At 41.6% G+C, this 115,991-nt stretch overlaps 4 protein-coding genes across 5 annotated transcripts; 3 read left to right on the top strand and 1 right to left on the bottom strand.

Annotated features, from left to right (window-relative positions):
• Positions 1-8,079: 8,079 nt before the first annotated feature.
• On the top strand, positions 8,080-8,925 carry LOC125347797 (zinc finger protein 383-like). The gene has a single exon (XM_048340751.1). The coding sequence runs from the start codon at positions 8,080-8,082 to the stop codon at positions 8,923-8,925; it is 846 nt and encodes a 281-aa protein (XP_048196708.1).
• A 3,846-nt stretch (positions 8,926-12,771) lies between these two features.
• Positions 12,772-67,483, top strand: Usp28 (ubiquitin specific peptidase 28). Of its 2 annotated transcripts, XM_048343873.1 has the most exons (26): positions 12,772-12,907; positions 27,940-28,017; positions 30,071-30,203; positions 32,787-32,892; positions 33,970-34,129; positions 36,517-36,603; positions 37,709-37,846; positions 38,625-38,698; positions 39,431-39,507; positions 42,229-42,377; positions 44,246-44,373; positions 45,148-45,243; positions 48,633-48,812; positions 51,199-51,407; positions 52,548-52,618; positions 53,497-53,725; positions 56,727-56,915; positions 57,436-57,575; positions 57,722-57,907; positions 59,561-59,656; positions 60,192-60,370; positions 60,489-60,567; positions 62,287-62,366; positions 63,042-63,165; positions 65,065-65,260; positions 66,343-67,483. In XM_048343873.1, exons 1-26 carry the CDS (start codon positions 12,851-12,853, stop codon positions 66,516-66,518), a joined length of 3,417 nt encoding a protein of 1,138 aa, XP_048199830.1. In that variant the 5' UTR covers positions 12,772-12,850; the 3' UTR covers positions 66,519-67,483. The 2 variants fall into 2 exon arrangements, with proteins under 2 accessions (XP_048199830.1, XP_048199831.1); XM_048343874.1 differs by lacking the exons at positions 57,722-57,907; positions 59,561-59,656 and having other exon boundaries at positions 56,721-56,915.
• A 7,234-nt stretch (positions 67,484-74,717) lies between these two features.
• On the bottom strand, positions 74,718-75,404 carry Cldn25 (claudin 25). The gene has a single exon (XM_048340749.1). It carries the CDS (start codon positions 75,402-75,404, stop codon positions 74,718-74,720), a length of 687 nt encoding a protein of 228 aa, XP_048196706.1.
• Positions 75,405-80,090: 4,686 nt separating this feature from the next.
• On the top strand, positions 80,091-104,083 carry Zw10 (zw10 kinetochore protein). Its single transcript, XM_048343872.1, has 16 exons — positions 80,091-80,282; positions 82,756-82,890; positions 87,492-87,593; positions 87,803-87,880; positions 88,023-88,182; positions 89,424-89,576; positions 89,847-90,038; positions 91,343-91,506; positions 92,227-92,409; positions 94,468-94,712; positions 96,844-96,915; positions 99,423-99,592; positions 100,441-100,571; positions 100,744-100,875; positions 101,608-101,810; positions 102,974-104,083. The coding sequence occupies exons 1-16, from the start codon at positions 80,178-80,180 to the stop codon at positions 103,092-103,094; spliced, it is 2,346 nt and encodes a 781-aa protein (XP_048199829.1). The 5' UTR covers positions 80,091-80,177; the 3' UTR covers positions 103,095-104,083.
• Positions 104,084-115,991: the final 11,908 nt, after the last annotated feature.

The following is a 115,991-nucleotide window of genomic DNA, read 5'->3' as shown; positions in this document are numbered from 1 at the left end:
AACATCCTCACTACTTCAAAGGGCGGATAGTCCTCACAAGCCATGCTATCCAAACCTTCTGTACAGTTGAAGAGCTGTAAAGTCTCGCTGCCTGAGCAGGAGGGGATCTCTCCTGATTTGTGGCTTCCTGTCCAGCCCTGCAGGTTTTCATTTTGACCAACTTCAGAGTTTTCTGTGAAGGAACCTGGATATGGTCATCCTAACAGCCAGTAAGATATTTTGGTTCCGGATCCAATTTCTGGGTATTTCCATCTCTGCTGTGGGCTCAAGCAAGGTCTTGGAAGTTTACTTGTCCCTTCATCCACTCCCTCTGAGAGGAATTGTGGTAGACATTGGAGATGTAACGAGAAGGAAGCTCAAGAGACTTGGGAATGGAAGTGACGGTTAAGAAACACAGCATCTGAGACAACAGTAAGTGTCCACAGACGGCTGAAGAGCCATGGAGATAGATAGAGGAGCCCAAACTTGGACCAGGAGTAGAGAGAGAGCCTTGTCATAAATGGTATTTGTGGTGAGTAGTTAGCCTGGTGAGGAGAGGGAAATGGAAGTCCCAGAAGAAGAAACGGCAAGAGGAAGAGATGAGGGAGAAATGACAGCCTCCCTTTGCAAAACAGAAGGCAGATAATTCCAGACTTAATGTGAGTTGAATAGATTCGCAAGTCCATGATACAGAGTGTTAAGGGGGAGGTTAAAGCAGGGAAGCGAAATATTGTATAAGTCTGTATAAGTGCTCTGATTATAAAGCTGTCTCCGAATGGCCTGCGGCAATTATTCTAAAATGCACAACAGCTGTATTTGTCCCCTTTCTGCCATTGCTGAAATGTACACTGTCATTGCTCCAGGAAGGAGGAAGGCTTGGCACTAATGATAGGCTGGCTGACTATGGCTGCAGTGTGACAGACCTCTAGTTAGAGCCTTTAAAGACCCAGCAGAATGGTGGGGAATTACAAAGCTCCCAGTCTGTGGGCTACGAGTGTGATGAGAGCGCCACCTTGTGGCACCTGTCATGCCTGCCTGAACAGAATTCTGGGCAGCCAGAAAACTACGTGCAACCCTTATCCATTGTTCTATACAGAGCCCTAAGTCATGGCTCTTCTCTATTCATGCCATCAACTCTTTGCTGTTATTTTGGCCTTCCCAACACCAACCCACACTAGCAAGTCCTCCCACTCAGCTTACAAGCTCACCTCTGCATTCCTGTTCCTGAAAAACCCTGACTCCCCTAGGGGGCTCCAAGTTTCCTCAGTGACTGGGCATGGTGACCCAAGCCTGGTCCTCCTAGCTACTTGGGAGGCAGAAATCAGATTGTGATTTGAGGCCAGATGGAGCATCAAAGTTCAAGAGAGCTCATCTCAACCAATGTCTGGGTGTAGCATGCATGTCAGGGTGTTATAGCACTTGCCTGTCACCCCCAATCACACAAGGAAACACAAGTTGGAGAATCACAGCCCAGGCTGATCAGGGCATAAAGCAAGACTACCTCAAAAATGACCAAAAAGGCCTAGAGATGTAGCTCAAAGGTAGAGCACCTGCTCACAGGATTAAGGCCCTGAATATAAACTCCAGTACCCCCTCATTGACATTTTTAGCATAGACAAAAGGACTAAAATCCCACATTTGGGGACAAATGATTTATTCCATGAGTACTAAAATAGAGATTTGAAAGTGACATCACTTCAGCCCTCGCCTGGGAGAAAAACTATTTTAATCTGTCAAGTAAAAAGGAAAATTAAGCCGGGTGCCAGTGGCTCACACCTGTAATCCTAGCTAATCAGGAGGCTAAGATCTGAGGATTGTGGTTCAAAGCCAGCCTGGGCAGGAAAGTCCATGAGACTCTTATCTCCAATTAGCCACCAGAAAAACAGAAGTGGCGCTGTGGCTCAAGTGGTAGAGCACTAGCCTTGAGCTGAAGAGCTCAGGAACAGCACACAGGCCCAGAGTTCAAGCCCACAACAGACAAAAAATAAGAAGGGGAACAGTAGAGCTGAGTGCTTCACTCCTGTAATCCTAGCTATTCAGGAGGCTGAGATCTAAGGATCATGGTTCAGAACCAACCTGTGGATGAAAGTCTCTAAGACTCTTAAATCCAATAAACTACTCAGAAAAAAACCCAGCAGTGGTGCTATGGTTCAAGTACCAGAGCACTAGCCTTGAACACAAAGAGGCTTAGGGACAGCACCTAGGCCATGAGTTCAAGCCCTGGGACTGGCAAAAAAAAGAGGGGGGGGGATTAGTTGTCTGTAACTTAAAGACAAAAATAACATACTTATATCAGTTTGAATATTGTTAATCTTTGCATAAAACGGAGGAAACAAAAGGATGAGATCTTCAGGTTACAGTTACATTGAAATTTTATTCTGAAATACCTTCCAAAAGCTTTCTATTTCTTGGAACCAGAACTCTTTAATTGTACAGAAGGGGTCTCTGATCTCTTGGCTCCAGAACCTTGTACTTCTTCTTCTTAAAACAACAGATGCTTGTGCACAACCTCTGAAGGATTATGGCTCCTCGTTGGATGAAGTCATGTAACCTTATTCAGCACCTGTTAGTTTGGCTCTATGTTTCTTGCTATGGTAAGGAGGAAAGAGAGGAGAGAGGGAAAGGAGGCGGGGGGGAGAGGGAGAGGGAGAGAACACAATAAAAAGAAATGGATCTATACCTTCTGAGTCCTTGGCCATCTTTTTTTTTTTTTCTTTTTGTCCATCATGGGTCTTGAACTTAAGGTCTGGGTGCTGTCCCTGAGCTCTTTTGATCAAGGATAAGTCTCTACCACTTTGAACCACAGCTCTCCTTCCATTTGACTGGTTAATTGGAGATAAGAGTCTCACAGGGACTTTTCTGGCCCAGCTGGCTTCAAACCACGATCCTCAGATGTCAACCTCCTGAGTAGCTAGGATTATAGGCATGGGGCAAAAGCAGCCAGCAGGGGTTATTTTCTCACTATAGGTCTGATATTGTGAACTATCAAAGAAGAGCAAAAAGGCCAGGTCAAATTCAGCCCTTGTCTTTTTTTTTTTTTTCAGCCCTTGTCTTTTATCTCTGCCTGGGGACCATCAAATACTTTTCCTTCTTCCAATTCCACAGTATTTCTATCTCCTCACAGATGACCCTCAGGTACCTTGCTCTCAAGTGCCAATAATATTTTTTTCCTCATTCACTAAAGTGAAAAGGATGTAATCATTGAAGAATAGAGAGACCACAACCATCTCCTTCACTCTTGGGTGGTGGGGAGAGGGCTGAAGGAAAGAGGGGTGCCCTTTGTTACCCCTTTCTCTGTTCTTTAGGAACATATTAACCAGTGCTTATTAGCAAGGCTTGCTCATGGGGCATAGCCAGGGATTTGCATTTTAACTGTATTTGTAAGGCTCTTGGAACTACGATGGTGAAGCTTTTTTAGGATCATTGCTGGAGTTTAAGATGAAATTGCTTCACTATTCAAAACTGCAAGTTTGAGAAGTGAAGGGTTACTGATGATTATGTTAGGAAAAATAGGGATAACACTTGGATTGCCCAGGTAAAATAGGATCTGCAATTACCCTGACTGTGATTAGCCTTCTGAGTGAATGCTAAGACTTTACTGTCTCCTTTGTCTTCTTAATTTATCCTTTTCCAATCCATCTTAAGGAGCACCCCCTCAGGGAAGCCCTTCTAGGCTGTTTTGTCTCTAGATAACATAGTCTTCATTTCTAGGTAAGGTGTCTCTAAACCAGAATCTTTTCATCTTTGACCTTAGGCTATAGAGAAAGCTTAGTTTAGAGTCCTGGCTGTAGGATTAGAAAGACTTAGAAAGATTTCTTAATCTTTCTATGGTGGTTTCTTTATTTGTAAAATAACTATTAATATAGAAAACAACAACTCTCTGCAGGATATTGTGAGGATAAAATGAGCTTATACATTCAAGAAACTCAAACACTGCCAAACGAATAAGTGCTTGGTAATGTTAGCTGTTACTTCCTTTAAAAATGTTTCTTTTCCCTTCCAGAGTCAAGTACCAAGTCAGTTAAAAAATTAAATTTCGAACAGCTCATCAGAAAGACACCCAGTCACCCCATAAAAGCCTGTTCCCAACCCCATACTGAAGCAGCAGCAACAAGCAGCATTGGGATCCTGGGCCTGGCTGCCCACCTTTTATTTGAAAGGTTTCATAATAAACTGTTGTTTCCCCTTAGGAAAAGAAAGTATTAAACTTCTAGAGGCAAATTGGTGTTGGGGTGCCAGTGGCTCACAGTTGTAATCCTAGCTATTCAGGAGGCTGATAGCTGAGGTTCAAAGTTTGTCCTGCCTGTGAAACTCTTACCTCCAATTAACCACCCAAAACAGCAGGAAGTGGGCTCAAGCTAAGAGACAGTGCCCACATCCTGAGTTCAAGCCCCAGTACTGGCACAACAATAAATAAATGCAAACTGGTGTTTTAAATTCTAGAGGTGAGGTTGTAGCTCAAGTCGTATAGCCGTGAATGCAAACAGACCTGTACCATCATGGCTAGACAGAATGACAGTCTTCTAATCTGTTACAATAGTGTGCTTTTGATCTTTTATTATTAAGCCCTTATAAAATGCGTGGAGTAACACGGTGAACACTTACATGTTTACCACCTGATTATGAAAATAGATTATTTCTGAATCCGATGTATGTCACTTTTTACTTTGTTCCTTTTCTTCCTCATTATTTTATTTATTTAGCTAGTCCTGGCGCTTAAATTCAGGACCTGGGTGCTGACCCTGAGTTTCTTTGGCTCAAGGATAGCACTCTACCCTTTGAGATATACCAGCTTTTCCTAAGTATTTATTGAAGAATCTCATGGACTTTCTTCCCTGGGCTGGCTTCAAATCATGATTCTCAGATCTTAGCCTCCTGAGTAGCTAAGATTGGAGGCATGAGCTACCATCACTTGGCTTATTTGTTCTTATTTGTGGTTTTAACTACATGCTTATCTTCCAATATGATGTTATGATTAGTGATTTGTATAAGGGAATTAGAAGCTGAGCACTGATGGCTCATGCCTATAATGCCCTGAGTTCAAGATCAGCCAAAAAAAAAAAAAAAGGAATTAGATTGTATGTCATCTTCTGTGATTTGACCTATATCTCACAATGCCATTATATTAGTTCTATCTAATGACTATATAACAACTGACCAATTTAGCTGTTGGTACTTTACTTTCTGTTTTGTTACAAATGCAGTGAACATTTTCTGAACATGTACCCTGGCACAGATGTGTAAGCTCTTCTACGGTATTTAGGCAAGGAATTGCTGGTCATGAGGCATTCAGAATGTCAAGTTTCAGTAGTTACTGTCCAGTCGTGTTCCAGACTGCTGTATTCCTGGAACTGGTGAGGCTCCAGGGAAATGGACCTGGACCCATGGGTACCAAGTTTCTGGCATGTGTTACAGAGAAAGAATTTTAGGACACATGGAGATAGAGACCAAAGAAGTTTATTAGTTTATTAGTAAAGCAAAGCAAACCAAAGATAGTACACACACCAGACATGGGTGTGGGCATGTCTGTTCATCTAACAGGTGCTTAAAAACAGCGTTTGCTGAGAAAAATGGATTCCTGGCTTGAGCGCACAAATTAGGAGCAGGGTGAACACCAGACTCCCCCATTTTGTTCCTGTGTCTGCAGTGCAGAGCCATTCCCTTCCAAGGTCACTTTGCAGCCATCTTGGAACCCAGGAGGAGCCACACCCAAAGTCCTGAACAGTGGGCCTGGAGTCTAAACACTGTGGTGTAGTAACAGGTGCAAAAAAGTGCTCCAGCATCAGTTCAGTTGGGCTTAAATTTGCCTTAAGGTTGAGTATCACCTCTGTTTTGAATACCTAGTATGTTCCATCATTCCTCCTCCTCCCCCTCCCCCTCTTCTTCCTTTCTCAGTTGTGGGGCTTGAAGTCAAGAGACTGAGCACTGTCCCTGAGCTCTTTTGCTCAAGGCCAGTGCTCTACCACTTTGAACCAACGCTCCACTTCCAATTTTTTTAAATAATTACTTATTGTCCAGTGATGTACAGAGAGGTTACAGTTTCATACGTAAGGCAGTGGGTACATTTCTTGTACAATTTGTTACCTCTTCCCTCATTCCCCCTTCCCCCTTTTCCTCTCCCCCTATGAGTTGTTCAGTTGGTTTACACCAAATGGTTTTGTAAATACTGCTTTTGGAGTCATCTGTCTTTTTATCCTTTATCGCTCAATTTTTATATTCTCTTTCCCTTCCCTAATTCTAACATCGTATCCAGGGTATTCAGATGAGACACCGTGATAGCGTGGGGATCCACTTCCAATTTTCTGACAGTTAATTGGAGATAACATTCTCGTGGAATTTCCTGCCCAGGTTGGCCTTGAGCCATGATCCTCAGATGTCGACCTCCTCAGTAGTTAGGATTACAGATGTGAGCCACTGGCCCCTCTCCAGATGTTCTCCACTGGCCCCTCTCCAGATGTTCTATCATTCTTACTATGACATGTTTTATCAACTGGGCCAAGAAACATTAAGAGATTGACTCATTGTGCCAATCTTGAGACTTGAACTCAGGGCCTAAGTGCTGTCCCTGAGCTTTTTCTACTCAAGGTTGGCACTTTACTACTTGAGCCACAGCTCCACTTCTGGCGTTTCTGGTGGTTAACTGGAGATGGTTTCAAAGACTTTCCTGCCCAAGTTCTCTGAACCTTGATCTTGGTCTCCTGAGTAGGTAGGATTACACACATGAGCCACAGGAGCCTAGCTGTTTTTAAATGGTGTTGCAGACTAAATCCAGGACTTGGTGGGCTCTAGACAAGCACTTACAGCTTCCTGTACTGAGCAGCAATTGGTTTCTGTGACTTTCAAACCTGCAGATAGCCACTGATGGTGTGAGTTAGTTCAAAAATGCTTCTTTTATAATTACATATTCTATTGGTTCTGTTCCTCTAGAGAGCCCTGGATAACATAATTGCATACACCCTGCATCTTGGGAAGGTTACAAACTATTTTTTAACCAGTAAAATGTTTTCAGACACATTTTCTTAAAATAATTTAATTCTTAAATATGATCTAAATCTTTAGTGGTAATAACAGAAATATCCAGTCTTTCCTTCACTACAAGAAAGGCCATTTTCCTCCTGCAAAAATAACTCATTCTGACTAGAAGAGGCTCACACCTGTAATCCTACGTCACTTTGGAGGTTGAAGATCTGGAAGATGGCAGTTTAAGGCCAATCTGGGCAGAAAAGTTCAGTAGGCATCATCTCCAAATTGCCAGAAAAAAAGTTTGGTTGGAGGCATGGCTCAATTGGTTGAGCACCAGTCTAGCATGTATGAGGCCCTGAGTTCAAACCCTAGCACTACAAGAAAAAAAAGAATTCTGACTAGATTATTAAGGGGAAAGAATCCATAGCTCAAGGATCAGCCATACTTGGCAATTAGCTGTAGCCTTTGGTTTCCAAATCTAGATGCTCAGAAGCCATTAGAAAAAAAGATAGCCATTGTATGTATGTGGGTATTAAGTTTCGAACCCAGGGCCTTGTGCATGGTAAGCAGACACTTTTTTTTTTCCTGCCAGCTTGAACTTTTGAGGCTTGAACTCAAGGCCTAGCCTCTGTCCCTGAGCCTTTCTGTGCTCAAGGCAAGTGCTCTACCACTTGAGCCACAGCTTCTGGCCTTTTCTGAGTAGTTTACTGAAGATCAGAGTCTCATGGACTTTCCTGCCGGGCTGGCTTTGAACCACAATCCTCAGATCTCAGCCTCCTGAGTAGCTAGGATTACAGGTGTGAGCCACCAGCACCTGGATGACACTTTACTGATATCTGATTACATGACAATGATATTTGATGACAGTGGGGCTTGACAGCTGATGGCTAGGGAGCATCTAAGTCTGTTCATTCAATACTATGAATGGATAGGGTGACTAGCTGATTAAACATATCTGGCACCACTAGGAAACTGGAGGAAGCTGAGAGGACATAGCACATCCTCGCTGTGAGGTTGATATAAAATTCTAGATACACTTTACTTTGTCTAGAGTCCTGTTAAGAACCATATTGCAGAAAGGATTAATCAAAACTCAGAGCCTGGGTTAGTAAGCTCATCTCTGACCAGAGCAGAAACATGAGGAGGGAGGAAGAAGAGGAAGAAGTGATGGCTGCTTCCCAGGAAACTCCAGCCCAGGTGGAGTTCACGCAGGACAAGTGGCGGTGCCTGACCCCGGCTCAGCGCGCTCTGTACAGGGAGGTCATGCTGGACAACTACAGGAACCTGCTCTCCGTGGGTCTTAATGCCTCTGAACCAGACCTCGTCACCTGTCTGGAGCAAGGAAAAGAGCCCTGGAGAGGGAGGAGAAAGGCACCATCAGGAAAAACTAGAGACAAGCAGTCTGCAGACACACATTACCCATGTGATGCATGTGGGAGAATCTTCAGGAAATTCTCCGCCCTCGCTCTGCACCAGAGAATCCACTGTGAAGAGCAACCTTATGAATGCAAAGGACGTGGGAAAACTTTTTGCTATTACTCGGTGTTCCAGAAGCATCAGCGAATCCACTTGGGAGAAGAGGCTTTCAAATGTCAACAGTGTGACCAGCGCTTTGAGCATCCATCCAGTTACAGAAGACATTCCCGAATTCACATGGGAGAGAGAACATACCAGTGCCAGGCATGTGGCAAAAACGTTCACCAGAGTTCACTTCTTCAGAGACAAAAGAGAATCCATGCTGGAGAGAAACCCTACCACAGCAAAGATTGTGACAAGTCATTTAGACATGTCTACTTACTGAAAATACACGAGAGAATACACACTGGGGAGAGGTCCTACCCAGGTCTTGTATGTGACAAAGCCTTTCGATATAGGCCATATCTTAAATGCTACCAACCGTTCCACACAGGAGAAAAACCCCACAGATGCAATGCGTGTGATAAGGCCTTCACGCAGCATGGAAACCTGATCGTCCACCAGTGAATCCACACTGGAGAGAGACCTTACCAGTTCCCCACAGTGACAAACCCTTTAAGGGTATCTCAGCATCTAGGAAACACCAGAGAATCCACACCTGGGAGAAACCTTCTGAGGGCAAACACTTCAGCAAGACCTTCCGGTATCCCTCCAGCCTCAAAGTACATTGGAGAACCCACAAAGGAGAGAAACCCTACACATGTGAACAGTGCCAAAAATCTTTCAAATACAAGTCCTACCTTAGAGCTCACTAGAGAATCCACACACGGGAAAGACCCTACAAATGCCATTCATGTGGCCAATCATTTATACAGAGCTCAAACCTGAGGGCACATCTGAAAATCCACATGCCACCAGAACCCTCAAAGTTCAAGGAATGAGGGATGGCCTTTCCACATGACTCAAGCCAGAAGAAACACAGAGGAAGCCACACTGGAAGAAAACCTACAAACACTTACAATTCAGAAAAGGCTACTCTCACAGCCCCGGCATTAGAATCCAGCACAGAAACTAGGAGGGAGAGAAGACAGGAAGGAAGGAGATGGATGACATCACTTGAACACTGCTCCAGTTGGCAAAAACACAGGAATACGTACACATAGCTCAAGTATGGATGGCAATATGGATTAGCAGACATGAGATTCTGACTTAGAATGCCAGGAAAGCGAGAGAAGTGAGGAACGAAGATTTGTGTGTGTGTGTGTGTGAGGGGGGGGGGGTCATGGCTCCAGTGGTAGAATGTTTGCCTAGCAAATTTGACCCTTTAGTTCAAAAGTAACCCTACGAAAACAATGGACGTGGCCAGGCCTGGTGGCTCATGCTTGGAATCCCAGCGGCTCAGGAAGCTGAGACAGGCAGGGCAGGAAGGTTCATGAGATTCTTTTTTTTTTTTGCCAGTCCTGGTCCTTGGACTCAGGGCCTGAGCACTGTCCCTGGCTTCTCTTTGCTCAAGGCTAGCACTCTGCCACTTGAGTCACAGTGCCACTTCTAGCCATTTTCTGTATATGTGGTGCTGGGGAATCGAACTCAGGGCTTCAAGTATATGAGGCAAGCACTCTTGCCACTAGGCCATATCCCCAGCCCTTTTTCTTTTTCTTTTCTTTTTTTTTTTTTGCTCAAGGCTAGTACTCTACCTCTTGAGCCACAGCTCCACTTCCGGATTTTTTCTATATTTGTGGTGCTGAGGAATTGAACCCAGGGCTTCACGTATACGAGGCGAGCACTTTACCACTAGGCCATATTCCCAGCCCTCATGAGATTCTTATCTCCAATTAATCATGAATATAAGAAATCAGAAGTACAGCAATGGCTCAAGTGGTAGAATGCCATCTTAGAGCAAAAGAAGATCAAGGATAGTGACCAGGACCCAAGATAAAGAAATGAAGGAAATGGTCAGTGTTTAAGGAGAAAAACTAGCCTAACCATGGACGAATGGATGCCTATTGCAAGTAGGAATAGCTAGAATATTTGTTGTGGGATAATAAATATTTTCAGTCATCAGTAAACAGTGAAAACAATTCTATTTCTAGGGCCAAATGTATCTCAAATCTACAGTTGCTCAGGTAAATCTGGGGGCACTGAGTTCTAAGGTCAAGGGGTAAAAAGTTTCATCAGGTGTAAGTGGTAGGACTTTTGTGAATATAGAATCTGTGTTTTAATGTGGTATCACCTAACAGGTGTACAGATCTTTAATTTGTTGTGATTCATTTTATTACTTAATTCCCTTTACTAGGGAATGGCTTCTAAAGTTTGAAGTCTGAATGTCAATAAATGAATTGTGAACCTAAAAAAAAATCAACAACTCAGAGCCTATGCTTACCAAAGTGCATGCATAGACCTTATTCAGAGATAAGGCCACAGGAGGCCCCTGATGAGATTTTAAGGATTGTAAATAAGGATTATGAAACCACTTATACACATTCAACTAACAATGCTAAACTGATCCTGCAAAGATAAATGAGGGTTGTTCAAAGACACAGTAGATATGTAGAAATAGAGCTTTCTTCTGAAAACTTGCCCAACAAGTGAGAGGCCCCAGTACTGGCAAAAAGAAGGAAAAAAGGGAAGGGAGAGGGGGGAAAGAAGGAAAAGAAAGCTTTCTAGCAGTGTAGGAGCATGTAAAGCTGCAGAAAGACTGGACCCTGTAGTCAACTTTCTAAGTATAGTGGTTTATGCCTATAATTCCAACACACAAGTGGCTGAGTCAGGATGATCAAGATTTTGAGGCCAGCCTGGATTCCACGGGCAGACTCTGTCTTTTGACATTATATTTTTTTTTTTGTAAAATTGTTATAAAGATGATGTACAGAGCTGGGAATGTGGCTTAGTGGTAGAGTGCTTGTCTAGCATGCATGAAGCCCTGGGTTCAATTCCTCAGTACCACATACACAGAAAAAGCCAGAAGTGGTGCTGTGGCTGAAGTGGTAGTGTGCTAGCCTTGAGCAAAAAGCTCAGGGACAGTGCTCACTCAGGCCCTGAGTTCAAGCCCCAGGACTGGCCAAAAAAAAAAGATGTTGTACAGAGGGGGTTACAGTTCCATAAGTCAGGCAATGGCTACATTTCTCTTTGGACAATGTCAGCCCTTCCCTCACTGCCCTGTCTTAAAATACACACACACTTCAGAAATCAACTTGGTCTGCAGTGATGCCCAGGTCGAAGCAAGGAATGGGTTTTGCTTACTTATTACAAAGAAAATAAAAAGTAAAAAAAAGTTAGATGATCACCAGCCACATGGGAGCTGGATGGATGGGGAAGATTCCACGAGGGCAGAGGAGCCCTGCGTCCAAGTCTCCAGGCCTTGAAGCAGCCACAATCCTGACCCAGGCCCGCCCCCCCCACCTCCCCGCCCCCAGAGCCATGAGGCCCGGAGGGCGCCACACCTGACTTAGACCTGACTCCCGTCGCCACCATTACAGACGGTGGCTCTACAGGTCAACCACAGGGACAGCAAAGCACGCCGGCAGCCCAGGGAGCGCGTGCACTTCGGATGCGGCCGGGCAGGCGGATCGGAGCCCTCCGGGGCCTGCCACTCCGGACACACTTGCACGGAAACGTGCGGGGAAACGTGCGAGGAGGGCACGCTTGAGTCCGGGCGCGCCCCGACTTCCGACGCCCGCCCGGCGTGGCTCACCGCGCTCAGGTCCGGGGGGAGGGGGAGGCTGGGCACCCTCGAATGAAGGGCTGGGTGCTCTCTCTGGGCTGTGGGCAGTGCCCCGCAGCCGGACAAACCGACGTCGGCCGGTCCTGTGCTCACAGACATAGCCACCCGGCCGGAGGCGCCGGGGCTCAGCTCCCAGGATGTGGTCCCCGGCACCAGCAGCTTCAGCTCGGCCGGGCAGGCCTCGACAAGGGGACGGGTGGCCGGCAGCGGACGGAGGAGGAGACTTGAGGGCGCTGCGCCCTCACTGCCCACTTCCGGGATCCCCAAGGCGCGAACCGCAAGGGTCGCCACACTGACCGTTAGCTGGGAGGGGGATGCGGGTGTGTGTGTGTGTTGCGCGCGTGTGGAGGAGTGCGGAATGGAAAGGGGGCGGGGCGATGGTCACGTGACCGCCGCCGGGTCAGAGTCCGACGTCGGCGGTCGCACGCTGGGCGGCTCTGCCCTTGGCCGCGCGCTCTACGTGCGCGCGCAGGCTGGGGGCGGGGCCGAGGGCGGGGCCTCTGGCCGTGTGTGTGTATGTGTGCGCGCGCGCTGCGGGCGGAGACGGGACCGCGGGAGCTGAAGGGAACCGGGACCCGGCGGGGACGCGGGCGCGGGCGCGGGCGCGGGCGCGGGCGCGGGCGCGGGCGCGGGCGCGGGCGCGGGCGCGGGCGCGGGCGCGGGCGCGGGCGGGGGCGGGACCTCCCCGTGCTCCTGGGCTGGCGGCGGCGGCGGCGGCGGCGGCGGCGGTGGCGGTGGGACACTGGTGACTCGCCGAGGGGTGCCTCGGCCATGACTGCGGAGCTGCAGCAAGACGACGCGGCGGGAGCGGCCGACGGTCACGGCTCGGTGGGCCTGCGGCGCGAAAGGGAGCGGGGCGCGGGGCCCGGGGCCTGGGGAGTGGGCTCCGGGGCTGAGGGGGACGCGGCGGGCCGAGCGGGAGCGGCGCCGGCCGGCGGAGGCCCTGCGGGGCCTGTGGGGCGCGGGGCGGGCGCGGGGCACCCCGGGACGGCGGGCACGGGGTGCGCCCGGCAGGTGAGGATGGCGCCCGGGGGAGGCTGCGGGGCGCTCGGGCTCGGCACTCCATCGCGGGCGTCTGTGGGCCCGCCGAAGTTGGGAGGGAGGGGCTCCGGGACTTTGCCGGCCCCCGTGTGAAAGGTTTGCACCCGGGGTGGTCTGCATCGAGGTCGGCGGGGTGGGGGGGGAGGGGGGGCGGTCACCGGGGACGGGGCCCCGATCTGGGCCCGGACCACGGAGGAGAAACTTGCGAACCGGGCGGAGTTGGGTGGGTGCTCAGGTTTGGAATCGATTTGGTGGCAGCATTGTTTAAAGAGTCCCAGGCAGACCGGTGATCTCACTTCAACCCGGCGTTGGCCAGCGCGGTGTGGGAGACCCGCGGCCCCCGTTACCACCGCTCCTTCGCTCTCCGCACCGCTTTGCTTGCTTCTTTGAAACAGATCGCCCCCCCACACCCCCCCAAATTATTGCATTCATCACTCTAGGTTTTAAAGAGGGTGGTGATAGGGGTGGACAGCGTAATGAACGGATTGTTTTATACTGTTGAAAATATCCAACAGCGTTGGAAACAAAATCAACCTAAAGATTGCTGGGCTTAAGATGGCGAGGGCATAAGAAACACTGGTTTGGGAGCCAACCAAACTGCTAGTGTCTGAGAAGAAACTTGGGAAAGGGAGCAATTTGAGAATGTCTTCTAATGTTACTTTGGAATGTTTTAACTTAATACTACCTCCTCACCCCTCAAGTACTGCTTTTTCCTTTTCTTTTTCTTTCTTTTTTTTTATTTTTAAGACAGAAAGGGAAATCTGCGGCAGATTTTCGAGTATAAGTTTGGAAGTGAGAAAATTTCATAAAATATTTATAATACAAGCTGTCAGATATTTCCAAGCGGGAAGCCTTTTAAAAGCCTTTTTAATTTTATTCTGTTTATTTATTTATGAAGCTGCTGGTCAGACCCAGAGCCTGGCACTTGCTAGGCAAATGCTGTACTAGTGAGCTACATCCCGGCCCCTTTTTATTCTTTTGATTCACTCAAGACCAGGAGTTTGTAACAAAAAAATGTTTTTTTTTAATATATAGTAAAAGATACTTCCAAGGCCTGGGCTCCAAGGTGAAACTGTGCAGCTGGTGTTTGAAATACTGATTTCTAATGGATGTATTATTGCTAAGTGACCACCAGTACTTTTTCTGTGTTTTAAAGATCAAACTGGTCTATTCGTTTTTAGGACAGTGACACCTTAAAAATAGGTGGGAAAATTTTAGCTTTGAAACGGTCCTATTGATTTAGACACAAGACTATTTTATGGGAGAGGAAGTCATATTTAAATTTGTTCAGGCTCTGTCATTAAAGACCATGTGCATGTCAGTCAGTGGCATCTTCATTTACCTCTGCCACCGTTTGAGTAGTGGCCCCAATTTCGGTAGTCTCTGTTTGAGGGTGAGTATGTGAGGAGTTTGATGAGCATTTGTATAGAAGTCATTGCTATTTTGGGAAGGCTTGGCACTCCAGTGACTGGTTGGCTGCAGTACCCTGATTCCAGGCGACCTGCAGAGTGATGACATTTACTGTTCTTCCCAGTGACTTGCCCTGCACTGACAGATGATAAGCTTGGAATTCAAGTCTGATAACATTTGACCTTTCTTGCTTTTGCTAATGTAAAATGGGTAAAGTTAGCAGATCAGGTTGAAGGATCTTAATATGGAATGCACCTTTTACCTCTTAGAGGGAAGATTTTTTTTGTTTTTGTTTTTGTTTTTTTTTGGCCAGTCCTGGGCCTTGGACTCAGGGCCTGAGCACTTTCCCTGGCTTCTTTTTTGCTCAAGGCTAGGACTCTGCCACTTGAGCCACAGCGCCGCTTCTGGCCATTTTCTGTATATGTGGTGCTGGGGAATCGAACCTAGGGCCTCGTGTATACGAGGCAGGCACTCTTGCCACTAGGCTATATCCCCAGCCCAGGAAGATTTTAATAACTTCCTGCTCTTGTTAAGTTTCATGTTAAAATGGATTCTTCCCTTTCCAGTTCTCTAAGGCATCATGCCTCTTCCCTAAAAGATGTTTAATTGTCCTGAGAAGAGCTATCCTCCTTTGACACTCAGAAGCTATTTAAAACCTACTGTGCTTCTCCTGTGGTCATTTGTACAAAGGACAGACAGCCATTTATAAGACTCCTCTAGAGTTGTAGTAGGATAAAAATGGTAGCACTATGGAAATATGCCGTGAGTGTGTCTTCGGATCTGAGTGTGACCACTTTGTGAAATCACTAAATCTCATCTCCAGATTACTCTTAAAGATTATCAGTATCTGGGTCCTGTGTTTCAGCCAGTTCTTGATTTAGATAAAAAACCAGCAGGGAAGTTTACTGTTACTGTAGGATAAATAACATGAAGTCAGTTTGGTTGTTCCAAACAAGTCATTCTTAGTGTGAGTTTACCTCACGAGTGCATATGGGCTTGGACCATCCCATTCCCCATCCCTGTCTGTGTATATCCCACAGTTCGGGCTCAGTGACTTTGCATTGACAGGTTGATACATGGGAGTGGGAGTATTGACATCAAGGAAGCAAGTGCATCCCACTTGGAATTCCGCTTTAGACCCCCTAATCCAATTTCTGCCCTTGGACAAGGTCTCTGGATGGTTCATTTGAACAGCAGAGGACCTCTCTCTGAGAGGCAAAGAATTCCTATTTTGCTATATATGGAGATCCACAATCCTGAAACAAAATTAACAATGAAGGTGTGTTGTCTGCTTGTTCACTTTACTTAATTTTGTTTATCTGTAACAAAAAGACTTAGAGCCCACCTGTTTCTTTCCTAAAGTTTTTTTTTTTTCTAATGATGACATAATGCAAGTTTAACTTGGAAAACTATACATACCTGAGCAGGATTAACTTAGCTGATAGTTAGTGGGGCAGTTTTGTTTCTGGATTCCGTTGCAGAAATTGAAATGGCAACAACAGCTTCTGCAGAAGCATTGTGGTTATGAGCTGACTGCCCAAGTCTGAGCTCCTGCAAGGCTAGGGCTGATGGGTCAGTGGCCTGCAAGAGAGGCTGGCCTAGCAGAGTGGGTTGGATTGGTTTTCCATAATCCACAACCACTAGATGTCTCATGGTAAGGCTTCCCAAAATAGGCTTTTAATAATAATTTGTTGTTTAGTGAAGCAGACCTCTCAGAGATAACATTATCTTCTGCTCAAACCAGAGGCCAGAGGCCTTTTTTTTTTTTTTTTTTTTTTTTTTGCCAGTCCTAGGCCTTGGACTCAGGGCCTGAGCACTGTCCCTGGCTTCTTTCTGCTCAAGGCTAGCACTCTGCCACAGCAGAGCCACAGCACCACTTCTGGCCGTTTTCTATATAGGTGGTGCTGGGGAATTGAACCCAGGGCTTCATGTATACAAGGCAAGCACTCTTGCCACTAGGCCATGTCCCCAGCCCCAGAGGCCTTTCTGTAGTAATTCTTTATTAGCTGATTCTATGATGATCCAAGTGCCTATCCAGAGTCTCATGCTTTTATTATTTGCTTATTTTTATTATTTATTTTTCTTGTAATCATCTTGGGGCTTGAATCCTGATCCTGGGCTCTGTCTCTTAGCTTTTGTGCTCAAGGCTAGTGTTCTACCACTTGAGCCATAATCCCAGTTCCAGCTTTTTGTGGTTAGTTGAGGATAAATGTATCGCAGACTGACCTGCCCTGGCTGGCTTCTAACTGCAATCCTCAGACCTCATCCTCCTGAGTAACTAGGGTTACAGATGTGAGCCACAGACCACAGCTCTTACTCTTTTCTTCTTTTTTGCTGGTCATGAGATTTGAATTCAGGACCTGGGTGCTGTCCCTGAGCTTCTTTTGCTTCTCTCTGCCACTTGAGCCACAGCTCCATCTCTGGCTTTTTCTTGGAGATAAAAGTCCCACAGACTTTCCTGCTCTAGTTGTTTTTGAACCATGATCCTCAGATCTCAGCCTCCCAAGTAGCTAGGGTTTGAGATATAAGCCATCAGTGCTAGCTTTTAAGTCTTATTTGTAGTGTTAATCTGTGTTTTTAGGGGCCCTCATTACCATTTTTAATTGATATTTGTTTTGGAGTTTGACTGATATTCTCATTAGTTATTAGTCTCCCAACTTGCAGTGTTGCAGAGTGGCTGTGTGTGTGTGTGTGTGTGTGTGTGTGTGTGTATTCATTCATGAGGGGCGAAGGGGCCTCTTGAACTCAGGGCCTTGAGTTTTTGCTTGGCTATTCCTTCATTGTTGCTGTTCCTCTAACATTTGAGTCATGCCTCCAGTTCTGGTCTTCCTGCCTGGGCTAGCTTTGAACTGTGGTCTTCAAGAAGTTGGTTTATTTCTGGCTGTTGGGCAGAACTCTGGCTTCTGCCTTCTTTGCAGCATCCTACTGGAGCCCTACCTCTGCTATAGCTAGCTTCCTTCCTGACTACTTCCTTGGATTTTGGAGCCCTACCTAGTTTCTCCTAGGGACTAACCATTTGTTCTCTTGATTTTAACTCTCCTTTCTCCAACTGCTTCCAAATCTGCATCCTTAATCTTTAGGTGCAAATGCTTCACACCCTGTGTTTGACTGGCTCTACTTCTGTACCCACCTCCTATAGACGTTTGCATATGGTAGGCCATGAAAGAACCTCCGGGCTAAGCCTGCTTTGCTCTGAAATACTGGAAACTTGTGTGCTCATTGATCCCCTGCTGCACCTCAGAGAAATAAGATTTACTAGGATCAGGAAGTTGAATTTTCAAAGTATCATGGGCATTTTTCTCCTAGAATATCATTTTTATTCCAAAGTAGCTGAATTTAGTTGAACCAGAGGTATCCCATATTTTATATTTATATAGTTTTCCTTTTACTAGCAGTGGCCATAGGCATTACTTATTTGACATCAGTCATTTCATTTCATTGTCCAGGTGTTGAATCCGGTGCTTAGGAAGACCTTGAGACTTGCCAGGAGGCTTCTGTGGGTCAGAGTCTGGCCTGTGTATGTGTAGTCTTAGCACCCCAGTCTTGGCTTTCTACATAATAAAGAAGGTCAACATTTCAGACAGGGCACAGAGCCAAGTTAAAGACGTTCTGGAGAGGGTGCCAGCAGCACCTGGCAGTGGCTAGCTGATTGAAGAACTCTGCTGGTCTTAGTGGTACACTCCTGAAGTCCCAATACTCAGGAGTCTGAGGAAGAAAGATTTTTTAAAATTCTAGGCCAGCTTGGCTTATAGTGAGATCCTGTCTCAAAAAAGAAAATTAAGAAGTCCTGAAGCAATACTCTCTTTTCTAATCCACTAATCCAGTACTTTGTTGAGTGAAAATGTGTTATCTCCCAATTCATTTTTTATTAATAAAAAATTTATACAGCATAAAATTAGCTGCTTGAAAGCATACAAATTCATTAGTCTATTCACAGTATTATGCTGTCACCACCTCTGTTCGTATCTAGAATAAAAAGTCTGCTTCCTCCTCCCTGCCTCAGCCTTACAACCCAGGCTTGCCTTCTGTCTCTGATGCACCTATTCTGGATGTTCCTTCCCTATTAGCACAGTCATGCAGGGTGGCACTGTATTCAGCATCTTTCATTTTCTGTAATGCTTTTGAAGTTTATCCAGTTTGTAGCCTATATCTTTTAATGGCTCACTTAACACTTTATACATGCAGTCAGCCTTTTGTATACACCTTTCCTGAATCTTGGGATTCAACCAGGCCTAAACAAAAACACATTTAAAAATTACATCTGTAGCCGGGTATTGGTGGCTCACACTTGTAATCCTAGCTACTCAGGAGGCTGAGCTCTGAGAATTACAGTTCAAAATCAGCCCCAGCAGGAAAGTCTGTAAGACTCTTATCTCCAACTAACTATCAAAAAGCTGGACATGGTGTTGTGGCTCAAGTGGTAGAGCACAAAAGCTCTGGGATGGCCCAGGCCCAGAGTTCAAGACTCAAGTATTGGTCAAAAAAAAAAAATTACACCTGTAACTGCACAGGTCAGGCTTTTTTCCTTGTCATAATCCTGAAAGCACATTTCTTCTTCCCATTGCATGAGCTGTAAACAGTCTAGAGGTGACTGAGCACACAGTAGGATGCACATAGGTTCTGTGCACATGCTGAGCCCTTCTCTAGGAGGGACTTCAGCATCTGCAGCTGGGTGTTCACAGGGGCCTGGTACGCAGCCCCCAGCCCCAGCCCCCTTGGATATAGAGAAATGACTTGTATCCCTTTCACTTATTCATTCTCCCATTCTCCCACCTTTTGGCTAAAGTGGAATTGCTGAGACATATGGAAATTCTATGTTTAACTTTTTGAGAAACTGCCAAACTTCCACAGCAGTTGCACCATTTTACATTCCCACCAGCCATACCTAAAGGTTCTAGTTCTCTGAATCCTCACTGAACACTTACTATTTTACTTTTTTCCTCTCCCTCCCTCCAGTAATCATCCTCAGGAGTGTGAAGTAGTATCTTATTATTGTTGTCCTTTGTTTTTGTCTTTTTTCTTTTTTTTTTTGAGACAGAATCTCACTTTATGGCTCAGACTGGCCTTGAACCCATGACTATCCTGCTTCAGCCTCTTGAGTGCTGGGGTTTACTATGCGTGGACCTAAGTATGGTTTTGATTTATAGTTCCCTCCTGGTGAATGTTAAGCATTTTTAAATAGGTTTATTGGCCAGCTGTGTATCTTCTTTCAGTAAATACCTATTCATGTTGTTCGGCCTTTTTTTGGTGTGTGCCCATATTCGGGTTTGAACTTTGGACCCTGAGCTCTGCTTGACTTTTTTTTGCTCATGGCTGGCATTCTACCACTTGATCCATGCCTCTGTTTCCTACTGGTAAGGGGCTTGAACTCTGAGTCTGGTCACTGTCCCTGAGTGGACTTCTGTGCTCAAGGCTAGCATTCTACCACTTGAGCCACAGCTCCACTTCCAGCTATTTTTTTTTTCTTGATGGTTAATTGGAGATAAGAATCTCACTGAATTTCCTGCCCTTGTTGACTTTGAATGGAGATCCTCAGATCTCACACTTCTGAGCAGCTAGGATTACAGGTACGAGTCCCCAGTATTTCCAGCTTTTTTGCTAGTTATTTGGAGTCCAGGTAGAGTCTTCCAACTTTGTTTTTCTTCTTACTATTGTTTTGGCTCTTTGGTACTTCTTGAAATTTTGTGTTAATTTGAGAATTGGGTTTTCCATTTCTACCTAAAAACCCATTGGGTTTTGTTTGCTTTGAGACAGTATCTCACTATGTTGACCAAGCCGGCCTCCTCGGGACCATTCAAATTTAGATAGAGATTACATTGAATTTATAAATCACTTTGATATTGTTATAATATTAGATGTGTGAGAGCTTTAATTATATGTCAAGTTAATAAGGCAGATGTCCAGATGTTTGGACTAAATCTTGTGACATATATGTGATGCTGTTTTTGGATGAGGTTAACTTTGAATCAGTCAACCCATTAAAGCAGGTGAATCTTCCCTTACATGAGTGGGTATTGCTAATCTGTTGAAGACCTGATAAGACCAAAGGCTGGGTGAGGAGTGTTTTGCCTGTCTGACTGCTTGAACTGGAAGTTAGTTCTTCCACTGAAACTCACATCGGTTTCCCTTGCTCTCAGAGCTTCATATTTGGACTGGAACTTGGATTCCTTAGCTTTCCTGCTTCTTAGTCCTTTGGACTTGGAGTTAAACTTATATAGCAGTTCTCTCTTGGTTATCTCACCTAGCATTTGGACTAGAATTAGACCTAAGTCAGATCTTGGGATTTGTCAGCCTCCAGGGCTGCGTGAGCTATTTCCTTATAATCTCTCTCTAGATATGCCTCTTACCTGTTGGTTCTCTGTCTACCAATCTGTGAACATAATGTCTTACAGTTAATTTGGAACTTTTAAGCTTTTTTTTTTTCCTGGTCCTGGGGCTTGAACTCAGGACCTGATCTTCTTCTGTCCCTGAGCCTCTCTGTGCTCTAGGCTAGCACTCTACCACTTGAGCCACAGGGCCACTTCTGAATTCTTTCTGAGTAGTTTATTGGAGATCAGAGTCTCAGGGATTTTCCTGCTCAGGCTGGCTTTGAACTGTGGTCTTCAGATCTCAGACTCCTGAGTCTGGAATTAGAGGTGGGAGCCACCAGAGCCTGGCCTAGTCATTTTCAGTGTCCAAGTCTCTTTGGTTAGATTTATTCGTGTGTGTGTGTGTGTGTGTGTGTGTGTGTGACTTCTTTAACTTCTGACAGGCATATATAGTCATTTTCAGTGTCCAAGTCTCTTTGGTTAGATTTATTCGTGTGTGTGTGTGTGTGTGTGTGTGTGTGTGTGTGTGTGTGTCCAGTCCTGGGGCTTGGCACTCAAGGCCTGAGCACTGTCCTTGACTTATTTTTTGTTCCAGATTAGTACTCTATATTTTGAGCCACAGGGCCACTTCTGGCCTTTTCAGTTTATGTGGTGCTGAGAAATCGAACGCAGGACTCCATGCCTGCAAGACAAGCACTCTACCACTAAGCCACAATCCAGCCCCTATTCCTAAGTATTTTATTCTTCTAGATGCCTTTGTAAATAAGGTTGTTTTCTCACTTTCCTTTTTTATTTTTCTTTCAAACCCTGTTGGTTTTTAAATGTTGAGATTATGTCCTGCAGGATTGCTTACATTTGTTTAGTAGTTCTAGTAACTGTGTGTGTGTGTACGTGCGCACACATGCATGTGTGCTCACATGTATTTGAGGCTTGGGGATTTTCTATATGTAGGATCATGTCAGCAGTCTGTAGAGATGGTTTGATTTTTTTTCTTCCATTTCTGACATCTTTTATTTCTATTTCTTGTGGGAAGATGTCTAATAGCATTGATGAAAGTGGACTTTATTTTTTATCTCTGGTTTTAGGGGAAAGCTTTCAGTCTTTTACCATTGAATAAGATGTATTACCTGTGGCTTAAATTTTTATTTTTTGTTATTTTCATTCTGTATCATGCTAGGAATTTCCTTCCATTCATAGTTTTTTGACAAAAAAAAAGTCATGAATGAGTATTGGATGTTATTAATGTTTTTCTGCATCCACTAAGGGGAGCATGTTTTCCTATTCATTTTACTATGTGGTTTTTTTGTGTTGTTTTTACTTACGTGTTTATTTTTGTAGTCCAGGCTGGCCTGGAACTCACTGCTGCCCTATCTCGGCCTCCTGAGTGTCCATACCTGGCATTGCTTCCGTGTTGTTGGAGATCATATTCTGTTCGACATCCTCTGCAAATATTTGGCTGAGCTTTATCTCCCTTCTTGGAGGTGTTATGAGTCTGTCCTGCCTTCCCGCTTCCCCTGGCAGAACCCTGCCTTTCTCATTATACCTGTCTTGCTCAGTAATTCCTTGACTCAGTTTTTAGGATTCTTTCCCTAGTCACATCCCACTTAGAACCAGTTGTTCATTTGTGGGAGATTTCATCTATTCAAATACCTCCCCTGCCATAGCTCTCCTTTCTGAGGATCCATTGTTCATCAGATTAAGTCAGAGCTCATCCTGACATTTAGAACCCTTCATAATCCAGTGACACATCACTGCTCTGATCTGTTATTTCTCAAAAATAGAAAGTACACACTGAGGCTTACCTAATAATAACTTAAAATTTTACTGTTCTTAGATTTCAAAAACTTGAGGATGTAAATCTGATGTCTTGTCTTTCCCTGATATTTTCCTAGTTTCTCAGTTAAGCCCTAGCAAGATAAAGCTAAACATGGTATATTCCGTATTATTCTTTAATTTTCAGAGTTGCATCTCATGTGAAAAGGTGGTGACTTCTGAGCCCCTACTACTCAGAATTGGTTGGGCATGTATACAAGCAAATGAACAAAGGAGTACTGTCTTAATTAATGTATTGCAGAGCAATGTATGGGGCATTATGTACATTAGGAAAAAATTATGTCCATGGCCTAGACGGCTTCTGGAAAGATATATAAAGATAAATAACAGATGTGTATTTGTGTAACACATACACACACATAAAGATTTATAATGAAGATACATAACATTCTCCATCATGGAAACACCTGGGGAATAAGAACTGAAGAGGAAAGAAGTTTGTTTTCTTCTTATATTCTTTGTACTGTTGGAATTTTCTCATACTAAGAACATGGGAGGAAGTAAAATATTTTTTCAAAAGTAAGTAATGGTAAGTTCTTATTTTTTGCTTTAAGTTTCAGTTTAAATCACATAAGAGCAGCTACATTGTAAAATGTTTCAAATATCTTTTGAAATATTTAAGGTACTTGGCTGATGGAAACAGGTCTTTTTTTTTTTTTTTTTTTTTTGGTCATATAGTGACTTGCTTTGCTCCCTTAATCTGCTGCCCAAGTGACATATCTGAATTTCTTACCCTATGCTGACCTTGTTTGCCTTTGAGGAAGAATCACTGGAGGCTAAAAGTCTCTCTTCTGGTGGGCCAGCCCTAACTAGGTTTATGTCAAAATGGCAGCAAGTATGGTCTCAACTTCCTTTTATTCTCATCTGCATGCTCAACAACACTTCCTCTGTCACCTGACAGGAAAGAATGACCTGAGGGAAAAAAGGTGATGACCAAATTTCCAGGAAGTCTCTGTCCATTCTCAGAAAATACATGAATATTCCTTCTTTGATTAGCCTGCCCCTCCCTTTTGTTTAACTTATATCTTCCCACCTCTTGAAGGTCAAGAAGTTGATTGGAGTGTCTGTCTCCTACTTCTATTCTGGGCTCACTTGGTGAGTTCTGAGAGGAATAAAGAACCCAATTTGAATCAACACTGATCATATTTTGTATCATTCACATACGCTATCAGGTATTCCATATTTGAGAATTTTCATTGTATCCAGGATAAGTCATTATTTTTATCAAGTTACCATAACTACCTTAGATTTCTTCCCTAGGAATAGTTTGGACCTACAGAACATTGTTGTTAAAAGAAAGTCTAAAGGAAATTTAAAAAAAATTAGTGGTTTTATGGCTCATTCCCTGTTTTTTGGAAGTTGGAAGGGTTAATGAATGTCTCAGATTAAGACAAGAATTTCTGGAGTTCCTTTCTTGGGTATTGGCATTTTATTTTAAAATTAAAGCATCAGATCTTTTAACTTGTTGGTGGTACTAAGGTTTGAATTCAGAGCTTGATTGTTAAGCCCCAGTCATCAGATCTTTACCTTTGAAGGGAGTTTAATTGGGGCATACCTTTGTACTTCTTAGCAGTCAAAGAACATCCATCAACTACTTAGCTTTAAATTTAGAAACGTCTTCCTAAAACTATACAAATTAAGATCAGAAAAAATACACAGCATCCTTGTTTGGAAGAATGCCACAGTCTAGAAAGGACCTCATCTGAAGGCTAAGGGAGATGTTCTTAGGATGAGTAATTGGTAATGTTGTTTTATTTGATCTTTGTTTTAATTGTGTTGGTTGTTGGATTAAACCAGTTATTGTTAGGGAAACTTGATAGCTTAATTTTTTTTTTATTGTCCTGATAATCCTGTGGGTTGCTTGTTGTGAAGAGAGTTGTCTTTGCTTTAAGAAACTCCGGTCTGATAGTTGTCTGGATTGTACTGAAGTCTCAGCTGGAGCCTTTAACGTTGGCCTGTCTATCTTCACTGCCTCCAGGCAGGAAAAGAGAGGACTTTTTGTCTTGTGGAGACTGTGATTTTAGCCAAGGAAGTGCAAACCTGTTTGTTCTTGCCAATTATTTGGCTTCATTGTGACTGGAGCTGAGCACAGGCTTTGTCTTGTCTTCTACTGGGTGTGTACTTTATACAGCAGTGCAGTTGGAACAAGTTAATATTTAAATTTGTTTTCTGTGAAGTTCAGGAGAAACAGTGAGTTATAACTACTCTCTTAATAAGTCTAGTTTGTCATTGTAAAATTGATATTTAAATGAGTTGTATTTGTTAGGATTTGGGGTGTGGGCAGTGCTGACAATTCAGTTCTGTATGTGTATCAGTAGCATAATCTAATCCTTGTGAAATCGGTCTCAGAGTCTTATATCTATCTTAGCTTTCTCTTTTCACTTTGCTTTTCTTGAGACAGGCTTTTTTGGTATGCAACCCAGGCTGGCATTGAGCCTCATGTTGGGGTACAGGTGAGCACCACCATGCCCACCTGTGATTTGGGTTTTTTTTTTTTTATCGTTCATTTATTTTGAGACAAGTCTTCATATGTAGCTCTGGCCGTCCACAATCTCATGACCTGCTTCATCCTCCTCAATACAGGGGTGGTTTGCTTGGCTGATTTTATCTTTTAGTATCTTTTTTGGGGGAGTGGTTGGTAAGGGGATTCTGGACTGGAGTTTGAACTCCTTGCTAGACAGAGGTCTGTCACTTGCACAGTTACTGTCATACGGTGCGGTTGTCACTAGCTCTGCATTCTGAATGTGGTCCTAGCTATTCCTCCTACTGCCAGTGGTCAGTCACATGCTGTGTTAGCACTACACAGTTCACGTGGCATTTTCAGTACACTCTGCTTGGTGACCATCGCTCACACCTGTGATCCTAGCTACTCAGAAGGCTGGGATTTGAAGATCACAGTTCAAAGCCAGCCTAGGCACGAACGTCCCTGAGACTCTTCAGTTAACTACCCCAAAACTGGAAGTGGAGCGGTAGCTCAGGTGGCCCATCACCTAGGCATCGAGTTCAAGCCCTAGGGGCGAGAAACACTTTCACACATACAAAAAGATTACATTTGCAGCAGCATGGAAAAAGAATAGAGAGAAAAACTTCTGTGTGAAGAGACATGGCGACAGAATAGCAGAGTATAAATGTGGGTTTCTGTGCACCATAATGTTCTTATTGAAAGAATGATCCCTGTTTGAATTTTCCTACCTGGCACCTATCAAATACTGTGTTACCTAGAGAGGAAGGTGCCATAGAATATTCAGCTGAGGTTAGTTTTGATGTTAAGCATGCAGAGTTGCCCATCACATGCCCCAGGCAATACAGCTAGGACATGGCTGTATTCCTCAGCATAAATGTATCTCCTAGGATTCATGCATTGTGTCATAATTTAAATGCCAGCAGTTTTTCTTAGTTTATAACAACTGATGGTACCATTGGTGAGCCAAATAGTTTTTATCTCTCTTCTTCCTGATGGTAGCTTGTTTAGAACAGATTGTACTACTGTTTTCTTAAACAGGAAATTTGTAAAGATACAAGATCAAGGTCAAACTCATGAATATAGTGTTTGCACAAAGTATCTCCTGTTTCCTTGTCTTCTCACCTACAGTTATATGAGGCAGGCTGGATCAAATCCTAGCCCCCTCCCCTTGCTAACAGTAACTTGGGAAGTGACTTCATCTTTTCGTGTCTGCCATGTCTGCCTATTTCACAGATCTCTTATGAGGATTAAAGGAATTAATAACATATAAACTATTTAGAATAGTACCAGGCTAGAAGCAGACAGTGTTGATTAGTTTTCTTTCTCTGTCGATTGTGGGCTTGAACTGGGCCTGGACACTCTTCCTGAACTCTTTATGCTTTTGAATCACAGCTCCACTTCTGTTTTTGTTGTTGTTGTTGTTGTTTGTTTATTTGGGTTTTTTTTGTTTGTTTTCTGGTAGTTACTCAGAGATAAGAATCTCATGGGCATTCTTGCCCCATCTGACTTCAAACTGTGATCCTCAGGTCTCAGCCTCCTCAGTGGTGGCTTAAGCCACCTGCACCCATCTAGATGAGCTGCTGATACTGAGCCTTGAACTCAGGACTTCTTGAACTTTGGGTCCAAATTTTTATTCAGTAAAATCAAGTGGGATTACAATTCATTTGGAGAAATACCTCATTTAAAAACGCTTATTTTTCAGTTTTTGGCCCAGGCTAAATTTCAACACCTGTCATTCTGATATATTCTTCCCTCCTCTCTCCACACCGTCTCAGCACTCAGCAGGGTGTCATTCCATTTCTGGGCTCTGACTGTAGCCTCTGACCAGAACAAAAAGTCTGTAGATGCTTTTTTGAGGACTGGGGAGGGGTGTTTCAGCTAGTTATTTCTAGTTGTGGATACTTACATGTTGCATTATTGGGCCCACAGCTGTTGAAGAACATGAGATACTGTTTCTTTTACAGCTGACAGTAAATGCAGGAGGTCTCTCAGAGATAGAGCTGAAATTAGTGGCAAGACATCAAATACTCAATCAGGACTGAATTCTAGCATAACCTTAGCAATAGTTAAGGTAAATCTACAATTCAATTTCTTCTCACTGAATTAATTTTGAGCTATTTTGTTGTCAGTATTCATCTATAAGATCATTGGATTGTGAGTTGGGCCAGTCTTAAAGTGAACTGTAGATAAGTTGACTGTGTCAAATGAGGGAAGATGAAGGGTGAAGACTGAAGGCTGAAACAGGTCATAAGCTGATTGGTGTATCTAGAAGCTAACCAGTTAAAACATTCCATCATTCATTCTTCTGAAATTATACTAGTTAATACTAGTTAGTAGCTTTAGCTGTACTTCTATTATCAAACCTTAAGTTTTAAATATTACATTAGTGGTACTGATCATTTGTTAATTATATGATTGGAAAATTAATGTCAGTGAAAAATGACACACACCAATGGCAGGTGCAATAAAGCTTAAAATAGATGCTCTTCACATGCACACGTGTTCTATGATCTGTGACCTATTTATGCTTTGCTTACACAGGAAAACCTGAGGCACTTTAAGTGACCATTAGGGCTGAAATACTACATGAAAATGTTTTTAGATTCATATTTCTTTCATAAGTGCTTGAATTATTTTCCAGAATTAGATGTTGGAATGAGTAATAAATTTGGCATTTCAGAATTCATCTGACCATCAGTACTTTGTTAAATGGAGCTTGTTAAGTTTAAAGACCCAGACCTTCCTAACTCTGAGTACTCAGGTTTACTTTCTGACTGACATGTATCTGTTTTGGTTTTCCTCAGAGCTGCCAAATGCTGTTAAATCAACTGAGAGAAATCACAGGCATTCAGGATCCTTCCTTTCTTCATGAAGCTCTCAAGGTTGGTTTCCAGACTGCTCTTAGCCAGAAGGCTTTAAAACAGTTGTCCATGTCATAGTTTGTCAATGGAAGCTATTTTTAATGCCACAAGAATGCATTGGGACAGAAGCTCTACAGGTCAAATGGCCCAGCGTATTTAACCTATAAATTGTAAGGGGTGGGGGAAATCTATAGGGTCAAGTAGATTAAGAGTCATACTAACTAATTGCATGATTTATATGGATTCCAATTGAAGGCAATAAACCACACATATTTAAGATAGGCACTTTGAATTGCTTATTGATTATTAAAAAAACTTACTAATCTTAAGATATGATAGAGTAGTTTTACTCTTAAGGATTTTGGTTTGTAGTTAAGAGGTACATTCTGATAGATTGTCCAATAAAATGCTAAAATGCTTAGGATTTGCTTCAAAATGTCGAGGAGAGGAAAGGGCAGTTAGATAAGACCAGTCTTGCTTGTGACTGGATATTGTTGAAGCCAATTGAAGGGGCCTGTGAAATTCAGATATTCCTTCTACTATTGTATGTCTTAGAGATTTTTCTAATAAAAAGCTAAGACAAATATATCCCTACTACAGGATATGGTACTACTGGTTACTTACTATGGAGGCTGACTTCATTTGGACTCAGTGTTCATTACCATGCCTTAACTATCTTGTGAAATTGAGAGCTGTGGAAGTAATGACAACACATTTCCTGCAGGATTCGTTGTTTCCATGTTGGGGGAAATCTAAGTGTGGTGGTTACTTTCTGGAACTAGGTGTCTGACATTACTTTAAGTATATCAGGTGCACTTTCCTGCTTGTTCCTTCCCCTCCCTTCATTTGTACTGGGGTTTGAACTTAGAGCTTCATTCTTGCTAGGCAGGCACTCTACCACTTAGGCCACATTGCTATAGTTATTTCCAGATAGGCCCTCTCTTTACCCAGGTAAGACTTGGATCACAATCTTTTTTCCCCCTCAGCCCTGAGAGGAAAGCATGCTTCCTCTAGGAAGAAGACCAAGGTAAGGCAGGGATTTTTTTTTTTTTTTGGCCAGTCCTGGGCCTTGGACTCAGGGCCTGAGCACTGTCCCTGGCTTCTTCCCGCCCAAGGCTAGCACTCCGCCACTTGAGCCACAGCGCCGCTTCTGGCTGTTTTCTGTATATGTGGTGCTGGGGAATCGAACCTAGGGCCTCGTGTATCCGAGGCAGGCACTCTTGCCACTAGGCTATATCCCCAGCCCGGATTTTTTTATTTATTTGCTTGGGTTTTTTATTTTTTGTTGTTGCTGTTGTTTTTTAATGGTACTGCCAGGGCTTAAACTCGGGGCTTTGTATTCTTGCTTGGTTCTGCCCTCTACCACTTGAGTTATGCCTCCAGTCCAGCATTTTGATAATTAATTGGAGATGGAGCCTGGCACACTTTTCTGTTCAAGCTTGCTTTGACCCACAGTCTTCTTATCTCAGTTCTCTGAGAATCTAGAATTACAGGCATGAGCCACCAGCACCCAGCTCAGACCACAATCCTACCTATACCTCCCTCACAGCTGGTTGAGTTGGCAGGGAGGGGAGTTGCAAACTTTTTTTGCCTGGGCTAGCCTCCAAGAGTGATCTCCCCATCTTTTAAAAAAGTTTACTTTATTGTCAAAGTAATGTACAGAGGGTTTGCAGTTACATACATAAAGCAGTGAGTAATTTCTTATCAAACTTGTTACATCCTCCTTCATTTTTCTCCCACCTTCCTTCCTCCCTGGCTCCCTCCCCCGCTCCCCTGAGATGTACAGTTGGCTTACAACATATTGTCTTGGAAGTATTGCTGTTGCATTGGTTCACCTTTTACCCTCGCTCCCCAACTTTTAACCTCTGAGTTTCAGGTATTATCAGTTTGAACCACCAGGACTAGCCTTACTTTTTAATTCAACCTTCTTCTGTCCTACTTTAAACTTACTCAGTTTGTCATCAAGGTAGTCCACAGACACCACCAAACACAAAGACACAAATCACACGTGTCCTTTACTTAAATTCTCTGATGCTTTCCTTTTGCAATTTCTGTTGTATTTTTGTTCTCTTAGGCCAGTAATGGTGACATTACCCAGGCTGTCAGCCTTCTCACTGATGAAAGAGTGAAGGAGCCCAGTGAAGACACTGTTGCTACAGAACCATCGGAAGTAGAGGGCAGTGCTGCCAGCAGAGAAGTATTAGCAAGTAGGTGCTGCTCCTGACCTGGTCCTTCTCCCCAGCTAGCAGAAAATGGTGCTGAGTATGTGTGGCTTCCCCATCATACCCCTCAGAGAGCTTACTGTTGAGCTGTCACTATGCCAGGCAGAATTCCAAGCTTTGAAATTATCTTCTCATTCATTCTCTCTCATATTTTCTTTTGAGCCAGAGTCTCAACATGTGGCCCAGGGTAGCCCAAAACTCCCCATCTTGCTTATGCCTGCCAAGTGCTAGCTGAGATTGCCAGGATTACAGGCATGTACTGGGACACCTGACTTAGTTATTTTTTTTTCCCATTGCGGGGGGCCTTGAACTCAGGACCTGGAGGCTGTCTCGGAGCTTTGTCACTCAAGGCTAGTACTCTGCCACTTTGAGCCACAGTTTTCTGGTTTTCTGGTGGTTAATTGAAGATAAGACTGTCGGGGACTTTCCTGCCCAGGCTGGATTTCAATCGCAATCCTCAGATCTAGCTCCTGAGTATAGCTAGGATTACAGGTGTGAGCCACTGGCACCCATCTGATTTAGTCATTCTTTAGTACCTATTCCAGAAGCACCAATAATGTGCTAAATACTCTTGATTCCCTGCCTTCTTGCAGCTTACATTTTACTTGGGGTGGGAAGTGGGGGAGATCAAGTAAATAAAGTGAAAGTATTAGCTTATTACCAGGGAGAGAAAGGGAAAAAAAAGAAAAGAAAGGAAAGGAGGGCTGGACTGTGTTTTAGATAGAAGGCAGCTTGTAGGAAGATGCAAGGCAGGGGAGGGAGTAAATCTTGTCAGGGCTTAGGGTGGGAGTGGCCATTGCCACAACCTGCTGAAGGAGCTGCCAGAAGGTGAGAGAGGCCTAGTGAGGGTGGAGGGCACTAAGCCCTTGGTGGGATGGGAGGCGGAGGCAGGTCAGGCAGGCCCTCCCTAAGTATTGGCTTTTACTGGAAACCCAGTGGATAGCCATTGGAGTGTTGGGAGCAGAGAAACAGTGTAACAAGTTTCCACTTCTTCTTGAGGCCTTTCAGATTGCTGTGTTGCAGATAGGAGGTGGAAGAGGGAGTAGTAAGGAGCACCAGTCAGTCTTCGGTCAGAGCCGAGACTGTGAGGAGACTGCTGTCCAGTACAGTTCGCGATGGAAGCTTGGGCCTGGCTGCAGTGCTGGAGGGGTGAGAGATGCTGGCCTTCTGGCTGCATCATCCTTTTTAGATAGGCTTGGCTCACAGAGGACAAGTAGACTAAAGATGACTGTCATTTGGGTCTGTTGGTTCATACCTGTAGTTCCAGTGCTGAAGGGGCAGAGATAGGAAGATCTATAATTGTAGGCTGGCCTGAGATGGGAAGAGATCATTTTTGATAATATTAAGTCCTTAAAGTGTCTGTCAGGTGTTTAGGTAGAGGTGTCTTTAAGGCAGTAGAATCTCAGATGAGTAGTAGGCAAGAAATCTAGGCCGGAATAGGTAAATTTGCACTTGTGGTGGTTGATAAGTAATACTGGGGACTGATAAGCTCTCCAGAGAAATAGGTACTGGAAAGAGATAAAAGCACTGCATGCTTTGCTTCTTATTATTCAAATGGATAGATAGATAAATTGGGGGGGGGTTGTTTTTGTTTTTTTTGAGACACATTGTGCATTCGAGGCTGGCCTCAAACTCTCCATCCTCTATCCTCTGTCTCCTGGGCACTGAAATCACAGACATGCACAACCACATCCAGCCCAGTTGTTTGTATCTTTAAGTTCCTCAGACTAGCTAGTACCCTATAAAGCCATGGTGAATAAGAGCTAATAATAGACAGCTTTCTCTTGGTCTTTTTTTTTTTTTTAAGGAAATGTATTATTTCACCATTAAATATAAGGTGTGTTGTTGTAGGATCCTCATGGGCAGTCTCTCTCAGACTGAGAATATTTTTTTCTCTTCAAAGTTGGCCTGGGGTTTTTACCTTGAAAGTTAACAAATATTTTCTTCTGTTACAATTGAGGTGATCATGATAATACAGTTTCCTAATATTAACTCAGCATTTTATTCCTACAATGAAATTAACTTGGTCTTAATAAGTTATCTTTCTTTTACAATGTTGTATTTGCTAACATTTTGAGGTTTTGCATCTGTGGCCATGTGTGAGCTTGTCTTTTTTTTCCTTTTTCTTAGCTATTTTTTTTACCAGTTTCTGTAAACAAGTACTAGGTGTCCAGTAAACTCACATAAAGTGAGGTAAATAGGTCCTCCATTCTCTAGATGAGTTCCAGATTCAGAAGTTCTTCTTAAATGTTCTACCTTTATATTCTATAGAGACTATAAATACCTAGAGATACAAGGTATATTTTTGAGTTTATGGAAGGAGAAAGAAATTTGATTTGTTGCATTTACTGGCTTATTTCTCTACTGTTGGCAAGTGTAAAGTTACAGTGTAGCTATAAGTTATTCATTTGACTCTAGGACAGAGTAGTACAATTGTTCTTACACAAATAAGCCATTGTGGTGAGAGCTTAGGGAGTATATCTGATATGTGGAATGTTTTTACCTTTTTTAGAGACAGAGAGGCAGTTTTGTGCATGTGGACTAATTAAATTTCTATTTATTTTAAAGAAGTAATAGACCTTACTCACGATAACAAAGATGACCTTCAGGCGGCCATTGCTTTGAGTCTTCTGGAGTCCCCCAAAATTCAAGCTGATGGAAGAGATCTTAACAGGTTATTCCTATAATTTATAATCTTTGTGTGTATCTTAGGGAAATAATAGTGTGGAAATGCCCATCAGGGTCAGTTATGCCAAGCTTTTTTTAAAGGTACCTGAATAAAATCCTTCCCTCCCTCCTTCCCTTCTTTTCTCTCTCCCTTCCTTCTGTCCTTCCTCCCTCCCTTCTTTCTTCCCTCTCTTCATCCCTCCTCTCCCTCTCTCCCTCCCTCCCTTTCCCCTTTTCTCCATTCCTCTGTCCCTCCTCCTTTTTTCCTTTCCTCTTCTCCCCACCCCCACCTTCCTGTCTTCTTCCTTTTTAAAAAAAAATTGGATTGATTATGGTACTGTGGTTTGAATTCAGGGTTTTGCACTTGCTAGGAAGGTGCTTTATCACTTGAGCCACATCCCACCCTTCTTTTTTCTCTTTTTGAGACAGGGTCTTTCTGTGTAGCCCAGGTTTGCCTTGAACTTGTGATCTTCCTGCTGCCTCAACACCAGGCTTATACACACAGTAGCACTGAATACAGTTGAAGGGGTAACAGTGCACATTAGCCTATTTTACTCTTTTAAGTCTGTTTTTAAAAAGCCAAATATACAATGGTCTTATTGCAGCCTATCGTATTTTGGTGTTTTATACTCATGGCTTTGAGCTTGCTAGGCAACCCTCTACCAATTGAGCCATGCCCCTAGCCTTTTTTGTTTTGATCATTTTTCAGGTAGAGTCTTGCTTTTTGCTGTAGTCTTACTGGAACACCCAACAGTAAAAGTCTCTGTTGTGAAACAGTCAAGTCTGTTGTGAAACAGTCATTGTTTCTGTTTAAATTTTGCTTTTCACTTACATTATAATAATATTTTTTGGTTGTACTAGCGTTTATATTCAGACTCCATTCTCGATAGGCAGGCCCTCTACCACTTGAGCTACATCTGCTACCCCCACTTAGATTATACTCTTACAGCTGCTACATAGCCATTAATTACACAGTAAATAGTTTCTAGGCATTTTGTATTATCTAGGAAAAGATATCCTCCATACTTTTTAAGAATTTTTTTTTTTTTTTTGGTTTTGACTTGTGGTTTTTGGCACAATATAGGATGCACGAGTCAACCTGTGCAGAAACTAAACGCTCAAAAAGAAAACGCTGTGAAGTCTGGGGAGAAAACCCCAATCCAAATGACTGGAGGAGAGTTGATGGTTGGCCAGTTGGACTGAAAAATGTTGGCAACACATGTTGGTTCAGTGCTGTTATTCAGGTAATGTTTTGTTTTTGGTTTTTACTAGGACTGAAACTCAGGGCCCTGCTTATTGGCTTTTTTACTCATAGAGAGTGCTCTATCATTTGAGCCACACCTCCAGTCCAGCTTTTTTTCTTGGATAATTGGAGGTAGAATCTCACAGACTTAAAAAGTCAGTCTGGGCTGACTTTACTGAGATCCTCCAGCCTCCTAAGTAGCTAGGATTATAGGTGGGAGCCACCAGTATCCAGCTAGGTGTGATATATTTCTGAGAGTAATTTTGGTAGTTTATTAAGCTGATATGTGAAAATAATAACTTTGGTAAAATTCAAAGTTTTATGAAACTGGGTAGTCTTTACTGTAGCATTTTATATTTCAGTTGCCTTTGCCTTGTTTAGGTTTATATGCTCTGATCACCACAATGGGCAGTCTTGAAAATGAAATCTGTGGTTGTAAGTACAATGAATAAGAGTTTCAGGTCAGCATCTACTGAATGCTATTGAAGGCAGACTGAAGTAGAGGTGGCAGAGGGCTGGGAAGAGGGAAGTAAAACAGTCTTGAGCTATTCAACAGAACAAATCTATAGGATTTGGTGAACTGTGTCTGTGAGAGAGAGTTGAGGAAGACTTATAGGCCTTTGAGATGTGGAGTGGAAAAGACAAAAAGATTTTGAGGTGAGATGAGCAAAACAATAAACTAAAAACTAACTGGATGATTAACTGGCTAAATAAATGTATAGAATGTATTAGTCTGTGATTGGTCCAGTAGAAAACAGCCAGTGAGTAAGATTATCATTGTTGAACGAGATATAGCAGTCCTAATATAACTGGAATGTTAGGAAGGTCTAGCTGAGAGGAAGAGAATGGAGTTAATTCCAGGTACGCAGGACGTCTGAGAGAGAGCATGTTGGACTGGAGAAAAGTATCACAAGTGAAGAAACACACAGTAACTGCCCTAAGGTATGAATGGGATTGATATGTTCTTAGAACATCAGATGTCCTGAGTGCCATATGTTAAGACCAGTGGGAAGACTCAGTACAGATGACGTTCCATATGAGATGGGGAGTTCCAGGTGATCTGGAGTTCAGGGCAAAAAAGCAAAGATGCAAAGGCAGAGGCCATTGCATTTGTCTTCTTGATGTGATGGTGGCCTGACCATAGAAGGAGAGAAGTATTTGGATTCTTATTTTTCCCACTTCTGCTCTTTCTTTTTATCTTTCTTGGAGTAGCAAGGAGAGTTACTAGCAGGTTTTGTCCTCAGTAAGCTTCAGTAGAAGCTTAACTTTGATTGTACTAAGAAGTTGTCAGAAGAACCAGTGGCAAGTGAGTTGATAGAGGGGAGTTCTGGAGACAGGGAGATCATGTGAGTGATGGTCTAAGCAAGCAGTGAAGGGATCAGTGAGCTGGAGGAGCAGTGATGGGTTTGATGGAGGGGGAATGGCAGGGACGGGGAGTAGGTATAAGATAGTATGCAGTGGTGGAGTTGAAAGACTGGGGTTTATTGGATGTGAATGCCTAGGAAAGGAAAAGGACTCAAAGATGATACTGATGCTTTGAACTTTGGTGCATGGAGGAAGGAGATGAGGTGGAACATATAAATCATACAGAGAACATGGGAGAAGCAGCCAGCATTTGAAAAAGAACCATATTGATAGTGGGTCCTAATAGCTTGCAGTTAGGTGGTTTTGAAGAATAAAGGCATCTTGAAGAAAGTTAGCTTTCAACAAACATGATGAGGTCAAGGGAGATGACTGAGAACATGAAGCTGTATACTCGGGTGAGTATTATGGGGGATCTCCATCAGAGCAGGAATAAATGTGTGCTGTACAAACCCATGAGAAGGGCCAGCTGAGGGCCAGCAGCTTGCAGCTCATCTGGCCCCACTGGCATGGGTAGCAGCAGGGGCCCAGGTGTACATAACCCTATTGGCAGCCTGGCTGACCAGGTGCTGTGCAACTTGAGTCATGCCCCAGTTCTTTGGTTTTACTTTGGCCTGTACTGCAGTCCTCTTCTTTACATCTCCCAAATGTGTACCCCCATTCCCAGCTTACTGGTTGAGGGGAATATCACTAACTTTTGCCAGAGTTGGCCTTGAACTGCAATCTTTCCAGTCTTTGCCTTGAGAGTTCCTGGGATTATCAGCAGGAGGAGCTACTGTATCTTTAAATATTATTTGAATAGCAACATAATCACCTATTGTGGAAATGTAGTAATTTATTTAATCCTTTTTTAGGCTTTAGATGATTTCTTCTTTCTACGTAATAGGTCTAGCATTCATGAATAATAGAAGTAGATTTTATATATATATATATGATATAGATATATATATATCTCACTGTCAACCTATAATTTTTTCTGTAGTTATTTTGAAAAAAAAAGTCTATGCATTTCTTTCTTCCTTCCAGTCTCTTTTTCAGTTGCCTGAATTCCGAAGACTTGTTCTCAGCTATACTCTGCCACAGAATATACTTGAAAATTGCCGAAGTCACACAGTAAGTGGGTGTTTGTTGACTAACGATGATAACCATGCCAGGAACATACTTGTTTTCTTTTTTGCAGGTCCTGGGGCTTGAACTGAGGGCCTGTCCCTAAGCTTCTTTTGCTCAAGGCTAGTGCTCTACCACTTGAACCATCCAATGCCGCTCCTGGCTTTTTCTGGCTAGTTTATTGGAGATCCGAGTCTCATGAACTTCCCAGCTTGGGCTGCCTTGGAACCGTGATCCTCAGATCTCAGCCTCCTGAGTAGTCAGGATTACAGGCGTGAGTCACCGACTCCTGGCTCCTTGTTTTCCTTTTTAATTGTTCTTTTTCCTCCCTAGTGACATGAAATAAAATGCTGTAAAAACGTAAAATTAGTAATAAAATTACAGAAACAGTTCCAAGAGAGTGTGTTGAGGCACTTTGCCAGCTTAGCAGTGCTGCTGTGGGGCGGGGCCCTCAGAATACCTGTTCTGTGCATCCTTCTCTGCCACTGACTGCTCAGGCCAACGGGTGCAGAGCAGGTGACCTGATGTGGAAGCCAGGATATAACCTCCTCCCCACAATGTAAGCCTAGATTTCACCTTAGTGTAGTGCATTCCCCTCACAGGATGGAGACAGCTTCAAAAAGTGGACCTTTCGGCTGGGTTCCGGTGGCTCACACCTGTAATCCTAGCTACTCAGGAGGCTGAGATCTGAGGATCTCGGTTCAAAGCCAGCCCAGGCAGCATAGTCCGTGAGACTCTTATCTCCAATTAACCATCAGAAAACGGGAAATATCACTGTGCAGCTCAAGTGGTAGAGCACTAGCCTTGAGCTGAAGAGCTCAGGGACAGTGCCCCAGGCCCAAAGGTCATGCCCCACAACTGATCCAAAAAAAAGGACCTTTCTGTCTTTTCATCAGTGTTATCTCTTGTCTTCTCTGTAGTTATGTAGTAATGTAGAGAAGCCCCTACACAGGCAGTCCTTACCAGAGTCTCTGGGTGTAGTTTGAGGCCTCACCTGACCTCCATCTAGGCATATAAGAATTAGAGTGATTATTGACAACTTTTCTCTTTTACGTGGTCCGATTTTCCAAGTAAGATGTTTTAAGAGTACAAATGGTCATGTTTTCTATAGGAAAAGAGAAATATTGTTTTTATGCAAGAGCTTCAGTATTTGTTTGCTTTGATGATGGGATCAAATCGAAAGTTTGTAGACCCTTCTGCAGCCTTGGACCTGTTAAAGGGAGCATTCCGGTCATCAGAGGAACAGCAGGTATGAGTTGGAAGGAAGCCTTACTGTGATGTTATTTCAACTGTAAGCTAAGCCATGACTAAGCCAGTCTATGGATTTCAGCTTTTGCCCTGTATTTTGCTTTTACAATGCAGGAGGGAGGGGAAGAGTACACATGTGCATGACAGAGAAAAGGTGAGGGAAAAGAGTGAGTTATGCAGAGCTGGTGTTCTGAAGAGAGGAAGAAAGATGTATTAGACTTAGAGGCAACTGAAGTAGAAGAGAGATTGAAAAATATTTTAATGCATCATAGCAGAGAAAAGTGCAGTCCTTTGTCTAGAAATCCTACTTTTCAAACCCGAGTTTTGGAAACCCTACTTTGGAAGCTTTTCTGAGCACTTAATCTTTTAGCCATTAATACTTTCCTCCGTCCACCTCCTGTTGGAACACAAAACCATCGCTTGAGGTTGGATGAGTTCTTCCTGGATCCAGTGCTCTTGAAACATCTTATGAATGTCTCCTCTCTTCATTCATATTGCTTGTTGTTCTGGAGCATCACAATCTGTTCTTAGGGCCTATTTGGAAGATTTGGAATGATAGTTCTAGTTTCCTTCTCCGAAGAGCTTAATCAGTACACATTTTATTTTGTCTCTGGTAGCTTGGTCCCATTTTCCCTGTCTTCATCATGTTTGGCCCTGCAAAAGGAAGACTTTCTTAAGAATAGACTCTTAATTAATTCATTGTTGGGATTAAGGGCAAACTTTCACTTTCCTACAATCAGCATTGTATCTAACTTACACAATTTATGCCTCTCTTCTAGCAAGATGTGAGTGAGTTCACACACAAGCTCCTGGACTGGCTGGAGGACGCGTTTCAGCTAGCTGTTAATGTTAAGTGAGTGTTGAGGGTTTGTTTCTTACCCCTTTCTGACTCATGGTGACCACTTATGGGAGAAAGCATTCTTCTGCAGCAGAAATTGTGTTTTCATTGGACCTATGGGTGACCACTGAGCTGTTATCACTGCTTTGGCTATCCCCTTCTTCCTCCAAATATACATCCCTTTAATCCTCGGGGCCCTAGCTGTTAACTTATTAAAATCCTAGCCAGGGCTGTAAATTGTATTTAAAAACAGGTAAATCAGTCGTGCATGTGATCGTGCATATATGAATGCAAGCCACTACATTTCATCAAGGTCAGTAATAAGGTCTGCTTGAATATCAGAGGGTCAGTGCTACCCATTTCAGTCAGTACAGAAGAGACAGGAATGCCTGCAGCCCACGCCTGATGCAGATCCTGAGAAATTTCTTCTTAAATAGTTTGACTCTGAGTTCACAAGTTAATATCCTAAAATGGTTTTTCAAAGAGCAGGTTACACAGTTTAAGGGAGCTTGAAGAATGAAACTTTGTACTCTATTTTTATTATTGCCACTGAGAATACTTTTCTGAGCTGATCTGTTTGACCTACTGTATGTAGACTGTGTCTGACTCTGTACTTGATGAGAATGTATTGTTTTTATGTTTGATGCTTGGATTTTGTCCGTAGCACATATTTGGTCCAGATGATACATAATCTCTCTCTCTCTCTCTCTCTCTCTCTCTCTCTCTCTCTCTCTCTCTCGCTAATAGTAATCCCAGAAATAAATCTGAAAATCCTATGGTGCAGCTATTCTACGGGACTTTCTTGACAGAAGGGGTTCGTGAAGGTAAATTCTGGCCCTGCAGCTATATTTGCTTCCTTCTGTCCTTTGAGAGAGGCAGTGAGATGAGTGATTGGAGAGTCCAACACACAACAATCTGCCTCTTAGGACTTGTATGGTTGTGGTCGAACTATGGGAACTCCTAGATCTTCAGTCTCTTCATCTGTAAAGTGGGCACAACCTGTATCTTAGAGTTGTTAATGTGAGGTTGTCAAACATCTGCACAGCCAAATGTAGCATTCATGTCAGATACACATGATGTTACTCAGTTTTCTCTGTTGCCTTTTCTGGTGCAAAACCTAATTTCAAAAGATTTTATTGAGGGCTGGGAATGTGGCCTAGTGGTAGAGTGCTTGCCCAGCATGCATGAAGCCCTGGGTTCCATTCCTCAGTACCACATAAATAACAAAACCCAGAACTGGAACTGTGGCTCAAGTGGTAGAGTGGTATCCTTGAGCAAAATAAGCTCAGGGACAATGCCTAGGCCCTGAGTTCAAGCCCCAAGACTGAAAGAAAAAAAAAATATTTTACTGAGTTAAACTGCCAGAAATGCTTGTCTATTCTAGAGCTTTGTCTTGTCCAAGCTGTACACTGAACACTTTTTTTTTGCCAGTCCTTGGCCTTGAGCTCAGGACCTGAGCACTGTCCCTGGCTTCTTTTTGCTCAAGGCTAGCACTCTACCACTTGAGCCACAGCGCCCCTTCTGGCCGTTTTCTATATATGTGATGCTGAGGAATCGAACCCAGGACTTCATGTGTACGAGGCAAGCACTCTTGCCACTAGGTCATATTCCGAGCCTGACTGAACACAATTTTATATTCATTTTTATGTTCCTAAATATTAAACTATCAATTTATGATTAGATCTGAAGAATATCACATTGAAAAAAAAAGTACAGAAATTTCCCAATCTAACAGTTACTGGATTGAGTATATGAGCTCTATGTAAGTAAACATTTCATTCATTCCTTTAACTGTTATTACTGATTGATAGGTTCAAGCACCTGCTTTCATAAAAGCCAACAGCATTTTAATATAGTCAGGTAAGATTTGGTGTAAGCCCTCAATATCTTCCTCAAAATTTTTATTTTTAACTGGAGAATTTTGAACATACAGAACAAATAGCGTGGTATCACCAACCACCAAGATCCTACAACCGTCAGCCCATAGCCATGTAGTCCTTATTTAACCCATGCCTACTCTTACTCTGATATTCTTCTATTATTTAAATTTATTACCTATTTATATTTGATATTATGGGTTGAATCCAGAATCTCCAGTTTGCTGAGCTATATTCCAGCTCCTGACGATCTTTTTATAACATAACCTAACACTGCTACTCCAAAAAATAGCAATTTTTTTTGAGTGTGTGCTAGTATTAGTGCTTGAACTCAGGGCTGTGGTGCTGTCTCTTAACTTTTTAGCTCAAGGTTGGTGCTCTTCACTTTAGTCACAGCTCTGTTTCTGGCTTTTGGGTGGTTAGTTGGAAAAGAGTCTCATGGACTTTTCCTGCCCTGGTTGGCCTTGAACTAGGAAATAGATGTTTATGATTTGTTTGTGTTTGCATGGATATTGGGGCTTGAACTCAGGACCTCATGCGCTCCCTTAGCTTTTTCAGTCAAGGCTAGCACTCTACCACTTGAGCCACAACTCCACTGATATATGTTAATTGGGGATAAGAATCTCATTGACTTCTCTGCACAGGCTGGCTTAGATTCATAATCCTCAAATCTCAACCTCCTGAGTAGGTAGGATTACAGGTGTGAGCCACTAACACCCAGATAAAAATAGCGTTTTCAATGTCAAATATCTAGTCAGTTTTTAAATTCTGAATTTGTGTACAAAGAAATAAACTTTCTAATTTGTTTTGATGATCCGTTGTGATTTATTTGTGATTCGTCTTTCAGGTCTCTTTTCAACAGACCTATAGGCTCCATGGACTCCATCCTTTTTTCTTTGATAAATATTTTCTGAAGAGACTGCCTTGTTTGTAGTCTACCCTGGAGTCTGACGTTTTGATGCTTACATCCTCATGAAGCATATTTAGCGTTTCAATATAGTTCTCACTACTGTTTTAAATTGAGATGTACAGTTGGGTTTAGTTTAGGCAAAGCTTCTCTCGGCAAGACCAGTTTGCAGGTGGCAAGCCTTTGATCAGAGGTGCACAAGCTGGTTATGACTGCAGTACCAGAAGCTGTTACCTTCTTGTGCCTGGGTCCACTGGTGCAGTTGAGGCCCTCTTCTAGGCCTATGTCTGTTAGGTTTTTAAAGTAGGTAGCCGGTAAAGGAGAACGCCACGCAATTCAGGCAGGAAAGAAAGTTTATTACTGAACTGCTGGCCTGTGGCCAAGATGATCCATGGCCTGAGAGAAGGAAGAGAGAGAGAGAGAGAGAGAGAAACCCCCACCCAGCCCTGCCTTATATCTAGGGCAGGGGCAAGGGGTGTGGCCAGGTGGATTAGGATGTGACCTCAGGGAAAGGGGAGGTAACTGCCTCCAGGTCTGCAGGTTACCCAGGTAACTGGGTGGAGACTTAATGAGGTGGGGGCATCTACATGGAGCCCTCAGGGAGAGGACCTAACAGTGTCCATTACTGACTAGTTTTCAAGAGACTCCTGAATTTTAGAAGATATTGTCTCTTTGGAGCCTGAAAGTAGGTGGTAGATTTTTTTGCAGTATGGATTCATTTCTTAAAGTTATTTCTTGAAGTTCTCTTTCTCTTTGTCTAGGAAAGCCCTTTTGCAATAATGAGACCTTCGGCCAGTACCCCCTCCAGGTAAATGGTTATCGCAACTTAGATGAATGTTTGGAAGGGGCCATGGTGGAGGGTGACATTGAGCTTCTTCCTTCGGATCACTCAGTGAAGTATGGGCAAGAGGTAAGGTGAATATTTTTACTTACTCTGCCGACAAAGCCAGTTCACTAGGACTGAGCTTATAGGCTAAGTAACTGCACTGAATGGAACTGAATGGAATTTGTCTTCAGCTTCTCAGTATTTACAGTTAATGTGTCTTGGTGCCTTGATAACTAAATTCTTGACTAAAACTATGAAATTGAGTTGATCATGTAAAGGTTATATGCTACTTCTGATGTTGTAAGTATGATCAAGTTTCTCTCTTTCTGTTGAAGCCTACCTGTACCTGAGTAGGGAGAACCCACTGCCTCCATATTTTCGGAGGGTAAAAGTACAGTGATTAACTCCTATGGTATGCCATTTAGAATATTTTCCCTATTATAGTATATGTTGTTCTCAATTGTAAATTCTGCCTTTGCTTTTACATTTAATTTTTTTTGTTTATTTATGTGGGGTTTTGTTTTTTGATGGGTTGGAAACAGTTGGGGGGAGTTAAAGGGAGAAGGGTTTTTCTTGTCTCAAAATTGCCATAGGGCAAGAATTTGTGAGTAGCATTTGTTAGCGTAATTGTCTTCCCTGCAGTGTTTTGATCTTACCTTTTGAGGCAGTATTGTTGCTTAGAAGGTCTGCTGAGGGATTACCGTAAGAGAAAGAAGTACTACTCTTGAATTAAAATGGGGAGCCTGGGGTTAGGGATGTGACTCAGTGATAAGCACTTGTCTAGGTCTTGGATTGCTTCTTCTCTAGGAAAACAAATTAACTAACCAAACAACAAAACAAATGGGTAGCTGAACTGGAGCCTTTTGGAAGTCTATTGTGGTTTGAAATATGAGAACTTCTGCCTCCTCAACTTCTCAAGGGAACTAATTCCTAAGGGGAGGCATATCACTGCAGCCCAATGGATTTTCTTAGGAAAGAAGAAATGGGCACTAGCTACTCAGATCTCAGTGTTCAAGGATGGAAACTGTTAAAACAAAACAGAAACAAATACTGTTGTTTATTTAGATTTAACTCTGAAGTAGTCAAATAGGCTGTCCGGATTCACCTTGCTTTGCCAACTGGGTATCTGAATGGAGTACTATTTGTATCTTTGGTAATAAAAGCTGTTCAGGGGAACCTGTGGCATACAGGTAAATGGACCCAAAATGCCTTTCCTGGTGTAGCTTTTTCTTAACCTAGGATCCTTGACCATTGGTGATCTTTATCCTCCCCCCCCACCCCCACCACCGCTTTAAAAATACAAGTCAGTGTTTTCTTTCTTGAAACTCTGGGTAACACTTAACCTTCGATTGTAGGACAGTCCAGTTGACTGGCTTTTTTATGAGATACAGCTACATCGGAAAGTAGTAATTTTTTTTGTGAGAAATTTGAGGGATTAAAAAATCATGAGATTATTTTTGTTTCCTTATAGATGGAAAGGGGGTTCCAGTTATGATTTAACAGTGTAGATAAACAGTGCATTATTTATATACAGTATTGGTCTTTTTGATAATTTCTGGGATAATTAAATTCTTAGTAATGCCCTTCAGATAATTGTTTCCAGTTCTTTGATTAGGTTAATGAGTGAACCTCTTGAACACTGGTGACTGACTCATTTAGTGAATGAGTCATGTAGGTGCTTGGTCCATTCACATATTGAGAGTAAGGGTAATAGTTACATAAAATGTTGGCTGACTCATAAATTTAAAGTCTTCAGTAAAATCTAACCATATTGTATAATAAACTGATTCTAAGTGCATTTTCTTTACTATATGGGATAAAAATGTTGTAAACTTGATTTTAATATTAATTTATTACCAAAAGACTATAGTTGGGAGAGGGATACTTTAAATGTGGGTCCTATGTTACTCAAGTTTTTTTTCTTTTTTCCTTCATTTATATCCTGGATATAGCGTTGGTTTACAAAGCTACCTCCAGTGTTGACCTTTGAACTCTCTAGATTTGAGTTCAATCAATCTCTTGGGCAGCCAGAGAAAATTCATAATAAACTGGAATTTCCTCAGATTATTTATATGGACAGGTGAGTCCTTGGTCCATTGTCTTCTTGATGTAATGTAGCAATAGAAATGAGCTTGTACCCAGTATGTATGTCCTTTGTAGCAATCATCTGTTTTCTAGAGCATCAAGAAACAATTATTGGCTTACTTTTTTTTAAATTGAGTCTTTCAAAATCTACAAACATGGTGCCCTTCTATTTGTTTAAATCTTTGTTAATTTCTCAGAACAATATTTAATTTTTGGTAACAAGTCTTGTGAATATTTTATTAAATTTATATAAATCATGGTTTTGACATTTTTATAATATCTGTAAATTTTATTTACTATTTGTTCTTTATATGCATATGGACATATCTTTTTCCAAATTGATGTTGTATCTCTGGGCTGAAATTTTGTATACAGACATGTCATCCTCAATTAAAGGGTTGCTCTTAAGCATAGCTTAAGTGGTAGAGCTCTTTCTTGCCTAGCAAGCCTTGAGACCCTGAATTCAATCTCTAGGATCACACAAAAAGGAGAGGAAGGTGCTTTACTTCTTTTGCTCTCCATGTACCTCTATTTCTTACCTTATTGCATTGACAGTACCTTCAATAAAACAGTGAATAAAAGTGAAAGAGTGTATCCATGCCTGTTCCTGATTTTAAGAGGAATACATCAGTCTTTCACTTTAAAGTATAACATGCTTTTCATAGATTCTGTGTATCTGCTCGAAGTTTCTTTGCATCTCTACTTGTAAGACTTGTATCATGAATGTTTTTAAGAATAAGTTATATGTATGGGATTATCATTTGTTTAGGTACATGTACAGGAGCAAGGAGCTTATTCGAAGTAAGAGAGAATGTGTTCGGAAGTTGAAGGAAGAAATAAAAGTTCTTCAACAAAAATTGGAAAGGTAAGTTTGTGAATACTTTTGTATTTAGAATATAGAAGATAAAGAGTAGAATATTGTTAATTTGATTATATTTAAAAAATGAATTCATAGTTGGATGTGGTGGCTTATGCCTATAATTCCAACTACTCAAGAGGCTATGGTTTCAAAGCCAGCTCAGGCAGGCAGAAAAGCTCATGAGACTCCATTTCCAATTAACCAGAAAAATGCTGAACTGGCAGTATGGTTCAACTGGTAAAGTACCTTCTGTGAGCCAGCAAGCCAAATGAGAGCAAAAGGCCCTGAGTTCAAGCCCCAGAAATACTTTTTAAAAATTCAGAATTTACTACCTATAATATTTGTTTTGTAAAGCTAGAAATATTTCCCCTAGGTTTAAAGTAGCCTTAACAGAACTAAGGAAATGGAAAAACCTCCCATGCTCCTGGATTAGGAGGATTAATATAATCAAAATGGCATTATTGCCAAAGGCTATCTACAAATTCAATGCAATACCCATTAATATCCCATCACCATTTTTTAATGAAATAGAGGAAGCAATTCAGAAATTCATATGGAGCAATAAAAGACCTAGAATAGCAAAAACAATCCTAAGCAGAAAGAACAGTGCTGGAGGAATTACAATACCCAACTTCAAGCTGTATTATAAAGCTATAGTAATAAAAACAGCTTGGTATTGGCACCGGAACAGGCCTGGAGACCAATGGAACAGAATTGAAGACCCAGAAATGAACCCACAGAACTACGCCTACTTAATCTTTGATAAAGGAGCTAAAAAAAATAGTATGGAAGAAAGATAGCCTCTTTAACAAATGGTGCTGGCAAAACTGGTTCAACACATGCAACAAACTAAAACTAGATCCTTATATATCACCCTGCACCAAAATCAATTCCAAGTGAATCAAAGACCTCAAAATTAAAACAGGATACCCTGAAAACACTAAAGGAAGGAGTAGGAGAAACACTTGGGCTCCTTGGCACAGGACGGAACTTCCTTAACAAAGACCCAGAAATGCTACAAATCAAACAAAGGATGGACAGATGGGACTGCATCAAACTGCAGAGCTTCTGCAGGGCAAAGGACATAGCTCACAAGATAAACAGAAAGCCCACAGATTGGGAAAAGATCTTTACCGGCCATACAACGGACAAAGGCCTCATATCTAAAATATATGCAGAACTAAAATAATTACATTCCTTCAAAACAAAACCATAAAGAACCAGTAGCCCCCTCAACAAATGGGCTAAAGACTTAAAAAGAGACTTCTCTGATGAGGAAATGAGAATGGCCAGGAGACATATGAAAAAGTGCTCTACATCACTGGCCATAAAAGAAATGCAAATCAAAACAACTTTGAGATTCCATCTCACCCCAGTAAGAATGCCCTATATCAAGAAAACTAACAATAACAAATGTTGGAGGGGATGTAGCCAAAAGGGAACCCTACTTCATTGTTGGTGGGAATGTAAGCTGGTTCAGCCACTCTGGCAAGTGGTATGGAGATTCCTCAGAAGGCTAAACATAGAGCTTCCCTATGACCCAGCAGCCCCACTTTTGAGCATCTACCCAAAAGACCACAAACACGAACACACGAAAGCCACCAGCACAACAATGTTCATTGCAGCACAATTTGTCATAGCTAGAATCTGGAACCAACCCAGATGCCCCTCAGTAGATGAATGGATCAGGAAAATGTGGTACATATACACAATGGAATTTTATGCCTCTATCAGAAAGAATAATACTGCCCCATTCATAAGGATATGGAAGGACTTGGAAAAAATTGTACTAAGTGAAGTGAGCCAGACCCAAAGAAACATGGACTCTATGGTCTCCCTCATAGGGAATAATTAGCACAGGTTTAGAAAGTCACAGCAGAGGATCACAAGAGCCCAATAGCTCTATACCCTTATGAACACATAAGATGATGCTAAGTGAAATGAACTCCATGTTATGGAAACGATCGTTATATCACTGCTGTAACTACTTTCAACGTGCTATGTGTAACCGTAACTTCTATTATTGATGATCTTCTCGCATCCCCTTCCTGTACCTGCACTATCTCAGTATCTTTTCTGAGTATATTGGAAACCGTGTATACTGGTATTAGAACTAGGAAACTGAAAGGGAATACCAAAATCGAGGGACACAGGGTAAAAAAAGACAAACAACTACAAAAGCAATACTTGCAAAACTGTTTGGTGTAAATGAACTGAACAACTCATGGGGGGGAAGGGAATGGGGGAGGGGTGCAGGGGGAATGAGGGAGGAGGTAACAAACAGTACAAGAAATGTATCCAATGCCTAACGTATGAAACTGTAACCTCTGTACATCAGTTTGACAACATAAAAAAAATTTAAAAAGGGAAAAAAAATAAAGTAGCCTTAAAAATATTATTATCCATAAGTAAATAATAGTCCCCAGGGACTGAAGTTACCCAAAGTCATACCATTACTTATTGTCATTACCAGTGAGTAACCCAAATTCTGGTTATACTGATTCTTACTTTTTCTACTCCCCTACTATCTTCTTCACAAACACAAAACAGGTGACCGTTGTGATGTTCCATGGCACTGGTCTCGGAAGAAGAGTTTCTGAAGTGCTCAGAGTGATGCTAATTGGCTAAAGGGGCTAGTATTTTTGACACGTACAAAGTCTTTCTAATAGTAAAATCGTTGGGTTTTTTGTTTGTTTTGCACTGGTGAATTCTGTGGATATGTGTTGATTTCCTTAGTAGGAGTCTGTGATTTCTACCTAGTCTAGGTAGAGTACTTACAAAGGAAGTCTCGTTTCTTTTTCCTCTTCAGAGTTCCTGCTACATCAATCCCAGCTCTAATCCTCCATTACTAGCTAGGTTACTAATTGTCCTTAAGAAGCTACCATCCCAGTCCCCAGGTGGACCCTTCCCCCTAGCTCCTATCCCTTGCACCTTCCTCTTCCATAGGAAGGTCTTCTCCAGTATGTATTGTGATCTGCCATTCACCATCTGAGTAGAGACAAAGTTGAAGGTCAACCCAAGAAGTGTTCTAAAAGAACCTGTTAGTTGAGATCATTGGGAAGACCATTAGAACTGAGACCATTAGAACTGAGATGGGTGTAGTAACTTTCTTGGTTTATAGTACACATTTTTATACTTGAATTTTCTTAGCAAATATCTGCATTACTTTTGTTGTTTAAGAATAAAACCATTCACCGTTCCTTCTGTAAGAAAATATTATGATATTACAAATAAGTTTAATTTTTGTGTGGCACGGGAGTAAGTATCCTATTAATTGCTCATGTATGCCTTTATGAGTAGGGTTTTTTACTCTACTACATGATAGATCTTTTTGTCAACAAGTCTCAAATGCACACAGACTTGAGCAGTGGAGCACCATTGTCTTTGCTTCTTAGGTATGTGAAGTATGGCTCTGGCCCAGCTCGGTTCCCACTCCCAGACATGTTGAAATATGTTATTGAATTTGCCAGTACAAAACCTGCCTCAGAAAGCTGTCTGTCTCAGAGTGACACACACGGAACATTGCCACTTCCTTCAATGCACTACCCAGTTTCTGATCTGACATCCAAGGAAAGGTAATGAAAATAGAGTTTTGAAAATGTTTATTGATTCACATATGTTGAACCATCCTTGCATTCCTGGGACAAAACCAACTTGACACGTATTGTTGGGTTCAGTATTGTACTGAAAATTTTTGTATCTACATTCATAAAAGTGATATGTATATATCCTAGCTAATAAAACTACTAATATCCATTATTGAGGGTAAAGACTTTATGTTACAAAAAATCCCATCATTCTCTGTAGTTTTTCATATTAATATTCTTATAGTCATTGAATTTTAAAGTTACTGTGTGTGTGTGTGTGTGTGTGTGTGTGTGTGTGTGTGTGTGTGTGTGTGTGTTTTCTCTCCTGAGATTAAAATATCTGCTTTCTTGCTGATAACTGGGCTTTTTTCCAGATGGCTTGTTTGGAAAAGAGGCTTACCTCCATTTCCCTTCATTTTGTGTATGACAGAGTAAGCAGTGCGATTTCTTTTAAGGCAAAGCAAAAGGAAGTTAATGTTTTACAGTTTTGGTGTGAAACAAAGTATAATTTGAAACAAGTATAATTGCTGATTTGTCTCTATGTTACTTTCATTTGACCATAGTTAATTAGTAGTTAACATTTACTTTGAATTCTTTAGTCTCTGTTAGATGATGGAAAGAAGTAAGATTTCAATTTTGTAGATGACATTTAAAAAAAATTACTTTCCTTACTAGTCCCTTCAGTTCACATGTAGTAGATCTGGGATTACTTGTCTTAGAACTAGTAAGTCTGGCAAGGGGTCACTTAAATTGTATGTGCCTGTGAGCCTGTATGTGCCACTGCTATTTGGGTTTTCTTCTGAATAGATAGTCTTGCTTTAGTCAGTTGTATTTTCTTTTTTTTTCTTCTTCTTCACATATATATATGTATGCATGTATATATACTTATATGTATATATGTATATACACATATATATCTTTACTGTAAAGGTGAGGGGCTGGAAATGTGGCTTAGTGGTAGAGTGTTTGCCTAGCATGCATGAAGCCCTAGGTTCAATTCCTCAATACCATATCAAGAGAAAAAGCCAGAAATAGCACTGTGGCTCAAGTGGTAGAGTGCTAGCCTTGAGCAAAAGAAGCCAGGGACAGTGCTTAGGCCCTGAGTTCAAGCCCCAGTACTGGCAAAAAAAAAAAAAGAATCTGTTGTAAAGGTGGTGAGCAGGGGGGTTGTAGTTACATAAGTAAGGTAATCAGTATATTACTTTTTTTTTTTGGCCAGTCCTGGGCCTTGGACTCAGGGCCTGAGCACTGTCCCTGGCTTCTTTTTGCTCAAGGCTAGCACTCTGCCACTTGAGCCACAGCGCACCTTCTGGCCGTTTTCTATGTATGTGGTGTTGGGGAATTGAACCCAGGGCTTCATGTATACAAGGCATACACTCTTGCCACTAGGCCATATCCCCAGCAGTACATTACTTTTTAAACACTGTTACTCCCTCCCTCATATCCACCTACTTACCCCTCCCTACTCCCAAATTGTATAGTTCATTTCCAACATAGTGTCAAGCAAGTATCATTGTTGCATTAGTTCATCCTTTGTCCTGCTGTTTCTGTAATTCCCTATCCCTTCCACAGAGGATAAAGTTATATACAAGACAAAGGGTACAGAAAACTAAAGCAGGAAAAAAAAAAAAAAGAAGAAATAACAGGCAGTTGCATTTTTCAAATCTGTAGGTGATCTCAGATTTTTCCAATCCTATGCTTTTTCTGAGTTCTTGCTGGTCCTTTTTTTTCCTTCATGAGAAAGCATTGTGATTAATGATTACAGAACAGGAACCATAGACGCAGGAAGATCTGAGCTTGAATATTTCCATCACCTACTGGTAGTTGCTTAATTTCTGTTCTTCTACCCCATCTTTGCTTTTTGAGATAGAGATGGATGGATAGATGGATAGCACAGGGCATCCTCAAACTCACATTCCTCCTGCCTCTGCCTCTCCAGAGGGGCATCACAGGCATGAATTCCTATGCTCATTTTAACTTCTGTAGACATTAGATTCGTAGTTGAGATAGTAATATAGCCAGTGTGGTAACTCATGTCTATGATTCCTACACTTGGAAGGCTGAGGCAAGAGATTACAAGTTCAAGGGTAGCTAGATTGTATAGCAATATCTTATCAAATAAAAAAATGATCAAGGACAATAATAGCACCAGCTGCATAGCCAGCTTGTTTTAAGTGAGATGATTCATACAACTAAAACTTTTGCTTAATATATCTTTACAGGGTAATACTCACCAAATAATAGCTCTGTGTCTGTGTGCGTGTGCGTGTGTGTGTGTGTTTTCATAAAGCTGCTTGTTTTCCAAGCAGGGCACTTTTTGGCTGAGCTATATGATGGAAATTATCCAATGAGCATTATTTTTGTCTTCCTTTAGTACAAGTGCAGAAGGCCCTTCTCAGAACATTGAAAGTTCCTTTTCTCCTGAAGACTGTCTACACCAGTCTGAAGTAATGAGTACCCCACCAAGGTCTTCCCTGGGAATGCCTATGCACCCTGCTCCTCGAACAGTCACTGATGAAGAGATGAACTTCGTTAAGACCTGTCTTCAGAGGTGGAGGAGTGAGATTGAACAAGACATACAAGGTTGGCACCCTTAATCTGTCCATTAACCTTAGCCTTCCTTTCTGCTTATTTGAATGTTTGGAAGCTAGGTAGGTGTCTTGGGTAGGCTTCCTGCCATTATTATACAAGCTGTTGAACTTTAGCCAGACATTGCTTTTGCATTCTTCATAGCCCATAAGACTGGTACATGTCCCTCCTAGGTTGCCTCCTCACAATTCCTCTAAAAGCTTAGACACTTGGGATCACCTTTGCTGAGGTCTGTCCTCCCTCCCTTCCTCCCTTCTTCTGTCCCTGTTCCTTCCCTCCTAAGCACATCTACCACTGAGCTACAACCTGAGCTCAGATTTTCCTACATCAAATTTCTGTTCCTGCAGCATGTTTCTGAATTCAGGCTTTGGTTGACCAAACAGAAGTCCTGATTTTATTTTAAAATTCTTGTCCATGTAAAGCGTATTTTCTTGACACTTAATGAGACAGAGTGTCTGAGTGGTGCACACATTGTAAACTTGAATTAGCTTTCAGACCTTAAGATTCATTTGGCCTTACTGTCATGTGGTTCAGAGTATCCCTTTCCTTCCTTGCTTTTTTTAGTTTAAAAAATAAAGTTTTGGATTGTTTCCAAGTTCTTAATCTGAGAAATTTAGTCCTATACTTTTTCTGCCAATACAGTGAAGCTTATTTCCTAAAATGAGATGGCTTCCTTTTTAAGAAATTTGATGCTAATTATAATACAATTATTTTTCATCAAAGCTTGACTAACATAAAGCACTCTTTTGTATTGGTGGGTTTTTTTCGTTGTGAGGCTTGAACTCAGTACCTGGGCACTGTCCCTGAGCTCTTTCACTTCAGGCTAGTGCTCTACCATTTTGAACCACAGCTTGTTTTCTGGTGGTTAATTGGAGCTAAGAGTCTCATAGACTTTCCTGCCTGGGCTGGCTTTGAACCGTGATCCTCAGATCTCAGCCTCCTAAGTAGCTAGGATTACAGGCGTGAGCCACCCACCACCCAGCTTAAAGTACTGTTTTGTATGACCCATTTTGTGGTCCACAATGGGAAGCTGAAATCATTAGAACCATGGATTCTAACTGGTTTAGTTGTTGCAGATGGTGTGATGTGGAGTGGGACTTTTTAACATATTCTTTTTTTTTTTTTTTTTAACAGATTTAAAGAATTGTATTGCAAACACCAACCACACTATTGAGGAGATGTACCGTGATCCTCTTCTTTGTCAGGTAGAAAGAAAATGAATAGGAAAGCCATCAAGGCTTGTGCTGATGGTAGATGGAAGAAGATATAGTTTTCTTAGAAACTGGATGGGGATCGTCCTGAGACATAAGAATAAAATTAAGATGGAACTATATTGTTTCCTTACTATGTATGATAAAGAAAGCAGTGCATCATTTACTACACGAGAGTCTACAACATCTTTGTATTGAAAATACATCATACCATTGTCATGGGTTATTTTTTCAAGGAGTAGAAAAGTTTGTTGTCAAATATTAATAAAAATTTCTCACAAAATGACAACTAAGTTTGCAATGGGCAAAACTAACACAGGGATTTTTTATCTTATCTTTTTCAGAGGTCTAGTCATGAAGGATCCTTATAGTGTGCTTTCAGGCTTTCTTTTTCTTATAACTTAGAAGACCAAAAGGGAGTCAGACAGGACAAATTCTTGCTGTGTGCATATGATTTTATTCATACTAGCATTTTGGACATGGTCTTGCAGAGACCTTGTGTGAACACGGCTGCCAGAGGATAGCTTGTTCCAAGAAGGCCCAGAAACACGGCTCTGCTGCATAGCATCGATGTCCATGGGGGTCTCTAGTGGAAGTGTGTCAGTACTGACAGGAGCTTAGAAAACCTTCAGAAGGCCTAGCTTAACTGTCTCCTAAAGATTCTGAAACTGAGATACAATCGACAGATTCCGTGGATATGTTTTTGTTAATTCATCTTTAATTAGCAAGATGCTTAATGTGAACCTATATTGAATACTTGTGCAAGCAGTCATTTTTCCTCTCTTGACACTTGGAAACCTTTCAGAATTTTAATTAAGCTTTATCTTAGGCCTTTGCTTTGTTTGAAGAATTTTTTTTTTCCTGGTTTGCAGGTGCCTTACCGTTTACATGCAGTTCTTGTTCATGAAGGACAAGCAAATGCTGGACACTACTGGGCCTATATTTATAACCAGCCTCGGCAAATCTGGCTCAAGTACAATGATATCTCTGTCACTGAGTCTTCCTGGGAAGAACTTGAAAGAGATTCTTATGGAGGCCTGAGAAATGTTAGTGCTTACTGTTTGATGTATATCAATGACAAGCTACCCCACTTCAATGCAGGTAAAAATACCTTAATAAAACTCAGATATTAGGGGAAAATCTGTACTTCCCAGGGAGAGGAACAGACTCATACTTTCTTTGTAAACATTCAGACTACTATGTAATAAGGCATTTAAAAATGTTAACAGTGTAAAAGGGGATTAAAAAAATAAATAAATGTGCTTTCCTACTTAGAACCTTTATTACTCATCTGACTTCCTAACAAGTATATACTGTTAGGTTTTCTATGTACTGTTCAAAAATGTTTCGTGTTGTATAGCTTTTATTTCTTTCTCCCCCTCTCTGTTTTTTCCCTCTAAATGAGATATTTTTCCATTCACATCTGCACTATTTTCATAAATCAAGTATTTAGAGATCTCTTATTTTTATAAATAGGACCCTTATAGTTTTAAGTAGCTATGCATTTCCACTGCATTTTTACAATTAATTAGATTATCATATAACTATATTATAAGATTGTGTGTGTGTGCGTGTGCATGTGTATGTGTGATTTAGCCAGCCTCCCACCGATAGAATTTTCAGTTATGTCTAGACTTCCTTTTTAGTGATACTTTTGCACATACAGTTTTGAATCCTTTGGAAAAGAGGTACATTTTTGAATTTTTTTAATGTCTTGTCAGTGCTGAGGTCCAAACCCAGACTTTGCACATGCTACTAAAGCATGCTATACCACTGAGCTACATTCCTTAGCCTCAGAATAGCAAAATTATAAAAGTGAATTTTCCTGAATAATTTCACTTGTTTCATAATAGTAAGAGCACTAATTATTTTCTTTATGTTGTTGCTTTGTCTTTTAATACATACTTTCATTAAACTTTATTTCTCCAATAATTTAACTCTAAAAGGGAAGTGGGCAGTATAGGAATTCTTACTGTCCTCACTGTCTAGCTGGGTGACCAAATTTAAGAGGATCTACAGCTGTCTTAGTCACAGCTAAGAAATAAATGTCAGGCCTAAGTTTCAGATTCATTTCAGACTCCTAAAATTCTGTGTTGTTTCAGTTTCTATTATTCTCTTTCTTTCTTTTACATCTCTGTGAGAAGTCATCTGACTAGCATTTATGTTAAGATAATCAGAGGCTTCACGGGGCTGGGGATATGGCCTAGTGGCAAGAGTGCTTGCCTCGTATACATGAAGCCCTGGGTTCGATTCCCCAGCACCACATATGTAGAAAACGGCCAGAAGTGGCGCTGTGGCTCAAGTGGCAGAGTGCTAGCCTTGAGCAAAAGGAAGCCAGGGACAGTGCTCAGGCCCTGAGTCCAAGGCCCAGGACTGGCAAAAAAAAAAAAAAAAGTAAGATAATCAAAGGCTTCTCTTAGTGTTCAGACTTTTCTGTGCTGCATAGAAAACAGGCAAGGCATTTGTCCAGGAAGCGCCTTATCTTTCTGACTTGCCAGGTGGTTGGTTGTGTGAGGGCAGTCAAACAAAATGATTATTAAGCTGGGTGCTGGTGGCTCACACCTGTCATCCTAGCTATTCAGTAGGCTGAGATCTGAAGATGTTGGCTCAAAACCAGCCCAGGCAGGAAAATCATGAGATTCTTACCTCCAGTTAACCACCAGAAAACTGGAAGTAGCCTGAAGGGTAATTTAATAATCACTGATATTTAGAATTGCATATTGGCCTGGGAATATGGCCTAGTGGTAGAGTACTTGCCTCGAATACATGAAACCTTGGGTTCGATTCCTCAGCACTACATATATATAGAAAAAGCCAGAAGTGGTGCTGTAGCTCAAGTGGTAGAGTGCTAGCCTTGAGTAAAAAGCCAGAGACAGTGTTCAGGCCCTGAGTTCAAGGCCAAGGACTGGCAAAAAAAAAATTTGCATATTTAGCTGAACATCATGGTTCACTTCTCTAATCCCATCACACTGGAGGCTGGCACAGGTGGATCATAAGTTAAAGACCAGCCTGAGCTACATAGCAAGACTCTTATCTTAAAAACAAAAACAAAAAGTTGTTTTTCTGTACTGTGAAGTCACAGTTACTGTGAGAGTCATTGTACAAGCTGTTGGTATCATATCAGAATCTTAACTATTGCCTGTGTATATGTCTTTTTCCATATTGGAATTTAATTTAGGGCCTTGCACTTGCCAGACAGGTGCTCTGCTACTTCAGTCACACCTTACCCTATTTGCTTTGCTATTTTTCAAATAGGCTGTCACTTTTCAATCTGGGCTGGGCTGGACCTCCATCCTCTTTGTACTTCCTGAATAACTGGCATGGCCCATGGCCAGCTTTTGATTGGTTGAGATGTTGTTTCAAAACTTTTTTGCCCAGACTAGCCTTGAACTTCAGTCTTCTTGGTGTCTACTTCATATGTAGTTAGGGTTACAGCCTTGAGCTACTATGTTAGGCCTCACATTGCTCATTTTTATATAACAAAACTATTGAGTGGGAGCTCAATTTAGTGACAAGGCTTGTGACAGCTTGAAAGTGAACATATGTATCTCTGACATATGTGCCATTTTTCATCATGGCTTTTTATAAGCCAGGTGTCATGGCCCATCTGACCATTATGTAGTAGTTGCTTTCTAATGGCATTGTGAAATTTGAGGAAATATAAATGCCTTGAAATTATATCTAATCTTTTGAGGTAGATGGACTTTCTTACCAATAATAGATGCAGTGGTTAAATTGGTAAAACTATTTGGCCTGAAATTTATATTGAGTATATGCTAAGAAATGTTTGGTATACCCAGCAATGGACCACAATTAAATAATCATTTATTCATTCATTCCTCCAACAGTTACTGAATATGCACCTGTGTACTGGCATTCCAGGCAATTACTGATATGCTCTGCCTGACTTGTCAGAATTCCTGATGGATTATTCATATGCTTATATAAATGATGGGTGGGTGGATTCATTCATTTATTTTTAGTTAGGGACAAGACAAAAGATAAAAGAGTCTGCATTCCTCCTGTGTTGGAAAGACCTTTTACTGCCTAAGTCCCCTTTTCTGGATGCTGCTCCATTTAACTCTGTTTTCCTCGGAGGCAGCCCCGGGTGAACCAGAGCAGATGCTGGGAGAGGTGGATGCCCTATCTGTGGAGCTCAAGCATTACATTCAAGAAGATAACTGGCGGTTTGAGCAGGAAGTCGAGGAGTGGGAAGAAGAACAATCGTGTAAAATCCCTCAGATGGAATCCTCTGGCAGCCCATCATCCCAGGATTTCTCTACATCCCAAGGTAGTAGCCAGGAAGGGCATGATGTCGGTCATCTAGTACATTTACACTGCACTTCCCTGCCAGCCTGCACCTGGCCCAGCAGCTGATGGCAGGCTTCACCATTTTATTTATAGTTGGTGTTGCACGGTCCGACTTTAGAATATGATTTCCAATGAACAGAAATAATGTCACAGAGGTAATCTGTGCTTTGTGTGTTTGGTTGGGCTTAGTTTTCAGGTTGTAGTATTAAAAGGTAGTTAATGGAAACTATTCTCCAATGGAGATCTTGCTAACAGATGATTGTAGGAAGCTTTTATGGCATAGAGAAATTGGGAGTACAGTAAATTGTACAGATCTTAATTGCTTTCTAATTTCTTGTAATCACTAGTTCTAGGGAAGAATTTGAATTTGCACAGGTTTTATTATAAAAGGTGTGTTAGAAGGATGTTTATCACACTGTGTGTCCGTTTTGCTCACCTGTTACCAGTGTTGTAATGTTACTTAACACCAGATGCTAATGCCTTTGTGGACCCTCTGTTAGAGCCACCAGCAGCCTCTCCTCCCGGGGTTCGCTGCTTGTCGTCTGAGCACGCAGTGATTGTGAAGGAGCAGACCGCCCAGGCCATCGCAAACACAGCTAGAGCCTATGAGAAGAGTGGGGTAGAAGCAGCTTTAAGTGAGGTAAGACTGATCGAGAGGGCAGATGAAAGAGGGTCTCATAATCACCAGCTTTCTTACATTTCCATTATTCTGTGTTTCTGCTGCATTTAACCATCATCTTTATTTTCTCCTGTTTTTCCTTATTCTTCTCCATCTTGTTGCCACAGCTTAAGGAAGCTGAACCTGAGAAGCCCGTGCCTCAGGAATCAAACCTGGCAGAGCAGTCAGAGCCGCCCCCAAGGGCTGATGCTGCAGAATGTGCTGCCCAGCCTAATTCTGAGGTCTCTGAAGTGGAGATCCCCAGTGTGGGGAGGATTCTGGTTAGATCTGATGCAGATGGATATGATGAGGAGGTACAGAGATGAGGCAGGACGTGGCTGCCTGTTGTCAGTCTTGAGTCCCTTCTGTGATTGCATAGTTTACTTTAGGGTGCTTGGCAATGACTACTGGTTCTAAACTGAGACAAGTAATGGACAAGGGGGCCCTTCTAGTTTTCACTTCAGTTACACTCTTTGTCAAGTGGTCATAGTATCCTGTTCCTGTTGTGTCTGCCCCAATGTGTATATATATATATTCACCCAGCCTTTTCCTCATGTGTGTTGGAGGGCGGTGGGTACTGCCCGGTCTAGTTGTCTCAGATAAGTAGAATTCATTTTTCTTTTAATAAAATCAAAAAATCTTTATAGAGAATCTTGATTATTTTTCTTTTTTTTTTTTCTTTTTGTCAGTTGTGGGGCTTGAACTCAGGGTCTGGGCTCTGTCCTGGGCTTTTTCACTCAAGGCTCTACCACTTGGAGCTACAGCCCCACTTCTGGTTTTCTGGTGATTAATTGGAGATCAGAGTCTCACAGACTTTCCTGCCGGGCTGGCTTTGAACCTTGATCCTCAGATCTCAGCCTCTTGAGTAGGTAGGATTACAGGTGTGAGCCACCAGTGCCCATCCTGTTATGTACTTTGAAACAGTGTTTCTGTGTTGTCCTCAAACTCATGATCCTCCTCTCTCAGGCTTCTGGGTGCTGGGATTATATGTGTATACCACCATGCCTGGTTGAGAATATTTGTTTTTTGATACTTGTGTATTGTTTTTCCTTCAAATAATTTTTTTAGTTATCCAAGAAGCAAAAGAAAAAGTAAATTAAAGTTGGTCTTGCTTTTAGTTCTAAAACTTAGCAAGAAGCTATAGAATCCTGTTATTGGCTCCTTTCTAGCTGTGTTTCACATAAACAGGCATAGTCCTGTTGGTTTTCTGTTCTTTGCTGTAAGATATTTTATAGTCATATTCGTTCTTTTTTCTCACCTCCAGACAACTTTAAATATGCTGTCCATCCTAGAAAAACTCCCAAATATTTGTGTATTTAAGCTGTTACTCAAAACTGCAAGTTAAATTGGAATTCTGAGCTCAGATACTTCCCTCTCTAAGAATTATAACTTAACTTAATTCTCTAGTGTGTGTTGCATTAGAGCTACTTTTGGAAATCTCTCTTTTTTGGTTTCCTTTTAAATGCCAATCCTGGGGCTTGAATTTAGGATCTGGTTTCTGTCTCTGAGCTTTTTCTATGCTCGGAACTAGTGCTCTACTACTTGAGCCACAGCTCCACTTGTGGCTTTTTTTTTTTTTTTTTTTTTTAATTTGGTAGTTCATTGGAGATCAGAGCCAGCCTGGGCTGGCTTCAAACCTGGGTCCTTAGATCTTCAGCCTCCTAAATGTCTAGAATTACAGGCATGAGCCACTGGTGCTTGGCTGACATACATCTTTATCTTGCAAAATTAGAACCTGTAGGATAGGCATGACTTGTGTTGGTTTGGGTTGGCATTATGTAGGGGGCAGAGGCAGTGTACACATATAGGCATAAGAGTGGGTATAGAAGCTGATTTGTAGTTTATGCTGGCCACGGGTCACACTGCTTTGCTTTCCTTCCAGCACTGCTCACTTTGCCTTTGCACAAGCTCCTTGTGAACCTCTCTTCTCTCCTTTTCCCTCTGTGTTTTGTGCTGTCCTGTGGTAGGTGATGCTGAGCCCTGCCATGCAAGGGGTCCTCCTGGCTATAGCTAAGGCCCGTCAGACCTTTGACCGAGATGGGTCTGAAGCAGGGCTCATTAAGGTACCTCTGTTTTAAAATCTTTCACACTTATAACCCAGGTCTCATACTGTTGAGGCAATACCTGTGTAACCTGGTAGGGTGGGTTTCATATAGCCTTTATTAAAAGCAAAACACAAAACTCCATTGCTGCTGTTTGTGTGAGTTTGGCCTTTGTCATTTGAGGGCCTTTGATCTTAAAAAGTAGGTCATGCTTTTTTTTTTTTTAAGACACTTGAATGAAATCTCATTTGTCTTAGTTTTTAAAAGTTTAGGTCATTGGACTCAAGTATATAACCCTAGACAATTAGGACTAAGTAACTGATTTTTCAAGAACTTACTGAGAAAATGAGTGTCTCCTGAGTGGTGTGTCTTTGGTAGCAGAATGCTAGAGCAGTTTCTTTCCCACAATTTGCCAGCAGCACAGAGATTCCGTGATTGCCTTTGTAACCCCTTGATGGGAAGAGGTCCTCAGGACCTCATCATCCTGAGGCCTTCCACCTTGAGGCACTAATCTCTGTGTGCTCAGATTCCTAAACATGTGCTCTGTGTTTAACAGGCGTTCCATGAGGAATACTCCAGGCTCTATCAGCTCGCCAAGGAGACGCCTACCTCTCACAGTGATCCTCGACTCCAGCATGTCCTGGTCTACTTTTTCCAAAATGAAGCTCCCAAGAGGGTGGTAGAGAGAACCCTTCTAGAGCAGTTTGCAGATAAAAATCTTAGCTACGATGAAAGGTGAGAAGAGAATCCTTACTCAGTCTCGCTTTCCCTCCATGGGGTCTGACTAGGCTGAGGCGTCTGGCTGTGAGCCTATTACATTTCATTTCACTGCCGTCTCAACTCTCCCATACAGGTCAATCAGTATTATGAAGGTGGCTCAGGCTAAGCTGAGGGAAATCGGTCCAGATGACATGAATATGGAAGAGTATAAGGTGAACCTTTTTGAGTGCTTGTTTAAATCTATAAAACAAAAATATGAATTCCAGACATGATGGGCAAAATGAATAAATTAGTGTTGTCACAGATTGCCTTGCTCTCACTCTGCACAGCAAGACCAGGGGAAGGATAGGTAACGAATCTTTTCCTACTTTCAGAATAGCTCCATTCTTTTACTAGAATGCATCTCTGCTCTATTTTCCTTAAATACCTATTGAGCCTGTCCTTTGCAAAAACATTCTTTTTTTTTTTTTTGCCAGTCCTGGGCCTTGGACTGAGGGCCTGAGCACTGTCCCTGGCTTCTTTTTGCTCAAGGCTAGCACTCTGCCACTTGAACCAAAGCACCACTACTGGCTGTTTTCTATATATGTGGTGCTGGGGAGTCGAACCCAGGGCTTCATGTATACGAGGCAAGCACTCTTGCCACTAGGCCATATTCCCAGCCCTGCAAAAACATTCTTTTTTTTTTTTTGGCCAGTCCTGGGGCTTGGACTCAGGGCCTGAGCACTGTCCCTGGCTTCTTTTTGCTCAAGGCTAGCACTCTGCCACTTGAGCCACAGCGCCACTTCTGACCATTTTCTGTATATGTGGTGCTGGGGAATTGAACCCAGGGCCTCATGTATACGAGGCAAGCACTCTTGCCACTAGGCCATATCCCCAGCTCCTGCAAAAACATTCTTAAACTTAGCTTTTGGTTTTTAAAAGATGATAGTTTTCTGCTATGCATTAAGGTACATACAGAGTTTGAACTTAGGGTCTTGTGGTTGCTAGGTATTGTACCACCTGAACAACACTCCAGGCCTTTTTGATTGATTGAATGATTTTTAATTATATTTTATTAACTTTAAGTAATTTTACAAAGGGATTACCATTCATGTCAGTTTATAAATACAAAGCATCATTAACAATATTAGTCCTTTTATTTATTTGTTTGGATAGGGTCTCAAATTTTTGCCCAGGACTGGCTTCTGACTTCGGTCCTCCTACCTCCATGTAGTTGGGGTTACAGATAAGCACCATCTTAATTTATTTAGTGAGATGGAGTCTTGCTAATTTTTTGCTTGGAATAGCCTTGAACCTCCCTCTTTTTGTCCTTCCCTCCTAAGTATCTTGAATTACAGGCTACACATTGTTAGAAGCTATTGCATTCTGCATAAAATGGTGTGTTACACACCATCAAATTGTACTCTGCCTTACCCTTCCATCTTCACTATGTCTATGAGGCCTTATTAGTACTCCAGAGGCCATCTAAGCCAGAGCTGAATGACTTTGACATTTATGTGAAATGAGTATTTCTACGTAGGTATGGGGTGCTTACACCTGCAATCCCAGCTATTTAGTAGTCTGAGATCCAAAGGCTCATGGTGCAAAGGTGGCCCAGGCAGAAAAGTCCATGAGAGTCCATCATCAAAATAACCCAGCAAAAAGCCAGACTAGAGGCATGGCCCAAATGGTATTTAGCTGGCTGAGTAAGTAAGCCAGGCATGCATGAGCTCCTGAGTTTAAATCCTAATACTGCCAAAGATGGAAAGGAACATTGATAATTTAAGGTTGATGGTGGACTAAATACTGAAAGTATTTTATCTGAAAGTTCGTGTTTTTGGACATGGCCAGATGTGCTCGATAAATATTTATACTGAATCTGAAACTTGCAGTGGTCTGAAATGCATTCGTTTATTGAAACCGAATCATTAATGGTTGTTATTCTTTTACAGAAGTGGCATGAAGATTATAGTTTGTTCCGAAAGGTGTCTGTGTATCTCCTGACAGGCCTAGAACTCTATCAGAAAGGAAAGTATGTTGATTTTTGTTTCACTAAGATTATTGATCAGGACACTGATCGAATTGATGCTCAGCTGAGCATTCTAGGGGTCAAGGCTTGCCTTACCTCCTTTGTCACTCACACAGCATGCCTCTACTCTTCCCTTCAGTACTGTGGATTGTACTTGCCTGCTTGCTTGGCAGGCATTGTACACTTGAGCCATGCCTTGGTCTGTGTGCCTCTGCCCTTCCTGGTGCTTCCTTTGACTTTGCTCCGAACATCACACACATTTTTCATCCTTCAGTAATAATGGATTCATTAGAGAAGAGATCACTGTGCTAGACTGTGCAACGAACTCAGAAGATGAGTTTTCAAGTTGGCATAGACCCCAGTGAGAATCTGTCCTCCCCCCGCCCCACACACACACACCTTGTCTCAGAGATGGAAAAACTGAGGCCCAAAGAGGTTTCCTGATTTGCCATGTGTTTCTTGTCCCATAGAAGACCTGAGACTGGCTGTGGTCTTTGGCCCTCAGACTTTTCCCATACACCATGCTTGACTGTCTTTAAGACTTGCCCATAATGGAAGTTAAGTAGATTCTTATGTTAGGAAACAGTGAGCTCTGTTTTGCTTTGGCAAAAGGGAACTCAGCTGTGATTTCGTCCCTCCCCGCCTACTGAAGATTAAACTTATCCTGCATTTTCTAAGGTATCAAGAAGCGCTGTCCTACTTGGTATATGCCTACCAGAGCAACGCCGCGCTGCTGATGAAGGGGCCCCACCGGGGGGTGAAGGAATCCGTGATTGCTTTATACCGGAGAAAATGCCTTCTGGTTTGTACTGGTTTTGTGTGTGTGTGTCCTGTCCCTTTAAGCCATATAAGATCCAGCTTAAGCCAAATAATTATCTCCACCAGACATCAATTTTTTTCCCCAAACTCTCATCAGGAACTTTCCATTAGAACAAGGTCCTTTACCTTGCTTTAGGTGAATTCCATTCTTTAGCCCTCTCAGCTTCTGAGAGTCAGCTGTCCCTCTCTCTGTGCTCTTGCCTGATGCCTGCATTGTTGCTTTGGTCGCACTTCTTCCTACTGGATGGCGAGTTCACAGAGCTGAGGTCCTCTTCTTTCTTTTTTTTTTTTTTTTTTTTTTGGCCAGTCCTGGGCCTTGGACTCAGGGCCTGAGCACTGTCCCTGGTTTCTTTTTGCTCAAGGCTAGCACTCTGCCACTTGAGCCACAGCGCCGCTTCTGGCCGTTTTCTGTATATGTGGTGCTGGGGAATCGAACCTAGGGCCTCGTGTATCCGAGGCAGGCACGCTTGCCACTAGGCTATATCCCCAGCCCCCTCTTCTTTCTTACTCAGCTGTTTGCTGTTAATCTGGCATAGTGTATGTATTTCGGGACCTGGTATTTTTCAGTGCTCCCTATCTAAAGCTGATGGATGAAAGTCTGAAGGACTATGAAGTGGCTCTGGTTTTATAGAATGCTGAAATGAGCCCCAGGATCAGTCACACTGTCCCTTTGGCATTATTGTCACACATGGTGAGGATGGAAGGCAGATGTAGTCCCCTCTGACTCCCCAAGGGAGTATATTGTGCTTGCCCTTCAGAGAATTAGGAAGAAGTGGCCCTTCATATTGTGTACTTGGGTTTACTTCCCTCCATTCCCAGAAAATGTCTCCTCCTCCAAAGTCAGGGATACATTCCCACCACTGTCTTTTTTTTATTTATTTAATTTTTTATTAATTGAACACAAATTTTTTTGACAAGGTGTTGTGCAAAAAGGGTACAGTCCCACCACTGTCTTGGTCCTCTTAGCACCCAGTGAAGGCTATTAAGTCATGAGAGTCATTCATCTCAACAGCTGCATGTTTTGATTTATATTTGGATTTGTGTGACAGTTACAGACAGATGTGACAGGGCTACTTTGAAGCTGGAAAAAGAGCATTTCAGACTTAATGATCTGAATTTTACAGCTATGATTTTATATTTTAAATCATCACATTCAGGTCAGCATGTTGAACATCTCCCCTTCCACAGTAGTGCAGTATAGGTGTGATGGAGTCTTTTGTTACTGTTGCTAATCTCCTGTGTGTATAAGAACCACATAGGGAAGTTTCAAGCTGGTGAGGCACAGGCTCTCCCCAGTACAATGTAAAGGATGGGGTCTGAGCATCTGTGTATCTTCGGCAGGTGTCTCTGATGCCTCATGGAGACTGAGAACCATTGGATAGGTCTTTTGGTAGAAACAGATACTAAACATGACTTTGACTTGTAAACTTGTCTGCTTTAGCATCACTTTGGAACCTTTGGCTAAATCCCAAATGCCTAGATCATCTACATTCTAATGAAATTAGCACATCTGGGGGCAGACCAAGAATAAATGGTTTAGAAATTCCCTAGGTGGGGCTGGGAATGTGGCTTAGCGATAGAGTGCTTGCCTAGCATACATGAAGCCCTGGGTTCGATTCCTCAGCACCATATAAACAGAAAAGGCTGAAAGTGTTGCTGTGGCTTAAGTGGTGGAGTGCTAGCCTTGAGCAAAAGGAGGCCAGGGACAGTGCTCAGGCCCTGAGTTCAAGCCCCAAGACCAGCAAAAAGAAAAGAAAAGAAAAGAAAAATTCCCTAGGTAATTCCAACGTGCAGGGAAGTGTGGGAGCCACTTGTTAAGGCTCTATTAATAGATACTTACGTTTTCAGCGTTTCTTTCTCCCACTCTCCCTTTTATCTGTAGGAACTGAATGCCAGAGCAGCTTCTCTCTTTGAAACAAATGATGATCACTCTGTAACAGAGGGGATTAACGTGATGAATGAATTGATCATTCCCTGCATTCACCTGATCATTAACAATGACATCTCCAAGGACGATCTAGATGCCATTGAAGTCATGAGAAACCACTGGTGCTCTTACCTTGGGCAAGATATTGCAGGTGTGTTGTTGTAAGCACTCATTCTTTAGCCCTGGGTTTCAGAGCCTTTGAGGTGATTGACACTCCCCAACATGCAGATGAGGGAAATGGGTCTGTGGTATGGAAAAAAGGGATGGGAACTAGTGCTCTATTACTTTCTATTTCCCCTTACCTCCTCTGACTGTTGAACCACACAGCCAGCAAGTACTGGCAAAAGTTGCCACTGCTTTCTAGGAATGTCAGGCTTCTGTTTCTCTCTTACCTGACAAGTTTTTTTTGTTTTGTTTGTTGTTGTTGTTTGCCAGTCCTGGGGCTTGGACTCAGGGCTTGAGCACTCTCCCTGGCTTCTTTTTGTTTAAGACTAGCACTCTGCCGCTTGAGTCATAGCGCCACTTCTGGCCATTTTCTATATGTGGTGCTGAGGAATCGAACCTAGGGCTTCATGCATGCGAGGCAAGCACTCTTGCCACTAGGCCCTATTCCCAGCCCCTGAAAAAATCATAATGCTTTCCTAATTTAAAAATAAAAATCTCTGTATGCACAGTCTGATTATCCAGTGGTATCTTAGCCATATTTATATATGGCTTAAAATTGCATGATGTAAGAATATTATTAAATGTAATGATGTCAAGGTTAATATATTAGTACATGTAATAGTTTTGCTTGTCAAAGCATCTTGGAGAGGGAAACTAATGCCAATTACTTTTAGGTGAGTTTGGTAGATTGGAAGGTTAGTACAGTTCTGATATGAATCCTCTTTGTGTCAATTTCTTACTAATCTAAGGATAGCCCAGTGACTTGTTCAAGTACTTGACTTCATGTTATTTAAAAGATGAGTAGAAGTCCTATCCATGATATAGTAATTGTGTAGTATCCTCCACCAACACTAGCTAGCTTAAAGCAGTAACTGAAAGCTTTGGTGTCATTGGCAAGTAGTTCTTCATTCCGGGTTGGTCTAAAGGAATCACCATTTGTTGTTAGGTAGCCAGCATCACATTCTGATCTTTGCTACTGGATAATGGGCTATCCAATGGCATTTCTATATACGTGTAGGTTCTCACTCAGAAATCTGTATGTGTAACCAGTTCTCTTTCTCTCTACAGAAAATCTGCAGCTGTGCTTAGGAGAGTTTCTACCTAGGCTTCTAGATCCTTCTGCAGAAATCATTGTCTTGAAAGAACCTCCAACAATTCGGCCCAATTCTCCCTATGATCTTTGTAGCAGATTTGCGGCTGTCATGGAGTCAATTCAAGGAGTTTCAACTGTGACAGTGAAATAACACCCTCGTGTTTAAGGCCCATCCTGGTCTTGGGCTGCCTACCTGTTGCACATCAGTCTGTTGTCATGGTATTCCCCTGGGGAAAGGAGTTGGGTGGAGGAGTAAGAATCAGATCTTGCACTGTTTAGTTACTGAATCATGAAAGCTAATCCACTAGCAAAGGCAGGAAGCATTGTATTAAGGTATTGTGTTAAGCCAGAAGACCTGAAATGCCTTCGAACCTACCTTAATGCATGGACTTTTCTAAGCCTCTTGCCACTTCTTAAATTATGCTTTAGGCATAAGTATTTTTGACAGCAGAATTGAGGAGTGATTCATCAGAACCTGAACCAGATGAGCAGCTACTAGTTATTTTATCAAGCACAGTGACAGTTTAAGACTTAACTACCAGAGATTACTAATAGAAGCCTTGCCTGCCTCTTGACAGGTGACGGTAGAAGGGTTGTTGATGAACCTCCACCAGTTTCCAAGGGGGTAGAGCATCAGGTCCCATAGCATTGAGATGATGAAAGTCAAAGGAGAGCTGCCTCTCTTCCTCCTTCTCATTTACATTTCTAAATAAACCAGAAAACCTCAGAGTCAGTCCTAAGTGAAAAAGCAAGCATTAAGGACTTTGGACAGAATGGCATTATGAAGCTTGACTAATGATAGCATTTTAGTTCTTTTTAACTATTTAGGCAAAGTTTTCAAAAACAGGTGTCTATGGCTGCTACTGGCCCAATAGAACATTTTAATTCCCCTTTTTTGATTTAAAAAAAAAATAAGGGATGTGGATTTGTAAAAAGAAAAAAAAATCTATATATATGTATATAGAGAGAAAAAAACAATTTTTAAAGGACTTGTGTCCTTTGGGGTTTATGTCCTTGGAAATTATGTTTTAACCAAATTTTAGAGATTAATCATGGTAGGGAAGAACACACAACTATGCAGATTTTATAAATGTGCAATAAAAGTATTTGTTTTACCTTTGGTGTACAGCATGGTCCTTATTTAAGTCTGCATTTCAGTTTTGGAAATGAATGGAGTTATCAAGCACCTGTCTTGTTTCAGTGTTTCTCCCTTGGAGGGATAATCAGGCAGCCTGGTTACTGAACAGCACCTGGGTGTCAGATTTCACCTGCCATTTACATTGCATGTGAAGGTATTTACTTTGGAACTTGTCAAGTTTTAGAATGAAAAAAGGCTTTCTTAAAAGTGAACTTGTGTTTTGATTACATTTATGATAGGGGTGCTTTTGTGTTTTAGAGTTCATGGCAAATATTGTTTCCAGAAGAGTTGATTTTCTTACCCATTTTCCTGCTTAAAATCATACTTGCACCATTTGTGACTCACTTCTTAACCAGCCATTACTGAGTGATGTGCAGGGTGCGTCAGTTACCTTGGGCCAGTTGCTGTGACCCCTTTGGTTTGTCTTGGTGTATCGGTCTTTATGGTGTGAACTTTTGACGGCTGCTCCACTGCTGGGCTGTCAAACACAGGCAAATGATGTGTGTGGAGTGCAGAGATTCCTTTGGATCCTCTCAGACCACCAGGGGGAGCGCGAACAATGAATTTCTTTTTCCAACACAGCTTGCTGCCTTTAGCTAAAACCTCATTTATTTTAGGGCTCCACAAACTAAGGTCTCATGCTGATTTTTATAGTCCTTGGGCTAAGAATGGTCTTGACTTTTTTCTTCTTCTGTGGGTGAGAGCAATACTGAGGTTTGAATTCAGGGCCTTAACTCTTGCTGAACGAATAGTCTCCCACTTGAGCCATCCCTCTCAACTTCCCTCCCCCTTCTTCAAGACAAGATCTTGCTCTGTAACTCACAGGCTAGCCTTACTAGGTGATCTTCCTGCCTCAGGCTTCCTAGTAGCTGGGATTAAGGATGTATACCACCATGCTTGGCTGGTTTTGACATATTTTAAGAGTTGGGAAAAAGAAGGATGAGCAGAAAGTGTAGAAGGAAGAAACTTACATGGCCCTTTGATTCAAGAGTTTGATTGGGATATTTCAGCATAATGCAGGTTTTTTTCCTGGACACTATGATCCCAGTTAGGCGTGGAAATCTATATCCAATCTATTTTGTTTTGATTTTTTTTTAGCTCCTATAAGAACTGAGACATTAAATTTTTACCCTATACCCTGCAAGGAAAGTACAGTGGATATATATGTAGCAAAGCCAAATGAATGGACAAATGACAAGGACTGAATAAAAGCTGGGGGCGTGGTCGGGACAGGGTAGAAGGGGGAATTAATTGTGCTAGAAGTCTTGGACCTGCAGTTTATTCATTTTTATAGCTCAGTTTATTGTATTTCATTGTATGACTGTATCTCACGGTTTCATAAGTTGTCACTTGGTTTATTTACAGTTTGGGGGTATAATGTATAACATTACTGGGGTCTTTATGTACAGGTTACACAGGTACATTTCTCTTGATATATAACTAGCAGTGGAATTACTGAGTCTGAGAAAACTGGATATAGCTATAGGTAAGTAGAACTTTTTATAAGGTGCTGCCAAACAGTTTTCTAAAGTTATATAGATTTATGAGTTCCAGTTGCTCCAGATTCTCCTTGGTATTTTATTCTAGCAGGTTTCTTTTTGTTGTTGTTGTAGTTATTATGCCATTTTGTTTTTATAGTGCTAGGATTTGAACTCAGGGCCTTGAACATGTTAGGATTCTACTACTTGAATCAGACCTCCAGCTTTTTTGCCCTGGTTATTTTGGAGATAGGGTCTTACTTTTTGTCATTACTCACCCAGACTGACCTTCCTATTTTCACTCCACATGTACAGGATATATTGGTTCCATGGAAAGAAAAGTTAGTTTGATGCATTGGAGTTTAAATACTGGCTGAACTTGTTTTCCTGGTCTGTCACACAGGACAGTAGTTGTGTTCTAAGGATTCAAAGGAGAGGTTACCTGTAGCAATGACTCAGTTTAAAGTTGTACTCCAAGAATAATTCTCAAAGGGAAATTCATCATAGGTCAAGAATTTTAAGAGCTGTTCCATCTTGCATAAGGCATTATACCTACATAAATTAGGGTATATCCAGGTCACCAGGGGGTTAAGGTCTCATAAATGGATGCATTCCTATTAGCCAACCTGACTGGAAGACTGTTACTAAACGACTCACGACTTAGGCTGAATTCAGAAATCACAGTAGCCCCTAGCTGACTCTCTGTTCTAGGTTTATTTTTCAGTCACTGGTTTTTCTTTTTGGCAGTACTGGGGTTTGAACTCAGAGCCTCATGCCTTCTAGGTAGGTACTCTACTGCTTAAACCACACCTCCAGCTAGGTGGGGCCAACTTTTCACAAAGCTCCTTAATGCTTAATTAATGAAATTCTCTAAATTAGCATGTATTAGCATGTATTTTTCTTTAATCATTTTATCAAGTGACCTGAACTTGGGGTATAAAGACAATAGCTTTTTTTTTTTTTAATTTCCCTGCTGTTTTTACTACAATGTTTTAGATGTCCATTCTCTGCTCCTTCATAGCATATCAAAGAGATCTCTTGGCTTTTTAATCATGTGTGAGTATGAAAACAGAATTATCTCCAAGAGTTCAGACCACTTTACCCCAGAGTTCCTTCTTACCTGTTTGTTTCCGAGTTTCTCTCCTTCCCTTAGTTCAGGTTCCTCTCACATGTTCAGGGTCCAGCGGTTGGGAAGGAGCCATAATGTTGCTTCCCCTCCTGTCTATTCCCTTTTCTTATCTTCAGCTGGGTTCCCCAAGAGCCAATGTGGTAGAACAGCTTATGGGGACTGAGAAGCAAAGGATATTTTTGGGGGGACATGGGGGAAGGCTAGTCCTGGGGCTTTGAACTCAAGGTCTGAGTGCTGTTCCTGAGTTTCTTTTGCTCAAGGCTAGTGCTCTGCCACTTGAGCCACAGCTCTACCTCCAGCTTTTTTTTTTTTTTTAATAATAGTTACTTATTTATTGTCAGAGTGATATACAGAGCTGGGTTACAGTTTCATATGGAAGGCAGTGGGTACATTTCTTGTACAATTTGTTATCTCCTCCCTTATTCCCCCCACCCCGGCCCTTCTCTCCCTTTCCCTTTCCCCCCATGAGTTGTTCAGTTGGTTTACACCAAATGGTTTTGTAAGTATTGCTTTTGGAGTCATTTGTCTTTTTATCATTTATCTCTCAATTTTGATACTCTCTTTCACTTCTCTAGTTCTAATACCAGTATATACAGTATCCAGGGAACTCAGATGAGATACTCAGGCCTTTTCTGAGTAGTCTATTGGTAATAAGTGTCGTGAACTTTCCTGCCTGTGCTGGCTTTGAACTGTGATCCTCAGATCTCAGCCACCTGAGCAGCTAGGATTACTGGCATGAGCCATCAGTGTCCAACTGCAGGAGACATTTATTTTTATTTGTGGCACTGTGGAGCAAGCACTCTGCCTCTTGGGCCATGCCCAGCCACTTATAAAACCAGTAGTACTTTCTTAATCTAATATCCTCATGATATCCTGATCAAATCATTATGTCTTATATGGGTATTTTATGGACTCTGCAGAGAATCTGTACAAAATCTACACACTCCATTTCCTGATGGCTTGTTTTGTTTTGGGTTCTTTAACCAGGCCTTGATTATACCTCTTGGTTGCATCCTGATGGAGTTGTGTCCTTTTTTTTTTTTTTTCCTGTGCTAGTCCTGGGGCTGAACTCAGTGCTTGGGCACTGCCTCTTAGATACTTTGCTCAAGGTTAGTGTTCTACCACGTCAACCACAGCACCCATTCTAGCCTTTTCCGAGTAGTTTATTGGAGATAAGTGTCTCATGGACTTTTATGTCTGGGCTGGCTTCAATCTGGGATCCTTAGATCTGAGCCTCCTGAGTAGTTAGGATTACAGATGTGAGCCACCAGTGCCTGGCCTCCCATCCACACGGATCCAACCCACATCAGCTTCCCTTGCAGTGTTTTCCCTGGAGCTGATCTCAGAGGCTTGGGAGAGTATCACATGAGTATTTTATTGGGTTCCAGGAAGAATGCCTTAATTGCTAATGTAAAATTTTCAACCCGTGTTAACATTTTCAGACCCAAAGGCAGTACTGAGTCATGTTAAATTTAGCTGCATCAGATTTGGTAAGTTGTTTTCTTACAATGTTTTGTTTATAAGCAAAGTTTTTTAACTTGGAATACTAGTTGATTCACGTCCCTTTATTTTTCTAATGTATGTGAGCACATCTTTCCATATGTAGTCAAAATAAAGTGTTTGCCACATTCAAATTTATTATAAATCTATATGGTAGTTCACACCTATAATCCCAGCTATTTGGGAAGCAGAGGTAGGAGGATCATAGTCTGACCCAGCTCAGGCAAATTTCTAAGACCCTATATGAAAAAGCCCAAGCAAGACGTTCTGGAATCATGGCTCCCGTGGCATGTAGAGCAGCTGCCTAGCAAGTTGTGAGATCCTGAATTCAAACCCCAGTGCCACAAAAAAGAAAAACAACCCTACATGAGATTCTCAACAGGTCTTGAGTTTGTTTCCATTTCTTTGCAATGGGATCTATAATCAAATGCTTTGAAACACATGCCTTGGGCACCTGCACACCCGGGATTAAGCTGAGGGGTTCAAGCCTGCAGCAGGAGAAGGTGAGCAGCTGGCAACAAAGTCTTGCGGCTGGACTTAAACATAAGCACAAAAGCAACATTGCTCTGTTGGTCTTTGTTTTTTTCCATCTGCTTCAAAGCTAGTTTTTCCTTTGGTCTAATGGATTGTCCAGGAAAGCAAGAGGGGTGAAAAAGAGAGCCATTGTATCAGAGCATTGAATTTAAGTCCTGCCAGCTAATTACTGTCATAATCATGTTGTCCAACTTCCTCTATTTCTCAGTTTCCTTATTAGCAAAACAGTAACATATGCTCTCCTGATATGAAAAACAAAACCTTTCAAGATGTGTTAAATAAGGGCTAGGAATGTGGGTTAGTAGTAGGGTGCTTGTCTAGCATGCATGAAGTGCTGGGTTTGATTCCTCAGTACCACATAAACAGAAAAAGCCAGAAGTGGTTCTGTGGCTCAACTAGTAAAATGCTAGCCTTGAGCAAAAAGAAGCTCTGGGACAGTGCCTAGGGCCTGAGTTCAAGCCCCAGAACTGGGGGACAAAAGACATGTTAAATAAAACTCACAATAATGTGCAAGTGATTTGAAGGTTTTTGTTTGTTTTGTTTTTGTTTTTCCTGGGTCTTGATCTCAGGGCCTGAGCACTGTCCCTGGCTTCTTTTTGCTCAAGGGTAGCACTCTGCCACTTGAGCCACAGAGCCACTTCTGGCCATTTTCTGTGTATGTGGTGCTAAGGAATCAAACCCAGGGCTTCATGTATTTGAGGCAAATACTCTTGCCACTAGGCCATAATCTCAGCCCCGATTTGAAGGTTTTTAAATCCTGCCAGGCTGTGTGAAGAGGAAATTGCACCGAGACACACTATTAGAAAAGGGCAAAACCTGGAAACGGGTGGACTCACACCTATAATCCTTGCTACTCAGGAGGCTGAGACCTGGAGGATCGTGATTTGACGCTATCTTGGGCAGAAAAATCCATGAGAGTCCCACCTCTAATTAGCAAAATGCTGGACTGGAGGTATGGCCTGAATGGTGGGGGGATCACCAGCCATGAGCAAGAAAGACCTGTGAGAGTGTGGGGCCCTGAGTTCAAGTGTGGTTACCAGCACACGCAAAAAGGTTTGCAAATGACCGCTGCGGTCAGCTGGGACAAAGTTCCTATGACTGGGCCAGGTGCTTGGCTTCTCATGTCGTGACCTAAAAATAGAGATGACAGTATTCTTTCCCATGGCCTTTAAGTCACTCTCAAGCTTAACTGCCTCCTACATGCCAGTCTCACCAAGCCTTATCTGCTCTCATTTTCCCACTTCATCTAGAACTGTGTTCCACCAGTTACCACTTTATCAGGGTACCAACCACCACTCTTAACTATGACAAAGTCATCCAGCTGTACGATGTGCTAAGTTTGTCACCATTACAGTTTGCCTTCATGTTGAGTGATTTTGTATTCATATCTTTTTGGCCTGAATGAGGAACGAGGATAAGGTTTGTTATTTGCCATTGTATTCTTGGCTCCCAGCACAGTGCCGGGCACATGGTAGATATTCAGGTTATTTAATAAAGGAATACATCATTAGGTGGATGAGGAGTGGTTCCTTCCCACAAGCACCGAAGGGAAAAGGAGACACTTCGGATATGTGAGCCTCATTCCTCATTGAAACTTGGCACACAGAGTTTTGAACCTATTGAGAAGGGATAGTTGACAAAACCATCTTTGGAAGCAGTTTTCCAATTTACGAGAGAAGGAATAGTCTGTGAGGCAGACTGCCCGTTTGTGCCCAGGGATGTGTTTAGCTCAAGGTATTTGGATTTGTATACGTCAGAGAGGATGTACACCAAGGGACATACCTCAGAGAAAAAGGGCCTTTCCAGACAAGGTGTGGGTTTATAATGTGATTTTGCTCATGTCAAAGGACATTTCGGAGAAGCTGATATTTCTCTCCACACCTATGCACTTACTGGGCTGTAGTGGTGACCCGTTGTCTCATGTGCCTGACACTTAGCTAGGGGCAGTAGTGGAAGTAGTGAGTCTTGGCCACCCTACCTCTTACACACAGTGACCATTGCCTTCAATGGGAAGATAAATAGAACATCGTATAGTGGAATAATATAATGCAGCTTCTTAGCTGAAACAAACATAGATCTTCCCTCTGGCATACTGAGAATCTGCAGAAGAGCAAAGATCTAGTTTGAAGCACCCTGTCAAATCGCACACCAGAGGGAGAACCCCACCTTAGGTACTATTCTGTGCCAATAACTCGTCCATTGTTCTAGTTGAACATCCATTGCCTCTCTAGACTAGATTTTCTCTGATGAACACAACATTGTTGAATATATTTTCCTTAGTAATAAAATAATTGGGTGCAAAATTAAAGCTATGAATATCAAAGCATATTTATATCAACTATCTTGAATGAGACAGACATGTTGGTTAGACACTATGCCCTGATCTTTTTTAATTCTGAAAATCAACAAAAATCAACCCCAAACTCTTATGATCACAACATAATCAAATCCTTGACAAGTGCTAGTGACCACTCTCCTCTAAATGACTTAAGCACAATGCTGACGGGGAAGGAAGAGAAAAGATTCTACTGACGTTCCTTTCTTGCAGGGATTTCTTGACAGCAGCCTGTCCTAGATGGCCAGGTTTGTAGCTCGTGTTGCAAGGTAGACGGAACCATCAAATTCCTCCGCTGGAGCACAGGCTGGGGGGGCTGTGGGATCAGCCATCCAAGGAACAGGCACATCTTTTTCCAGACAGGCAGAGAAGATGAAGAGTAGCCCACCAAGAGCCATGAAAACACCAGCAGCCCAGCCCAGATAGAGAGCATCTCCAAACTCCCACCGGGGTACAATATCGGGGACACTAGCATCCCAGAAGTCTCTGATGGTGGCATAGGCTACCCAGGAGACTGGAACAAGCGTCGTGGCTGAAGCGGATGCCTCCAGAGTCCCTCCTAGAAGGCAGAGCCGCCTTTTGAAAACCCATCCGACCCTGCGAAACTGGAAGCATTCAGAGCCACAGCCAGAGAGCAGAAGCCCCAGCAGCCCCAGGCCATGGGAAGCCACCATAAGGATTCGAGATACCTGGAGTTCCCGGGGCAGAGACAGGAAGGACTCGAAGGCCTTGCACACAGTGCCCACCTCCTCCTGATCCACACAGGCTTCCCAGAGCCCCATGATCCAGGTCTCCATTTCATTCAGGTCCAGATTGAGCGTCTTCCACCGGGGCAGGATGGTAGTGATACACGAACACACCCAGCCAAGGAAAGAAAGGAACAGTCCCCCGAGCTGGACTCTCCCCTGGAAACTCCAGGCCATAACTGCGCCCTCCACAGAGGCAGAAGGAGGAGAATGGGCGATTGGAGACACTGGTTAGCACCGATGACTTTTCCGGAGGCCAGGATGGGGGAGAGCTCCCATTTGGAGTGTGTTGCTGTATCGGTTTTCTGAGCAGCAGCTGAGGCAGGTGTCAGGAAATAGGCAATATTTTGGGGTAGCAGATTGAATATGGGTGTGGATTCTGAAAGAAGGTTCCACAAAAGGCAAATATCGGTGTGGTAAGCCATCAATGTATACTTAATGAGGATATCCATAAAGTTAAAATGACTCCCCATGGTTGAGATTACATACACACAAAAATGTCCTGGCATACACCTTGATATAATTTTTCTGGAGGACAAGGTGACTTTCAGAGTTTATCCTTTTAAACATAGGGGGGACTTTGACCCAGTGCCTTATCTCAAGGAAATTTCATCTAAATTCCTACGAATGTATACAAAGGTTTATGAAAATACCCATTGACATATTGTTAGTAATTGCGAAGTTCGGCTAATGCTAAGCAACCATTTTGAAGTGATGTTGTAGAAGAAATTTTACTTATGGACATTTTAGTTAGGAAACTTTAGACATGAACAGTGTTATTAAAGGCCAGGTATTGCGGTGTATTCCAGTAATTCTAGAATGAGGGAGGCTGAGGAAAGAGGATCATGAGTTCGAGGCCAGGCTAGGCTAGGATGGCAATATTCTATCTTGAAAAAAGAAAAAAAAATTGATACATATGTTAAGTGAGAAAAACAGGGGCCCGCATAGTAGTTAAAGTATGTAGAGGGCAGTCTCATAAAAAGTACCTGTGAAGTGTGCATATATCTCACAGAAAGAGACAGACGTGGTTGTATCGGTGGTAGGATGATGGGTAGTTTTTATTTTATTACCTATGCATCTAGGAAGTTTTGTAAGTGTATCAGTTGTTATTTTTGTAGACAGAAAAGCCCACAAGTGTTCCGTTTTCAAAAAATAATTAAAATTTCCCAATTCAAGGTACTTACCTAGTCCCTGAACATCCCTGGAAGGTCAAGGCTCCCTCTCGGGACCACTGCTGCTAGGTCAGCAGCTGTAAACAGATGGCACTCAAACCAGCGTCCATGCTTCCATTCCTGTCAGTTGGTTACCAAGGAGCAAGATCTGACAGGAAAGGAAACCATTTGTATTTACTGAGTGTGGCTGAAAGCCAGACTTTGCCTGGATGTTTGATCTGTATTTAATTTTCACACTGCTACTGGGCGATACAGGTTAGGTAACCTGACAAGGTCTTTTTGGCTGGCAAGCCACAAATGCAACAGCTGAACCATGTGGCTTAGATGTGGACCTTTCATGTTCTTGTGCCCAGCTGTCAGAAGGATTTCTGCTGCTCTGCTCTTGCACGCTGGGGACACAGTACGGGGGGGACGGCTGGTCTTTATGGCAAAACCCAGAAGGAACCCTGGAACCTATTCTATTAAAGACAGATGCCTGGCCAATATGTCCCCTGTTTATATTTTAACCTATTGCACACCATGTGGAAATGCAAAGTGAATGTTGAGGGCCAGCCAGCAATGAAGAAGCACCTCCTGAGAAGCAAGGGTCCTGCCTTTATCTGACTGATATCTTCAGACAGATAAGCAAGTGACTGGTAAAAGAGGGAGGCAGCATTATTTGGAGTGATCTTTAATCTCATGTTATATATATATTTTTTAAGTAGAGGGAATGAATAAAGAAATTTTATATTTCAGCACTTCGCTTCAAAATTTGTGCAAAATTTATTTTGTGCATTTATTTTGTCTCATCTATAACTGTACCCTCCAAACACTATTTCAAAATACATGAGATGGTCTTTGAATTTAGTCTCCTTCTGTGGCAAAAAAAAAAGAATAAAATCCACCCATTGTTTCTCTCTCTCTCTCTCTCTCTCTTTGTCTCTCTGTCTCTGTCTCTCTCTGTCTCTCTCTCTTTGTCTGTCTGTCTGTCTCTCTCTCTCTCTCTCTCTCTCATTGGAGATAAGAGTCTCATGGACTTTCCTTCCCAGGCTGGCTTTGAACCACAATTCTCAGATCTCAGCCTCCTGAGTAGTATGAGCCACTGTTTTCTTTTTTTAGACAAGGTCTTGATAGATAACCCAGACTGGCTCTGAACTCACTCTGTAGCCCAGGCTAGTCTTGAACTTGTAAGCCTCCTGCCTCCCAAGTGCAGGAACTCATAAACGTGTATCATGAGGCCTGACCTTCAACTTTCTTTTCTTTCTTTCTTTTTTTTGGCTGGTTCTGGGGCTTGAACTCAGGGCCTGGGCACTGTCCCTGAGCTGCTTCTGCTCAAGACTAGAGCTCTACCTCTTGAGCCACAGCACCAAACTGAATAGTTTATTGGAGATAAGCTTCTCGTGGACTTTTCTACCTGGATTGGATTGCCTTGGAACCGTGGTCTTCTGATCTCAGCTCCTGGTAGTTAGGGTTATAGATGTGAGCCACTGGCTCCTGCTCCTTCAACTTTTATAGGTGTGAAATACTATACAAACTTGGAAATGCTCTCTGCTTGCAGTATCTATGACCAGAATCATGTCTTTTTATACTTTGCTTCCAGAACACAGTTGTACATATGTAAATGTGAGCATATGTGTGTGAGCCATGGTAGGAAAGTAGGAATTTTTGACAGACATTGCTCCTGTATTCTTTTCTCCCTCCTGATGTTCTGTGAAAATCTGGAATAAGAAGACATATAAACCAGATAAATGTGAATTAGGGAGAAGGAAAAACAAAATCTGTTCAGCAATTTCCTTTTGTTTATTTAAATATTCACTCAGATATTCCTTGTTGTTGTATTGAGTATGCACAACAATCTCCATCTACTGTATGTATCTTTTCTTCTTTCTTGTCTTTTCCTTGGACATTGAAGACAGTCGTCTCTTATCTAGGGGTCATTCCATGTAAGGACAGGCAAGAATCTATGCAGTTGTGTTTGTGGCTATGTACAGACTGGTTTTCTAGCAGAGGATCTCAGAACCTCAACTCTGAAGTAGCACCGTTCTATTCCTCCTTACTATAAAACATTGCTGATTCATCCAGAGGCTGGGTGCTTACTCTTCAGTATTTTTTCTTTCTTTTTGCCCTTTGCCCCTTCCTCAGAGATAATTACACATTGGGGTTTATTGCTTGTACAAGTCCATTCCAAAGCCCAAACTAAATTTTATGGTTGTTATTTTTGTATTATTCCCTTAAAGAATCCTTCTCCTATCCCCAACTGCACAATATTTAGGTGTGACTAAATTTGGATCCATTGCTCATCTTCATTTAAAATAGCAAGAATCTTGTTTTCCTATCATTATTCACATTTCTTTATCTTCACACCCAGCACACTGTGTAAACACTGCTTGATAAATATGCAATACAGGTTTTCATCTGTTGTCCCTTTTTGTCAGTGGACTTTTATTATTAGTGATATTTAGAATTCAGAGTAGAGGTACTGGTTCTGCACCAAAATGAAGTTGGTTTGGTTTTATTTCAGGATATTATGGTGGCGGCCCTTAAGCATTTCCTTCATTTCTGGAACACAAAAAAGTGCTTTGGCTTCATTGGGACAAGTAGATGGTCCCAGAGACATGGGACATTGGTCAACTTTAGATCGGCTTTCACAAGATACCTTTTTGAAAAAAGAAATACGTTTTAACCATAGCAATACAGGACAAAGAATGGAGCAAGAAGAAAATAAACACAAGTCTTCCACTCTGAGAAATACTTTTACTCCTCCTTTATGGGCATATTTGTGTTTTAAAAAAGGAACAACATTATACATTGCATATTGTGAATTTCTTCCAGCCAGGATGTAGTCCATTTAAATAACGGTACTTAATTTTATTTTATTTATTTATTTTAACAGTACTTAATTTTAAAAGGCTTTGGGTAATGTCGATAGAAAATGGTATCTTGTTTTAGCCCACACAGGATTATCACCTACTTAACTATAAATACGTGATGTTTCACAATGATGCGCTCTATGTATAACATATGTAGACACATGTTAAGTTTTATTTATAATAAAGTGCAAAAATCCAGGGGGCAATATTTGCATAGAATCAAGCTGCTGCGATTGAATATTTAACAAACAACTTCGAGATGGGCTCCGTGGATTTTCTGGCTAGGTAATTTCAGGAAAACTTGTGTTTGTTTTTTTTGGTAAGCCATGGGACTTGAACTCGGGATCTGGGGAGTGAACTCAGGATCTGGGCACTGGGACTGCGTATTTCCACTCAAGGCTAGTGCTCTATCACTTTGAGCCATAGCTCCACTTCTGGTTTTCTGGTGATTAACTGGAGATGAGTTCCAAGGGCTTTCATCCCTAGGTAGGCTTTGAACCCCCATTCTCAGGTCTCAGCCTCGTGAGTAGCTAGGATGACAGGGGTGAGCCACTAGCGCCTGGCCAGGAAAACCGATGAAAGGAGCTTCAGTGAGGACTGGTTATGAGGTGAAAAGGAAGAAGAAAAAAGAAAGCCCCAAATCAGAACATTCCTTTTAGTGAAAAAACGGGCGGGAAGCGACAGGCCATTTGAATAGACCTAAGGTTGCGTGTGAGGTCAGTGCGCAGACTCCGGGACACCGTGGGAACCTCCGCGCAGCACGGGGCCTGCTGGGAGTTGTAGTGCGACACAGCTTCTCCGCATGCGCAGTCTGCGAGACTCCATTTCCCGGCAGGCAGCACTCCGAGGCCGCCCGCGGCGGGACTGGAACTGCCGCGCTGTCCGCAGTGGAGTTACCCGGCGGGTCTCGGTTCTCGTCACGGTCAGTCATGGCTTCCTTCGTGACAGAAGTTTTGGCCCAGTCGGGGAGTCTGGAGAAGGAGGATCTCGGCACCCGCATCAGCCGTCTGACCCGGCGGGTGGAGGAGATCAAGGTGAGGGCGGGGTGCCGTCGCCTGACTGGGGCCGGGAGCGGGGTGGGGAATCCGGGGTCGACGGTGGGGACGCTCGGAGTGGGTCCGGCCGGGGAGACCCGGGGTGGGGGGGTGGGGGTGGTGGGCGGGGAGGGCTGGAGGGAGCGATGGTGGGGGCGGCTGCGGGTCCCGGGCGATTGCGTCATTCACCCCGAGATGTTCTTTTCTAAACTCCCGCCCTCTCCTCCATCCCCCAAGCTGCGTGCGGCCTGGCGGGCTGGGGAAACGTCACCCGGCGCGCTCCGCCTGGGCGGCCGCGCAGACACCCGGGGACGCCTCGTGAGTCGCTGTCATTTAAAAGAAGGTGTGCCCGCCCTCCTCTGTACACCCAGGAGCAACTTTGGCAGACATCATCACGCAGGCACCAGATGCACCTTTTCCCCAATAACTTTTTCTTAATGATACGAAAGAGGCTTCCTAAATGTTAAGTCGTTCATACCACTGGCGTCTCTGTAACCCGGCGTTAGGATTTCTCACTCGCTTCTGATGTTAAACTACCTAAGTATGTGGCATTCGAGGCCCCCGTGTGTGGCTTGGACCGAACCCACTCACTGCCTGCCTTCACTGCTTTTCCTTTGCCATCTTGAATCTTCAGCCACACGAGAATCATTTCTCCCGTGCTCCAAGCAGCTCAATCGTTTCCCTCCTAAGTTTTCAGATTTTTACCTGTTATTTCCATTTCTTCCTCTTTCTATCCTTTTCCTACACATTGTCACCTCCTAGCTTAATGTAGTCTCCTGTGTAAAAAAAATGCCATGTTTTCTCTGGATATGAAGCATTTTGTAAGTCTCTTGCTTACATTTCAGCTTTGTCCTTTGGGCAATTCACTTAGTAGTATCTTTCCTACCCAAAGAGAATTTATTTCTGTGCGAGCATCATTTATTCTTGTGTATTCCAAAGGATTGGCCAATTCAATGCAGGATATTCAATATTTGTTTGTTAAGGGGATATTGAAACTCAATCATTTTAAAGTTTTAATACTGGGCCCTAAGTCAGGTGATGGTGGTTGCTGTAATCCTAACTACTCAGGAGGCTGAGATCTGAGGATCATGGTTCACAGCCAGCTTGGGCAGGAAAGTCCGTGAGATACTTATCTGCAGGTAATCATAAGAAGACTGGAAGTGGAGCTGTGGCTCCAAGTGGTAGAGCACCAGCCTTGAGTAGAAGATGCTCAGTAACAGCACCCAGGCCCTGAATTCAAACCCTACAACCCACCCAAAACAGAACAAAACAACAAAAACAAAAAACAAGGCCCCAAATTTGTGTACCAGTGTCTTACACCTGTAATTCTAGCTACTCAAGAGGCTGAGATTGGAGGATTGGGGTTCGAAACCAGCCCTGGCAGAAAAATCCATGAGATTCCTATCTCCACTTAACTATCAGAAAAAGCTGAAAGTGGAGCTGTGGCTCAAGTGGTAGAGTACTAACCTTGAGCCCAAAAACTCAGGGACAGTGCCTGAGTTCAAGCCCCAAACCCCCCCAATTAGAAGAGTAAGCCTTGTGTCTGGGAATATGGCCTAGTAGTATGCCTCGCATACATTAAGCCCCAGGTTTGATTCCTCAGCACCACATATATAGAAGAAGCCAGAACTGGCGCTGTGGCTCAAGTGGTAGAGTGCTAGCCTTGAGCAAAAAAGAAGCCAGGGACAGTGCTCAGGCCCTGAGTTCAAGCCCCAGGACTGGCAAAAAAAAAAAAAAGTAAGGCTTAAATGGAGAGACCGGGAGAAAGAGCATGCAACTGAAGCATATAGCTTGTAAAAGGCTATCACAAGAATGTTAATTAATAAGATTGTTGTACTTTTTCTGGAAGACAATTTCATAAGCAAGAAGATAGAAATTAATAAAGTATATAAATTATAGACTTGATTTATCCATTTTAAGTATATGATTAAAATTGGTGGATACAGTCTGATAATAGCTCAGTAGGAGAACTTTGGTCTTTTCCTTTTCAGCATTGATATAATTCTTGGGTGCTGTTACAACTTGGTAACCATTGTCTTATTGTATATTTTCAACGTATGGGACCCTTATGGGAGAATTTTTGTGTGCGTGCCAGTACCAGGGTTTGAACTTAGGGTTTCACACTGTGGTCCATCTTTCTTGCTCATGGTTAGCACTCTGTCGCGAGTTTTGCCTCAAATCTAGTATTTTGCTGGTTAACTGGAGATGGAATCTCTGAGACTTTTCTGGCCGGGTTGGCTTCAAGCTATGATCCTTCAGATCTCAGCCTCCTCCTAAGCCAAGATTACAGGTATGAGTCAGTGGCAGCTCACCATAAATGTTATTTTTAGAAGAAGCCTATTGGCTTGGAGGGAAGGTGATATGGTAATTGTTAAAAAAAAAAGTTCCAATATGGAAGCTATTGTGTGGAGGATAAGCTGCATATTCTGAAGAAAGTTCCTCTCATGACGTCTTTTTCTTTTTTTAAAAATAGGGTGAGGTATTCAATATGATCAGCAAGAAGTACAGTGAATTCCTGCCTAGCATGCAGAATGCCCAAGACCTGGTGACCCAGGTGGATAAGCTGTCTACTGACATCGACCTGTTGAAATCCAGGATAGAGAGCGAGGTAAGGAGAGTCTGTTACATCCGGGTCAGCAGAGGGAAAGTGTTGTAGTGTTGTCCCAATTCATATGCAGCTTCCTGATTCCAAGACAAATCAGTTCAGTACTTTTCAAGGTCTCACTTTCTTTATTGGCAAATAGAGATTGAGCCAAATGATTGTAGAGTGACTTCAGTACTAAATTAATATGGTTCCCCAAACTACAATTATTTCTTTTATTAAAACCTTTTGTAATTATAATTCTTGTTTTTTTTTTTGTTTGTTTGTTTTGTTTTTTGTCAGTGGTGGGGCTTGAACGCAGGGCCTGGGCACTGTCCCTAAGCTTTTTGGCTCAAGGCTAGTGTTCTACTACTTTGAGCCATAGCTCCACTTCTGGTTTTCAAGTGGTTAATTGGAGCTCTGGCTGCCTTCGAACAGAGATCCTCAGATCTCAACCACCTGAGTAGCTAGGATTACAGATGTGAACCACCCGTGCCCAGTATGACTATAATTCTTGAATTTGAAGCTTATAAATTAAGGAAGTAATCTCAGGTCTTCATTGTTTTCTTAAGAAAATAAAGATAGATGAAGCTTAGAACTAGATCATATGGTCCTTTTTTGCAGTGTGAAAGGTTAACATTTTTTTAGTAGCATTCTCTTAGATCTGCAGCTACATTCATCTTATCCAGCCGGCAGCACAGTCTCCACACACCGTCCTCTAGACAGTTGCTTTTTCTCCATCACAACCACTCTGCTCTCTGTCATAAGTTGCGTTCCGGGCTGGGAATATGGCCTAGTGGCGAGAGAGCCTGCCTCGTATACATGAAGCCCTGGGTTCAATTCCCCAGTACCACATATATGGAAAACGGCCAGAAGTGGCGCTGTGGCTCAAGTGGCAGAGTGCTAGCCTTGAGCAAAAAGAAGCCAGGGACAGTGCTCAGGCCCTGAGTCCAAGGCCCAGGACTGGCAAAAAAAAAAAAAGTTGTGTTCCTTAGTGTACTGGAAATCTTTGCCCTTCTTATAACATGTCACTTTGTGCTGTAGTGTTTGATAAATTCCTTATGGCCAGTCCTGTAGGGTTACAAGTATGTACTATGTTTCCTAAAATACTATCATTACAAAAAGAAGTAAGCTAGTTTAGAAACAAATAATCTGCTTTGTAATTTAAAAGCATTTGCATATTAAAAACCAGGTGTCGGGCTGGGAATATGGCCTAGTGCTTGTCTCCTATACATGAAGCCCTAGGTTCGATTCCTCAGCACCACATTTAAAGAAAAGATCAACAAACAGTACAAGAAATGTATCCAATGCCTAACGTATGAAACTGTAACCTCTCTGTACATCAGTTTTATAATAAAAACTTAAAAAAAAATAAAGAAAAGACCAGAAGTGGCATTGTGGCTCAAGTGGTAGAGTGCTAGCCTTGAGCAAAAAGAAGCCAAGGACAGTGTTCAGGCCCTGAGTCCAAGGCCCAGGACTGGCAAAAAACAAACAAACCAGGTGTTGTTCCCCCCCCCCCCCCCCCGTGAAGTTATCTTTTAGAAAAAGTAAGTGGTTGGTGGGTGGCAGCATATTGGTGTCAAAGATTTAAATAAAATCTCAACATTAAGTGCCATTTGTATCTATTTCTAAGTTGTTGCTCAGGGATCTTTGGTATCCAAAAGCATGTATTGAGAGATTCCTAAGATTTTTAATATGAAGAAAAGACGTTAATTCTGTTTCATATGTGAAAATTAAGCAAGAAAAGTGAACAAATGAATTTCTCCAAAGTTTTTTTCAAATAAAACTTGAATCACAAATGAAGAAAACATTGTTTACCTGGAAAATTGACTTTTAGCAGTCTACTCATCAATCATTCTGATTAGTTCTTTTTTTTTGGCCAGTCCTGGGGCTTGAACTCAGGGCCTGAGCACTGTCCCTGGCTTCTTTTTGCTCAAGGCTAGCACTCTGCCACTTGAGCCACAGTACCACTTCTGGCCTTTTGTATATATGTGGTGCTGAGGAATCGAACCCAGGGCTTCATGTATGTGAGGCAAGCACTCTTTGGCACTAGGCCATATTCCCAGCCCTCTGATTAGTTCTTTAAAAAATAAATGTTGGGGCTGGGAATATGGCCTAGTGGCAAGTATACATGAAGCCCTAAGTTCGATTCCCCAGCACCACATATATAAAAAATGGCCAGAAGTGGCGCTGTGGCTCAAGTGGCTGAGTGCTAGCCTTGAACAAAGAGAAGCCAGGGACAGTGCTCAGGCCCTGAGTTCAAGGCCCAGGACTGGCCAAAAAAAAAAAAAAATATATATATATATATATGTATATATATATTTAAATAAATGTGTTTCTCTGTAAACCTGGCACAATTCTAAAAAGATTCCCTACATATGTTTGTACTTAGTTGATTATCTGATCAATGAGTCAGTAGTGCAGAGTTGGACTGTGCTATTAGAAGTGAAGTCTGGAATAAGTTAGTGATGGATATTCTGTACCTTTGTGGATTATGGCTTGCGAAGTCATCCAGCCACAGTTAAGTTCTGTGGACTTTTTGTTTTAATGACAAAGTCTCACTATGTGACCCACACGGGCTCCTGCCTCAGCCTCCCAGGTGCCATCATTATAATCTGCTCCACCACTTCTAGTTTGGTTACATTTTAAAAGATGTACCATTGAAGAACAACGAAAGAAATTGAGAATATTAAGCCTCAGGGAGAAGCACTTAAATATTCGAAGTCCTGTCATATGGGAAAGAGATTTAAATTTATGAAAGCTGGGTCTGGTGGAGCCTTTCTATAAGATACTCAGTACTTGAGAGGTAGAGGCAAGGTGATTTTGACTTTGAGACCAGCCTAGGCTACATAGTGAGACTCTGTCTCAAAAAAAAAAAATTTTTTTTTTATTGTATGGCTTACCAAAGGGGATTAAATTTGGTAGGTAGGTATTATAGAGATTTATTCAGTCACTTTGTGTATCTAGCACCTTGTCAGTACAGGATGCCATGATCATTGCTGGGTATGACAGTTCTTTTATTTCAAAGTGTGAATCTCATGTTAAATGTGCTTAAGTAAAATAGTATGGTTCAACATTAAATACTAAATCCAGTTAGAAGAGCTGTAGCTGAGGATGGCTTCCTGTAGGAAATGATAACTGAACCAAGACTTGAGTGATAAATGGTTAGGCAGCAAGGGGAGGGAGGATGTTTAGGGTGGATATAAGGGATAGCATGGCAGAGGCATGGAGTTAGTTAAGAGAGAAATGTCAGTTTGGGGTATCCGCCAAAATATTCCTTATGATTGATGTGTAGGGAATGAAGTGGAAAGGGACTTGAGGTAAGATTCAGAAGGTCAGCAAAGTTGTTGTGTAAGGAGTGGTAATTTGCTCTACAGTCATTGACAATGAAGGTACAGAACAACGGACAAATCCTGGTCCCATTTAACAGATGGCTGTTTGGGACATGTCACTGTGGCAACTGAAAGACACAGGAGTCAAGGAAAACTAGAGAACTAGCTTATTGATGTACCACTCACTAAAACAGAATAAAACTTCAGCATTTGATATTTCGGGCCGGATTGTTCTTTGTTGTAGGGGGATCTGCCCTGTACTTTGTAGGATGCTCACCGTATACCTGGCCTCTACCTGTTGATGCTAGAATTCCCTCACTGTGGCAACCAACAACCTCTGGATGAGGGTGGGGCAAAATTGCCCTCAGAGTAAGGAAGTAGCCAGGGAGAAAGGATTATCAATATGTGTGGAGAGGCCAGAGGGAAAACGAAGTTCCTCCAAAAGAAAGGAAATGGGACTAATGGCTCCAGAACTAGGAGGAAAATCAGTGAGCAGTGTCATGGCACTAAGGAAGAGGATATTTTGGAAGGAAGAAATGTTACAGGGTGCATTAGTTAAATACTGGAAAAAATACTTTGGTTTAGCAGTGAGAAATTGATTAGTATTTTCTTCCCAGGAACCTTTTTGGTTTAATGGGGAGACTAGAAACCAACCACAGTCAGCTGAGTGAATGAGAGCTGAGAAGCAAAGACAGTGAGTTTAGATCACTGTTTTAAGAAGCTTACTTATGCAGAGAAGGAATGCAATTGCTGAGAAATAGGCTAGTTGCTTAAATATAGGAACATTTTACTATATTTAAATCTGCTGGGAGCATAGTCACTATTTCATCAGTAAATGAATTAGGGAGAGGTTAAAGAGAAAATCGTTGATGCAGTCTCTGCAAAGGTGGAATGGAACAGGGGATGGATTCTGCCTCAGCATAAACATGTCTAGTAAGTTGAGGCTTTTCAACTTTAGAAAGAGTTAGCATTTGGCAGTGGTGATACCTTTCTAGTAATTCAAGTGGTTGAACTCTCTGGGGAAGGAGAGCAGCTTTAGGAATAGGAGGTGACCTGAGGACATGGTGTTGATAGGGATAGGTTTTCTTGTACAGAGTACAGCTTTGGCCTAAGTGGATCTCCAAGCCTCTCCTTCAAATCACCTTCTGTGATTTTTATTTTAGCCTGAATTAGCATTTAAATTTCAACACGAGTGATATTGCCCTACTAAAATGAAGCTTCTTAATTAGCCCTGATGGTTTTATTTCTTAAGTGTGGTATTAACTTAAAAGTACTTCTTTTTGCTGTGTGAATTAGGTCCGTCGGGATCTTCATGTATCGACTGCTGAATTTACAGACTTGAAACAACAGTTGGAAAGAGACTCAGTAGTCCTAAGCTTGCTTAAACAGTTACAAGAGGTTAGTAAACCCAGTCTGAACTTTAGTGTTCTAGTAGTAAGAAAGTTTTTTTCATTTTTTCCAATTGGTTTATTGTTTAGTGCATAGTCCCTGACTAAATGGTGGGTTTTTTTCCCCCATACTTTGAAAGCAGACAGGCCTGAAATAATAGGACATAGAATAATAATAATAACAACAACAATAATAATAATTTGACCTTACCTTTTCAGTTTTCTACTGGTATTGAAGATTATAATTGTGCATTAACAGAGAAGAAGTACATTACAGCTGCTCAGCATCTGGAAGAGGTACTAAAGCATGACCAAAATTAGTGCTTTCCTTCCTTTGGGGATATTCTGTGTTCCTTGTATTCTTCATCATTATGCAAGTATATTCTAATTGCTGTGAATCCAGATAAAATGTTTAATGACACTTCCATTACATTGCCAGGCACAGAAATGCTTGACATTATTAAAATCCAGAAAGTGCTTTGATTTAAAAATGTTGAAGTCTCTCAGCATGGAGCTCACAATACAGAAGCAGAACATCCTGTATCACCTTGGGGAGGAGTGGCAGAAGCTGATTGTGTGGAAGTTCCCGCCATCAAAAGGTGCTGCTGGCCTCAGGTGGACTGCTTTGCTTAATCTGCCTGAATGCTTTGGGCCTATGAACATGTTCTAAATAGCTTGTATTGCAAGATAAGAAAGGAGACGGTTTTGTTTAGTAGTTTTCCAAGTCTTTGTTGAGTTCTCACATTAAACAAAATGTCAGGACCATTTATCTGATTCCCTGAGGGGCCCTCTCTCTCCTGCCATGTTTCCCTCTTTCTGTCTCTTTCTCTAAGAAATCTAGGGAGGGCCTTTGGGGGTTGATACGTGAGGTGTGGTAGAGGAGGTAGTAACAATTTGTGAGACAGTGGAAATTCACTAACAGCCCTAATTCCAGTCCGTCATCATGAATAAATAGCTTAAAGAAGCCATTCAGCCATTCTTTCTCTTGAGGAAAGGAGGCAGTATGTTTTTCATAGAAAAGCGGTTTGGCTTAATTGTTTTTTAGTCCTTGGGGAAAATGGGTGATGAAATCATGAGATGGCTTGCTTTAGAAGATGAAGAAATATTACTGTGGCCCTGGTTTTTATTTGTGCTACTTGGCCTCTCTGCCTTCGACATGATGTTTGCTCTGAGAATAAGACCTCGGGACTTGCTATTACATACGGTGTCTTTTCCAGCACTGTTGTTTAACTTTAGTGTATTTCGGAGAAAACCTCACAGTCTCCTTCTATGCTCTATTTCATATATTCAGTTTACCCCCCAAGTACATCAAGTACGTTATATTTACATCTATGTATATGTACATAATGTATGCACATGTGTACATATACATGAACATATATATCACATATCTTGAAGGAAGTAATGTTGAAAATTTTTAGATATTATTCTCAAGTAGACTATAAATTACTAGAAGCTGGTAGGGGTGTTGAACTGTTATAACGCACCCTTCCTGTTAAACTTGTCTGACAAGGCTGTTCTCACGGTAGAAGGTCTATGAAACTAGGAGCTCATTTTTTAGTCCTACTTTCCTTTAGTCATTCAATATGTGTTTAATAAGTATTTTTTTTTTAGGAAAATCATTTTCCTTTTGCACTTACTTTATTCTTTGGGTATACCAGAAAGAAAGTTCACATGTTAGACGTGATACAAAAGACATATATCATAATAAGCAGTAGGTTTCATTAGAAGTATACTGTAATGGAATGGCACATCTAGGCATCTCAGTGGAGAGCGGTGAGAAGTAGAGGTGGGAATGTCTCAGGTTGCCGAGGGAGCTGATTTTCCCCTTTTTTTTTAGATACCGGCGGCTTAGAATCTTACCTGCAAACAGAACTTCATTTACGCACTGAACAACCCAGCGAAGACAAGGAGGCCCTCAGGCCCCCCATCCGTTCTGTCCTCTTGGCATTTTCTATTCTTGGAGAACTACACATCAAGCTCAAAGCATTTGGTAAAGCCTTCTGTTTTGCTTCTTTCACATGAAATCTCAGACAGCTGGGAGTTAAGTAATGGCAGCAAAGATTATGAACTACTGTCTAGAGACCATTAGTGACAGTGTTTGGCCTTTTGACTCGTCAAAAGGAGTTACGTATTTTATTTTGGGTTTGGATCTATTTATGTGTTTTTGGGTTACAAGGCTCAGGGATGCATGGATTTTGGTCAGGCTGACTCTGGAGGTTTCTTGCAGTAGGTTTTGATGAGTGCTCATATGGTTTTTCAGGTCAGATGCTGCTAAAGCATATCCTCAGGCCTTTGGCATCTTGCCCGTCCATTCATGCAGTGATAGAAAGCCAGCCTAATACAGTTATTATTCGGTTTGACTCCCTGGTGACTGACTTAGAACATCCATCACCATCTGAAGTTTTTACAAAGATACGACTGGTACTGGAAGTGCTCCAGAAACATCTTCTCGGTATGTATCCTCGAAGAGATGCGTTTATCAGAAGTAAATGCTGTTTTTCAAAAGCAAATAATAAAGTAGGAATAACCATAACATGAATGAAGGGGGATCAGAAGTAAGTTAGGCCACAGGAGCAAAGTAACTGCTTTCTTATTCCTTGCCTACTATGCATTTTCTCTCTGTCTTGTATTGAAAATCTGGTCATTAGTAATATCACACATTCTGTTTGTAATGTTATTTTATATACTCCTCCCTAACTTCTAGTAACAGTACATTTTGGGACTCTTGGATTAGTTATAGAAGGAGAAATGAATCAGGTGCTGCTTTGTATGTATTAAGAATATTTCACTGGCATTCCCACCCCCACCACCATCCTCATTTTTATTTTGTTGGGCTGTGGACTTGAACTCAGTGTCTGACTGTTGTTCCTGAGATTTTGCGCTAAAGACCAGCACTCTAACCACTTTGAGCCACAGCACCACTTCCAGTTTTCTGGTGGTTAATTGGAGATGAGAGTCTCATGGGGACTTTTCTGCCCAGGCTAGCTTTGAACCATGTTCCTCAGATCTCAACCTCCTGAATAGCTAGGATGACAGGTGTGAGCCATCAGTGCCTGTCTTCTGGCCCCACTTTTTTTGAGATAGGTTCTCAGTTATGTAATTCAGGCTGGCTTTGATCATGATTCACATGCCCCACCTTTCTCAGAATGTTGGGATTACAGGTACGTGGCAACAGCCTGACCAGACTAGGTTGAACGTGAGAAATCAATGACATTTCAGATTATATTCAGCCTATTGGTTAGATCTTTATATTTGCCTAGTAGAAACAAGTTTATTTAGATTTATGTTTTAATTACTAAAAACTTAAAAAGTCCCTCAGTCACGTTAGCTACATTTTAAGTGCTCAGCAGCAAAATGGTGTGTAGTTTTCATCCTGGACTTTAGACACTGGGTGTTTTAGACATTATGGTCACCTTCTTGGTGAATTAGAACTAGATTTAAAATAGTGGGTTCCTTTTGTGATTACTTTTACTTCTGCATTGACGATTGGTTTTTAATTAGTATTAACTTGCTTAATAGAGTATTCTAAACACAGTGTCCTCAAAGTGTGTTGCAAAAAAAAGCTATGAGATGTACAGAGGAGACTTCTAAATGATTGTTGGTATTTTACTTAAGATAAACATTCAGATATCGTGCGGAGTTATATATGTTTTCCCTCCTATTTTAAAATTCAAGAATTCCAGAGAAGTTAAGAACCTAAGAATATGTTGAGACTATGATTGACTTCCTGTTTAAAACTTCATCTTTTGAATTCAGATTTGCCTCTTGACCCTGACTTAGAAAATGAAGAGGTACCTACGATTGTCTTGGCGGAGATGCTTGGGGATGTGATCTGGGAGGACTTGTCTGAGTGCCTCATCAAAAACTGCTTGGTTCATTCTATTCCAACCAATAGCAGCAAACTACAGCAATATAAGGAGGTAAGGAGCAGAGCTAGCCCACATCTTAGCACGCTTGATTCCCATTGCTCTCTTGCGCCTTGCGTATCTTTTGTTCTTAGCTTTTGTCTTTATGAAAATTGTTAATCAGGAGTAGAAACAAATTCTTTATAACTGTTTTTCTTCTGGCTTCCTACCTCTTTAATTGGGGAAGTATATTTATGTTCATTTTATTCTTGTATCAGCTATTGAAGTTATTGTATCACATATTTACTTTAGAAGATCTTTATACCTTTAGCAAAGTCAGAAAGTCCTGTTGAAAACATTCATACTAATGAATTTAAGGCTTGAAAACGATAATATTGTAAAACCTAGTAATTGATGATTTATTTAGCTTTGAAATTTTAACATCAAAATATGTGTGCAGTTGATATTTCATGTCTAGATTTCAAATTTCACCAACTGGAGACTGAAAATGTTTGGAATATGTAAAGATTTTTTTCTTGTCATTCTCCTTAAATGGTAATATATAACAACTATTTACACAACATTGTATGTAGTAGTTTGAGTAATGCAGAGATGGCTAACCTCATATAGGAGGATATACATAGGTTATAACCAGTGCTGTACTTTTTAATATATGGGATTTGTACACTCACTGATTGTAGTATTTGAGAAGTGTCATGGAGTGAATTTCTCATGTGTACTGAGGGGTAACTATAATTCTCACAATATATTTTTTTTAATGTTTTTCTCTCTCAGATCATACAGTCCACTGAAGAATTTGAAAATGCCTTAAAGGGCATGAGGTTTTTAAAAGGAGATACTACTGATTTATTGAAATATGCTCGTAATATCAATTCTCATTTTGCTAACAAGAAGTGCCAGGATGTGATTGTGACAGCCAGAAACCTAATGACCTCTGAAATTCACAACACTGTCAAGGTGCTGGGGGTGTATTACATTGTTGTTTGGGAGCAGCTAATTTTTAAGATGCATACAGAGGGCTGGGGATATAGCCTAGTGGCAAGAGTGCCTGCCTCGGATACACGAGGCCCTAGGTTCGATTCCCCAGCACCACATATACAGAAAACGGCCAGAAGCGGCGCTGTGGCTCAAGTGGCAGAGTGCTAGCCTTGAGCGGGAAGAAGCCAGGGACAGTGCTCAGGCCCTGAGTCCAAGGCCCAGTACTGGCCAAAAAAAAAAAAAGATGCATACAGAATTCCCAGAGCTTGGAAACATTGTGTAAATTAAGAATGTGCATATCTTTAATAGATTACATTTGTTGATATTAGACAGTGGATTATTCTCATCTTTATTACTTGAAGTTTTATTATACAATTTTATGATGTGTATACTTGGAGTTTTATTATGTCCAGAGGTTATATCCTGTTGTGAACTTTTAACTTCCTCTCCTAGGCTTAATAAAGGGGTTAGTTTTGAGGTTAAAATAATAAAGAAAGTAACCAAAAAGATAGTGTAAATAATCATTTCCAAAGGCAGTGGAATAATTAATTTACATGGTGAACAATTTAATCCTTTACCTTTGATAATTCTGAGCATTTTTGAAAATCTTACATATATTGAATAATACAGTACTTACTAAATGCATGTTCCATAAGAAAACAAAAAGTCTCCCTAATACTTATATAAAATGAAAACTCCAAGATTTACTTGGGATTAAATGAAAGGACATTTGAAAAAAAAAAATAAATGAAAGGACACTGCTTTCTAATAGTAAATATTCCAAGTTTAAATATAGGCTTAGCTTCCTAATCCATATATGGTATAATAGCATCTACTTCTGAAGGCGGTTATAAAGTGTAAGAAAAGTATCATGGACCCAGGTATTCAACAGTTATGGCTTTGCAGAATGCTGATGAAAAAAATATAATTATAGGCATGACTGAAAGGCCTCTAATAATTGTCTCAAAAATAGTGAGCTCAGAGTGATTTGCTGTTATTAGGAAGTATTAGGTCTGGAACGTTTCCCATTGGAGGTCCAGTGTGTGAGAGTAGAGCTATTGTTCATGCAGATGGGGGGGGGGAGCTCACTTCCTTACTTCCTCCACATGCTTGATCTTTCTTCCTCCTTTTGTTTAGCCTCTGAGGCATCTATGAGAAACACGTTTTGAAAGCCATTATTCATGAAAACATCCAGAAAGGTTAAAAATGACTAATAGGAGTTAGGTTGTAAATTCACTGCTCCCAGATTTTACAGCTCAGTGTTCTTTCATTTAGTCCTAATTAAGTCTTGGAGTTTTCATTTTATATAAGTTTTTGGAGAAGTCTTTGGTTTTTGGGGGGAGTGTTTTCTGTCTTTTTTTTGTTAGTCCTGGGGATTAAACTCAGGGCTTGGGCACCGTCCCTGAGCTCCTTTTGCTCAAGCTCTGTACCACTTTGAGCTAAAACACTACTTTGTTTTTTGTTTTTTTGGTGGTTAATTGGAGATAAGAGTCTCAAGGGGACTTTTAGCTGGGGCTGGCTTTGAACCACAATCCTCAGATCTTAGCCTCCTAAGTAGCTAGGATTACAGATGTGAGCCACTGATGCCTGACTTTGAGTGTTTAAATTTGTTTTGGTTTTTGGAGTCTGAATTAGTTTTTTTCTTAGACTAACACATGTGGCTGGTGTGAAATAATTTGTTAGGTAATGGAATATTGATTTGTGGCAGTCTTAATAATTTAATAGTCTAGTTAATGAAAGATGACTTTTTAAGGCCTTTCCATTTACCTGAAATCTTGAGTCTGGTAGCATAGCTTTGCTGTTTCCTCCAAGATGAAGAATATGTATAAGAATGTTACACACATTTTGCTTACTTATTATGGCATGTTCTCACGACTGAACAGTAATTAAAAGCACACTGTGTCTGTTCAGGTCTTTTAGTCACCAAAACCATAGCTTTAGCATCACAGAAGTGACAGGTGTCTTGCTTTTTGCTGTGTACTTACATTTTAACCGTTCTGAAAACAATGCATTTTTCTGTTTCTGGTTGGATCTTAGATCACTCCTGATTCTCAGTTAACTGTGCCAGACTTGCCTAGTCCTGATGAGGATAACAAGCAAAAAGTACAGAATTCAGTACCAGTGTCCAGAATTCAGTACCACGAAGTGAACTTAGAGCCCGAGAATGCATTGGACCAGCATTCCTTTTCTTTGCCCATATGCCGCATCAGTGAGTCTGTGAAGAAATTAATGGAGCTTGCCTATCAGACTTTGCTAGAGGCAACAACCAGCAGTGATCAATGGTATGAAATGGCGTCGTCTAAAATGGCAGTGACTTGGTGAAATGCATATCTGGCTAGACATTTATTTAGCAAATTAGCTGAAGTTCTTTCAATGTTTGTATACTATTAGGTTTTGTTTTTTTTCTGGAAAGTGCAACGCACACATATCTCTGGGTCTCTTAAGTTTTGCTTACAGTAACATAGATGTTAGTGCAAGGAATAGATGGCTTCTGGGTTGGCAGTTCAGGCCTGTAATCCTACTACTCAGCAGGCTGACACAGGAGAACCTATGACAAAAACAAAGCCAAACAGAACAAAAATTTAAAAAATAGATATACATATGTGGATAGATAAGATTGCTAATCACTTTTAGCAAACTACTCCTTAATTTTTGTTTAGGACTAGTGATATCACATAAGGAAGCACATGTAAAGAACCTAGAATAGTACCTAGAAAATGAGTATTGTTGGTTATTGGTGGTGATGGTGTAGTAGTAGTTGTGCCATCTGCTGGAACTTGTCCTAAAATACTTCAGCTTTTACCTTTTGAAAGTCAGGCAGGGCCTAATTTATATTTAAAAAATATATTTTTAAAGCAATAATTATTATACAGCCAAAGATAAGAGAAAAAGTATAGAACATAATTCAGATTCTTTTTAAGATGACTTCTTTTTCCTTTTCCTTTTTTAAAAAGTATCTGTAGTTGTACAAAGAAGTTGCAGTTTAACATGTCACTTTGTAAATACAAACAATGCAGATGGCTTCTAATCTACATTGTATTTTGTTACCTCAAATTCTGTTGCACAGCTGATTGAATCTCTCTTTGTTTAATAAGTTCCATCTCTACTCCTAGATTAAATGGAAAAGAAAATTGCAAACCATAGCCAAAGCTAATTGTAGAGAAAGTTTATGAAACTCTTTAGTTCAACCCATGTTTAGCAACAGCTTTTTACTTCTTGTATGGGAAATTATTTCAATTAGAGCTTGAGTTAGGAATATTGTCTCTTCAGACCTGCAGTTTTTATCTTCTCATGCAGATATTTTGTTTTATTTTGCTTTAGGAAAACCTGTTTACCAAGATATTTCCATGGCTTTAATTAACCATTATCTTCCCATATCCATCCAGTTTTAATTATAAGTAGAAACAAAAAAAAATACAAACTTTCTTATGAAGGAAGCATATATTCCTGTCGCAAAATAAAATGTACATGTGACTATTTCTTCATATGACATTCTCACGAAATACACTAGACCAGAAGTTAAAGTTGCTGAGTGATACTTCTTTAATTTGGTGAGAAAACAAATACTAGCCAACTATTTTTGTGGACTGAATATATTTTTATGCTCATTCCCCCTAAAAGAGAATAGCTTTTAATAGGACAAAAACAGAGCTATTATACCCTAATAACCCCTTTCCTTCTTGTTAAATCTCAGGCAGCAACATATTTAGCAAAGTAAAATAATTCAATTAGTAATTCATGGTAATTAATAGCAACAGTGTCTTGGAGAATCGCAACTAAATATTTGTGGAATTCCTCTGAATTATTCAAGATACATTGGTTAAGCTACTCCTCTGTGGAGGTGACAAACCATATATTTGCTTTTCTTATGTGCATCTTAATATTTAGATGCATTAAGACCAAGTTTAAAGGGCAAAAAATCTTGAGGTTAGAGTCTATCCTAGAAAATGTCGATTCGTCTCTTGCATTGGGGAAGAGGGAGGAAAGGTGAAAGCTGAAAGTCAAACTGATTCTAAAAGAACTGAGTGAGTGCCTTTCTTGGTGCCTTGCCCTTTGCGGAGTGCATCCATGAGTAGGTGACATTTGCTTGAGGCTTAGCTCCATTTGTAACTGAAAGGATAGTCTGGGTATTGGCAGAGCACAAATTGATAAATGGAAAAAGAAGCTTTGGGCTGAATACTGCTGTTCTTAAGATGATTAATGTCTCTAGGTTTTTAGAACTGTAGCTTGGTTAGTAAATACTGGTTGAGAATACATTTCCATCTAGATTAAGGGTGTTTTTCTGCATCCTCTGAAGCTATAATTTTAACTCATAATTTCCACTAAAGGTACATACACCTAGTTTGATTTTTTCCCCCCCAAGTTTTCAGTATATCTTTATGCACTTCTCTTAAGTCTTTGTTTTCTTTTCAGTGCTGTCCAACTTTTCTACTCAGTGAGGAATATCTTTCATTTGTTCCATGATGTTGTGCCAACATATCACAAGTAAGTCCCACTGTATTTCATTGATGTCTAAGTCTAAAATGTTGGTTAAATCAATAGTTTTGTATTTTCACCAAAGATAATTTCATTAAAATTTCCAATTCAATGCAGCAAAGCATTTAAAAATACTTATAAGAACTCAGACATGTACTGCTAAATGAACCCAGGTACATTAATCTGTAAAAACCCTGTTTTTAATGCCTAGATGTTTTCAGAACTCCTTTTTCTTTTTTTTTTAATTTTTATTGTCAAACTGATGTACAGAGAGGTTACAGTTTCATACATGAGGCATTGGATACATTTTTGTACTATTTGTTACCTCCTCCCTCATTCCCCCCTCCCCTCAGAACTCCTTTTTCTTGATGAAGGAATGCAGAGGTGAACACTGAATTTCCTCTTAGCATCTCTCTTTGGTAGACCTAGTGCCATAGGATCATGTTGCGTGACTGAACCATGCTCATCCCTCTCCTCCAGAGCAGGTTCTGTTTTAGAGATTTATTTTAATGTTAATCTGAGAAGTTGCTCAACTCTGTTACTCATATTAAATGATTTTTTAATATTTTTAGTAATATATCAATAAAGCTATTCCATAACTACAGCTTAAGGAAGAAAAAATGCATTTGCTACTTGAATATTTTTCTTGAAGTATTATTTTAACACAGGATTTTGAATAGTACTGATGTTTTTTTTTTTGTTTTTTTTTTTTTTTTGGCCAGTCCTGGGACTTGGACTCAGGGCCTAAGCACTGTCCCTGGCTTCTTTTTGCTCAAGGCTAGCACTCTGCCACTTGAGTCACAGCGCCACTTCTGGCCATTTTCTGTATATGTGGTGCTGGGGAATTGAACCCAGGGCCTCATGTATACGGGGCAAGCACTCTTGCCACTAGGCCATATCCCCAGCCCCTACTGATGTTTTTAAGTCTACTTGTTATTTTAATTGTAAGAAGAATTTTTTTGTGTGTGCATTTTTTTTTGTTACCTGTATTCTCGGCTATGGTTTATAGTTCTTCCCTCATTTTCAATGTAGCTAAACAAAGGAAAAGAGAAAACATGTTGGGGTGAGCTGACGCTTTGTCTTTAGGGATCTTAGGGATTCGGACAGTTGGCTTAGCAGTCCCATAGCTCAGAAATGTTAATCCCGTTGCTGTGGAGTGAAGAGTTGTCTCTCTTGCTCCTTTGTATGATCTTGGAATTTTGCACCGAACCAATGGTTCACAAACTTTAGTGTGCTTCAGAAATCACCTCATAGATTTCTGGACTTGTGTCCAAGATTCAGAAGGTTGGGGGGATGGGTGGACACTGCCCGGATTTTGAACACATTTTAAGGGATGTTGACACTGCCTGTCCTAAGACCACATTGTGAGCCCTGCTATCTTCAGATTAGGATGCCCAGCTTTGGAAGTAGCTTAGAGTTACTGAGGAAGCTTCCCAACACACACACCTGCCAAGGCTCTCATTCTAGAGTTATTTTATTTTTTATTTTTTGGCCAGTCCTGGGCCTTGGACTCAGGGCCTGAGCACTGTCCCTGGCTTCTTCCCGCTCAAGGCTAGCACTCTGCCACTTGAGCCACAGCGCCGCTTCTGGCCGTTTTCTGTATATGTGGTGCTGGGGAATCGAACCTAGGGCCTCGTGTATCCGAGGCAGGCACTCTTGCCACTAGGCTATATCCCCAGCCCCTCATTCTAGAGTTTTTGATTCATAGTTGCAGTAGAAGACTCCGAGATTTTTTTTTTTTTTAAGTTCCACAAATGATTCTGATGTATAACCTGACACCTGTTTGGTTTCTGGCCTGTCCTCTAGATCCAATGTTCAGTCAACAAACGACAAAGTATTCATTGAATGATGTTGGTAGATATGCAGCAGAAAATAAGACAAGATTTCTTTTCAATCTTGGGTAGATAGACTAACATGTAGGGCAGAATTAAAGTAGTGATTTTTTTTTTCTATCCTGGATAAAACTTAATATCTCCTGGGAATATTTTAAAAAGTACAAGTGTTCTGGTTTCATTCTCAGAATTAGTGATTTAATTTGCTAGGGATAAATTCTATAAACATCTGAATATTTTTTAATTCCCTGTGTGGCTTTAATCTATAGTCAGCTTTGAAAACTAATGAATTAGAAGTTAGGTTAAATGGTTCATTGTATAATGAAAATAGGAATCTGGAGAAAGGAGAAGGAAACTTGTAGTTCCTGTAGTTCCGTGGAAATGTTAGAATTATGTATCAAGGACAATATGCCTAGTTCTGCTAGGTTTCCAGTTTAGGGCAAATGTTTCCTTCAGTCTTTCTTTCCTTGTTAATCACTGGAGTAGTTCTGTAGCATAGATTATACTCAACCAAAATATCTAACTCTGAATGGGAATGGCATTGGTGAGATTACATCTTGTTCTGCACAGCATTCACAAAGTAGACGTTAAAGTCCAGAGTCAAGATATCATAGAGGAGTTGTGACTTTTCATCAGCCTTGACTTCAGTAACAGGTGGTTTCTTTTTCTCCCCTTCTTGGCTAGGGAAAACCTTCAAAAACTTCCCCAGTTGGCCGCCATTCACCATAACAACTGCATGTATATCGCTCACCACTTGCTGACCCTGGGTCACCAATTTAGATTACGGCTTGCACCCATTCTTTGTGATGGTACTGCTACTTTTGTGGATTTCGTGCCTGGCTTCAGAAGACTTGGTAATGGATGCCTTGAAATTGAGGAAAGCATGCGGATTGTGCAGCTTTTTTAGCCTACCATCTTTGTAATTTATGAATGAGGAGGTTAGAAATTTAGGTGGTGGTCCCTAGCTATATTGCAAAGTGGGAGGGCATCGGCAGATATTTCTAGTTATTTAAGTTCATGAAATGAATGCAGTCTTTGTGGAAGCAAAGGCTTTTGTGACACAATTTCATGGTACATTAGAGTTCCCAACTTCATTGCTGATGTGCATTGAATTTGCCAAATCAGAGTTATGTCAGTGGAATGACACATAGTAAGATTTGTATTGTGACAATTCTGCTAGCATTGTTAGTAAGAGCTCGCTGATGTCTCTGCTTATTCTGTGGCAAATCCCAAGACAGCTCCTCATGCTTATGTCTTCTTTAGTTTTACCTGGGATTATTAAAAGCCAAAAAGACAGGAAAGGTGGGGTAAATCAGTGTGTTTACTATAATGATAGCCTGAGAAAAGTAAAGAACCTATATGGGTCACTTAGCTTTTCAATTCCTGGCTTTTTCCTTTAGTGGTATAGAGAGATCAGAATAATAAGTAGCTGCTTCCATGGAAGAAATTTTTCCCAGCTGACTCAGACTCTAGGAAAACTATTGAGAAGGATTTGTTTCTTACCCTGAGGGTGGGTTGGAGGCATTGCTAGCTGTATTAGAATTGTTTCTAGAATTCTCGTGACAGTTGCATGATGCTAGTGAGCGATTGTTTCCAGGTGGGTAGAACAGATTCATGGTGTCTGCTTGTCTGTCATTTTCTACTCCCATTTTGCAGTGTATAATTGGACAGTTTTAAAAATTCTTTTGTTTTCCCATCATAGGGACAGAGTGTTTTTTGGCCCAGATGCGGGCACAGAAAGGTGAACTTCTGGAAAGATTATCCAGTGCTAGAAGCTTTTCAAACATGGATGATGAAGAAAATTATTCTGCAGCAACTAAAGCAATCCGGCAGGTAGAAACACCAAACAAATAGCCCAATTGGTTCCCTATTCTGTTAGAAAGTCTGGATATATTTTACAGAAATTTCCCCTATGTCCCCAGCCCCATACAGACATAAAACAGTAACAGCAACTGTGCATTCTAATAGTCTCTCTTTTGAGTAACTTGTCATATTCCTCTCACAGGTACTTCACCAACTCAAGAGACTTGGAATTGTGTGGCAGGATGTCCTGCCTGTGAATATTTATTGCAAGGCTATGGGGACTTTACTAAATACAGCCATTTCTGAGATCATCAGCAAAATCACTGCCCTAGAGGTAAGGGCCTTTAGATAGCTGCCTCACCAGACCTGAGGTGCAGTTCCTACTCCAGGCATGGTGGCCTTGTCGACTGTGTCACTTTGCAGTCTCATTTTTAATCAACACAGATGGCAGAAGAAATTGTTTGTTGTTTCAGATCTCGCTCATGCTGTTGTGCCTTTTCACTTTTGTTCTAATTCTATTTTACTGGAGACCTGCTGATCTGTTTTATACCTAGATAAGAAAATAGGATTATACTGCTTCTCCAGCTAGCATCTGTAAATTATGGATGAAGAAATTGGAAACTGGGCCATGGCCCGAGACTTTTTATGTAGTATAAAGTAAATTGGCTTGCAAGTGGACCAAAATAATTTAATTTGGTAAAGTGAGCACAGTCTTGTATAACAACTTGCCAACACACTGTTACAGTTGAGTTTACAGTGTGTGATCCTACAAGGAAAATTGCCTGGGCTGAGCTAGCATAGATTAGCAAAATCATTTGTAGTAAGGTGTCCTATTTTGCATCAAGCTGTCTTTCATGCAGACAGGGTAAGTTATTGACAATCTGGTGAGACATACTCTGTCATTCCAGCTTCAGGAGTATTTTTAGAGACTGATGGAATCTAATGTCTAGTAAGGTGTCTTAAATTGGTTGGAAAACGTGTTGCTGCAGCTGATCCACTTGGACAGCTCTCCTTACCCACTACTAAGTTAGCTGACTTCTAATCTGTTTCATTTGTGCAAAACTAGGACATCTCAACTGAAGATGGTGATAAATTGTATTCCTTATGCAAAACAGTGATGGATGAAGGACCCCAAGTGTTTGCACCTCTGTCTGAAGAAAGCAAGAACAAGAAATATCAAGAAGAGGTTCCAGTCTATGTGCCCAAATGGATGTCTTTCAAAGAATTAATGATGATATTACAAGCTAACTTGCAAGAAATTGGAGATCGGTATGCATAAACTTTGTGTAGAGACTATCTTGGTATGATGACAGATGAGCAATAGAGCCATTGGTAGCAGTGCTTTTCTCTGTTGCTTCACATGCACCATGCTTGCTAGGCAAATGCTTGACCACTGAACCACACATCTCCAACTCCTTACATTTCTGTATATTACTCAGGGATGAGTTTTATATTGAACAGCAATAGTAGTAGTTTGCCATAGTGTAGAATTTATTTCTACTTTCCCACTTGATGGCATATATTATTTTGATCTGTAGTATGTGATTTGGGCATACAGTACAAGTGATTTGGCATTTATAAATACAGTCTTACACCTAGATGGAAATTAAAATTTGTTGTTTGTGATTTCCTTTTTTTTTTCTTGTCAGTTGTGGGGCTTGAATTCAGGGCCTAACTGCTGTCCCTGAGCTTTTCTGCTCAGGGCTAGCACTCTTAACACTTTGAGTCACAGCTCCACTTCTGGTTTTCTGGTGGTTAATTAGAGAGAAGAGTCTCAGGGACTTTCCTGCCCTCGCTGGCTTCAAACTGCAATCCTTAGATCTCAGCCTCCCGAGTAACTACGATTACAGGTGTGAGCCACCAACACCCAGTCTGCCTGCCTGCCTTCCTTCCTTCCTTCCTTCCTTCCTTCCTTCCTTCCTTCCTTCCTTCCTTCCTTCCTTCCTTCCCTCCCTCCCTCCCTCCCTCCCTCCCTCCCTCCCTCCCTCCCTCCCTCCCTCGGACTTGAATTAAAGGCCTGTGTGATTCCTAGTCAGGTGCTCTACTATTTGTGCCATGCCCCAGTTTTGGTGGATTTTCTTTGAAATGGTTATGTAAAACCCAGCACATGAGAGAGTATGATCATAATGACCAAGTTCAGAGAGGCTTAGTATAAATATAAAATAAGGACAGTCTTATCTTCCTCTCTAGGACTCTTCATCTGGCTTTGTCAGTACCAAGTGCAACCAGTGCACTTGGTATTAAGTGTAGCCAAGATATTGATGGATAAATCTATAATGAGGAGGAAGAATACTTAGGGTTTTATCTTATTTCTATTTAAAACAAGTACTTGTAGATTATAAACCTATAATTATGTTTACAACAAAGTAAGAAATTAAAAACAATTATATCTTGAGACATAATAGGAAACAATTCTATCTTTTGTTTTGCAGGTGGGCGGATGGGAAAGGACCCTTGGCAACTGCGTTCTCATCAAGTGAAGTAAAAGCTTTAATCCGTGCCTTGTTCCAGAACACAGAAAGAAGAGCAGCTGCCCTTGCAAAGATAAAATAGCTCCAGCCTCCTGAGAAAGTCATCGTTTGTGATTCCTCCTGGGAATTTTAGCTCCCTTCAAGACTTCTTGGAATCACTCATTGGTTTTGGTTCACAAAACTAATGGAATGCTTGATTTTACTTAAGGACTTCTTACCTCCTGGCCTGTATGAGGCTTTGTTGAAGAACAGGATATTAACTTGCCAGTTTGATCCCAGCACTACAAAAAGGAAAAAAAAAATAAGGATGTCAAGTGAAGCACCTCATTTGGGTGGCTTTGTAGCTACCTCCTTTGATACACTTGAACCTAGAGGAGAGTATATTATGTCCCTTTCAGCACCCTCTGAGAACTGTGTATGTTATAATTTTAGGTCTTGGCTTTGGATTAAGGGATCCAAGAGTCAGATTAAGGAATGTATGGGATACTGGGTGGGAGTTGGGAGGGGGGGGAGGGAGGTTAGATACCTTATTTAGCCTTGCAGGAATTAGGGAGACCTCTCTTATTCCTGCCTTTCCCTCCCTTCCCTTCCCATTCCTTCCCTTCCCTTCCCTCCCTCTCTTGTCTGTTTGTTTTAAAGACAAGGTCTTGCTATGTATCCTAGACTGACCTGGAACAGAGCTCTTCCGCCTCGGTTTCCTGAGTGCTGGGATTAGCCAGTGTGTTACCCGGGTCTGGCAACTTTTTGTAATTTTTCTTTGCAGTAAATAATGCTTTTCAGATTTAAGAGTGAGTGTCTTTAATAACATAGGAACTTTGACCAAAGAGACAGTTTTCTGTGCTTTTCTGTTTATTGAAGTATATCACCCTCACAGAAAGCTCAGTGTTCTCTGCCCCCCCCCCCCACTTCAAAGACAGACTCTTGCTGTCTAGCCCAGGAAAGCCTTGAACTTGTAATCCTCCTGCCTGCTTCAGCCTCTTAAGTGCTGGGATTATAGATGTGTTTCACCATGCCTGGTAATCTTTTATTTATACCACTACCTACTGCTTTCCAGAATTCCTGGGACTCTTAGGAGTTCATTTAAATATATATTTTTGCAATTGCAATTAAATTTTGTTTTCTTGGTTGTTTTTGTCTCCTGTTCTCACATTTCGTTTTTCTGTACCTTGTCACATGTCACAGATTTCAAATTCCCAGTGTTCCTTTGGAATCCTCACATTGGACCCTACCATCTAATGCTTCATTTGATGGACGTAGCTAATCTTTAAGCTTGATTTTTTGTAGTTTTAAGTCTTGGAAGCCATTTGAAGCATGTGTTGTGATTAAGTGGCCCTGGACCTCTTGGACCCTTGCTTGGGTTTTATCTTGCTATTGAATTATGGTTTCCCTTTCTGAAAAGAAGGTAAAGTATGCGATCTTACTGTGCTTTTGAGGCAGATGATTTCTGGAGGATTTTTCCAGTACCCCAAGCCTGCTTGGTTCCTCAGCCTCTTGGTTCCTTGGCTTAAAATAGATTGTTTTTCTCCCTGCCTTCCAATATTCTCTGCCTTCACCTTTTTGTCCTTAGTTCTTTCTGGTCAGTCTCTTTAGTCTTTTCCTATTTAAGGGTCACAGAGGAACTAATAAGAAGTACTGGTAAACCTTTCTCTTAACTGGGTTAAAGACAATCTGTTTGTCCTCTGTCTCCTCCTTGAAAACTCAGAAAAAAGAATGATCTGAGCCAACTGGTGTGTGTGTGTGTGTGTGTGTGTGTAGAACAAAGAAGCCTTCTTACAAGAGGAAGAAAATACTGGTTTTTGAAAATTCACACAATTTTAGTTAGCATTCTTTCTCAGCAATTGAAAGAATAGGAAACAAATGGGCAGAATGGAATAAATGCATCACAGGGCTATTACACAGATTTCTTTTGTTCATAGAAGCTACTCCTGTTGCATGACAGGTACGGCAGTTTGGAGGTGGGATCTCTTATAACCAAAAACTGTGCTTCTCACTCCTTCCCTCCCCATAGAACCACAGGAAATAGAATTCTTGGGCTGTGTGGGCTTAGTCCTTGGGGACTGTTCCCCAGAGAAGTTTGTAAACCATGGTACGGAGAAGCAAGCAGACTTCATTCTCTTCCCTTATGGTGGCAACTTGGTAGCTGAATAATAGTCGAAGTTCCTTCCAGCTAGGAATTAGTTGTGTGAGAAGATAATGGTAGCTGGGTCTGGCATCTCTTAGAGGACCCTTGAGGGTATCTGCTGTGATTGGGAACCTGAGTTGGAATGGGAGTAGAACTCCCATTTGATTTGGGGAGTTAAGAATGTTGCTTATGGGAGTCAAGAGCGTTGACTCATTTTGTGGCTCTGTGGGCCAAGTAAAAGAAACCTCTTCCCAAAGAGCCACTAAGATTTCATGGGTGACATTGGGAAATGAAATTCATGAACTGTTTCGTAAGCGTAATAAAAGGAAGTTGTGTGAAAGTTAAGTCTGGGGAGGAGGTAACAAGTTGAACAAGAAATGTACTCACTGCCTTACATATGAAACTGTAACCTCCTCTGTACTTCACTTTGACAATAAAGGAAAAAAATATGAAAAAAAAAGGAAGTTAAGTCTAAACATTCTAAGTCTGTGAGGTGATTGATAGTGGCTCTAGTCTCTGCTTGGATGCTAAATTATGGATGGCTGACCCTTGGGTCCGTTTTGCAAAGGAATTTCTCTGATCCTCCAGGTGGCAGTATTTCTTCAGGCCTGGGAACACCTAAGCCTGGGCCATAGAAATGGAACCAGAAAAACTGTTGGTTTTATCCTGAACTTCTGGCCTTGGTCAGCTCTGGAAAGGTCAGACTCTGAACGGCATTTATACTGTAAGCTTCAGTATGTTGCTGAACAGCACTTGTGACTAAATCAAACAAGACATGTTTGATTAATAACATTGTTAAAGAAAAGATGGATAAGCTGTTCCCAAGCTTATAGATTCTTGTTCCTGAAGGCCATGAATCCCAGCTTTTTGTGGGCTCTTACTCTATTGTTAACCTGGTTTCCCAAGATTTTGTCTTCTTCATTCTTATTTACTTACTTGTTTGATTATCTTGATGTTAGGGAACAAACCCACAGAGCCATAACTCCAGGTCTTTGTCTTTTGGAAGTACTGTGGTATAGACAAATAGTTTTTCTTTTCCCAGATCATTTTTTTAAAGACAGGCCCAGAGAAGTCGTTTGTCCAAGATGCACACTTAGTTTTGTGCCATGGGTGGGTGATTAAGTCTTAGTGGTGGGAGGTTGGTACAGATGAAGAAAGTAAAAACCTGTTGGCATTGCTTCCCATACAAGAAGTCTTGATATAGTCCTCTTAAGTTGGGCTTTCATGCCTACATTTTTCCTAATCATAAAACTTGTTTTGGAGGCTGAGAATGTGGCTTAGCAGTAGAGTGCTTGCCTAGCATGCATGAAGCCCTGGGTTCAATTCATCAGATTCAATTCACCACGTAAACAGAAAAAGCCACAAGTGGCGCTGTGGCTCAAGAGGTAGAGTGCTAGCCTTGAGCAAAAGGAAGCCAGGGACAGTGCTTAGGCCCTGAGTCCAAGGCCCGGGACTGGCAAAAACAAACAAAACCCAAAACAGACTTGTTTTGAACATCTGTGATAATTCCCTTTTGAAAATACATGTTTTGCCTGAGCCCAACATTTCCTTTGAAAAATCAGAAAGTCTCAATTTCTTTGTTTGCATGCAGAGCCTTGTGCTTGCTAGGCAGGCACTCTACCACTTGAGCCACACATGTTTTATATTTTCAGGTAAGGTCTCATGTTTTTGGGGGGCGGGGGAGGGGGAGGGCAGCTTCCTGAATAGCTGATAGTACAGCTCTAAGTCTCATCTCTAGCTCAGAAAGTCTCAGTTTTGAGAAAAATGATCCTATGATTTAGAAAGAAATTATTGGGAGATGTTTAGCTATATCACAAGCTGTAACTAGAAATAGCATTCATTAGATGCCTCCACAGAAAATAATGAAATCACCTACAGGTGAGAGAAAAAGGGCAGTAATTCTGATGAGCTGTGTTCTTCATGCCTCTCCGGAAATCCAGTGGAGATTTATTTAGCATGAGAGTTGATTTCCAACTGTTGAACAAGAGACTAGTACCCAAACATCTACACCATCTCCCCAGCTCCTGCCACAGGCTTTGGACTACATTCATTCTACTTTACAGCCACTGTATGGGGTGGTTAAACATTTTCAGCATTGAACACAAACAAAAATTCCTTACACTGGTAACGTAAGCTCTAGCAACAAAGAAATAGTGAACATAAAATAAGTATGCCTGAAGCTAATCTCAGTGCAAGGGGAAAGTTCCGCCTGATGAGGAACGGTAGCTGTATTGTCTTGGTAAGCTGGGTAGATATTTAAGTGGAGACAACTAAGACCACCCTTTACAAAGGTCTAATGAAATAAGTGCTTGGTGAGCTCAGAATAGTGGTGAGGAAGTGTATGGTGGGTAAGGAGGATGGAGGAGTAGGAAATGAGGGCCAAGCAAGATAGAGGACCTTGCAGGCCAGTTAAGGAGTCTGGGTGGCTGTTGTTTTAATAACTGACTCAAGTGGGTGAGCATTTAGTGATTAAAAACAAGCAAACACCAACACCTTTTGGCCCCTGTGTATTCGCTACCCAGCTTCTACAGTTGGCTGGGTCCCTCACTTCATCTGTAGCACTCCTTCTCTTCTTCCCCCAAACACAGAGGATCACTGAACCGAATGCCAGGCAGCATGTCAAGCTCAGAACTCTTTCCATATATGTGTTTCTTGTGAAGCTTTCTCCATTCCCATTCCTTGAACACTGGGTAATAAGTGCTATACATCTCCAAAGCAACTGATGGTTTATGCACTGCCTTGTCCCCTTGGACTCTCCTCTTCCTCAGCCATTCACTCCAGCTCACCCAATCCTGTGGTTTGGGGGTGTTGGAAAGGTACACACGAAAGACTCCTCTTGCTAATTGTCTCATCACAGAGGATCTCTTCTAGAAGCAGAAAGAATCTCAGGAGAGCTGGTTACCTAGCTTAGTGATTGAGTCCTCAGGTGGGAAGGGAGCTGGAGTCTGAGATGAGCTTGGCTTCAGGCAGCGCGCCCTCTTTCCTCAGTCTGTCTAGGCAGTGCGGGCAGGTGGAGGAGTGCTTGCTGGCTGGCTGGCTTTGGGCTCCCATTTTCTATCCTACTGTAGAAAAACTGCTTTGAGAGAATATTGTTTTCACTTGTGTGAAAGGCTCCATTTATGCTTGGTTCCCCTGCAGTAGGAGACAAGATTATGCATCACATTAAATATGTCATTAACCTTGTTAACAAGTTTAATTTCAGTGAAAAGCTCTGTTTCTAAATACAGTCTAAATAGTTGTCATATCGCTATCTACCTTATTGCTTAAAGCAAAAGCAGAGGTTTTTCCTTTTACCAGCTGCTTAGTAATCTGTTCTAGGATCTTTTGTAAAATTGGCTTCAGTTGCATTGGTCTGAAGTAGCAGTTACTTTACCTCCTTGTTGAAAATTAGGGCACTGCTCTTCTCAGAGACTATGTAATGTGGTTCTGTGATTACATCTGTGGTGTCTCTTATTTGCAAGTCCCACAGGATATAATTCATCTGGGTCTAGAATTGTGAACTCATTTAAAACCCAGGTTTTCCTTTTTCTATCTTTTCAACTATCTTTAGGTTTCATATTCCTCTTAACTGAATTTGTGCCTTCCTTCCCAGTCTGAAGATAATTCTGTTTGATAGATGTATAGAAACAAAATAGTGGTTGAGCTCTTTAGCTTTCTGCCTGCCATTTTTCAAATATCACATTATCAACTCCAAACACTTTCCTTTTCTTTCAGTAATCACAATCACTCCCTCTAGTACAAATCCCTTGATATAAAACAATTGTTTAAAAAATAAATATATTAGCTTCTTGGCTTTGGTTTTCTCATGTTCAGGCCATTCTTAACAGTTTTGTTTATCCATAGCCTGTTTTGTTGTTGTTGATAATGATGATTTATTTTTATTTTTTTATAGGATTAATTGTTGGATTCCATCTACAACTTTTAAATTGTATTAGAATGTAGATTTTTTTTCACATTGAAAGCTCCTCCTCTCCTTTCATCCATGCTATCTTTGTTTGAATGTCAATAGCTATGAGGCTGGGGTATATAGTTCAGTGGTAGAGTGCTTACCTTGCATGTGCAAGGCCAAAACACTACAAATAAGTGGGTAAAATCTATAGCCTAGAAATAATTTCTAGCATCTTTCTGTACTCTTTGAAATATGCTTTCTTCACAGAGCCAGTGCCTAAGCCATATTATTTTTTCCCGTCCTGTTGAGAAGGTTCTAATTCTTTCTGTGGATGATATTTTGGATAAACAATTTCCCTCTTTGCTTCTTTGGCTTTCTGAAAGGCAGTTATTAGCAAGATGATTAACAAACACAGTGGGCACTGAGCAAGATGTATTGTACACATAAACTGACATGTTGGATTGAAAGTATAATATAGAAGAAGAGCCACATTGGGCATTGGGATGTTAAGTAGAGTGAACATTTAGACTTAGGGAGAGCTGAAATCATCTACATCTCTTTGTCAACTTGCTCATTTTAGAAAAATACTAGCTACCTCTTGCATCTGCCTGGTGGTGCTATAGAACACACATATGGCAATAGTACTCCTAATTCTCTTCCTTTGACTTGTACCCCAAACTTGTACCTTGTCAACCTATGAGATTTTAACCTGCAGTCCCCAAGAACCCAACACAATAATAACTTTCTAGTTTTGTCTATATTCTCACTTCCTTTTAGTCGTTAAGCAGAAGGTAAGAGTCATTCCAGGGAGAAACATGCATATGGCAATTTTTCTGTCTCTCATGACAGTTTCAGTCTTGTCGAAAGTGTAGTTATTCTTCAAATAAAACACAGCAAACACCACCACCTATTTTGATTTCCATCGAAGTTGGCTTTAGATGACAAGGAAAGCTCGAGTGCCTTTATTATCAGCCCTGGGATTCAGACCCAAGTCTCCATTGACTCAGCTCAGTGGCCTATGCCAATTATTTGTTGTGTCTCAAGACTCAGAATTTCCACTTATAAAATGGTCTAATAATACAAACAAGAATATGAGAAGATGAAAGGAGATAATCAATGTAAATCGCACAACCCTGGGCAGTGACCGTAGAATATCAAGTTTTCAGTGTTTTGCGGTTCAAGTCAAATGCACATAATTCCGACTTTTGTAACAGACAATTTTCCAAATAAATTGCCTCATTTGAAGGCAGATGTAGCCTGGTGCTTCTTGTGTTGTTGGATTTAGACAGAGAAGCTTAATATTTAGAGTGATGTGAGTTATCTACAAGGATTTGCAAATTTGGTCCCCTCCACAGGTCCTAGGCCAGGCTTCTCTTGGCTCATAGGTGGTTTGTGTATCCAAATTTCTTCTAACTTTTTTTTTGATGGTTGTAGGGCTTGAACTCAGGGTCTGGGTACTGCCCCTGAGCCTTTTGCTCAAAGCTAGCGCTCTACCACTTGGAGCCACAGCTTCACTTCTGGTTTTTGGGTGGCTAGAGATAAGACTCTCCTGGGGACTTTTCTGCCTGGGCTGGCTTCAAATCCTGATCCTCAGATCTCAACCTCCTGAGTAACTAGGATTACAGGTATGAGCCACAGGTGCCCAGCTCCGCGCGCGCGCGCATGTGTGTGTGTGTGTGTGTGTGTGTGTGTCTGTCATGGGGCTGGAACTCAGGTCCTACGTGCTGTCTCTGAGATTTTTTTTTTCTCAAGGTTCTACTACTTGAGTCACAGTTCCACTTCTGTTTTTTTACTGCTAAATTGGAGACCAGAGTCTGGCTTCAAACTGTGATCCTCAGATCTTAGCCTTCCGAGTAGCTAGGATTCCAGGTGTGAACCACCAATGCCTGGCAAATTTCTCCTTATAAATCACATTGGATTTGTGCCTATCATAAAGACCTTTAAAAAACTTGATAATGTCTATTAAAAATCTCTTTCCAAAAAAAAGTCACATTGTGAGATACTGGAGTGAAGATTTATGAATTGGGCGAGGTGGGGGTAGTTACAGCTCAATACACAACACCAAATAAATCTACAAACCACACAGCTGTGTTTCCAGCAACACTTACGGACAGGACTTTTCCTATTGCCTCTTAATGTCTTTGTCTAGTTTATTTAATCTATTAACTATCAGCTGTGAATCTAGTCACCTTCAAAGTGGGCCTGCTCACTGGAGTGAGCTTCAGGTCAACAGAGCATTCAGTGGACTCTAATTTAATTAGCCAAGAGCATGGGACAGCTGCTTCATAACTCTGATTCATGGACGATCAGAGAGCCAGGATGAGACAGAAGCTCATGTTGATTTCAGACATCCATTATGCAGCCCCAGGCCCTGGGAATTTATTCCAGTTCTGGCAGGAAGAGAGGAAAGCTGAAGGGGCATTTAGGATTTTTTTTTTGTCTTGGATATGTATTTTGAAATTAAAGATCTATGGCCAAGAAACTTCATTTCCTTTTCTTCTTCTTGCTACAAAGCAACTCACCTCTCCTATTATTTAAAGGTTCATCTTTGGGGCTAGGAACATGGCTTAGCAATAGAGTGCTTGCCTAGTGTGCATGAAGCCCTGGGTTCGATTCCTCAGCACCATACAAACAGAAAAAGTAGGAAGTGTCACTGTGGCTGAAATGGTAGAGTGCTAGCCTTGAGCAAAAGGAAGCCAGGGGCAGTGCTCAGGCCCTGAGTTCAAGCCCCAGGACTGGCAAAAAAAAAAAAAAGTTCATCTTTACCACAAAACCTCCAAGGCCTGTTTGCTAGATTTACTAGCGTCTTCTACCCCATTCATCCAAGTGGGCTTGGTTCTTCAAAGCTCTTCATGTCCTGCCTGAAACACTAGTCCTAGACTTAACTCTGACTCCAGGAATACTGACATTAAAAATCTCTCTTCTGCCCCAGTCTGTAGGAGTCAGCATTGGAGAGGGAAAGGAGGCTCTAGGTTTGCATTCAGAACACTGGATTTCATATTTGCCTCTGTCACTGGCAAGCCAGCCCCTCTGTTCTCAGTGTGGTTAGTCATTCCATGGAGATAGAAAGTCCTGGCTTGCTTACCTTTCAGGATGATGATGTAAATAGACCCACCTTCAAACAAGCCATTTCCACACAAACTAGTGTGAAATGAAGGACATTATGATCTTGCTTATAGTATATCAGCCATATGACCCATTACTGACTTTCTCTGTTCTTTCAGTGTTTTTCCTGTGTGTGTCTGGGTTAGATTAAATTTCAAGAGAACTGAGTGCTTTGTACAATGTACAACCTTGCATCATAAAACTTGGGATGATTAACACCAGTCTTGGAGAGGAGTAAAGACCTGTGGATGAAAAGTCAGGTATCCAAGAAGATTATATGTTGGGACTTATTTTCTCTGAGTCACAAAGGATTTACCTTCATGTCAGTCACGAGATGATGATTTAAAGTTTTAGATTGCTTTTACTAACCTAGAACAGATGTTTAGAAAGTTATTTTTAATCAGCCACATGATTAATATTTTTTGTTGCTCCTTTGTGTCTTAATTAAAACAGATGGAAAATGTTCTCCGCATCCAATATTGACACAGCTGACTCACTGTGGGGATTTATTCACGCAGTCCATATTCGGCTGAGTATTTATTTTGTAAGTTTAAGTCTTTAGGTAGGGATTTTTTTTGAGTAACTCCCAACATACATGGCTTTTAAACAAAGGTACAAGAACTGCTTTACAAAAAAAAAAGCAATAGGGAGCAATTTATACACTATGTAAATTATAAACTTCTTATGGTATTTCTGAACCTGAGAAAGAATCTAGAAACAATGGGTAGTCTTTGTAAACGATTAGAAACAATTTCCTAGAATACAGCTTGGGACATATTTTTTTGTCTAAGTATTTGAACAAGGGGAGCCTTGTCTTCCTCTCCTGGGAAGGTACTTGGGAGTGGGGAGGGGCGCTGGGTTCCAGTCTTCCTCTCTGTGGCCGCCTCCGTGTCTGGTAAAGGGAGAATGCAGCACAGGAATGGAAAGGGCTTTTAAACATTTATTTTAATTTGGAGGCGATGATGAGCTCATGACTGGCTAAGATGTTAGAGATAAACATATCTATACAAACAAGCCACCAATTTTGGGTTTGGAGCGTTAGAAGTGATGCTAAACGGGTTGGCAGTTGGACTGTATCTTAAGGTACCAATAGTTTTCTAATTAGAGAAACGAGGGAAGGATTCTCTAAGCTAGAACATAGCCTGTAGAACATAGAACGTAGGTGTGGGAGTAGGTATTTGACTTGAGGAATGTTCTAGGGCTTTTTAGGGAGGAGAGGGGTTGGTACTGGGGATGGAACTCATGGCCTTGCACTTGCTAGACATGCTTTCTTAATACTTGAGCTATGCTCCCAGCCCTTTTTGGTTTCAGTTACATTTCAGATAGAATCTTGAGCTCCCCTTTTCCCATCTTGGTTTGAGGGGGAGGGGAGGTTTGGCCTCAGACATAGGTCCTTCTACCTATGACTCTCAACTTGGGACTACAGGTATGTACCATCATTTCTAGCCTCTAGGTCTTTGATTGCAGCTAGAAAATAAAGTACAGGGAAGAAAGGATACAATGAGATGTATGAACCCCAAAAGATTCATTGGAGATTACATCATATAGTGTACTACATAAGTAGCTTAAAGTGCTGGACATGGATCCTGTTAACAATGGAGAGTCAATGAAAGTTTGTATAAGAAATCGAGTGTCCTGGTCTGAACTTGGTCGATAGGGGATTTATCCTTTAGGATAATCCAGGTTGTGCTTTAAGAGGAAACCAGCACCCAAGTCTTACACAACCATTTCTTCCTAATGTTCCAGGTCCATAGAGAGCCAGATTGGGGACAACTTTCCATATGTCCTATATGAAGAGCTCAAGCCAACAAAGCAGCTTCTGGAAATCTGGAATATTGCTGTCACCAGTGGCGAAAGAGAAGGCTCTGGAGGGCCTGGAACCAGCAGTTACTCACTCTGGCCACTCACAACTCATTGCTCCAAATGTCGTACGGCTTCACCCAACCGTGAGGAGGTAACACAAAGTACAGTCCCACAATGTGCTGGTAAGCACAAATATAAATATTGGTAAAATAAAGCAGCAACTGTGTCGAACTCTCTTTGCAAGACAGGATCATTAAACCCACATTTACTCTCTAATGACGTTATTTTCCCCTGAGATGAGAAGCTAGTGAATTCAAACAAGACTGTGTTGGACACAGCACTTAGGGATTCTCACTGGTTCTCTTGTCTCTCTCTGAGTCCCATGTTAGAGAAAGGCGGTGTCATTGCCCCGGGGTTTCCTGTGAGTGTTGTTCCAGTGGTGTGAAGGTGGTCACTAGTGCTGTGCCAATACACTGCTGGCAAGTGCAGGAGATCAGAGGCCGCTGAAGCCAAGCGTGCATAGTGTCAACTGGACATCTCATTCTGCAGGTTCCCCTCTTAAGGTGTGTGGGTAGCATGTTGTTTGACTCAACTGTTAAGCACTGCTTCAGATAGCCATGAAGCCCAATAGTTGTCTCCAATAAATTCCCTTAGGATAAAAGATATTCACACAGGACAAGCTCCCAGTCAGGTCAAATCAGAACAGCCTTCCATGTGGAATTACAGGATTGAGCCACCATATCTGCCTTCTTTTTTTTTTTTTGAAACAATTTCACTAATTCCTCCCCCTCCCTGACCCTGCTGGCTTTGGACTCTGATCCTCCCATATCCTCTTCCCCCAAAACTGGGATTATAGGTATGAGCCACCACACCTGCCCAGAGGGGTACTTTTTTTTTTTTTTCAAGAATACTGCAGAGTTAGGAAAGGGGAGAGGGAGGTAGAATTATAACAAGTTGAAATACACAATGCTCACTGTTCTTACTAAAATTATCCTGTTTCGAATGAACATATCCTAGATTGCTGTATGCCATTGGTTAAATTTCCAGAGTGTTAAATCATTTGATTCTGAGAATTTCTTTGCTCATCTTTTCATTGCTTTTATGGAGGATAAAATTTTCAGGGGCCTTTACTCAGTCATTTTCCAAATGTCCTTTTCCGTAATTGTCTTCTCTTTTCTCAAATCCAGTTCAGATGTTTTCTCCTTTGTGAAGCCCTCTTGCCAGCTGTCTTTCTCTGCTCCTGTACAGCTATGTTCATGCCTCTGTAATTTCACTTTTCATGCATAGCAGTTATTTATATCCACTCCTGTCTCACAGCCTGCTCCAGGCCTGTGACTTACTCTACCCCTCTGCCCAGGCACACGGATGCCATGTAATAGGTATTATGTTTGTAGGCTAAAGTTGATTGTGCCAGGAGACCTCAGATTCTAGCCAGGGTCTCCTCGCTCTAGCCAATCCGTCTCTTTCCCCACCTTTTTTAAATTGGTAAGTGACCTCTGTCTCTTCGTTGTATTGTGTGTGGAGACCTCTGCATCACAACTCTTAGCTCAGAGCCTACAGCTCGGAGTATGAGAAAAACAGGGAAGAAGAGGGGACGCGTTTCAACAGGAAGAATAATTAACAGAACAAGAGCTTCACATCCAGTATCTCATTTCTTTCTAATGCCGTGCCTGGGAGGTGGGCACTGTTATCTTCCTGCTTTCCTGTGAGGTTGATTGAGGAAAGCGGGAGAGGTGGAGTTAGATGAAGACCTGACTCCGATGCGCATATTCTTAATGGTCTCCTCGGTGGGATCTCTGAGAGATGACTGGAGGAGAGGAAGCCACACCGGTCCTGTTCTTCTCCAGGACTGTCCTGTCTCCTTTGTCTTTTTTTCAGAGATATGTCGCCTGGGTATTTTCAGTCCAGACTGTGCTCCACAAGGCTACCTTATATTGGAGAGCAGATAGCACTAGAATGCCTATAGCAACTGGCTTTTTAAGGTAGAGAGGCCCTGCTTGCTAGCAATGAAGTGACAGGTATAACTCTGAGGAGAGAGTTGACAACAGTCCCTCCTCATC

The sequence above is a fragment of the Perognathus longimembris genome, chromosome 3 (genome assembly GCF_023159225.1).
Source record: "Perognathus longimembris pacificus isolate PPM17 chromosome 3, ASM2315922v1, whole genome shotgun sequence".
NCBI lineage: Eukaryota > Metazoa > Chordata > Mammalia > Rodentia > Heteromyidae > Perognathus > Perognathus longimembris.
This window is presented reverse-complemented; position numbering and strand designations above follow the sequence as displayed.

Excerpts from the sequence above, each read along its gene's own strand:
- LOC125347797 (XM_048340751.1), top strand. The coding sequence starts at position 8,080 with ATGAGGAGGGAGGAAGAAGAGGAAGAAGTGATGGCTGCTTCCCAGGAA.
- Usp28 (XM_048343873.1), top strand. The coding sequence starts at position 12,851 with ATGACTGCGGAGCTGCAGCAAGACGACGCGGCGGGAGCGGCCGACGGT. Across the intron at positions 53,726-56,726 it reads GCTACCCCACTTCAATGCAG|CCCCGGGTGAACCAGAGCAG; the intron begins GTAAAAATACCT and ends CCTCGGAGGCAG. Across the intron at positions 60,568-62,286 it reads TGAATATGGAAGAGTATAAG|AAGTGGCATGAAGATTATAG; the intron begins GTGAACCTTTTT and ends ATTCTTTTACAG.
- Cldn25 (XM_048340749.1), bottom strand. The coding sequence starts at position 75,404 with ATGGCCTGGAGTTTCCAGGGGAGAGTCCAGCTCGGGGGACTGTTCCTT.
- Zw10 (XM_048343872.1), top strand. The coding sequence starts at position 80,178 with ATGGCTTCCTTCGTGACAGAAGTTTTGGCCCAGTCGGGGAGTCTGGAG. Across the intron at positions 82,891-87,491 it reads AATCCAGGATAGAGAGCGAG|GTCCGTCGGGATCTTCATGT; the intron begins GTAAGGAGAGTC and ends TGTGTGAATTAG. Across the intron at positions 91,507-92,226 it reads AACTACAGCAATATAAGGAG|ATCATACAGTCCACTGAAGA; the intron begins GTAAGGAGCAGA and ends TTTCTCTCTCAG.